Source organism: Antechinus flavipes, chromosome 1 (genome assembly GCF_016432865.1).
Source record: "Antechinus flavipes isolate AdamAnt ecotype Samford, QLD, Australia chromosome 1, AdamAnt_v2, whole genome shotgun sequence".
NCBI lineage: Eukaryota > Metazoa > Chordata > Mammalia > Dasyuromorphia > Dasyuridae > Antechinus > Antechinus flavipes.
Window position 1 is genome coordinate 553,945,611 of NC_067398.1, and position 134,557 is coordinate 554,080,167.

At 33.9% G+C, this 134,557-nt stretch overlaps 4 protein-coding genes across 12 annotated transcripts; 2 read left to right on the forward strand and 2 right to left on the reverse strand.

Annotated features, from left to right (window-relative positions):
* The first annotated feature begins 220 nt into the window (after nt 1–220).
* On the forward strand, nt 221–68,676 carry MAK (male germ cell associated kinase). Of its 7 annotated transcripts, none has more exons than XM_051970697.1 (15): nt 221–439; nt 17,259–17,585; nt 19,176–19,230; nt 21,541–21,662; nt 26,297–26,376; nt 30,392–30,524; nt 33,662–33,833; nt 36,525–36,692; nt 40,417–40,722; nt 46,460–46,632; nt 50,711–50,856; nt 59,286–59,417; nt 61,904–62,020; nt 64,377–64,406; nt 67,178–68,676. In XM_051970697.1, the coding sequence occupies exons 2-15, from the start codon at nt 17,485–17,487 to the stop codon at nt 67,330–67,332; spliced, it is 1,890 nt and encodes a 629-aa protein (XP_051826657.1). In that variant the 5' UTR covers nt 221–439; nt 17,259–17,484; the 3' UTR covers nt 67,333–68,676. The 7 variants fall into 7 exon arrangements, 6 of the variants coding, with proteins under 6 accessions (XP_051826657.1, XP_051826653.1, XP_051826652.1 ...); XR_007949392.1 differs by having other exon boundaries at nt 222–439; nt 64,377–64,528; nt 67,178–67,271; XM_051970693.1 differs by lacking the exon at nt 64,377–64,406 and adding an exon at nt 62,434–62,558 and having other exon boundaries at nt 222–439; nt 67,178–67,276.
* A 3,964-nt stretch (nt 68,677–72,640) lies between these two features.
* Nucleotides 72,641–80,590, reverse strand: LOC127544177 (transmembrane protein 14C-like). The gene is made up of 5 exons (XM_051970698.1): nt 80,492–80,590; nt 77,612–77,688; nt 75,917–76,018; nt 74,847–74,934; nt 72,641–73,126 (listed from the first exon to the last, which is right to left on the reverse strand). The coding sequence occupies exons 2-5, from the start codon at nt 77,685–77,687 to the stop codon at nt 73,069–73,071; spliced, it is 324 nt and encodes a 107-aa protein (XP_051826658.1). The 5' UTR covers nt 77,688; nt 80,492–80,590; the 3' UTR covers nt 72,641–73,068.
* Nucleotides 80,591–85,803: 5,213 nt separating this feature from the next.
* On the reverse strand, nt 85,804–104,016 carry PAK1IP1 (PAK1 interacting protein 1). Of its 2 annotated transcripts, none has more exons than XM_051970700.1 (10): nt 103,855–104,016; nt 99,896–100,058; nt 98,753–98,873; nt 98,583–98,657; nt 97,816–97,868; nt 96,653–96,798; nt 96,448–96,545; nt 91,816–91,915; nt 89,723–89,858; nt 85,804–89,237 (listed from the first exon to the last, which is right to left on the reverse strand). In XM_051970700.1, exons 1-10 carry the CDS (start codon nt 103,936–103,938, stop codon nt 89,044–89,046), a joined length of 1,170 nt encoding a protein of 389 aa, XP_051826660.1. In that variant the 5' UTR covers nt 103,939–104,016; the 3' UTR covers nt 85,804–89,043. The 2 variants fall into 2 exon arrangements, with proteins under 2 accessions (XP_051826660.1, XP_051826659.1); XM_051970699.1 differs by having other exon boundaries at nt 85,804–89,240; nt 103,855–104,005.
* A 450-nt stretch (nt 104,017–104,466) lies between these two features.
* On the forward strand, nt 104,467–121,830 carry C1H6orf52 (chromosome 1 C6orf52 homolog). Of its 2 annotated transcripts, none has more exons than XM_051970702.1 (4): nt 104,467–104,626; nt 119,503–119,692; nt 120,347–120,383; nt 121,510–121,830. In XM_051970702.1, exons 1-4 carry the CDS (start codon nt 104,622–104,624, stop codon nt 121,650–121,652), a joined length of 375 nt encoding a protein of 124 aa, XP_051826662.1. In that variant the 5' UTR covers nt 104,467–104,621; the 3' UTR covers nt 121,653–121,830. The 2 variants fall into 2 exon arrangements, with proteins under 2 accessions (XP_051826662.1, XP_051826661.1); XM_051970701.1 differs by lacking the exon at nt 104,467–104,626 and adding an exon at nt 118,729–119,059.
* Nucleotides 121,831–134,557: the final 12,727 nt, after the last annotated feature.

Below are 134,557 nucleotides of genomic sequence, written 5' to 3' on the forward strand. Positions count from 1 at the left end.
TCCCTTCAGAACCAACACAAGGCACAAGGAGAAACTGCTTGGAAGGAGAACAGAAGAAGCCACGCCTCCACCTGTACCACCTAGAACTCGAACCAAGATGGCGGAGTGCGTTTCCGCTCCGGAAGTCGCAGCCCTGCCCCTTTCACCTGAACCCCTCCCCCTCTGATCTCCGACTGAGAGCGAGGGTGTGATCTCGCGCCGGGTGGTTTCCAAGGAGACGAAATACACACGACGCAGGGGCTTCACAAGGGAGTGAGCGAGGTAAGCGGGCGGCGCCGGCAGGTAAACCTGAGAGGGCCGCCGGGGCCTCGCCGCCCTCCTGCCCTTCTCAGTCGAGTCCAGCTGGCCCTGCCCGGCCCGGCCCGGCCCGGGATGCCCCCCCGGCCCCCTGCCCGACCACGGCCAACTGCCGCCGCCGTGAGCCGGGGCCCAGACACCGGTAAGGGAGAAGTTGCTTTGAATGGGGTTTCGAGGAGGAGGGTGGTGGATTGGGGGTCTGGCGGGATGGGGGGGGGTCTGTGTTGGGGTGCTGGGAGGAGGTTGTGACTGAGAGAGAGGTGTGTAAGGGACTCTTCTCCCTCGGGAAGTTGGAAGCAGGCACCTGCGGGATATGAGATGAGTTGTCAGGGTTCGAGGAGCCCCGACTCTCTGGCTCCCTTACCTCTGCCTAAGGCCACGGGAGGATGGGGATCATTTGGGGACCCCCGAGTTTGATGCAATATTCATTAGAAAGGGAAAGACAAAACGAGAGAGAGAGAGATTGAGATTGAGTTAGCTTTGGACAGAATACATAATATCGTACTCGGATGCAACCCAGTTGATAGCATGATCCTTAAGTTGTAAGTCTTTTGAATGAGAAGACTTTGCTTTTGTGTCTCCTTCTTGCTTGGCTGCTTGAACCCGTACCTCCTTACTTCCCCCTTCTCCACACCCACCCCGTCCCCTTGGTATTGAGGCTGCATGTGCTGATAACTCCTGAAGGACTTAATAAGCATAAGGTCTCCTTTCATTAATACGATTTTCTCTCGGCTTAATGATAATTCTGGGTGCCGGAAAATGCTTCGAAGTAGCAAAGCCTTGGTTGTCGGAGGGTACAATATTTTCTTTTAATGAAACTAGACATCTCGGAATTTGGGAGGATTAGAAATCTCAAATTCCTGGAAAATGTAGTGAAATATGGTTTAATAGTTATATTAAATTCTTAATTGATAAACTGAAGATTTTTTCCTTTTATTTAAAAGAAAAACTTAATTTGAGGAAAGATATTACCCCCAAGTTCTGTGTTAAAATCAACTATTCCTTTCGATGACGCCAAGCTCATAAAGAAAAACAAAAAAGTTGGGAGTCGGCCTTTGGACATAACAGGATGCATACAGAAAAAAGTTTCTTACTATTTATTTTCCATACATACTACTTTACCTGTCCCTGTAGTTTTGCCTCCTTTCTCTTACCCCCACGCCTAAGTTGACCTAAGTTGGCTAGTATTCTCTCCCTTTTATTAAAATTTTCCTCAGAAAAGTATCATCAGATATTGTACCACAGTAGAAATTTGATGTATACTTCCTCTGTATACCTTGGAATAATGGCTAAATCTGTTTAGCTTTGTATTGTCATCTATAACATGAGAGGATTGGACTTGATACTGATTTAACAGCTCTAAATTGGGGGTCCCATGAAGTCAATCTGTAAGGAATTTTCCTATTTTAAACTATGTCTCTAGTTGTGGAATGAAAAGATTTCTCTCCTGTTTACTGTACTTCAAGTCTGGACAAACTGAGAATAATATCTATCTATATACCAAATAGAATCATGAGCACACATTATAAAATGTGTTTTTTTTGGGGGGGAGGTTGTATACAGGCATGTGTGTGTGTGTGTATATATATATATATATATATATATACAAAAAAATGATTATGTGTACAAAAAATTTATTTTGTGTATAGAACTTGTAGTTTCATCCATTTAGAGAACTCTTGGGTGGAAAAAACTCTTGTCCCTCTACCATATAAAAGGGTTTGAAATCCCTTCCAGATCTGAAATTCTGTTAACTGTGATTCTAATCTGCTATTCTTTCTATTATTACACATCCAGTCTCTAAACTTCACTTTCTTCATCTATAAAATGGGGATAACAATATCTATGCTGCCTACTTCAAAGTATTGCTTAAGGAAAGTGTTTTTTTTTTTTTTTTTTACTTTACAGCCCTATAGAATGCACATTGTTGCTAATTTAATGTTCATTATGTTCCTTCCCCCAGAAAAATCTCAATTAATATTGGTGTGATCTCTTATAGATATCCTTTTCTTCCTTTCTTTCCCCATCTTCTAATGAGATCATTCAAAATAGAATATTTTAATAATTGTTTTGTAATTTCCATTTCCTAAGAAATGAAAAGGACACTTTCCATGATCTATAGTTTAAACATCTTCCAAGTTCCTTGACCTGGAATCATCCTTGGGTAGAAATTACCTAATCTGTCCTGTCTGGAGCTGATAAAACAACAATCTAATTTATTGTTCAGAGAGACAGCAGTATTTCAGGAGAACAGTGAATCAGGAGTCACAACACTTGAGCCACCAAGAGAATAAATGACTCACCAGGGTCATATACCTGGTTATGTCTCAGAACCTGGTCTTTAAGTACAAATCTTTCTGATTTCAAAACTGGTGTGTTCTCTGTGTGTATAAATATATGCAATATGTTGCATTATGTGTAATGCACATGTATATCTGATCGTGTGTAGATATCCATGTATATGTGTGTGTGTGTATGATCATAAACATCAATTTCAAGACATAAATCAGAGAAGATATATGGTTTATGACATATATTTGTATGGAGAACTTGTAGACCTTGTCCATCAGTTTATATATCTGGAGACAAATGGGACAAATGGATTTGGGGGGCCCAGTGTTGAGCAGGAGGAAAAGGACCTTTTGGAAATTGCAAAAACCCTTTAATGACCCCATACTTAATATGAAACAAAGACCCACCTTTTGATATCATCCTATTTATTTTCTGAAAAATTAAAAATGAATATTACACAGGGGGCAATGGAAAAATATGTTAGGATATGACAGACTGCAACATATAACCTATGAATAATTTAAAAGAATAGCTCTTAAAGATAGTATCAAGAAATAATATATTAAAAAGAGAAAATAGATTGGGTATATATGATCAAGTCAAGGAATGACTAATGAATAGCCAGAGTGCTCTCTAGATATATTCAGGTTATCAAGAAAAATCAGAGGCTTTCAGCATACCAAATGTGGAGTTGTTATATTTAACTTAAAGATTGGCATGGGCAAAAATTGAAAGGATAAGCAGGTATTGATATATTGTCATTTATGATGTTGGAGAGAGTTTCTAATCAACATAATTGCATATCTATTTGCATTTTTGATGTGTATATATTTGTAAATAACTATATTTACATATGTATATATCATGTATATTCAAATGAACATATGTATTTATGAGTATGTATATTTATAGATACACAAGTATACATACATACACATACATATATATATAGGTATTGTGTAAGTATAGGTATATTTTTGGATACAAATTGTAGCATAGTGGATAGAAGGGCAATCTTGGAGTCAGAAAGAGCAAGGTTCAAGTATTGTCTGACACATACTATTCTCTGATACATATGAGCTATGTAACTATGCACAAATTATCTTCTCAGTGTCTTAAGTAACCCTTTAAGACTGTATGGTGAAATTAAGCTGGACAGTTTCATTGATGGAATATTAGAGATTCCCTATTAGAAATTCCCTATACTAAAGAAATAATAATAGTGAAAATTTATATAGCACTTAATCATAAATCACAGATCAATCATAGAGGAAGAGGAAGGAAAGGGATATTGACAGGGAAGTACGATTATATAAAAAAAAAAAAGCTACTAATGAAAACTTGTTTAAAACAATATTTCGATATATTAAGATTCAGCCCAGACACATTAAATAGAGAATTGACTTAGGAGTCAGGCAGATTTGGGTTCAAGACTCACCCCTCACAAATTAGCTGAAGTCACTTTGGACAGTCACAGATTCTCAATGACCCCACGCATTTCTTTAAGCCTGTAAGTGACAGCAGGTAGAGGATGATCTCCTGTGGTGAGAGAATTTCTTCTTGGCAGTCCCTTTTAGGGATGAAATTACTGATCTGCCCTACCACCTCCCAGATATATCTGTAAATATCTATATCTGTATATATGTGTGTGTGTGTGTGTGTACATATGTTTGCATATGTGTGTGTGTATATATACATATATATATGTATACACACACACACACACACACACACACATATATATATATATGTCTAGAAAGTATAGGCCCTCTCTTTGAAATGACAATGATGATTTATGAACTAAAGAAAATAGACAAGATCTCAACTCCTATTTTGAATTTTTCTCTACCAAGATCTTTGGAGTGTAAAGAACAGAAACCAAAAAAATGGCTAATGTGTATGAGATACTCATAAACTGTTCTTGAAGAATTCAAGTCATCTGTCCTAAGATACTGAAATAACTTGCAGATGTGATTCCCGAGCCATTATATAATACTGGAAGTTCAGGAAGAAAGAATCTTCCTTTGTGAAAGTGGAAGGTCCATGGGTATGGATCATTGCATTGCATATAACATTTTTTTTTTTTTTTGGTGTGTTGATTGATTTGATTGACTTTTTTTTCCTCTCAGAAAAAAAAAATAAGGGATGTTAAAAGGAATGACTCAGAGAAAGGAGAAGATAAAATAAATACAGGGAAAATCTAAACAAACAAAATATTTCAGTAATAACATTTTAAAAGGTAAGACAACTAGAAAAGGATGACTATTGTTATAGTTTCCAAAAAAAGGAAGAGAATTTATTGTTACTTTCAACTGAGCTTGATTTTGTTTCCTGACATAATTCTAAAGCACTCTTTAAAAGTACAGATATCGTCAATGTAAACCTAGTCCATTCCAAATCTTTGTTTTCTTTAGTGTTGTTTTCACCTGCATATCTGGGATGATTATATTAAAAACTAAATGTGGTAGTTCTGTTATCCTTATTGGTGAAAACATTTGTAATACTTTTTTTTCAATTTGTTTAAATCCTATTTTGTTTCTTACTCTTTTTTTCTGTTTTCATCCTTAAATGCCTCTGGTACAATTTTGTTTATTTGAACAAGCCTTCTTTAAACTATTTTTCCCACCCTCCATTGTTTTTTTCTTATAAAGTAATATTAATCAAAATTATCCACAATTCTTCTTTGTGCAAATATTTTACAAGCAAGGATGTTATAAACTAGTGTTGGCTTTGGCCACCATCTTTTTTCATTTGGTATATAAGTAAAGTATTTACTGATTTGGTGATATTTAGGCTTCTTTGGTGGTCTTTGTTATACTGATTGACTTATATTGATAGAATTTTGGCCTACAATTTATAGAACAATTTATACAAATTATATAACAATATTATAGTTTAATATCATTTCTGCTTTTCGCTATTTTCATTATCAATTTCTTGTTTCTATACATTAGGATTAAGTTGTTTCCTTTGGGTGTTGTTTCTTTTTATCATTCAGTTTGTGGTTTTTGTTTTCTTTTGTTTTTACTAATTCTGATCCTTGTTCTAACAAGGCAATGATCTCGTTATATCATCAGGGCGTACTCATCAATAATTAGTTTTTTCTCATCTTTTAAAACACCATCTGTTTTATTTTTGTAATGTTATTTAGTGTTTGCCACTGATTAATTCTTTTCTTTAAAAAAAAAAAGTATTCATAATGTAAAGGCCTGAGGCTCCTTTCTCTTTGGCATCTTTTATTCTATCTTCCTGAGTTGAGCTTTCCTGCTTACTTTTCACCACACTTATCCCCTTTTTTTCACTGAAGTCATTGAGCATCAAAGCACATATTAATATAATTTTGATGGACTCATCAAGTTTTTTTATAATAATTGCTCAACTTTCATCTTTTTTGACAACCAATTATTTTCATAGTTATCTTTTTGTAAATAAATACTTGCAATTAACTTTTTATTATGAGATAACCAAAATGACTCATGAAATGTTTCTACTTACTTTAAGGGTGTATGACAAACCAACTTTTACAAATCTTTGCTTTGCAAAGTATACTTGTGAGGTCTTATTTAGCTGCAACTTCTTTTTTTCTTCTTGTCCAGTTTCCAGCAAGAATGCCAATTCTACTCCTCCAGCATTGTGTTCACTCTTTGGACATTAAGCAAGGAATTAATTAGAAAACCAGTAGTCAAGTTTAAATTAAAAACAGACTTTAAAAATTGTGCAGCTCTTAGTACTCTTTTCCGTCTTTCTACTGTTATCATCACAGAAGAAAATGACATACAAGGGACATAGCTAAATAATCGTTTATCAAAACAATATTTGTTAGTGACCAACTTGTTGATTAATTTTGCTTAACATTGCATATTTGTTATTTGAGAGAATTTTTTGTGTTATATATGTGTATTTGTGCTATAAATATAGGTTTACTGTAGGTGGTGATAGACATGAAAAAATAAGCATCCCTAAAATATTTTAAAATAATATAAAAGAAAAAAGTGAGAAAGAAGATACAAGTAGAGTAACTGTATTGTTATTTTGTTAATGCACATATATAATATGAATATTTATTTAGTTAAATACTGACCCTAATGGAAATAAACATTTTATTGTATAAATCTCTTCCTTATTCTATCTGCTGAAATATTTGTTGATGAACGTTAAATTCACCATCAAAAAATTTAAAAGAAATTTTAAAAGCTAGGGTGTTTTAATTTATTGCAAGTTTAATATGCCTCAACAGTGGAATATTGCTATCCTGAAAGTTAAGGTCAGTTACATTAAGAGAGTCACTGTGTTCAGGTCTGAGGTGTGCTTTGCTCTGTGTGACCACCTATGAAGTATTGTATTCAATTCTGTATTTCATGGTTTAGAAAGAATTCTGATAATAAATGAAGGCAACTTTCAAAAAGGGAAATTGTGATGGGAAATGCTCATAATCCTTTTGACAGATGAAGACTAGTTGAAGGAATAGGGAATGTTTAAGCTTTCATTAAGTATTTGAAGGACTGTCTTTAAAAAAAAAAAAAAAGGAAATCAGACTAGTTCTGCTTTGCCTCAGAGGTAATATCTAGGAGTAAAATGGGTGGAAGCTGAAAAATAAATTTAAACATTATGTAAGGAAAAACTTAATAAGAATTTGAACTATCCAGAAATGGAATAAGCCACCTCTAGAGGCAATAGTGGATTTCCTCTTATTTGAGGTGTTCAGACAAAAGCCCAATGACCAGTTGTTAGATAATTTTTTTTCCAGTATGGGTTGAACTAGAATTATATGGCCTGTAAAGTTCCTTTAAACTCTGAGATAATGTGTTTGTATACACAAGGGTGCTCATGTGCTCAGGGGTACATAGACACATATAAAATATGGGAGAACAAGAAGGAATGTCTTCTCAAAGCTCTACAGTGTTTATTTTTTTGTGGCTGCCTATTCCCCTAATTGAAAATCAATCTCAGATAAGAATGTTTAACAATTTTATTAGATTTTGTGGGGGGGGGGGGTTATTTGGAAAAGAAATCAATTTTTCTTATTTGAACTACATTATTTTCAGTAATAGATTTTTAAAAACTGGTATATTGTAGCTGACAGAGCACTGGAAAGAATATTTTAAATATTTGGGTTTTTAAAAAAAATTATGCCTCTTTCTCATATGTACAAATTTATTTTCTTTATTACATCATATAAGTAGATATATATATTTCTGATGATTTTCCATTCAGAAACACTGGCATTTTAAAAGACTCCTTTTGAAACTTTCCTCATGGCATTATAGGATGGTTTATAAATCAAGTCAAATCAAAAACTGAAAATTTTAATCTATCTAATTGCTGATTGACATATAAATTAAGCTTTTTTGTCCTCTAAGTGTACCTTGCGTTAATCTTTTTTTAATCTTATGTAAATAGATTAGCAGTATGGACCTAAAAATAAGGCTTAGGTTTCCAACAGAATTTTTCTGTTAGGTCATCTTAACATAAGTAGAACAGGAAGAAAATGGAGTTGAAGGAAAGAAGAAAGGATATATTTGCTTGTTTATCATATTTTGTTAAATACATATATAATTTATTGTGCATAAGAAAGGATATATCCTATATAAATGTAGTTTCTGTATATGTATATACATATGGGAATGAGAATCTATGTGTATGTGTCTATATGTATATATGCAAGCATTTGTATATATTATGTATGGACTACAACGGATGCTCTAAAGGGGAGAAAACTGTTTTAAAAAGACAGGAAATGTGAACTAAGAGAGGAATTCAATAAATATTAGTTAGTTGGATGATTTAAAAAAAATTTCATTTGGGCCATAAATAGTTTTCTGGTTATATTTGCTAAAGATTATACGTATATGTATATGGTTAAATTTCTTAAAGATTATGCTTATTTGCATATGTGACTTCTACTAAGTTTTACAACAATATATAAAAATGAAAATATTAATACAAATGAGCATTACTTTGTTCCTAACTTGCAGAATTCACTTTACTTAGGCAAAACAGGGAGGTAGATATTATAATTAAACATATCTCAAATGCTCACATTATCTCTGTTCTCTTGTATTTTTAGATGTTTTGTTAAGTAGTTATCAATTACATTTTAATCTGATTCACCAGCATATCTTTGATGTAGAAAGAGCGCTTTCTGAAATATTTGCTTAGGATCTAGTATTTAAATTTACTCTATCTCTAAACATAGTCTAAATCTCAATTAATTTTGTACACTTACTTGAAAACATTTGAATTGTGATTATGATTAATGAATGGGAATACTTTTTTTTTTTCCTGGTGAGACTGGAGAAGAAAAACTGTGAAATGCTTTATTATAGGCCATCCTTAACTTACTAATGCTTTATGTTCCAAAAGCTAATTTTTAAATCAGTCGTTTGGAACTCCAAATATATTTTCCTGTAGAAACAGTGCTATAAATTGTGACTCCCAGAATGACCCATAAAAAATCAAGTTAACTTGTTATGTAACTGAAGCAATAAATACTCAGTGATTCTCCAGGGTATCTAAAACCATATGATTGAGAGGTGAGGGAAGGAGAAAGGAAGTAAGGAAAGAAAAAAAACATTTATTAACTATTTTCTATGTATCAGGCAATGTGCTAAAGTTTGGGGATACAAATACAAGAGGTAACTGCCCTCAAAGAGCTTGCCTCTTGATGGGCAAAGTGAGAGAAGAAAGGTGATAAAGTTATCTAATGAAAACCTGATTTGAATTCAGAGAAAGTTGGATGTAAAGGCCGACCATACTGGGACCTTGAGGAAGGAGACAACTGGGGGAAAAGATTGTTGCTTAATCGGGGTAAGGAGGCTGCAGAACCGCAGGACCAAAGGGACTTCCAAGAGCCCATCTGTAGAGAAGGGAGTGAGTGAGAACAGAATGTCACCTTTTTTTCCTGACTTGTCCATAGCCCCATCCTGCTACTCAGGGGAACTGGGTCTTGTAGACCTTCTGATTTTCCTGCCCTCCCACAGCATCTTAAACAGTTCTTTCCATGATCCACGAGTCATGTTCCACGGCTGCCTCTTCTTGGCTTCTTTGTCCTTCTTCCATTAGTGTATCCCTTCCCACATCCTATCTGGTCTTTGCCAGATATCAAGAAGTCAGGGATGGAATTAAATACATCCTGAGTTGTCCCACTTCTTGTGACCCCAGTTTGAGGCTTTCTTGGCAAAGAAAGATGCAGAAGCAAACAGAGTGAAGTGATAGGCCTGGGGTTCCACAGTTCAAGTGTCCAAGGCCTACTTTGAGTTCAGGTGGAGGGATCTTCTTAACTCCAGGTCCGACTACCAATGGTGCCACCTATCTGCCTCTACAAAAATAAAAATGAAGTAGTAGGGATGCTTTCTCACACCTTTTGATCCTTTCTGGAACACTTAGATTTTTAAAAAGAATGCTTATTGACCTAAACGAATCTCTTGGTGGTGGTATTTCAGACAGATTAATAGTGAAAAGTTTTGGTCAACAAGAGGCTATTTCATTGGTATATTGCCATCCAGCTAGCTGTCTTGTGGTCATTCCAATTAAATTGTTCAGGTTTTCATTGACATAGCCACTTCTGAGGCCTGATCCTTAATCCTGTGATGCTAGCTTCCTGGTTCTTCCATGCCCAAAACATTTCAACTCTCAGCTTCAGGCATTTCTCTGCCTGTTCCCAATGCCTGGTATACTTCCTCCACTGTTCTGCCTGGTTGCCTGCTTCTCTTGACTTCCTTTTAAGTCCCAACTAAAATCCTATCTTTTACTAGAAGTCTTTCCCAACCCTCTTTTAATTCTGGTCCCTTTTCTCTTTGTGTACATTTGTTTTTATGTGTCTTCCCCAGTAGATTACAAATTCCTTGAGTGGAGAGACTCTTTTGCCTCTTTTTCTATATCTAAACCTAACATGCTTAATATTCTGCTTCGCACTTATGAAGTACTTAGCAAAGGTTTACTCACTGGTTTGATTCTAGCTTGATGAATCAATAGATGTATAGTTAATATTCAATAGGTATGAAAATTAGGTACTGGGAATTCAAAAAGCTTACATTCTAATAGAATGAGAGGTTAGTAGAGAACATAAGCCTATACATGTGAAGTGGGTTGTAGTCCCTTTAAGAAATTGTATTCCTTATTGATCTGTGATTCCTTTCAGATTCCCGGCCCCTCCTGGCTGAAGCACATCCTCCCCAGAAAAGTTGTCTTTCCAGGATACCAGAGCCTTTAATTCAATTACAAATCCTGGTCAAAAAGCATCCCTTTGAATTCCAATAGGAGATCCGGCTTGTCCCAGCCCCCGCTGGTTCTGATCTGCTCCAGCTGTCCCAACCCCCACTAAGACACCTAATATAATAAGCTTCCATCAACTAAAGTCTTTGCAGATGGGCCTTGGCAGCTCCCTTTGTAGCCAAAACCTTCTGTCCACTGAGAATTGCATTTCATTCCAGAAACCCTAATCTCATTTTGGTTCCCTAAATCTAAACTTTATCACATGTAGATAAATCCAAAGCATATACCAGGAAGACAGTAAGTAATCTTGGAGGGGAAAGTATTAGAGTGGAACCCCAAGAAAAAACAAATGCAGAAAGGTTGAGTTGACTTTTGAAGAAAATTCCCTGAAGCACAAATTGGAAAGGAAATATTCCAAACATGGCGTCTGTCCCGTGCAAAGGCACAGAAATGGAAGATGTCTTCTGTATTGTGTAGGGCAAGCAATGTGGTTTCTCAGAAACTGTCTGCTAAAAGTAAGAGAAATCTTAGGCCTTAGTTTTGCTTTCTTAGAAATCATGTAATCTTGAAGAAACAAAACTTTTTATGTAGTTACCCCATCTCTAATCAGCCCATTATCACCCATGGTATAATAGTGCCCAGTATTCTTTATTTTTTTTAAAGAATTGTTTTCTTTAGTCACTTTCTATGCTTCCTTTTGTAAGTTTTCATAGCTCTCATGCATTGTTCTTCTTTTTCCCCATTTTTCTTCTATCACTCTTTTTAGATGTGATTTTTTAACTCTTCCAAAAGAGCCTTTTGAACTGGATTTCAATTCATATCTCCCTTTGATGCTTCATCTGCAAGCATTTTGCATTTTCTGTCCCCTTCTTAGGGGAAACCAACAATTCTGATACCTAAGTAGACTATCATCTAGCATACTTCTCTCCATCTTTTCCATGAGAATAGCATGAGAAATTTTATCAAATACTTTTCTGAAATTTAGATTTATTCTATCTACAACAACTTTCTGATCTTCTTGTCTAGAAAGCCTAGGAAGAGCAATATATATAGTTATTCTGGAATGCTTTTTCTTGATTAAACCAAGGTGGCTCTTTGTGATCATTGCTTCCTTTTCTGGATATTCAGTAATCATTTCTGTAATAATACATTTCAGAATCTTACCAGTAACCAGAGTTTCTTCCTAGCCTATAGTTTATATAATTCATCCCTTTTTTTTAGTATTGGGAATTTGTCCTTCTCTAATCCTGTAATACCTCTCTCATTAGTATTTCAGTACCTCTCTGTAGTATCTATCTCTTTCTTCCCAATATATTCAGTATTACTCTTAGTCATTCAGGAACTATATTTGTCATTTTTAGTATGCTAGTTATATTTTATCTGCATCTGGTATCAAACTAGGTTACCAATTCACTATTAGCCATTTTTGTTTTCCATTTGGCCCAATTACTGCTTTTCTTGGTAGAGATAAAAAATACACAATAAAAGTTGAACAATAGTACCCTCTTTCTTTTGTCAAATGTCATCATCTCTTCTGAGCAATTGATCGTGTCCTTTTTATCCTAATACAACTTTTTTATATATATTTTTTATTGATCTCAGATCTCTTTGAGCTTTTGCATTCTTGTATCCATTAATAACTTTTGAATTCCTTCTGTTACCTGTTCTTTTATTTTTGTAATAAAATATGTAAGTTATATCATGTATGTGTATATTTTAAAGATATATTTGTGAATTTCCTGTATATCATTTGTGGTTTTCTTGTATTTCATCCTTAAGAAATTGTCATTCCACCTGTGCTGACTTCCCCCATAAAATTTCAATCCAAGGTCCTTTTTCTACTCCCTCAGAACCCTAAAAATATATGTGTATATAGTGTCCCCCCAAACCAGGGGGGGACTCATCAGACTATGAGCTATTTTCATTTCTTCTTCTATTACAAATTCCAAGTGGAATGATTACTTATTTCCAAAGTTCCTTTCATTTCCACTCTTTTGTTAATGTGTTGGATCCAGAATAGAATTTCCTTCTGTTGGTTTCTTTTACCTTGTGAAGGATGAAATTATAATTAAGACAAATCAAGAAATTATTAGAGTCTCTGCATTTGGGGGGAGGGAATGTGAATAAAGGGGACTGGGTGTAAGGAAGGGGGAAGGAAAGAAAAGGGAGAAGGAAAAACAGGGAGAGAGAAATCTTAATCAGATGGTTAGGTAATTGAAGTCCTATCACGATAGCATAACTTTTTGCCATGTTTACAAGCTATTTTGTAAAACCTATCCACTTTCTTTTTCTCTCCAGATGTTCTGTAATTTACTTATCCCTCAGTCTAAGGGCAAAAATTCACTCCACATAAAAAATTTGCAAGGAAAAGATAAGTGGCTCCTGGGTCCCACAGGCCCTCTAGAAAAGCTATCCTAACTTCCAGATGTTTTGTGGGTCCACATAAGTTTAAAAAATAGCTCTTGATTCTCCACCAAAATATTTATTTTTATTAATCATCCAAAAAGATAAAAGTAACTCAGAGCAAAGGCATTTGATGAAATAGCATGGCAGTATATTAAGAAACACATTACTAGTAAGAAAAATCAAAATCAAAATAACCCCCTAAGGGCTTACCTTATACTTAGAAAATTCACAAAGATAACAAAAAATGGGAATAATCGGTGTTGGAGGGCCACAGAAAGAAAGGAGCACCTATACACTTTTGGTGTGATTGTGAAATTGTTCCAACTATTCTGGAAAGCTGTTTGGAATTATGCCAAGAAAGTAACTAAAATGTCCGTTCAATTTGACCCAAATATCCTAACAACTATATTAGAGGTATAACCCAAAAAGCCAAAGACAGAAGGGATGGACCCATATATATATACCCAAATATTTATAGCAGCATATAGCAAAGAAAACATGGTAGAAGCTTATCTATTAGTGAACGTCAAATTGTGGTACATAAATGTAATAGAATATTAGTGCCATAAGAAATCATGAATATAAAGAATTCAAAAAATCATGGGAAGATTTGTATGAACTTTTGGAAGGTGAAATAAGTGGAACCAGTAAAATAGTATATACAGCAACTACAAAAATGTAAATGGAAAGGACTAAACAACAACAAAAACTGTTATAAAATCATTGTGCCCAAACCTTCCTTCCCTTGTAGAGGTGGGGGACTAGATTTGAAACATATATAATGTTGGACTTGTTGATGTGTTAGTTTTACTAAATTGCTGCTTCTCCCTTTTTTCTTATTTGTCATAAGGGTGACATAAAATATATCAATAAAAACTTTTAAATTTTAAAAAGAAGAAACATGGTAGTAAAATAGTAGTACAACATTTTTTTTCTTAATTCTCTCCTATCAATAAACATATCATCAGTAAGAAGAATAGAGACATTTACAGAACATTTGGGGGGATACACACACAGATTATACATGTGGCCAAAATGAATTCATAGAGGGGCACACATCTAAGAAAAATATGTGGCCAAGAAGCATGTGCAGAGATACACATAGAGCAAACACACATGGCTAGGGCACATATGGAGAGAGGGATAGTAAAGCTTCTCAAAATTGAAGAGTTGCCAGTGTACCCTTGCAATGTCATTGCACTTTGTCTGTTAGTCCTGCTTTCTGTTGTGTGGTGTGCAATCTCTGCCAGGCATATAGTCTCCTCTAGACATATATAGTGTGTAATTTTTTCTGGCCTTTGGTGATACATGTTTTCTACCATCTTTGCAGATATTCTTCCTGGCTGATCTGACGTATATACTGCTGGGTGGTGTTTTGCTGGTCTTATAATTGCCACTGTATATATGTGTATAATGGCTAGAAAACTGTTTCCTAATTAAAAATGAGTGCACTTATAACTTATATACTTAGTTTTACATATATATATATATATGTAATTTTTAAAATTTTATCTGTTAAATCATGTTCTTTTTCCAAAATCCTCTCTCTAATATAGAATTAGAAAATCCATGCATTGCCCACTTAATTCAGCTTTGTATATCCCATATGTCTAAACCCATTGCGGAAAGAAATCACTTGAAGTATGTGGCTGTCAGGTCTCACAGTTTGTCTCAGTCCTAGGATAATTTCGTATTTCAAACAAAAGAAAAAGGAGAACATAAGGGAGTACAACTCCTTAGGTGGAACATAGAGGTATTGCTATTTACCTCTGTTCCAAATTCTTGCCTTATGTATATGTTGGCCTATTTTTGCAAAGCCTATTTCCATTCATTTTAATGGGGGGAAATTATGTAGTGTTTCTGGATCCTTAGAGTCATGCCTTTTTTGATCAAACATGAACAAATAAAGTCAGAAATGGCTGCTTAGTTGATGTCACTTTGAGAAAGGAGAAAAAAGAAATGTGTGGGTGTTGAGGTCTTAAGAACAATTTCAACGAAGGCCTAGAAAACACTGCTTACTTCCGAAGGATTGCTATTTTCTTCATCCTTTTCTGGAGCATCTTTCAATGAATTTAGGGGGGAAAAAAGTAAGGTAAAAACCAAACAAATAGGCATAATAAAGGCCTTTTGGCATACCCAGAGGGTTAGATAGATTAATTAGCAACAAATTGATCAGCTTTGTTGGTTCTGAAACCAAAATGATGGACTTGTAAGTCTTTATGCGCAACATTCCATCTCCTCTGCTTTTGCAGTCTCTCTTCCATTCCTGAACTTCTCCCCTTCTTCACTGGGCTTCCTTTAAAACTCAACCCAGGTCCCATCTTCTATTTCAGGTTAATTTCAATCCTCTTCAGTTGCTAGTATTAGTATTTTCCACCCACAATTACTCTGTTCACTTAGTATAGACTTTGTAACTTGCACATTATTTTCTAAAGTAAAGAGTGGGAAAGAAGAGACATTTCTTCTTTATCTTTATATTCCAGGACATAGTTCAGGATGAGCACATACCAGGCATTTAAGATTTATTGAATGAAGGAAAATAAGTAAATATACTATAATGAAATAAAAACAAGCTTCTCAACAAGTTCATTGTTTAAAATGCCCTCTCACATTTTAGTATCCTCTCACTTAACATAAAAGATCAATTTAAATTAATTGAAAGAATTACCATCCACATAGTTGTTGGTCACATGCCTTTCATAACATTCATAACAATTTGTATATATTTTGTGTTTCTATTTCTAATTTCTTTGTACATTATAAATGCACAATTAAGTGGGATCATAGAATGAGAGCTGTAGAGCTAGAAAGGACTTCAAAAATCATCTAGTCCAATTCTTTCATTTTACAGATGAAGAAATTGTCTTAGAAAATTTATACATTGTTTCATGTGATTCAATAATTAAGGCAATAAGTTTTTAAATTTTTCAAATAATGAAAAAGACAAGACTATTATTTGAAATTACAAAACTGTAGTGAATATTCAGTATATATTAATAACTTCATCAAATAAACTTGATTATATATCAACACCTAGATTATTTTTGATAATAAAACTTGAATAAATGCGTTTTAATTATAATTCATTTCACAAATGATTTATTGTAAAAGCCTTACAATGTTTTTCTAATGTATATTGTGCCATTTGACAAAAACTAGCAGTTGACTGAAAATCTGCAGGTAGCTTCTAGGTGCTGCTACTTATATGAAGTATTCCTAAAGGTCTGCACAAATCTGTTTTTAAAAGTGATGACTTTTATATTATTATCTAAAATAAAAAGTGTTAAACCTTTCATGTTATCAGTTAATTATTACTTTTTTATTGTTTAGATCTTATTTATACTATGATGTGGTACAGAGTAGCAAAATAGTGTTTTGTGAAAGATCACCCAATAAATCATTATAGGAATTAAAGTTGTCCAGTATACAATAAACTGACTGAGACAGAGCTATTAGTCAGTGGCACTCTAATGAAGTAGATCTCAGATCTGATCTGAGATGCACTCTCTTCCAGTATGGTGTTTTTAATAGGGTTTGATACCCAAATATGCAAAAGAAGGATGGTGAAATACAGGATCTCATTGGTTGATAAAACTTGCCTTTGAAAGGCCAAAAATAAGATATCAGCATGAGTATGTCAAGTTGGACAAATCATGGGACATCTCCCCTGACTAAGAGGTCATAAGACTCTTATCCATGATGGAGAAGAGATAATGGTCTGGAAGTAAAATAAATTGGAGAATTTTTCAAAACATCATGGTATCACAGACCCATGCTGGGTTTGGGCATGAAATCCGAAGAAAACATTATGGAGATATCTTTCTCAGTATTCTTGTGTAACTGTACCTTATGACTTGGTAAACAGGTAGTGAAAGGTTGAAGCCCACTAAAAGAACATATTTTTCTAATTATTTCTTACATGATTTATGTAAAATAACACATTGATTAATATTGATTGGAATAGAATAGGGGTCCAAATGAGTTATTTCTCATAACTTTTCATGTAGTCTCTGAAGAAAACATCTCATTTTTGTTTTTCTTTTTTTAAGGATGTGAATAAGAATGGACACATTATTTATTTGCCAGATTCTTTATTCCTGGATCTCATGAACTTATAATCTTGGGGAGGATTGTATATTAAATAATGATACACCAGTCACAGATCTTAACAACGTTTTGAAGGAAAAGAAAGATTTTTTTAAAAGAAGCACACAAGTTTCTTCTCTACAAGTAAACAATTTAATTTAATAACTTTGGCTGCATCCATTTTCCAAAATGAACCGATATACAACGATGAGACAACTTGGAGATGGCACCTATGGGAGCGTACTTATGGGAAAAAGCAATGAATCTGGAGAGCTGGTGGCTATCAAAAGGTAGCATTTTTTTGATATTTCCAAATTAGTTTTTGAGACCAGTTTATAGTTTACTGTTAGTCTGAGATTCATGGAGTCTACAATCAGTTGGATTTGAGGGTATAGCATGAATACAAAGAGACTTAGTGCAAGGTAAGGAGTAAAGGGGAAAAGGAGAAAGCAGAGAAAGAGTTATAGCAACATTTGAGTAGCAAAAGAGAACCTGAGGAGACCAGAAAAGAACTTTCATAAGAGTTAGCATCTGAGATAAAGAAGAAAAAGATTCTTAAAGGTGGAAAAGAAGAAGAAATACATTCTCTGCATTGGCTATATGACTTGTACACATTCACAGAGGCAGAGGAGATGGCACCCCATGTTGAGGAAAAAGCAAATAATTAAGTTGCCTAAAACACAGAGTAAGTAAAAGGGAATAATGTATACATTAGTGAGTAAGGCTGAAATGCAAGATCCAGATTGTGGAGCACCTTTAATTGCAGATTATCCTAGAGGCAATAGAAGATTTTTAAACAGGGTAAATATCAAGATTGGTTCTATCCCTGGGGAATAAAGGGATTAGAAGAGATGACTTTCAAAATTGCTTTCTCTCTAGCATCCCCTCTTGGTTGTCAGGTTTAAAAATCCAGGATAAAATTTAAAAGAAACTAGTAGTGTTCTTGTTTGACATGCAGGCTCTTCCTTCAGCCTTATCCCACCTGAAGTACTTTTCCTCACCCTAGCCCCCTTTCTGAACCAGCCTGGCTTATGGAATCTATAGAGCTTATAGAGCTCATATCTCTCAGGTATAGCCTATTACACTTTTAACCTAGTTATCATTCTATCACTGGAGATTTAGTCATGGTTTGGCATAATATATATAATATATATTATATATTATATATATATAATATATTATTATATAATTATATATTATTTAATTAATATTAATATTTAATAATATATTAATTATATATTATATAATTATATATATAATATATAATTATATGTATATATAATTATATATATATGTATATATGTATATATATATATATATATATATATATATATATATATATATAAAAAACACCACCTCAGGGTCTATCCTTCTGGAGCAATTGGTTCTTCAGCTGCCTAGAAGTTGTGTTTCTCCTTCTCCCTAGACAGGTGGAATGTGCTGCAAGCTGGGCCTAGAAATATCACTGATTATTGCTAAAAGGAGTGAACTTAATGCCCCTAGACTTCTCCTTCCTCTCCTTCCCCTTTTGCCCCACTCTTACTGTTTTATCTCCAAGGATCCACCCTGCCCAAACACTCCCCTTCCACTCCTTTTTTCTCAAAGAACTAAAAGTATGGTCAAAAGTCTTTTAAATTTTCCTTTTGACAGATCTCCCTAAAGTGAGGATTCTGGTCACTTAGGTTATGGTTATGAGGTAAACTAATTAGGGGCATAAAAGTATTCAAATAGTAGAGAGGATTATTAGCTGTATATTAATAATTAAGAAATTGAGAAATTGAAGCTAAACTATTTTCTTAAACTTATCAGCACAATAAGAAAACTTGAGTTCTTCCAACACTGATGCCAATGTACACTAAATTTTTCTCTGTATATTTCAGAATGAAAAGAAAATTCTATTCTTGGGATGAATGCATGAACTTGAGAGAAGTTAAGGTAAAACTTAATGGGATCTCCAAAATTCATCTATTCCCTCCCTTTGCCTCCATGAAAGGCATTAGCTATATCATATACACTGTGTTTGCTTATGTTATTCTTAAAGATTTTCTGGGAATATTTTTAAGTTGAGAGATATGTCTAAATTATTGAATTATTGAAGACTAAGACAATGGACAAAATCTCTTATATTATACATTTGGACAAGAGTAAAAGGTCTAACATTTCATACAGGAAAATTTTTGAGAGTACTCCTATTGATAGATTGTGCTGTCTGAAGACCAGTTTAGCTAAGTATGGAGGATTTTATTACCAGTCCATCTAGTTCATAAATCTTTTGACCCAGAGTAACTCAGGTAACAAAAACTAAAAGCTGCCCACAGTTCTATGTTTTGTCCTCCTACCTCCATAGTTATAAGGTTGGAGTGTTTGTTAGCCTTCTTCAGATACTTATACTTAACAGATTATGACCCTGGGGTCAGTACCTTCAAATTCATATTTCAATTTTCTCATCTTTACAAAATATTTATGAGAATAATCTACATATATATCAAGTCTGTTGAAGAAAATATGAGAAGAAAAAGGTAGACTTTTGCAAACATTATTAATCACAACTTATATCTTTAAAGTCAATTTAAGTAGTTGACTAAGACAAAGAATACAAGATCCTGCTGTTAATTGTTCATTGATTACAAAACTGTCATTAAATTATGAAAGTAATATTCAACCTTAAAGATTCTTCTCCAATAAAAAAAGTCTGTCATGTATACATTATTATCATAAAGTTCCTAAATAAGTAGAACCACAAAGGTAACTGTTAGCAGCCCTCCGTTAATGACAAATGAGACATAAATCAGAAAGATACACATTTGTGAAGTACTTCAAATAGAAAACATTTCTCATGATGGTAGGTCCTCCAAATGTTCCCATTTATAGATGATCTTGTGCTGATTTCATCAAGCCCTGAACTATTAGGAGACGACCTGAATGAAATTTATGTTAGTCTGATAATCTCTATAGGAAAAACTAAGAATGAAAAATGGCTTTTGTCTAGACAATAATAATGTATTTAGATTGCCATTCATGGTGTATTGGAAAAATGATGGGCTTGGAGTTGGGAAGACCTTGTAGGCACTTTGAGGACAGAAACTATTTCATTTATGCTTTTTATTTCCTGCCCCTGACACAACAATCTGACATATGCTGGCACTTGATACTTATTGATAATTTGATTAATTGAAAACGTGGTTTCAAAACCTGGTTCAGATAACTTACTAACAATGTGACCCTTTGCAAATATTTGACATTTCTAATCATTAGTTTCTTCATTTATAGCACAGGAATAATATATCCTTTACAGAGTAAATATATAGATATGATTTTCTTCATGTCTTTCAACTAACTACATGACTATAAAGGTTCAAGTTGCTGTAGAAAATTATAAAAATTTGTTCCCTTCTCATATTTGTGTCAAGATTACCCTTTGATAAATGTGTAGATTATTCTCAAAAAGACTTTTTAAAGGCAATAAACAAGAAATATGAGTTAGTAGATATTGCTGCTAATATTTTGATATACTAAAATTCAATGTTATCTTTTTTTCTATAAAGTATTTAAGACTACTGTTATCTTCAGCTTTTTGAGTACATTGGGTAATTTGTTTATCTATATATAATATGTTAAATATTAAGCTTTTATGTGCTAGATTTAAAAAATAGAACCATTTTTATATTAGGCATGGCAGAATTTTTTCATGTTAACAGATAAAGTAACATTTTCCACTTATATAACACCTTGTCAGTGGTGACTGTGAAATTCATTTTCTCCTTCATCCAGAAATAACAAAGGATTAGGAGAAGATATAAAAAAATTTTCCTCATGTGACCCTTCCATTATTGAGATGAACTATCAATTTTGCCCTGAAATGTCAAATTAAAGAGCTTTTAATTAAGCAGAATTAATTGCCTGCATGGCTGCTCTGACCAGTTTCCTCAACTGTAAAATTAAGGGGGTTAGATTATAGTAGTTGTCTTCTAAAATTCTTTCCTGAATCTATAGATTATAGTAGTTGCTTCTAAGATTCTTTCCTGAATCTATTTCTGTATCTGTGAACTTATGATTAAACGACTTATAATTGTTAAACATAATCAATATAGATCTGAAAATATCACCTAGGAAGGAATAAATGAATAAAAATATGATAAATTAGTTAAATAAAAATATGATAAATTAGATAAGTTAGAACTGGTTCAAATAAGAGGTTGTTAACTTTTATGACACTACATTTTAATTTATATTGTTGCTTTGTAGTCTCTGAAGAAACTCAATCATGCCAATGTGATTAAATTGAAAGAAGTTATTAGAGAAAATGACCATCTTTATTTTGTGTTTGAATACATGAAGGAAAACCTCTATCAGTTAATGAAGGACAGGTATGTCTCTATTTTAAGGTACATACAAGTATATAAATAGTTCTCCGCCACCCCTCCTATCTTTCTATAATTTCATGAATGTATTAAATGCATAACTTCATGAATCTATTAAATATTTTGAACTCTTATTACTGAAAATTACCATTTAAATTAAAAATAAAATAAATAAATTTCATATATTGCAGAAAATATTTATAGCAGCTCTTTTTGTGTGGCAAAGAATTAAAAACTAAGGGGATGTTCACCAATTGGAAATAGTAGAATGTTACAGTATAAAATGTGATGGAAGATTATTTTGCTATAAGAAATGATGTATGGGATAGTTTCAAAATAACCTAGAAAGACCTTCATTAATTGATGCAAAGTGAAGTGATTAGAACCAGGAAAAGAGTCTATATGACAGCAGCAATATTGTAAAAATAAATCAATTTTGAAAAATTTAGCAACTCTGATCAGCATAATGACCCGTCACAATTCCATAGGATTCATCAAATGGATGCTATCCATTCCAGATAGAGAACTAATGTATTCAGAGAGACAATTGAAGCCTATTTTTCCTCCTTTGTTCCTGATTTTTTAATGAAATGACTAATGCAAATAATTGTTTTGCCTGACTATGTACATACATACATATATTTGTAATGGGTCATACTTTTCTTGTCTTCTTACTAGATGTGGAATGTGGAAGGGGAGAGAGAGAATTTGGAACTAAAAAGTTATCTTAACACTTTCTCACATCTTGGGGATGAGGAGGAGGGCAGTCCACAGGTGTGAAACATTGTATATAACAGCAAATATTTTAAATGTAATAAGTTTTGCTGATTTTAACTCTTCTTTAATTTTAAAAAGTTACTTTGTTACAAAGGATGGTTCTCTGCAGGGAGGTACAAAGAGAAATCTAGGCAATATAAAAATATGTATGTTATCTTTAAAAGTGATCAGATAAGAGAGGAAGAAAAAAATTCCAAGTTTGTCAGATTTCCCCCACAAATAAGACAAAACTGCACCTCAGGGTGAACAAAGAGTGATTAAAAACAAATAGAAGCTGGACCAGAACCATGGTCCTCCTAGGACAATTGGAAAAGATCTGAAGAAAGACTGAATGGAAGTTTGGCCCCTGAGAAGTGTAAGTATCTCTAGGATAATTCTACTGAAACAAGCCAGCTGCAAGCCTTGGGTTTAGCTAGGTTGGGAAGTAGCCTCAACCCCAGCCACAGGAACTTTCACTTTTCAGAGAGTGTGGGGAGTCTCTAAGAGTTTGAGTTGGGGAAGACTGAGGGAACTTCTTTTGGTAAGGAATACCAGACCCAGATATGCTGCCAAAGGTAGCCTTGGTGAGAAACACCAGCACACATCTAGTGAGTGCAAAATCAGTGATTTAGGAATGCTGTTACCTTTGACCACTTATAAAAGAGTGGAGTTCTTGATTTCAGATTTCAAGGAAAAGGGAGAATTGAAGGAGAAACTGAGGCCAGAGACATCATGCCCCCCAACACAGGAGTAAGGCTGATTTCACTAACAAGCTGTTATTTTTTTTTTTTAATGAGCAGGCAAAGGAGAAAGAACCCAATTATAGAAAGTTACTATAGGAATAATTCATCTTCAGAAGATACCGAAGTAAAAAAGAGCCTCTCCTACCCTAAAGAGTAGTGTTTAATGATTCCATGCCAAAAAAAAAGAATTTATAGAAAAAATCAAGAGACTTTTAAAGTCAAATGAAAGATATTGAGAAAAAAACTTAAAAAAAGAACAATCCAAGAAAAATAAGATTATCTAGAGTCAGCCAACTGGAAAAGGAAATTCAGAGTCTTAAGGAAGAAAATGACTCTTTGAAAATTAAAATTGGGCAAGGGGAATTCAGTGAAGTTAAAAGATACCAAGAAATACTAAAATAAAATATAAAGAATGAGAAAATAGAAGAGAATGTGAGCCATCTCATAGGAAAAACAAGATATTTGGAAAACAGATTAAGAAGAAGGAAACATAGGAATAATTTAATTACCTGAAATCTATGACCTGAAAAAAGAATCTTGATACAAGAATATAAGAAATAATTTTTTAAATGTCCTGAAGTATTAGAACAAAGAAGAAAGTAGAAATAGAAAAAATGCACTGATCATCACTGGAACAAGATCCTACAAGGAAAACCTACAGGGACATTATTGCTAAATTTTGAAACCCTGAAATCAAATAGAAAATTTTATAAGCAATAATAACAACACAATAAATAATTCAGATATAGTGGAGCCACAATTAGAATCACACAAGACTTAGTAGTAGCTACAATAAAAAATTGCAGGTCTTAAATACTGTATATCACAGATCAAAAGACCTAGGGTTATAATCAAAAATATTATATTCAGCAAAATTAAGTGTAATACTGAATGAAAAGAATAAACAATTCAATGAATTGCCAGACTTTCAAAACAAACAAAAACAAAATCTGACCTTAGTAGAAAAATTGACATTAAGATCTAAGAGAAATATCAGGTAAAGTTATTTCAAAATTAATTTCAAGGTACTCAATAAGAACAAACTGTTTTTATAAATGAACATGTAAACCATATTTCTAAAATTGTCATTAGTAATTGAGTAGTTCAAAAGAAAGATTGGGATAAAACTGTATGATGTGATCGAAAGGAAAGGAAAAAACAGTAATTACACAAATGAGGTATGAGAGCAAGAACTGATACAGAGGAATTAAATGGGGGAGGAAGACTGGTAGTTCCAAAATCCTACTTACATCAGGAATGAATTAAAGAGGGAACTGTGTGTGTGTGTGTGTGTGTGTGTGTGTGTGTATTGGATTTAACATATAAACACATTTAACATGTATTGGACTATGTGCCATCTAGGGATGGGGGGAAAGGAGGGAATAATTTTGACCAGAAGGCTTTGCAAGGGTCAATGTTGAAAAATTACCCGTGCATAAATTGTTTGTAAATATTGTATTGTATTGTAAATAGAAAACGTTAATAAAAATAAATAAATAAAAGAATTTATATAGTCTAGTTACTAGGGGGCGAAGAGAGAATTATCATTATGAATATTGAAATCCTGGAACAGGAGCCAAGGACTGAAGTCCTTGAAGAAAGGTGGGAGAAATACTTTGAGATCAGAAGGAAAAAGTAGCAGTGATGCCTAGGAAATGGTAAAGATGGGTTTTGTGAACTTTAAAAAAGAAAAGATTAGCAAATATTAGCAGTATAGTAACAGTAGAAAACCAGGCAACTAAATGTTTGACTGGACAAGTCACTTAACTTCTTCAGGTCTTGAATTCTGAGTAAATAGAGTTATAATAGAGAGATGATTTCATAAGACCAGAAGTTTAGACTCATAAGGGATCTTAGAGACCAACTCTTTATTTTATAGATCAGAAAATTAAGATCTAGAAAGGCTAAGCCACTTGCCCAGTGTCACCCAGTAAGTTACAAAGACAAGATTTAAATCCATAGCATCTAGCTCAAAAATCCAATGCTTATTATTTTGCTTGAGGGAAGAATTAAAATTTATCTTAAAGTAGAAAGATGGAAAGGGATATTGGTTAAAAAGTTTGAAAATGTAGGAGTTTGTTGAGAATAAAAATTCCAAAGGACAATAGTATGAGTGATAAAATGAATGAATAGAATTGGAAAAAGCTTGGAAAGATATGATAGATCAGTGTATTAACGAAGGCTCAGGAAAAAGTACTATGGATGTGATACATGTAGCTGAATAATTGAATATTCTGTTATTAAATAATCAGGATTGAAAAAAACAAGTTCAGGAGGAAGTAGATTGATTGATGATTGCTATATTGATGGGAAGACATGCTTAATCCACTTCATATTTAAAACATTGATATTATTGGGGGCCTTCACAAGGTTACTTCCCCAGACATACTTTATTCTTTATATTGACATAGTATATAAATTGATTGTAAAAGACTATCTTCTGTTTGTGGGCTGGTCTAAATGTTCTAAACTCCAGTTTAGTAAAATGGTTGGCCCACTCCAGCAAGTCAATGAGGAAAAACAATTTTCGTTAATGGTTCTTGATTTTGATGATGTTAAAGATCAAATAATCACTAAATCATAGATGACTTTTATTCTTTTTAGTAGCACCAGTGCCTTGTTTAGGAAGCACCCAGAAGGCAGAACATCTTTTAACATAAATGATACACTAATATCATTTTGTTTGAGAGTCAGTGTGACCAAAAATTCATTACCTTGTAGCCATCCTAGTGATGGATCATAACAAGGTAAACTGTTCCTTGGATTGTACAATACAATACAATCCATCATGGACAAGTTATTGTTTTGATAATTTGTTAAGTTTGAACTGACAGTTCTTTAAGGTAAAGTTAATCTTTAAACAGTTAAATATTAAGTTAATATTTAAATGCTATGCTGTGCAATACATACATATAAAGTATTGACACTGATTTGTTATCTATAGTGCCTTTAAGCATAGTGTATTTCCTATATTATAATCCTTTTATCTTTTCTGTTTTTATTATAACTTTCTAATTATATGTATAGCATAATTATAACTATCATTATAGTTGTTTTGTATGATTTTGAGGGGAAAGGAAATCAAGAGATTTTTTAAAAAATTTAAATCTAAGAAATAACTATTGTTCATTTGCCTTACAGAAACAAGTTGTTCCCTGAGTCAGTCATCAGAAACATTATGTATCAAATTTTGCAAGGACTAGCTTTTATCCATAAGCACGGTATGTGATTTTCTTGTGCCATTAACATCATTTTCTCTGAAAAAAGGCAAGATAAGCACAGGAATCATAAGAGAGCCATTTACCAGTGACAAATACAGACACATGCATATCTCAAGCAACCCATATGTCTTATCTGAAAACTGGTCCTGTACTGGTCAATCAATTACTGTTTCCTTGTTCCTTTGATTGAATACAGACACTTGGGGGAGTGGACACCTTTTTTTCAGATTTTAGGAAATTGTTCCCATTGATTTCTTATTTCCTACTTGGAAAATCCTTACTCTTTCCTTCAATTAAAAATCAAAAATCACCTAATTTTGTATTTGTTATTTGTATTTGTATTTTCCTTTAATTGGTCTTATTCCATTGTTTTTAATACATAAATGTCCATTCTATATCCATAGTTTGAATACAGAGAAGTCCATTGACCCATTTGTTGTGCCTAATTTGCTGATAAATTTTGTAGCTTGTATTGTTTCCTCAGTTACTATTAATTTTCCACCATAAAAGCTAAATGCCAAAAAGGAAAATATTGAACTACATTTAAGAAATTTTTCCTTGTGTATACATTTTGTGCACAACTAATTGTGGCTTAAAAATTTTAAGATCTAAAAGACTTAAGAGAATTGAAAATTAGGTACTAATTTGGAACAAGTTGGTAAGTCCAACTATACAGATATCAATTATTTTTAGACTCACTTTTTTTATCCTCAGAGCCTAGTCTTATTGTTGAATGTATATAATATTTAACATTTTAAAGCAGCATTTTAACTTTGTGTTGTGGACCTCTTTGGCAATTTGGTGAAATGAAGCTATGGATTCTTTCTCAGAATAAAGTTTTTAAATTCAAAAAATGAGATTACAGAGGAAATCAGTTATATTAAAATAGTATCTGACAAATATTAGGCAATTAATAAATGTTTGTTGAATTGAGATGACTTTACCTCCTATCCCTTCAAGCATAGGGTGAGGAAACTGAGGAAGGTATTCCACGAAGTTGGAAATTAAGCAGGGCAGTAGATGCAAAGTGGAGTAAACTGTGTCCAGTTTTTCCCCTCTATAAAACAAGGCATTAGAGTATCATCTTCTAGCTCTCCAAACAGAAGAGAGAGGAGGCTGAGGGAGGTGGTATCAGTCAAGGCCAGAGTTAGAAACATGGTAATGAAATAGACATCCCTTAAAAATTTTGTGTAGCAAATTATTGTCTTTCTTTGTTGCTTTTTAGCACATTTGTTTTTTCTGTTATATTGGGATTAGAGGATCACTAATGACTTTTAATTTATATAATTTTACATATATTTTGAACCCCTTCTTCTCCTCCATGACCCACAAATATCCCTGGGCCCTAAATCTAATACAGAAATTAAAAATGTTTTAAGTTTCTATCAGAACTTTTCAAGGAAAGCTTTTTTATGTTGCTTTCTCATAAATGCTTTCTGAAAATTTATCAAAGAGATCATTATCTTAGATCATTATCTTTATTCCCTGTTATATCACAATTCTATTGATTTTATACTTTTCTTTTAGAAACATGTCTCCTTTTCATATTTGTACTTTTTTATAAACTATGGAATAAATTATGATTTATTTTCTAAGAGAGATTTTAAGAGAAGATTTATTCTTATAAAAAATATAAAATTTAGACAATAGACACAATAATTCATTACATTTTACATCTATATGTTGCAAATATATTTTATAATTCCAAATCTTAATTATTGTTTTTCCCACATAAACTGTTATATAAGCTGAACTATTGTATCTAAAGATTCAAAAATATGCTAGTACTAATCATTAAAGGTTAATTATGTATGCATTATTGTATAAGCAAATGATTATTCAAACCCCCCCCTCATTTTATAAGTGATAAAACCAAAGTACAGAAAAGTTGTGATTTTCCAAAAGTCACATAGGTAAAATTTAAACTTAACCAGGCTATTCTGAATGAAGTCCCTCTGCACTAATCTGAGTTATGTCTCATATAATTGAAGATGGTTTAATTTTCCAAACAACATTGTGAAAAATATTAAATTTAATCAGTTCATTGATTTGAACACAATAAATGTTTTAATGAATGACAGCATGATATAGTATGAACACTAAACTTAGAAACAGATGGCTTGAGATTTCATGCTGGTTTTTTAATTTACCAAAGTAACTGTGGGTAAAGTCACTATTAAATGAAAATAATTTTGACAAGGGTTGTTGTGGGTAAAATATTATGTAAATGTGTTATTATTGTTGATATAATAATGTCAATGGAAGGGAGTTTGGGCATGAATAATTAAAATTGTCATATAATACTAAAATCATGCATATTTAATTCAGTAGTTGTAATTTTGGGGTCAAGATTTCCCTTCCTGTTTAATGTATTTCCTAAGCTAATTTGTAAAATTAATTTGCCTTCACTAGATAGAAAAAAAATTGATGATAGCAAATAGATTGAAGGAGTGAGTTAGCCTGAAATCAAAGTTAATAGTAGATAATTCACAAAGTGAATAATAAATGCAGTCAAGTATGTAGAATATATTTCTGACTTTAAACACTAAGGCTCCAAAGTGATGAATGTTTCAATTTGCTTAAAGTTTGATAAGCATTCCAGACCTACAGTTTATAGAAACAAATTGTTAATGATTAACCAAGAATAAACAAGATGACTTTTTGAATCAAACTGAATTAATTATTGATATCTTTTTTAAAAATTGAAATCTCTCATATAACTACCAAATTTCTTAAGCTAATATTGGTGAGAATCTACCATTATAAATGTTATAATTTAATGAAAATGAGATTTTTTTTCTGCCTGAAATTAATCTAGTAGATTGACATGTCATTTTGTTTTCTTAATGCCAGACAAATGTTTTAATGGACAAAGCTATTAAAATTTTACTTTTCAAACTATCTAAAATAATTTGGTGGGGGAAGGAGAGTTTTTACCAACTCTAGACATCCATAATGTATTTAATTCTCTCTTATGTCACTTATACTTTGATATTTTCAAAGATTCATTATTTCATCTCTATGGGTACTGCCTCAACAGATGCTTTTCCCTTTATTGTACCTTCTTGAAGAGGTGCTGTGGCCAAAAAAGTTTAGAACTTGGTAACTAACCCCTGTAGTGAGCTTCTCTGATTTTATATAAGTTCAAAAGATAGATATTATACAATAAAGTTGTTTGCTGAACTCATATTAAAAGGCCATCTGTTGTATCAGGTTATAAAGCCCAACTTCCATCAATATAATCTTCAAGAATTTAAGGTCAATTCTATGCCAGATTGAGGCATTGGAGTAGTGCTTTTATGGAACATTCATTATGACACCAGTAGAATATAATTATTTGAGCATGTCAAATACATCTAGATTCTCTCATAAAGAGGAGTTCCTAGGAAAATCAAACAGAAGATAAAATATACATTACATGTTTTTTTGGCTTACTGATTTTCTGCAAGACTCCCTATATTTCTATTAGATTTTAAAAATGCAAGTCTAATGATAATGCTACTGTTTTTACACAGGTGGATTGTAATAAGAATCATAACCCTTTAAGCTTATTTTACATTAAGCAATTACTAATGGAAATTGGTTCATCATAAAAGGATTTTAAAATCTAGAAATGTAAGTAAGGGAACTAATTTAAGGACGTGGGCCTCTAATTTTGATTTGTAGCCTTCTAAAGCAGAAGTATTAAACTCAAATAATTTCACCTTTAAAGCAAGAAATAGGTATATAAGGTTTTTTTTTTAACTTATCTTGAAGAACCCTTTCAAATATATAACCGTTATGGTTCTTTGACCTAGAAAGAGAGATAAATTATTAGAGTTTTCCAAATGCCACCAATCCTTCCACCACAATTACTTCATTTAGGCAAATCATTTATAGTTCATCTCCTAAATTTAGGCTTCTAATTGTAGTTTATTTTCTAAGAGAGATTTTAAGAGAAGATTTATTCTTATAAAAATATAAAATTTAGATAATAGACACAATAATTCATTAAGTTTTCTTCTCTGTTCCTAAGGATTTTTCCATAGAGATATGAAGCCAGAAAATTTGCTTTGTATGGGTCCAGAACTTGTGAAAATTGCTGATTTTGGTCTTGCAAGAGAATTAAGATCACAACCACCATATACTGATTATGTATCTACCAGATGGTAAGTAACTAATAAGGGGGGAAAGATAAATTAGGTTCATATTGAAGTTTCACTAAAAATACTGCCATAAAGCTTTTTGCCAATTCAGTATTCACTTGAGAGAGAATGTAGAACTCAGAAATTTCCTTTTGTTAAAATTTAGAGATGTCTTAACTAAATGGAGGGACCTAGAGAGAGAGAAAAAAAATTAAAAGTATGTTTCTAAATAGAACACACCATTCTATTTACTAAGGACCCACCCAAGCTACATAATTTGAGAAATTCTTTCATCAAAATGAAAACAGAACTAGAGAAAATGAGTGAAAAGAAAATAAACTCAAAGATGAGAGTCAAGAGTGGTATAGTGTAAGAATTTGGAAGGAGAGGACTGAGTCAAAAATCATACCCCAAACTAGCTTATGTGAGGTAGCTTACAGGGTAAGATTTGGATAAGATTCTTTATTTCTCTGTACCTCAGTTTCTTCATATGTCACAAAGAGAATGAACTAAATAATTTCTAAGGTCCATTCCAGCTCTAAATATTATCTTAAATTAAAAGTTAGAGTAATAAGATTTTGCAGTGACTTATAAAATTCCTTTCATTGAGTTTCTAAATTATTTTAAAGTATCTTCAGGAAGGATGAAATTTCACTTTAATATGGAATTCTAGATATCAGGGTGTTGTCATAACATCTATACCTCATATTATTTAATAGAAATATATACATATATTGTATCTAGGATATACTGCAACATATCCAACATATAAAGGACTGCTTGCCATCTAGGGGAGGGGGTGGAGGGAGGGAAGGAAAAAAAAATCGGAACAGAAACGAGTGTCAATATAAAGTAATTATTAAATAAAAATTAAAAAAATAAAATAAAATAAATAAATAAATAAAAAAATAAATAAAAAGAATGCTTTCTAAATATTCAGGAGTTAGAATCATTATGTTAATAATTTGATATTAAATATTCTTAGTTCACATTCTGGTAGTGCTATCTGAATAATAAAGTAATCTTTAATTATTTCCTGAGTCGTTCTCAAAAGTTAGTCCTTCCTCTGAATCCCATAATTGCACCAATTAGTTATACCAATGTGGAGTCCACATGCAATAGATTTCATGTACTTTGTAACTCAAGGGCTTTTTTTCCCCTACCAGCAAGCTCATTAGTGCTTTTCTTAGGTTTCTAGTCACTAATATTTCCTTTAACTCCCTACAGTTTCTTCACTCTTTGCCCTCCATTCAAGAAAAGATCCCAAATATTTCCTTCACCCCTACTTTCTCCTTTGTCCTTTGCCTTACTACACGGACTCTCCCAGAGGAAAAGGACTCTATCTAGGCCCCATCACTTCTGTCTTTTGAATTTTGGCTTTGCCTGCCTTGTCTTTTCTCTGAGTCTCTTCAGAGTCTGCTTACCCTTTTGACCTCTTTCTAAGTGTCCTGTTAAAGTAGATTTTATAAGCTGGCTCTTTTCACTGAACCTGCACTTAATAGTATAATCATATGTTCTGCCTACATATATCATATGGGCTTCTACTTCTTTATAGTACAAACTTGACTTCCTCTCTGGTTCTGGACACAAGGCTCAGGTGGACCTACCTTACACTTTTTTTAAAAAATATATCTCACAAAATAAATATTGAAGATGGGCCTTTCTCCTTGACAAGGTCAACTCCTTTACAGGCATTACAGATTGCCCCTCCCATCTTTTCCAGAAGATTGCCCCTGTGGTCATTTCTTTCTCCCCTTTAATAACCCTCTATATGCTGGCTTCTTCCTTGCTACCTATATTTACCCCAATTTCTCCATCATTCTTAAAAACCCCTCACTTGATCTTACCATCTCCTCCAATTCTCATCCCCTTCTCAGCTAAGATCCTTTAAAACCTGTTGAAATGAAGGTACTTCCAATTCTTTCCTCTCACTTTCTTTGTAACTCTCTATAATCTGGCTTTTGGTCTCATCAATCATTTTAAACTATTTTCCCCCAAATTTCCATTTATCTCAGTTGCCAAATCTAATAAACTTTTCTTGAAACTGTTGATGGAAAATAGTATGGTGGAAAGTAGGTATGGACCACCCTAACCCTATACCAAGATAAGGTCAAAATGGGTTCATGATTTAGACATAAAGGGTCAAAGAACTAATACAAAATAGTTAATTTTGATTACATTAAATTAAAAAGGTTTTGTACAAACTAAATCAATATGAAACTGTTGATAGTCTTCTTCTCCTGTATAACTATTCTCTTTAGGTTTTCTTGACACTATTTTCTCCTGGTTCTGTCTTATTTTTGGGCTGACCACTCCTCTCTCTCCTTTGCTGGTTCTTTATCTAAGTCATGCTTCCTGATCAAGGGTGTTTCCCAAGAATTTATCCTGAGTCCTCTTTTTCTTTTCTCTCCATACTGTATCACTTGTTTCTCATTTCATCCAGGGCTATCTCCAGTTGCCCTGATCTGTATCTTGTCACTGGACCCAGATGGTTCTGGAGGGGAAAGTGAGGCAGATGACCTTGCCCAGTCCCCCCTCACTTAAATCCAACTCACTTGCATATCATGGAGTCACCTCCCTAATGTCATGGTCCTCTTCAAGAACAAAGGACAAACAACAATTTTATATATATATATATATATATATTATATATATATATATATATATATTATATATATATATACACATAATATATATAATATATATATATGTATGTATGTATGTATTACTATAATTACTAACAAAATTTATAGGATCATATCAAATTAATGACTATAATTACAAACAAAATTCATAGGATCATATCAAATTAATTCTTACCCCTTCCTCTCTAGGAACCAGTCAAGGTATAGCACTGCAAACAATCAAATGCTGTATTGCCTTATGTTTACTGTTGCTATTGGTGGTGGTGATGGTGGTGGGGTGTGTGTGTATGTGTGTGTGTGTGTGTGTTCTGATATATTAACTAGATTATAATCTCTCTGAGTTCAGACTATATTTTATGTCCCTGACATTTAGCACAGTTATCTTTAGATGACATACTCAATAAATATTTGTTAATTGGCCAAAGCTTATAAATTGAGTTAGGAGTCATTTTGTTAATAAATATTTTGGACTGCAAATAGAACATATATCTTGTTTCTTATTTTATTTTTCCACAGGTATCGTGCCCCTGAAGTTTTGTTAAGATCTTCAGTGTACAGTTCTCCCATTGATGTTTGGGCTGTTGGGAGCATAATGGCTGAACTATATACACTGAGACCACTTTTCCCAGGGACAAGTGAGGTAGATGAAATCTTCAAAATTTGTCAAGTATTAGGGACTCCTAGAAAGGTAAGCATTTTTGAATGTTGGATCAGATTTTTACCTTTCTTTTTATTGGCTAAATTTTGTTGGCCTGTGAGACATTTAATTTCAAAGGGTTTCTCAGTCAAATAAAACCAAAGATAACATACAAAAGAGAAAATAATTTCATCCACCATAAACAATAAACTAATTCTATTATATATTATTATTAGTAAATATTACTGACTTGCTTAAGTTATGTAGGAATGACTAGATTAATGAGAGAAACTCCACAAATCACACAGGAAAAATCAGACTTTTTATTAACATACCTAAAGTCCCTAACTTATATTTTATATAGCATGGTAAATTCTTGGTTATAGCAATCTCTATGGGACAATTTCTCTCTTGCAAAATATATGTAAATATATCCCAGTATTCTAGAAGGAAATTCATACTATGATAAATCATAAATAAAAATATTGAGAAGTGAAAGAGAAGGGGAAGAGTCAAAGTTGATTTGAGGATTAAGAATTGGGTATTGAGGTTAGCTAGGTGGTACAATGGATTGAATACCAGCCCTGAAGTCAGGAGGACCTGAGTTCAAATATGGCTTCAGACACTTAACACTTCCTAGCTGAGTGATCCTAGGCAAGTCACTTGATCCCAATTGCCTCAAGGGAAAAAAGAATTGGATATTGGGAGATTGATGTGACAGAGAGGAATAGAAGTACTAAAATGAGAAGCAGGTTTAGCGAAGTTAGATCTGAGATATGCTGCATTTGAGGTGCCTGTGAAGCCGGCCAGTAGTTGCAGTTATATGTCTAAAAGTTCAAAAGACTTAAGTAAGTGCTGAAGATAAGTTGTGGAATTCTTCAACCTGGAAGTCCCAGTCATAGAAATTGATGAAATTGTCAAGTGAAAAAATGTAAAGCTCTCTGAGAAGCTAGGCCTGGGCCACATAAAGCATCTTAAGAGAAGAAGGAGAAGCCAGGAGAGGAGTGGCTTGACATATTCAATGAAGAGCTAGAAGGGAATTTAAAAATCATGTAGTTCAATCTTCTTTTTTTTTTTTTTTTGATAAAGAAACTGAGTCACAGGGAGATTTGATGACTTGCCCATGACATATCTATTACTTGACCAGCTCAGTGTTCTTTCCACCTCTCAAACTCATCCCCTCTAAGAGAAGAGAGCGGACCAAAGGAAAGTAGTGGGCCAAAATATAAAAAAATAAAGATAGGTCAGGGAGAACAAGGATAGGAAAAAGGACTTAACAAGTAAGAGGTCACTGGGGACTTCTGAGAGAATAACTCTCTTAACTATTTTTGGTTAGTAAGGATTAAGGTGCTACTTCTATTGTCTTCAGTAAAAGCACAGAAAATATATAACCTAGAAAGTATTTACTAAATTCTTGAATATACACTTTTGCTGTTGATTTCGGTTTTAGGCACCCTGGTTGATTTTAATATGTTTAGATTTTTGCTAGGTTTTCAAAAATATAGTTCTCAGAAAAAAAAATGTAAGGTAGTGTGTGATCTTATACATAATGAAACTGACATCAACAAACCCTGCATGAAAATGATTCTAATTATGTTACAATTGATGAAAAAATGGGGTTCAGTCATGTGAAGAAGTCACAATGGCTATTCTTTTTGGCAAAAGGTAGATTTATTTAGAGAACAGTGAAAATGAAGGGATACAATACTCACCAGGAATTATAAATATGAAATAGAGTGGGAAAGAATATAAAAGACAAGTTCCTCAATGTAACTCACAATTAACCCAGTAGAAAGAGAGCACCCCATGAGGTTGGGGTATATCCTTAGCTGGCAGGCTAAATCCTGAAAGGAATTTAGCACATAAAAGAGTTAGCTGTAAGGAGAAGTGGGTTGGGAAGCATAGTGTAGCTAAGAAGATATCAAGTGGCATGCAGGAAGGGGAAGGGGAAAAAACACCACAATTGTCATACCAGTTGAAACAGACTAATTTCCTAAAAGGATTTAGCAAAGAACTAGGGCAAGACGACAAATTTATAGAAAAAGTAAGAGAGACCAGAGCTTCATGTTATTTATATTTGCTAATTTTGAGGCTTACAAGTAAATTTGAGGGATGGTCTATTTACTATTGTCTCAGGAACTTGGTTATCACTGACCAACAGATTGTAACTATGTTATTATATTCGTAAGGCCAGGAGATTTGAGAATTATTGACAGATCGTTAGAACAATAGCACTCTTAAGGTCAAGGGACTTCAAGATTACTTTAGTATATTTCCCCTAGAAACTATACCCCATCATAATCACATTTCATTCATGAGAAAACTAGTTTTGTTTTGACTTTTTTTTTTCTGCTTAATTCTGTAATCCTAAAACAGCTATCCTTGAGCAAGTCACTTAACCTCAAAGTACTGCAGACAATTCTCTGATGCTCTAAATTGTAAAATATTGCTCATCTGCATTAGCACGGAGAATTTCCTCACTGGGAATTCTCAACACTGGTACTTGCTTAAAAAAAAAAAAAATAACAAAACTCTACTTGCTCATTGATTTGCATAAATATTATCTAAATTAAAAAACACTCATTGTAATATGATTAATTTTTATTGCTAGCTCTTTCTTGTGGCAAAATGAGACATATAATTTACATATATATATATATTGGCTTTGGATCTCTATTAGATTTCCAAATGAAAAAAAGGAAAAAAAGACTGCGTCTATTTCTTCTTCTTTTTTTTAAATAGAGTGACTGGCCAGAAGGATATCAACTTGCATCCTCTATGAATTTCCGATTTCCACAATGTGTTCCTATAAATTTGAAAACCCTAATTCCCAATGCAAGTAGTGAAGCTATACAACTTATGGGCGATATGCTGAATTGGGACCCTAAAAAACGGCCAACAGCAAGCCAGGTATAATGACTTTTTCTCTCACATTTGTGTTAAATTCCATTCTTTAACACATTTTCAACTAATGCCTTTCCAATACATGTATCTTATGCCTCTTTATAGCAGAACTGATTTTGACCAAATTATGAAATCTTTTAATTGTAAAGGCTTCAGGTTTCAGAACTCTGAAGAGACCTGCCCTTGAATGAATATTATGATTGTGTGATTATACTTCTCTTTTGCTAGGGAAATTTTTGTTTAAAAAGAGAAGCCTAGAGAATGACCTTTGCTCAATACAGAAATAATAGAATTTTAGGCAACCTTTGAAAGAAGTATTTCAGATTAGGAAAGAAGATTGGTATATACTTCAAATCACATTATATAGATGACCAACTCCCTCTCTGCACAAGACTGGTCCTGCCTTATAATTTTAGGGTGGAATTTTTATTGTTGTTTCATAGAGATATAATGCAATTTTGAGAGGATCCAGTCCTTCATTCATAACAGAATTATAATTCCCTACAATGCCACTAAGCATGCAAGAATTTCTGTTTCTGACATCCTCACAGAGAGGTAACATGGAGTAAGGGAGAAGGGCAGTATCCTCCCTTAGTATTCTGTGCTGAGGGTGTCTGTCTTGGCATTTGCAAATTTGGCATACTCTTAATCACATCAATCCATAGTCTCTTAAAATTGTATGACTTTTCTGCTTAAGGGACCTAGAAAAAAAAGTGATTCTGAGGATTAAGCTAAGAGGAATGCTCAAAATTCAGCATTAGACAGAAGCAGCAGAACCTAAATTCCAGTACATGAGACAAAAAATAAAAGAGGTGCTTCTATGTTGCTTCTTAGCATTTAATTTTTTGTTATCTGAGAGTAAAAATATACTGTTGCCTCCCTCTAAGTCTCTTTTCTTCCCTCAGTTTCATCCTTCATTGCCTCTAAGTTCCCCCTTCTATACTGTTCTGAGTCATTCTTCAGTGATCTAACCTATTTTCTGTTATTGATGACTTTTCTTCACTTTTTGTAGTTCTTCTTCATTCTACCTTCATCTTCCTCCTCCTCCCCTTTCACTTGTAGTTCTGGCAGGAGATACAGATTGAAAACACTTAACTTTTTACCCAGAAGGATTTTCCTTTTAAGATAAGTCAAAACACTAATCTATTACTTAAAAGCAAAACTTCTTAAACTCTGGATCTTAGCTCCATATGGAGTCAAGTAAGTGAATGTTAGGGTTGCAAAAAATTTAGAAAGAGGGAAAAATATTAAATGTTCTGCCAAGATTTAATTCTTCTGTAAAAATAAATGAGCACATCCATCTCATTAGTATGCAAATTTGCTTTTATATTTGCCTTTAATAAATGGTAAAATTATATGTATACCAAAGAATTGTTTTAAAATAAATTTTTGTGACTTATTATCAGTAAAAAGTCTGATTTATATACCTATTTTATATACCTAGATACTTAGCTTTTCATAAAAATCATTTATATTTATCATGTTTCATTGACTATTATGATTATCTCTGGTTTTGTTTTATTCTCCTACTTCATTGTGGAGTATCATTTGGCCAGGTACCTTGTTCTAGCCAAATTTTGTATTTTGGCCCCAAGTCCTAGCATACTACTTTGCCAATTTATTTATTTAATATCAATATTTACCAGATTAGATGATTACTACATGCATGAATTATCAAAATTATTTCTATATGAGGGAAATATTTGTCAATGCAAATATATTGCAATAAAAAATTCAAGAATACTCTATGTTATTATTTAATTTCAGGAAGTTTCAAATATTAAATGAATTGCACCAGTAACTATTTTCAGGTGTTAATAATAATGTATTATGTGATCTATCACTAGTTTATCCATATAATGAAAAGAAAAAGGCTCTCTTGTCCTCATAGAATCATATTTTAAAATTACTATGAACAATTTTATTTTTATATGCAATTTATATAATTTCTTTGTTTTCTTTATTATTTCAGTTGTTTGAACTATTTTTTTAGTGTTTATAAACAATTATCTGTATCTGATGGAATCTCTGCAGACTTGTAGGTTTAAAAAAATATACCTTGTACAGTCTCCATTGCTTCAGATTGTACATTTGTATTTCTTGCATTATTCTAAATTTATATTATACTTTATATACATTGTACAGAGAACCTCCCAAATAGCCCGGTCTCTTCAATTAGTCCTTTATGGGCTCTTTTCCTGATAAATTAGCAAAAATTAAGTTACCTGTATCCCTTAACTGGGAAAATAGCAGATGAAGTCAAAGTGACTTCAAAAGGTACTGATCCCTGCTTTTGAGTAACCCTCCTGTACCCTATCTCTTCCCCAAAGGGTGGTCCTGGACTTTTTGGTAACATGATATCCTTAGATTTCAGTCTTAGGAATTGCAATGTAAATATGTAGCAGCAGCTACATGGTGCAGTGGATAGAGTACCTGTCCTAAAGTCAGGAGGATTTGAGTTCAAATGTGGCTTCAGACAGTTAACGTATGACTCTAGACAAGTCATTTAACCTCAATTGCCTCAGCAAAAAACAAAAAAAAATAAATATGTAAAGCACTCAGAACTGTCTCTCTGCAAGAGAAGATAAAGTAATGCAGATTAGACTCATTTTCCCAAACCACTTCTCCAACCAGTGTTATTTATAAATAACCCTAAAATTAGCAGGGAATAATAGTTCTCAGTCTTCATGGACTCTGAGCTCTTAGTTCAGAAGAGATAGGTAAAGTTCCTCCTTTAGCTGCCTTTGTTCTTTCCTCTCTTGTTTCACTCCTGGCGCCTCTTTCCCACTGCTAGCAGATTCTAGTTGCCAAGAAAGCAATGCTATTTTCTCTTTGTTCAGGAAACAGAAAAACTAATAGTCACCTTATTTTTTTATAGGTGAGGAAGAATTTAGGAATAGATTACTTCATGTCCTTCTTATCCATACAGAGAATTGGTATTCTGAATGATCTTACCATGATGTCTCAAAAGCTCTACTCCACAGAATAAGAGGTCCTTGGAATTTGCAAAGTGTACTTTTAAAAATTATTAGTTCTATAATAATATAGTTATAAGAAATACCAATTAACAAAGAAAATATGGAGTAAATCTTCAATCCAGACTCAGATTTGAATGTTCTTTAATAAAGATATACTTTATTAGAGTAAAACAAAACAATATTATAACATATTTAAAAAGTTAAACTTTTTTTGAAGTTTGTGTGTCCCCTTCTGAATCTGAATATTGCCTTTGGTCTTTTTTTTAATTACAAAAAATATTAATCTTAGTTTTTCTTTTGTCCTATGAAAATCCTTCTTATTTTAATGCATCTTCATATTAAGTCAGTGTTGTGCATGTTATTTACTCATAGTTTACAAATGTTGGCAATTATGATACTTAAAATAATGAAAATTATGAATAAGTGAAACTGAATATTCAAATTACAAGTTTTTATAGATTGCATAGATTTTCTGAAAGTCAAAACTGACTTGATTATTTAATCAATATTGATCAATATGTCATTAACTATCACATCTAACTTAAAGTAATAAGAAAATCAACCGATTTTGACAAGCTATATATTAAGCTCTTTAAATTTTTAGAGTTTTGAATTCATGACAAATGCTACATTTACAAATGAGATGACATATGTAAAGCACTTTGCAAAGCTTACAGGGATTTCTAAATGCTATCTGTTATTATGATATAAGTTTTTCATATGTTGATTTAATGTTTTCTGTCTTTTTTCAGGCTTTGAAATATCCATATTTTCAAGTTGGTCAAATATTAGGCCCTCCTCCACAGTACTTGGAACCAAAACAATCTGTGAATAAACAGTTTCAACCAATGGAGTCAAAACAATCTTTCGTTGAATTAGAACTTAAACCTCCACCAGATGACCAGGCCCAGTCACATCCCCAACAAAAAATTACCCATCAGCCACTACAACCAATTCAGCTATCACAGAACTTGCCTGCCCAGCAGCTTTCAAAACAACAGCCTCAACAAAAACATCAAGAACCATTATTCCCAAGTATCATCAAAAACACATCACCTGTAAGTAGTTGGATTAACAAAATGAAATAGTTTTACTAGTGAGGTTGTCAGAGCTTTGTTGTCAGACCCTGAAAAAACCTTAGAAAATATGTGCCAATCCTTTATTAAAAGTATTTCCTGTCCAAAAGACAAACTTAACAAATTTGTGGGTTTAAATAAATATCCATTGGGGGAAAAAACATACTATTCTTCTGCCATGTAAGTATGAAAATCAAAACAGAAACCTGACATTGGAAAGCAATAAACTAATAAAAACCTCTATACATTTTTAAAAAGCAATTAGTAATTGAGATGCAAATTTTAAAAAAATTAAAGAATTTTAAATTTTAATTTTATAATTTTAAAGAATTCAGTTCTTGAGTACTAAATTAATTTTGTATCTATTTTATATTGTTTCCAACTATCAACTGGCTTAGAGGATGTTTTCTGAATTATACAATATGCAGTATCAAATTTTATTTTTAATATTTTCTTTGAATGCCTTTCTTCCTCTCCCCTAACTACATTTCCAGAGACTTGGTTCTCATTCTCTTTCCCACAAAGAAATTAGAAATCTTTTCTGTAGTTTCAACTCTTATTTCTATGTGGATTACTTCAAAATTTACTTCCATCTACCTCCTAACCATACCCAATTAAATATCCCTCATTTCTATCCAACTCAAAATGTATATAACTAAATTGCTTATCCCTTCCTCAAGAGTAGCTTTCTCTCCCAGACTCTGCTTTTCCATTAGTCATAACATTTTTTTCTTAATTATCCAGATATATATTTTTAGTTAACTGTGAGTCCTTCCAATCTCTCCTCTTCCATATCTTGTTGTCACTAAGTTGTTTTTTTTTTTTTTTTATTATATCATTCAAATTCATCCATTCCTTTCTAATCAAAGAATCCCAGATTCTCAATGCTGGAAGTCACCTCAAATACTATCTTTTCTAGCCCATATCTGAACAAGAATTCCCGTTTCTCTATCTGGAAGTTTATCATACCATATTTCATGATGGGAATGTGCTACCTTCTGAGGCAGCCTATTCTGATTTTATGTAGTGCTGATTATTAAGAAAATTTTCCTTATTATCAAGACTAAACTTGCAACTTCTTAATTCTTTTGGGGGCCATGTGGAACAGGGCTAATTATTCTTCATTTACTTGAAGGCAGCAATCTCAATCCCATAAGTCTCCTCTTCTCTTGTACATATCCCCAGTGTCTTCAGTCTGTATAGAGCATGATGTGTTTCCTCTTTGCACCCCTCTGAAAATTCTCAGCTTATTAGTGCCCTTCTCAGAACAGAAAACAGAACTGTCACTGTTGACTTATAATCCACTACAAATTACAGTCCTTTTTTAGATAAACTGTTGGCCAATCTTACCTTCCTCCTTTGACATAACTGACTCTTTGCAATTACCCTTTTTCTCTCCAGGCACATTGTAAGTACATAATCATAATTGTTAACTAGTCACTCAGCAGTAATAACAATTAATTAGTGATGATGATAGTGATGATAATGAGGAGAAGAGCGCTGGTAATGTTGGTGATAGCTAAAATTTACATAGAGCTTTAAAGTTTACAAAGTGCTCTGTAAATCTCATTTCATTTGATTTTCAAAACAAGATTGTACATTATATGTTATTATTAGCCCCCTTTACACACAAGGAAACTGGCAGTTAGAAGAATTCAATTATTTGCTGAGGGATCATGTAGCTGTTGAGCTGTGATGTGACTCAGCCCAAGTTCTCATTCCAAATTTCCTGGCCTTTGTCCTGCATTGGTTGGTCCATTGAGAATTCCTTTAATAACACATTCTAGAGTTTTGCCAAAAATGAGGGTCAAGCTCATTGGCATACAACTAGCAAAGACTAATTTTTTTTTTTTTTTGCCTTTTAAAAACAAGTCAGCACTTTTTTTCCTCTCTCTTCTGCATATCTCATATTCTCCTTGATCTTTCAAAGGTCATTGATAGTGACTTAATCATCAAATCTGTTGAGTTCTTTCAGTCCCTTAATCTCACTGGTGATCTTTAAGCAAAGGCCAGTTGACTACCTGTCAAGTGTATTTTAGAGAGAATTCTTTTCTGTTCAAGTATATACAACAGTTAAATGATCTCTTGCTGTTTCCTTATTTATCTTGTTTTATTTTCCATTACTTATTTGTGCTTCAGCAGAGAATATAGATATAAAGTATGAGTTAAGTAGTTCTGCCTTTCCTCTGTTGTTAGTTCATCTTGCCCTATCTACTCCAAGCAACATCACATTTATATGACAAAAAACTAGTTTTTTGTTGTGCTTTACCTACCTCATCAGCCTCACCTCATTCTAAATTTCAGTGCTCTTAACATATCCTTAAATAGCCATACTGTGTTTTTAAAAAAAATTATTCATATCTTCCTTTGTATCCAGCTTCTATATATATATTTTTAAATATGTTAAGAGTTGTTTGTACATTATCAGTCTTCTATGACTTTGCCTGTAATTCTTAATTGTACTTGTCTTTCTTTGTAGCTATAATTAAATTAATTAAATCTTGAGAGTCCATTTTATCCTTACTTCTAATGAACTCATTGGGATCTTCACTATTTTTCTTTGAACCCTGAAATCACAAATATTTAGGCTGCATACCATATCATTGCTAACTTTTCTTATTTCTCTATCACAAATTCTATTTTTTTAACAACAAAAACATTGACATATTTTTGTTCACACATGGAAGAGTAGAAAAGAGAAAAGGTAAAAGCACAAAAATATTAGGAATAATCATATGTTGAAAACAAAACAAAAATTAAGGATTTTGGCAGATGCCCTTCTGGGCTAGAATTTCATCGAGTATTCTTTAAATACCTGTGTAACTGCAGGCATATGTGATCTTTATTAAAAATCAGGCACAAAAGACTTGGAAAAGTCCCTCCCCTGATTCCCAGAATTAACTGAGCCACTTACAACTTCCATCATCACGAGTGTTTTTTTTTTTTAAGATTTAGAATGTCCGTTGTGCCCCCAAGGAATGGTTTTGTGACGAAGTTAATTTCTGCCATTCTCAAAACAGAAAACTGTCTTCAAATAAAAGAGCTTTTGGAAAAAGGGTCTGACACCTTTAATCACTTTCCCTTTCCCAAAAGCCTCCACTCTGAAGCTAGCTTATGACCACTATTTTTATTCATTAATCATAAAGCAGAGAACATTCAAAGTACTGTTGCTTTGCACTAATTACAATATAAACGACCTATTTCCAATTACAGGTCTAGAAGGGGGTTCATGAAAAGCCTGTAAACAGTTCCTTATTGCATCTTAAATCTTTGATGTGGGGATAGGTATAGGGGTTTATAATCTAAAATATTATATCATGATTCAATGGCAGTCTGACAACCCTACTGTTCTTTCTGCCACCTGCCCAATGTGATTTATAACCTACCTGCTAAAACCTCTTTAAAAAAGAGGAATGGAGAAGGGGTACAGGAATGAAACAAGAATGTTTCTCAAGACCCCCAAATTATAATTTAAAATGCTCCTGAGAAAATAAATTCTATATTCAATGGACTTGGGTTTGGATGGAAGCAGAAGGTCTTAAAAAATATACACAGGGAGCCATGTGACTTTAGAATTTTCAAACTGGATGCAAGGCCTCTGTTTTCAATTGCAATCAAAGATCCTGATTTGTCATGTTCATAAATCTTAAAACAGTCAATTCCCACTTCTAGGAGTATAGAAGGACTAAGATGAGAGCTCCCAAAGGGAGTACACAGTGGGGCCCACAGGATAGTAAAATCCCAGGGGCTGGTCTTCAATACAAAGGCCACAAGAAAGGTATTCTCATGCTCTACACTTGCTCTGACTCCATGCTTCCAATCTATCACAAATTCTAAATGAAGTTCTCATTTACTACCAGAGTTCTCCTCATTTCTACCCCAGCAATCAGTTCCTTCTTTTTGGTGAAAATCACATACAGAGTAGACTTTCCTTTATTCTTTCTTTAAAGGGAAAAAAAATACTATTTAATTAAGAAATAATTATATATTTTACCTTTGGCAGTGAGATATATCTTTAGCAGATTGAAGGTTCTAATTCCTACTATTCCATATTCTCATCTCAGGTTTTGGATATGTTTCCTGAATTCCCTCATCTATTTCATCTTCCTTCCTAGGTGTTATATATTATTCTGTGAAGGTGATGTTTCTCTGTATTCCCCTTTTGATCTTCAATCAAGTTTTTTCTGCCATGCTTTCTCCTCTCCTATTTTCTGGATTTCTTATTTTTAATATATCTTCTTTTTAATGTATAATGTATAATGCTGCTGTTTAATAGAAATTAAGTTTTATGCCATAATCTTATTCCATATTGTATATATAAGTATATATATATATATATATGTACATATATATATTCTATATTTCATAGGAAACTCTCAAGATATATGTGACCTAAATGTGAAAAAGTATATCATAAAAATAAAGGAGAACTGAAAGAAATGTCTTTCAGATTTAATGTTAGCATGCAAATTTTTAACCAAGCAAGAAAGAGAGATCATTAAAGACCAAGTGGACAATTTCGATTATGTAAAATTTAAAAGATTTGGTACTAATAAAAAAAGTACAAATAAGACAATCTATATTCTTATTTGAGGAGCATGGGGGGAAACTTTTACATTATATATGTCTGATAAAATATGTCATCTAAGAATATATAAGGAATTGATACAAATACATATGACTTACATATTAATACATAATAATATTATATAATATATTAATATATAATATAAAGTAAATAAATGGAGAAAGGATGTAAACAAGGAATTTTCTAAAGAGGAATTGCACATTATTAACAACTGTGGAAAATGGTCTAAATCACTAATAATAACAGAAATGAAAATAAAACAATTCTGAAGTTTTATTTAGGACCCAATAAATTAGTAAAATGATTTTTAAAATATTAGTTGCTAGAGGGGCAGTGGTGGAACAAGCTGACTACACTACTGGTGAAACTGCAAGTTAGTCCAAATATTCTGAAAAACAGTTTGGGACAATATAAAAAATACTAAAATGTACATATCTTTTGACCAAGTAATTGCATTCTTGAGCAGCATATATCAGTATGTAGTCAATGGCAGAAAGAATATTCCTATATGTAATGAATGAAATATGGAGTATGGTTATGGTAGTTGATTTTTGCTTTTGTAAAGTATTTATATTTTTTGACCACTGATATGTTGGAGAATGGTTCTTCCAGCTTATATTTTCTCACAGGGCTACTCCTATGTAATATTATTTCCCATTTCTTTGTGTACTATTCATTCTTTGAAGGTAATACAAAATTGATTTCTTCCATGTTACTCTAACTTAGATCTTTCTTTTTTCTTAATTCCTCTAATGCTTGTTGTCTAGATAGTTTAGTCTCTTTTTTTGCCTATTCTTATGTTAACTTGATTGTGAGTTAATTGAAGATAAAAATCCTCCATATCCAGCACATTATCTTACAATAACAGGTGTTCAATAAATATTTGTTAATTATAAAAGGCAGATGCAGTGTATTGAGAGGAATATGATACCTAGAGTCAAGAGAATTGGGCTCATACTCCCCCTTCCAGCACTCAAATTGAACTCAGTTTCTTCACCTATAAAAGTTTCATTTTAACTATTTACTTCATTAGGATCGTTATTAGACAAGTGTTTTGTAAACCTAAAGGACTAAATAAATATGAGAAGATTATGATTAACATGACTTTTTTTTTGTTTTGTTTTACTACAGAAGCACAATGTTGCAGTGGGTCATAAAAGTGGTAGAAGGCGTTGGGGTCAGACTGTGTTCAAGACTGGAGATAGTTGGGAAGATATTGACGACTCTGATTTTGGAGTCTCACATTCCAAGAAGCCCAGTATCTCTGTTCCAAAAGAAAAGAAGAAAAAGGATTTGATATTTAGGTAAGGCTTCCATTGCAACAACTGAAGGTTGTTTTAGCTAATGGCTATTTTAAGAAAAGATTCTTGGAGATTGTTTTCTTTCTCTTTTTATCTCCCATATCCAGGCCCTAAATCCAATTGGTTCTTCAGTAAGTTTTGGCTAATTGAAAAACAGCCGTTATTTTCATTTGGTTTTGTGCTAAATGATTTCATTGTATTTCTTACTGAGCAGGAATATTTACTTCTAACATATACCATTTTTTAAAAAAAAGTATTAATTATTGATACTGTTATCCAGTAGTTTTTGTTTTGTAATTTTTTTGTTAAAGATATTATATAATAAATTTAAGCTAAATGTAGTATAAGATTTACAACTGACTTTTTTTTTAAATAAACCTTTAAAAGATATTCTAAATTAAGCTCTGTGACTCACAAAATATACAATACATGTTACGTCCCATTTCCTAATTTCTTTACAGTGGGCATAACTATTAGCAAATAAGCAGATGAACCCCACCCTAATGTGGCAGAGAAACAGATTAGAAATCTTTTGGAAAATTTTTCAACTTTTGCTGAAATGTTTTTTTAAATTTTGATCTTTGCTATTTCTTTTTCTTAATTAGCAAGTTAAATGGAAGACACTGTGTGAAGTGAAAGAGGAGTTAAATATTATTGAGACTCATGGAAGGGTATTTACTTTAGTAAATTTATTTTTTAATTTTTTTTCTTCTAGGTACTCAAGAGAAGGCAATGAGAAAAGGGATGATACAAGTTAGGGAAGCTTGTCCAACAGCTATTTGCCATCATATAGTATATGGGCTGCTGCCTTGAAAACCTAAGGTTGCCCAGTTTGAATCCTGGTTTGCTGTGGTTTTGGCTTTTTAAAAATATATACATTTAGTGTATATAAATCTTAATTCACAGAGAATGCTGACTGTGATGTTTACTTTTTTCCTTTTTTTTTTTTTTTTTTTTTTAGTTTTTTGGTTTCAGATGAGAAAATTCAGTAAAGGGAAAGTTGCTAACCAGGATTGAGATTAAGGCAGTTTTTAAATAGATAACATGTTCATCTCTCATTTACCTACATACAAGTTAAATTTATTTTTTTCCTCCCTAAGAAAGTTCAGGAAACTACTGAGAAGTTGGTTTTGTGTTTGAATTATATTTTCAACAAATTGTAGGAATTTTTTCAAAACCTACACAATTCTCATTTAATTGAATTTTATTAAATTTCCCTTGGAGAGGGGTGAAGAATGGGAAAGAAGGTAAAGAAGGGAGAAATAGGACAGTCCTTCCCAAACCAGGATTTGATACTTAGATTTTGAAGGTGGTAATCCATGCACTACACTATGGTAAAGTGAGAATGGATAAACTTCTCTAATTTATATCACAATCTACTATTCCTGCTCCCTGTTCCCTTCTCCTTCTCACCCCACTCCCAAATCAAAAACAAGAATCAAAAGTTTAACACCATTCTCTTAATTGTTTGATATGTATATACCTTGTAAGTCTGGGGTTGTAAATTCTTTGAAAGCAAGAACCATGCTTCGTGCTGGTTTAGGATAATTCTCCACTATGTTTTGAAAATTTCTAAATATATGGCCAGTATTCAGATAAACACATGTTGAGTAGCACATAGTTATTACCAAATATTTTAAAGTTATCCCATTTGATATCCTTACAAAAACCTTGTGAAAAGGTGGTATGAGTTTTATCATCTCCTTTTTGCAGATAGTAAAATAGGCTCAGACAATTTACTGTTATATAATTAGTAAATAATAGAAATAGAATCAACCCCAGGTTTTCTAATTCTAACTCAATTGAACATACATTTTTCCATTGTTATAGTATCCCTTATAAACTTGATCATAAAAGATAACTAGACAGTAATAGAGGCCCTCAGATAATCAATAAGTTTATAATATTGAGCTAATAATTCACTCAACAAAAATATATTGAGAAACTACTGAATGCAAAGCTCTGTACTAAGTGCTGCAGTGAAAAAGGCATAGTTCATATTCTCAAAGATTTTATAATCAAAGAGTGATAAATACATGAAATCAAATTACTTTAAAATAATTTATTGCTGCATAATTATAATGTTAAGAGAGTTCAGAGGAAAGAGAGCAAAATTACACCCAGCTGAGGACAAGGGAGAGATTAGGGAAGGTTTTATGAAGGAAGATGGCAGTTAAGATTAATTGGAAAAAATAATGGTCACTAGATAGTGAGAGAGCATCTGGCTCCTCCTGATGAAGTGAAGCCTCTTAGCTGAGGTAAATTATATCCTATGGTACTTACAAAAATGTGATTGTTGTTCCATTGGCCGTGGGTTTTAGAAACAGTATGGAAAAGAGGTTAGAAAAGATAAAAATGTTCTTGATTTTCAAAAAAGAGAAGAATATAAGTCTCCAGATTTTAGAAGACAGGTGAACTTGACTTCAGTTTCTAATAAAGCACTAGAATGCTTAATTAAAGGAATGATTAAAGGAATGACTAAATGTCTAGAAAAAGATGGGGAGGGAAGAGAAAATAAGCTTTATATACCTTTATATGAAGTATTCTACTAAGCACTTTCACAAATATTGCCTCATTTGATTTTTGTAATAACCCTGAGTTAAGGAAACTGAGGTAGACAGAAGTAAGTGGTTTGCCCAGAATCACACAGCTAATAAATGTCTGAGGCTAGATTTAAATTCAAATCTTCCTGACTTCAAGATCAAGCACTCTTGTCAACTGCATCACCTAGCTGCTTTCTATAATAAAGCTGTTATTCATTTAGGACATTCACAAATATCTCATCTTGGTGATCACAAAAAGCCAACATAGCTTTATCATATATAGGTCATATAAACTTATTTTCTTTTTTGACAGTTATTTACCTGGTAAGTCAAGTGAATATTGTAGCTATATCTTGCCACTTTTTAGACCATTTGGTAATTCCTCATGTGCTATTCTTATATAAAACATGGAGAGAAATAATCCAAATGGTAGTTTAGCTAGGTGAATTTAGAACTGACTAAATATTCATTCTCAAAGATTAGTCATTAAAAGTTTGAAGATAACTTGGAAGAGTACTCCAGTAGAATTCATGAAGATTATTGGATAAAGGAATAGAGGACATGATTATTGAAACTGCAGATGACATAAAGCTGGGGAGAAAAACTAACTATACTCTGTGTGACAGAAACAGGATTGGGCTAGAGCTTGAAGATAAGATACAACAGTGGACTGAAATGAAAATGAATGATATTTTGACTAATTTGAACTACTTGAGTGGAAAGACCAACCCTAAATCCTAAATACACTGAAATATAAAGTACAAAATATTTTCAAAATATATAATTGTAAGGCAATTGTATTATTTTCAAGTAAACACAGTAACTTAGTAGGCTAACTTGTTAGCTAGCAAAAAGGGCTTCATGAATAATAAAATGAAACTGATTAAGAAGAAATGTCAAAATCTTAACACTGGGCTATAAAAATCAACTTCACAAACACACGTTGGAGAAGTTTGGATAAACAATAATTTGTTTAAAAATGATCTGTGGATGTTAGTGGGGTATAAACTTAATAACTTAGGTCAAGAGTGTGACCTGACAACAAAAAAGCTGATTGACCCTTGGGCTTCACTAAGAGAAGCACAGTCTCCAGCAATGAGGGGAGGAGATAGTTTCATTGTCCTTCCCAGACTGCCTCTGCAGTTTTCTGTTTAGTTTGACACACCATACTTATTTTGTGAAGGGCATTGATAAGATGAAAAAAAGTGTTCAGGGAAAGGGTTTACAGGGTGGTCAATGGCCTTGAAGTCAGACCATGTGAGTATCATTGAAAGGAATGGGATGGTTAGCCTGGATAAGATATTCAGTGGAGAGAGGGAGTTGGGGTGGGGGTGGGAGGGAAAATATGATAGCTGTTGTCTTTTAAGGGCTATCAAGGGCTAGACCAGCTTAAATCCATAGGGAAGTAGCTGTAAAGATGGAAATATAAGATCAGTGTTAAAAACAAAGCAAAATATTCTTAAAAGGATTTATGAAGAGTAAGAAAAAAGCATTTTTGTTTTGTATACTCTGATACTCTTTTACATATTTATTTTCAGTGTACCAGAACTCATCCCCTCAGGCTCCAGTCAGACAGGAGGAGAAAATAAGAGTTTGCCTGCTGCTTTCTTAAAAAATGATCCTAACTTGTCATCCAGTTCAGCTGCCAAACAGTACTACTTGAGACAATCAAGATATCTTCCAGGTAAGTAAAAACTACATTAGATGACTTGTATAATTTTTATGAAAGCTACATTCAAAAAAAGAGAATCACCTATGTGTGTATATATTCATACTAGAATGTTTGCTCCCATTTTATTTAAAAATTCTAATTTAGATTTATATATGCATGCACACACATGCGCATGTGTGCACGCACGCACACACACACACACATACAACTCCTGATTTCTCTAAATGACAACTTTGAGTTGTAAGCAATATTTGTCCTGCCACTCAACACATTTAGAATCATAGACTCATATAAATTTAGTTCTGCAATGGACTCACTTTACAGATAAAGCATAGAGAGATGAATTAATTTACCTAAGTTCACTTACTTATCAGTTCTTCTGGGCCTCTTCTGCAATTAGTTGATGTGTATGCAAAAACATAATATCCCAGGGATGATGGAAAATAAAACAAGTTTATGCAGCTAAAGGCATAAACTGAGAATCAAGATAGTTGCATTATAGCTCTGGCCCTTTTTGCTAGCTAACAACAGTTAGCCTACTAAGTTACTGTGTTTACTTGAAAATAATACAATTGCCTTATAATTATATATTTTGAAAATATTTTGTACTTTCTATTTCAGTGTATTTAAGGTTGGTCTTTCCACTCAAGTAGTTCAAATTAGTCAAGCTTCTATGTAACATTAAGTAACTATTCTAGTAATTTGTTCATTTGTATCCAAAGGAAAAATAGATAGTGTACAAATTATTATTGATAAGTACTATCAAAAGAGATATTATTATGTAAAGTATTACTTTCTTCCTCAAAATTTAATTTTTATGAAGAAAAAATGTATCTGTTTCAAAAACATATTTTTAATTGTTTTGAATCTACAAATATGTGTGTGGGGGTGTGTGGGGGTGTGTGTGTATATATATATATATATCTTTAAAGTGTGATACAAGGAGTTTTTCTTCTATATTTATGTTATTGAAATTTTTGGCAGGGATTTATACTATCCTCTAAAAGTAGTAGAAGGCTTTGGGGTTCAAGTGAGGAAGAATTACCTCCTGCATCCTAATTAACCTAATGAAACTCAAACTTCATTTTCTTTGGGGAAAAAAAAGAGAGACAGAGAATTATTAAGGGTAATAGAAGAAATCCTGACAAAATTGTCATAAAGGTGAGGTTTGCATATAACATCTACAGATTATATTTGCAATCAATTTTTGTGATTAACTTGTCCCCAAATTAACTGATTAACTTCTCTAGGACAGTGCACTCAAATTTATTTGTATTTATTTTCAACCTTTGGGAGTAGCTTCCCATTTTCAAGAACCCCTGATTTTCTCCAAAGGTCCATTGAGGACAACGGGTTTTACTGATGTCCTTGCAGTTCTGAAGCTTCCCTTCTTCCATAGCTGGCTGGCTACCTGAGTCCTCGAGGTCCTGGAGTACATAGATGGCAAAAATCTGTCAACATTTTGAAAAGAAATGATTTTTCTGCTGGAAAGAGTCAAAAGTCTTACAAATCATAGATATAGATATTAAATAAAGTGAGTTCTCTGTGAAACAAAGCAAACTGTTGTATGGCTTCTTTTCTCCTCTCCTGAACAGTGTCTTTTCTCCTCAGTCTTCACTGTGTTTTCAATCAGGTCATTTACCTTAATTTTGATCATTTTCCATATCGTAGTTTATTTCCCAAAATATCATTCTATGTTTCTTCTTCCTTGTCTTCAACATATTTTAGAGCTCAAAATAGTACTTTTATTTTAAAAAAATAAGGATATGCTAAACTCTCATTACATATTATTAGATAAATTTTAAATCTCATTATAATAGGATCAGTTCTGAAATAAGGAGAGCATCTATCCTTATTCTCTTTCCTCCCTATTTTGTTTTCTCCAAATCTTAATTCCTTTTCTTAATTCCGCTTCCTTTCATTATTTTATTATATTAAAATATTTCCTACCCACTTTTTAATCCTTAATCTTTTTCTTTCTGAATCATTCATTTCAACAAAAAAGAAAAAAAACAAGTCACATGGACCATATTTTAATGTGATTAATATTGCTGCCTTCTTCCTCACTGACTTTTTTTTTTAATGCAAGAGAATAATAGAAAATATCTAAGGGAAAAATAAGAGATTCTTATACTTTTAGGGCTGATCACATAAAAGAAGGCTTTTGGAAATAATGGTAAATATTGGAAAGAGCACTGGGTTAGTAGTTAGGAGCCTTTGTTTTAGACTATTATTGTTACTTCTGGGTACCACATTTTAGGAAGACATGTAAACAAATTGCCCTGTCCAGAAGCAGGTGACAACTAAAATTGTGAATTCTTCCTAGGACTGAGTAAAAAAAATAATGATTGTTAGTCTAAAGAGGCTTTAGAAAGAACATGCTTTGCCTTCAAATAATTGAAAGGTTGTCTTGTAGAAGAGAAATTAGTCTTATTCTGCTTGATCCCAGAAGACCTGTTATTCAATTAAAAGTTTGCTAGGCTGGATATTAAGGAGCTAGAGCTATTTGCTGTCTGCATTACCTTGGCAATTTACTTCATTTCTCTTGCTTCAGATTCTTCATCTATAATCTGAGGCATTTGAACTAGATGACCTTCTAAGGTCTAATTCTTACCTAAATCTATAATCTTATAGAGACAGATTCTTATAAGAATACAGAAGTTATAAGAACATAGATATTAGTATGAAAAAAGGATGCAAGAGAAAGTGATGAGTTCACTAATACTAAGAATGTTCAACACAGATTAGATTACCATTTTTCAGCAATACAATTATAGAGGACAATAGATTAGATGAATTCTGAGGCTTCCTCATAATTTCCTGCTTTGTGACCATAGACAAGTCAGATTTTCTGTATCTTGATTTCCCTCATCTATAAAAGTTGGACTATATGATTCTGTTGGTTTTGTATCTTCAAATTTCCTTATTATATGCATACAGTATTTCAAAGTTTAAATAAATACAGAGTAAGAAACAGAAAGGGTGAACAAATTAGGCATATAAACAAGAAGTGGAAATAAAAATCTCTATAAAAGACGTCTTTATTAATTTCTGTGAAATTTAATGGTGATAAATACTCATACTTGTAATACTATCCCAGTATGCAGATAGTTATGAAAAATACACACATAAACTAGGACAATCCTGAGTACAGTGCTTTTGACCTACAGAAAGTGGCATTTTAGGTTATTGGAGAAGACCTCTACTTAGGTCTATAAGTACCATGGATGTATGGAGGTTTATTCTCTCTGATTTTGAAAATAAGACAATGTAGTAGAATCTTTTCCTGTCTAAGAACTTTCTTTGCAGCATACCTGACACTTGGTCATTCTGGTTGAAGAGGGTATTCAATATCCACTCACTTTTTTTTGATGAGGAGAAACATGGCAGTCAAAAACAATACCAGCTCATATTATAAATTTAATTACAAAATATTACAGAGGAAGGTGATTCAACTTTATTCGCAAAACAAAGGATAATGGAGCAGAAAACATCTGCAAAAAACTTGCCATGAAACCAAGCTAAGGCAGAATATTAAGTTTCCATAACAATGATAAGTGATAAACAATGATATAAGGACTTATTTGAAGGGAAAAAAGCAAGATAAACCAGAACTGCATATAAATTGTATATATATAAAAGAAAGCCAGAATTAGTGCAACAGATTTGGAAAGATTTGAGATACTGAGTAAAAGTTTTTTTTTTTTTTTTGGCTTATTGATCATTAATTTTGTTTTTTTTAATGCTATGGGGGTTTTTTGGACAGATATACTTTTTGTGTTTATAATAAAAATAATTTAAAATATTTAATAGAATATTATAGAACTTCTTCAATTATATTCTCTTTGTTTGAAAAGGGGTCAGCAGGAAAAAATAAATGGCTGAGGAATAGTTCTTATCCAGACTATGGCATGTAATTAGATGGGCAGCTCATTTAATTAGTTTACCTATCTGGAGACACAAAGTCTATAAAGAATCAAATTTCTCAAGACCTAAAGGGTAACAAACAAACATTTGGTATTCATAAGTAAGCTACAGCAGGGAATTATTTTGAGCATAAAAACAGATGTATAAATATTGCCAAGAAAATATCTGGCCAGAAAAGGAGATGAGTTATTGATACATCAAGAGAAAGGTACCTGTACTGGTACCTATGAAATCTTAAAGGGCCTTCAGAAAGGCCTCTAGGATATTGGGTAGATCCTCTTTGGAGGATTTACTTGAGAAAAAGAAGTCATGAGGGTTGTGATTAGCATTGTCTAAGGAAATACTCAAATTGGTAAAAACAAAATAAAAAATGTAGCTTCTTTAAAGCACTGAAGCACATTTGCCAGGAATCTTGCAAGGTGTGTAATTTTTTTTTAAATAAAAAGCTTGAAACTGAAAAAGAAATATTTTTCCCTGACCCTTTTAGACCTTAATTTAACAGTGTGTAATGAAAAATAGTAGCAGAGATACCAGAAGCTCACAGGAGACAAAATCCAAAAAATGAGCTAGGAATGAACACCTCACTGCTCCATTTTTCTAGATAAATGAACAAAAGTTAGCAAGCAAAATGACCTAGAGATTCTAATTCAAGAAAGCAAACTTGATATCATGATATCACAATATCACTGAGATTTGATGGGCTGAGATCCATAAAAAAAACTGTCTCTAAAGTAAATCTTACTTTAAAGGAGTGGGTTGGGAGGCAAATTAACACTGCATAATTTTTGGAACTAGAACCATGATTTCATCAACAGAAGAATCTCTCAGTAAGGAATTTCCTCCTATTGGTGCAAATTGGCAACTTTTCTGCAATTTATATTCTTAAGAGAATTGCCTCAAGACCCTAGGAGGTTAAGTGGCTTGTTCATAGTTACATACCATGGCGCAGTGGCTGAGCTGAAACCCAGGTCTTGAATTTATTTTTATTATTTTTAATTGAAGTTTTTTTTTTTTAAATACATTCAAGGATAAATTTTCAACATTGACACTTGAAAAACCTTATATTCCCATTTTTCCCTTCTTCCCCCATCTCCTCCCCTAGATGGTATGTAGTCCAATATATGTTAAACATGGTAAAAAAAAATGTTAAATCCAATATAGGAATACATATTTATACAATTATCTTATTGCACAAGAAAAAGCAGATCAAAGAGTAAAAAAAAAAAAATAAGAAAATAAAATACAAGCAAACCTCAACAAAAAGAATGAAAATGCTATGTTGTGATCCATCCCTCAGTTCCCACAGTCCTCTCTTCATGGCTCTCTTCATCACAGGTCTGTTAGAATTGGCCTGAATCATCTCATTGGTGAAAAAAGGCATGTCCATCAGAATCATTGTTTAATCATGTTGTTGCTGTGTACTATGATCTCCTAGTTCTGTTCATTTCATTTAGTATCAGTTCATGTAAGTCTCTCCAGGCCTCTCTAAAATCATCTTCCTTGGGGCAGCTAGGTGGCACAGTGGATAGAGCACCAGTCCTGAAGTCAGGAGGACCTGAATTCAAATCTGGTCTCAGACACTTAACACTTCCTAGCTGTGTGACCCTGGGCAAGTCACTTAACCCCAATTGCCTCAGCAAATAAATAAATAAATAAATAAAATCATCCTCCTGATTATTTCTTATAGACAATAGTATTCCATAACATCATATACCATAACTTATTCAGACATTTTCCAACTGACGGGCATCCAGTCAGTTTCCAGTTTCTTGCCACTATAAAAAGGGCTGCTACCAACATTTTTGCACATGTGGCTCCCTATCCCTTGGGATATAGGCTTTATCTAGACACCACTGGATCAAAGGGTATGCACAGTTTGATAGCCCTTTGGGCATAATTCCAAACTGCTCTCCAGAATGGTTGGATCCATTCCACTAACAATGTATTAGTGTCCCAGTTTTCCCACATCCCCTCCAACTTTTGTCATTATATTTTCCTTTCATCTTAGCCAATCTGACATGTGTGTAGTGGTATCTTAAAGTTGTCTTAATTTACATTTCTCTGATTAATAATGATTTAGAGCATTTTTCATGTGACTAGAAATGGTTTCAATTTCTTCATCTGAAAATTGTCTGCTCATATCCAGGTCTTGAAATTAAAGCTAACTCTATTCCCTGCCTTTCCTTGTATTATTAAAATGTGTTTATGAAGGAAAATCTAAAAACTTGAGTGGGAATGAATTTGGATAAACATAAAGATAAAAATGATGATGTGTGATTAGAAAAAAAGAAAGATTTTCAAAAAGGAAAGGAGATTTTCAAAAAGGAAAAGAGAATGATATTTGGTCATGAACCCGAAATCATAACAAAATTTTAGAACATGTTATTAAAAGATGGTGAGTTAACATCTAGCAAAAAAGAAGTGATTTCAAACAGCCCATGTTGTTTTTCCAAAAAGGGTTTTGTCAGATCAAAAGATGTTTTCATTACAATTTTACTAATCTAGTATATCAGGAAAATAATGTTAATGTAGTTTACCTAGGTCTTTTGAGCAATGATTTGGCATACTTTTCATGCTATTCTTGAGGAAAAGATACAGACAGGTGGACTGGATGATACAATTAGGTAGTTTGAAATTAGCTGAATGGTCAAAACCAAAGAGTAGTCATTAATGGTTCCATGTCAGTTTGGAATTATGTCTCCTCTGATGTGCCCCAGGATTTTGTACTTGACTCTATACAGTTTTAACATTTTTCTTAATAAAATTAATGGTTTTTAATCAATGATTAAAATATAGATGATATGCTTATCAAATTGGCAGTGCTAGAAGAAATACTTAACATTGGATAAAAGAGAATCAAAATAAACTCTTACAGCCTAGAAAACTGGGTCAAATATACTAATGAAATTTAATAGAAGTAAATGTAAAGTTTTACATTGATTTCACAAGTACAAGATGAAGAAAATGCAGTTACATAATTTTATCTAAAAAAAAAAGCTGGGGCTTTTAGCTCAGTATATTATGGCAATGGAAAAAAAAAAAAAAAAAACTAATGTGATCCTGGTCTGCATTAAGAGAAGGATGAGGTCAAAAACTACATAGGTGACAATTCAGTAGTACTAGGACCCAGCCAGACCACATTGGAGTATTGTATTGAACTTTGGATGCCTCATTTGGGAAGGCACATTGGTACATGGAAGAGTCTCAAAGCATAGAAAAAGGCCTTGAGATAATTCCATGTAAAAATCAAAGGAATATCAGATGTTTACCCTGGAAGATAAAAGACTTAGGTAGGATATGTTTATTATTTCAATTATTTGAAAGTCTGTCAAGTTGAAGAGGGAATAGACTTGTTCTGCTTGTCTTAGATGGCAGAACTAGTATGTTATAAGGAAGTACATACTTCCTTATGGACTTCCTTGGATACTCTCAAGTTCCTGCTTCCTGGAGATCTTCAAAGACTATAGAAGACCACTTTCTTATTTTTAATGTTAAACATATACAATTCTACTATATTTCCACATTTATCATGCTGCACATAAAAAATCAGATCAAAAAGGAAAAAATGAGAAAGAAAAAAAGGCAAGCAAACAACAAAAAAGGTGAAAATACTATATTGTGATCCACATTCAGTCCCCACATTCTTCTTTTTGGATGTAGATGGCTCACTCCATCAGAAATCTATTGGAATTGGCTTGAATCACCTCATTGTTGAAAAGAGCCACATTCATCACAATTGATCATCACATAATCTTTGTTGTCACTGTGTACAATGTTCTCTTTGTTCTATTTATTAAGGAAAAACTTTCTAAATATTCTTATTCAACTGTGGAGTGAACTAGAGGGCCTTTAAAATTATTTCCAACTCAGATTCTGATGCTCAATCTACTAGTACTATAACCTGCTTTCAAAAGAATCAGCAAACTATATATAAATTATATCAAATTGTTTACCATCTCAGTGAGGGAGAAAAGAGAAAGGGAGGGTGAGAATTTAGAACTAAAATTTTTTTAAATGTTAAAAATTATTTTTACATTTAATTGGGAAAAATTCATAAAAAATAATCAGCTAGGTCATTTTTTTCAAATATCTAGAAAAAAGGTACAAAAACTCTTCTACTACTGCAGCTAAGAGAATATTGCTTGTATTTTTAATGAACTAAACCCATAAGTAATTTCAAATTGTTATCATTGTAAAAAAAAAGTAATTTCAACAATAGAATTTTTTTCAAGGAGATTTTATGAAAGTTGAACATTTTTACTTGAGCCAGCACTAATAATGTCTTAAAATATTTTATTTTTATAATGTTTTTTGTGAATGTTTCTAGAATATTTTATGATAGAATTTATTGTTTTTTTTAAAGGAGGATACTGTTTTCAATACTTGAAAACATTTTAACCTAAAATTCTTTCTATTCTTGGTTTGAGATTGCATGTTTTATCATTCTTCAATGATGTTCTTCAACATTTATTTTTGCCTTCTAACCTTTGAAATTACTGTTTTGCCTTTTTAAGGTGTCAATCCTAAGAATGTGTCTTTGTTGACCCATGGAAAGGAAGGAAATCCATATACTTGGAATAATTCTATATTTTCCAAACCACTGGGGCCCATTGGTGCAGGACTTGCTTTCAACAGGTCTAATGCAGGTAAAGCAGAGGATAACACTCAAAAGAAATCTTTCCTCCATTTTTTCCTTAGGATTTTTTCGTTTGACAAGATTTTAACATGTGGACTGTATGTAGAGATATTTTGGAATGAAATCAAGCATCACCTTCATCTTTTTAGGACTTACTTGTGCAATGACATCAAATTCATCCCCAATATTAATCACTCATTTTCAAAGGTTGACTTTTCTTTATCTTTTTCAAAACTCATTCATTCATTCAATAATTCTTTACTAAATGTCTCTTTATAAGTAAGATCCCTTGCTAGGTGCTGGAGATACAAAGACAAAAAGAACAAAGTCACTCCATTGAGAAACTTATGTTTTATTGGGAGACCCAACATATTCATTGATTGCTGTATATAACTTCAGGCCAGAGAAAGCACTAACAATAGCAGGATAGAATGGGGATTCCCATCCTAGGGTCCATGAATTTAAAAGTCTTAAGAAAATATTTTGAAAGCTATACTTGAATGTAATTGCTTTCTTTTGTAATTCTGTGTTTTATGCATCTAAAAACATTACTCAGAGAAAGTTCCATAGGCTTTACCAGACTGCCAAAGGGGTTGATGAAAGACAAAAGGTAAAAAAACCTCTGCCTTTGAGAGGGTATGTAAGTTGAGAATAAAGGAAATCAAGAATTTTAGGAACTGAGTTAAGGTGAGTTCATTTCAGAGATTGAGGACATGCAAGACAATCAAAGGCACAGATATGGGAGATATGGAGGGTTTGTAGAAAAATTGAGTACATCATTTTCACTAAATATGTAGTGTGTGAAATGGAGTAATATGAAAATAAGTGTGGAAAGGTACACAGGAGCCAGATTTGGAAGGGCTAAAATGCCTACCTAAGAGTTTGTATTTCGTCCTAGAGGCAATAGGAAGCCGTTGAAGATTCCTGAGCAGCAGTAACATGGTCATATTTGTTCATTAGGAAGATTATTTTGGGGAATTATATGAAGAATGATTTAAAGAGGATATTATAGTTAAGAATATGCTGATTGTTTATTCTATTGTAATTATCCAGCTGAGAATTAAATAGAGCTTGGATTGATTGGTTGATGGCCATGTGAATTGAAGAGAAGGGCCAGATACAAGAGATATTATGAATGTAGAATGTACAATATTTGGCAATTGATGGGATACAAAAATGAGGGAGAATGAATAGTTAAAGATAGCTTTGAGACTGCAAACCTGTATGATTGGAAGGAAGTAATGGAGGGCCAAATTTAAAAGATGAAGGTAATGAAAGTTTCCTGTTTTGGAAAGTTGACTTTTAGATAACTACTGGATATTTTTGGGGAGATGTTCAGCAGCTGGTTGGTGATATGGACTGCTATACAGTAGAGAATCAGTTGTTTCTTTGTTTTTTTCGAAGACATTTTTCATTCTGTTCATTCTTTCCTTTCATCTGCCTTCTCTATAGAAGAAAGCATAATTAAACCAATTGAAAAGCTATCATGCAAAGAAATGTTACCTGAAAAAATAGAGGAAGCAAAAGGTAATATTTGGTTATTAGAAGTAGATGTATTTTATTCACTGTATTTATTCATTTTTTTCCTCTGCTTACTTTGTACTCAAAACTAGCTTTTTGCTTCAGACTTAATTTACACTTCGAGCAGTAAGTAAAAACTACCAGGACTTTTTCATTAACTTTAAATTGCTAAGTTTTATCTCTTGAGCTTTTAAGAATAAGAAGTTATGGCTAGAGCCCTTCTGTATCATTTAATAAAAAACTAAAGAGTTTCTCCTTCATTTCTCTTCTCAGTAGAACAATTTCTGAAGAAGAGTCTGGGAACAATGAAATAATCTTTCTTGCAACAATCCCTGTACAAAGGGAAGGAAGGAAGATTCCCTTTTTATTTTTATTTTTATTTTTTTTTTTTTTAGTGTCTCCTTTCTCCTCCCAGAATCTTTCCCTTCCATAATCTCTTCCTACCCTTTTCCATAAGCCATTCAGGGCTATAATAACCTGGAAAGAGATGGGTCTGCTTCCCAAAAATAGGATCAGGGAGAGAGAGAGAGGGAAATGTCACACAAAGGGAGGCTCACAGAGAAAATGTTTGCTTTAGCTAGGAACAATCTTGGAGAATAAATACAGTTAAATACAATAGCAATAATTCTGTGACTGACAAATCTTTCCACATATTCTACCCTATGTTTCCACATTAAAATTATGGGTGTCCAAAGAACTCCAATTCAGTTAAACATATAAAAATTATTATATTTTGCCAATGCATATAATACAGTTCTACTTAGTATACATAACCATGTTTTAAAAGTAAGTTAACTGGAGAAGGTACAAGTGTAAATTTTACACTTTTGATAATAATAATGCTTGTTAATTATGAACATTTATGTCTTGTTTGTTATCTTTTTGAATAGAGAGCATACTCTCTATTCAAAATCATCCTATTATGTGTTTGGCTTGTCTATAATCTGACTGTAAAACTTCATACCATGTCAATAGGAAATTATGGAAGTTATACTACTTACAATCAGCCAGGATATATCCCTTCATTTCACAAAAAAGAAGTTGGCTCAGCTGGCCAAAGGATACACTTAGCACCTCTTGGTGCTACTTCAGGTAAGAAGTGGCCTACTATGTAAATTTCAAGCTACAGATTATGTAATTGCTGTTTCATGAAGGTTAAAAAAAAACCTGAGACAAATCAAAAAGCCATTGTTCATTTTAAGTTTGTTTTCATTGATTCAGTCAATATTTTGCTAACAGAGTTCTATTTGTTTATTAGCAAAAGGTTTCTTTTTCTGGGCATCCCATAACAGGTTGGTTTGGGTTTCACAATAAGCTTCATGAGATAATAAGATTTAGAACTGGAAACACCCCCCTTCCCTTCATTTCACTAGTAAAAAATTGAAACCCAAAGAGGTTAGGAGGCTTTGCTCTGGATCCCACATTAAGTGGCTTTCCTCTATAGCCCCATTACTTAGTGAACAAAAGCTGTGAAATCCAGTCATCTGATGACTTTTATTTTCCAGATTTAGCCCTCAGTGGGTCTTCTCTTACCTCAAAAAAAGTTAGCCCTGGTAATAGTGTCCCTTGGCCACCCAGCTTCAGCTCATAAGCTTTGTCTATGATTCAAGATGGAGCCTCTGTGTCTGAGGTAACTTAGCTTTAATCATAAATTTTCTACACTTGTACAGATAAAATTAAGCAAACATTAAAATGGTACTTTTAAAGCAAATATAGCATATTTTAACTTGATAGAAGGAAAAAACTTCCCATTTATAGCAGTGTGAATAAGGAATGGTCTGCCTAGAAAAATAGTGAATTCCTCATCCCTAAAATTGGTCAAGAGGAGAACAGATGATACTTTGTCAGTCAGAGATGTAGTAGAAGGGGGGATTCATGTTCATGTATGGTTTGAACTGGATGGTCTTGAAGAAATCTGTTCCAACTCCAAAATCCTGTCAATTAAAAAAAAACAACAAACTACTCTGGAACACAATTCATTATTTTTACTGGAGGTCTAATTATTACATTTATGTGTTCCTAATATTATACATTGATTCTAATTCAAAATTTCTAACCTTACTAATTTATTCTTCTATTTTAATTTAGAGTGCAAACTTTCTGTGGGTTTATACTTGTCTGGTAAAGTTTGACATTCTAGTTCCTCCAGAACACCAGACGCTCCTCTTGCTTATGGGCTTCAATGGGCTTTCACAAACCATTGATCAAAGGGAAAACTTGGGGACAAACCATCTAGCTTTTTTGGGGCTCCTGACAAGAAAGGTTCCTCTCATGTCTCGAATCATTAATACATTAAATAATCATTCTCACTTAAAAAAAAAAAAGTTTCTTGGCTTTCTGCTCTCAATTCTTTTATTTTCTGCTTCTAGTGAAAAAAAGAGGGAAAAAAATAGATCTAAATATGCTGCATCCCTGGGTCTAGTACCCTCTTTGATTACAACTAGCATACTTGTCTGCCACTTTTTTTGCTTCAGAAACTAAAGAGCCTCTTTCCTTAATTTTTTCAGACTATGAAGAGTATGTTTAAATGTGTTTTCATGTAATAGAAGCTTGTTTAAACTAAATTGTATAGCATTTTAAAACAAGTTGATCTAGTAACTCCCACTGGCAACTACTTTTTCCTCATTATGGACCTTTTAACTGATTATATGCTTAAAATAGTCAAACATTTGAATAAAACTAAACAAAATTAAATAGAATAAACTGGTTTCATTATATAAGCCATTTATTCTCTAAGATTAAAATATCACAATCAGGGTTTGGAGATTTTAAAAAATATTAAAAGCACTTGACTCCTCTGCTGAATTTTTATATTCTGTATAGAAGAAAAGAGATGGAAATTTAAAGTAACTGTGCTCAATTAATCTTATTTATAAAAAGAACTGCTGAAGGAATTAACAATTATATAGAGAGAAATTATTATCACAAAAAATATAATAATAAAGCAACCTCATAAGGAGTTATTTACCTTAGCTGGATAACAATTGTAGCAAATATTAAGTATATATATATATATTTTAATATCTAGGTGCAGAGTTGGGACTTGGTCTAGGCAAAGTGGGTAGCTGCCATGGGCAAAGTACCTGGCAGGACACTGAGAACAGTTTTTAATATTATTCTTTAAATAAATGCTTATATTTTTAATGCCAGAAAATTCCAGCATATCCTCTTGGATAATAACATGTTGGGTGGGAATACAGAATGAAATTTTCAAACCTTGCCTAGACCCCATGGACACCTTGTCCCTGCTCTGCCTCTGTGCCTCCAGTAGGAATAATGCTATTTTTTTTTAAAAAGTATTTGTTAAGATTACATTTTTAAACCAATATGAATGTCATAATTCATATATTAATTGTTCTGTCAGGTTATCATGCTTATTCCTGTTTCCTTTTTCCAAAGTAAATGTTATCTTATAATTTTTCATCTCTTCATTTACTCTGCCTATCAGATAAATCTACAGCCGGTGATAGGAGGAAAGGTAAAAAAAAGAAGTAAATGTTAATCACTCTCAAGTGATAACCTTAGGAAAACATTGTGTGTAAGAGAAGTGTCTTCCAGTGCTCCCACTTTTGTGAGTCTCCCACAAGAAAATAAAAGCAGGTCATTACCGTATTTACTCAAATATTTTCCCCCTCTTGTATTCTCTTGCTCTCTTCCTTCTTCCCTCTCACCAAATTTTGAATAGAAAAATCCTCCATTGACCTCCAGGATCACACACATTTACACATTTTTGTCCCTTCTCTGCTCTGGAATGGCAACCATGACTGCCAGGAGAAAGTCCTTGGGTTTTAAGAACTTCAGTCAATTTCACAGCTCAAAACAGCTTCTTGTTTTAAGTGGAATATCCTTGGCAAGGCAGAATAAATGTTTAAATTAAAGCCATACCCCACCTGTGCATCTCAACACTGCTTGCCAGTAGCTATGGAGTCTGGGGAAAGAGAGCAGATTGAATGAACATTCATTTCTTTATCTCTATTCAACAATGCTTCTCCCTGTAGTTATAGTAGGCATTGAGGTTGCTGGCAGATATGACAAAGAGACAAGGTGTGCCAGGCATGCCAGGAGACACAGTTATCTAGGGCTGTTTCCTTCCCCATTCCCACCCCTAGACCAGCGGTGCTTCCATAATACATCAACAGTTTATAAGGAAAAGAAATCCTGGATGTAAACACCACTACCATTTTAAATCAGTTTTTCTAATTTCCTCTCTGAAGCTCTTAACCAGTCTTTCTCATATAACTTAGATATCTGTCTGAGTGCCCCATGCTTACTCCCCAGTACTCAAGTCTTTTTGCTGTTGTATCCCTTCCTATCCCACAATGTAAATTAACCCATCATATCTCATCTACTCAGGCCCAAGCTATTAGCTAGCTAATAGAAGCACTTTTATTACAAGAGCTAATGATCTTTGCATGCCAATGTGAAAGGCATCTACATGGGTAATTAATATATGTGCATATTAATTGATACCTTCTGGGGACACTATCCCTCACCTTTATTGTCCTTAAGGTTGAAAATTTCAAGCTAAATCAAAAAGGAGGGACAGAATTGTGTAAGGCAAATGAGAGAGAAATTTTCCTGGCAGTCATTGCTTTTCAACAATTTATCATATAATATCACAGCCTATGCTCCCTAAAGTATAATATTGACTGCACAGTTCCACACTTAAAAGTCTTTTTCACTCTAAAGAGTGGCAGAAGACTAAGATCCAGATGCTCGCATAATTCCCCCCACACACCCTGTTTTAGAGTGAAAGTATCAGAGAGAAATGGGGGAAATTATGCGAGTAAATACGGTATAATTGGCCTTAATGTGCAAAAATGCCCATTTTGGCCTCTACATTTCATCTTGACATTTGGGTTTTAATGCAAGGGTGGCAGACACTACACAATGTGAAATGATATATTAGTGGCAAATGAAAAGCATCACATAACCTAATTCATGACAGAGAACCCATTTTTCCATGCCAGTTATTTTAGGGAAAAAATTATAGAAACCAAATTGCCTATAAAGTACTTTAGTTTTAGTTTCATAAGAGATAAGTATGCCTGCAACAGAACTGATGAAACTGTTCAGGTAGAGATTAGCGCTAATCACCATGAGTGAAGAATATATATTTTTTAAGTCAACCAAACTTTTGGCTGAATGATCCCAATCCACTAATAAATATCCTGCTATCACTGGTTTGGGGTCTGTAGGAACATTATTATAATTAGCAAATGATCACTAAGTTAGCATTCACACTCTTTCTTGCCTTTTGGAAAAATTCAACTGTTCTTGATTCAATATAATTAAAATTTCCCCTTTTAAAATAAAGCATAATTGTCTTACTTTGTAACTTCAGGAATACTTTTTGGGAAATATTTACAGGATTCATAGCACCAAATGAAATTTTTTATAGTTATGCAATGTTTGGATGCCATGTACTTGCCTCATTTAGACTCATCTGCATTGTGACTGGACAGTTCAAAAGATTCCTAGACTGAATAAAGACCAGAAATTCTAAGTAGATCCAGCCAGCCTGACTCAACTGTAGAATAAGCAGTGATGTGATCAGCATAATGATAGCTGGCATCTACATGGCACTTTAAGGTTTGCCCAGCACTTACATATTGGCAAGAGCACTAGATTTGGAGTCAAAAGACCTGAGCTAATATCTTAGTTCTATAATTATTATATATGCAACTTAAAAATAATCCCAGAGCCTCTCAAGGACTCAGTTTCCTTATTTGTAAAATGAAGAGATCAGACTAGCTGACTAAACGTCCCTTCCAGCTCTAAATCCTATGGGCCTATTAAAAAAAAAAAAAAAAAAACTACCAAAAACATATGTATGTTATGTGATACACAGATATCTATATTTGTATCTCTCTTTATACACACACATATGTGCGTGTGTGTGTGTGTGTATTATATATTTATGTATATCCTTGCCAGCATGAATCAGAAATATCCAGCTGTGTAGGAACTTGAATATATGATTCCCTTTCTGTTGCAAATTCTAATTTTGCCAGCAGAGCCTCAAAAGTTCAGCTATAGCTCTCTATATGAGCAGTGCTTCTGTATCCACGTTTATAAAATAAAGCCATGAGAGGTGTTCAGGAGAAACCACTGAATGAGTCTTTTGAAAAATAGATTGAAATTTTAAAACTTTTCCCCCTAAAATGACAGGATTAATGACCTTCCTTGAAATGTTTGAAATAAAATCAATTTATGTAGTTCTTATTTCTAATTTTGGTTTTTTTTCAGATTATGCCTGGAATACAAAAACTGGTCGGACCCAGTTTTCAGGCCCTACTTACAATCCTACAGCAAAAAACATAAATATTTTAAACCGTGCACATCCCGTTCATTCAGTACATGGAAGAACAGACTGGGTGGCCAAATATGGAGGCCATCGGTAGAAGGCTTGTTTCAAAATGCCCTCCTTGTTCTAGAACAGTATGTTCCATTGCTATACTCTGAAAAATGTCTACAAATGTTTATTTCCACTGATTTCTGGGAGAAAATCACAAAAGTGGATAATTTAATGGCAAAAATCATCTTGTATTTTATTCCATCCTTAGGAATGAAAAACACATCTCTTACCATTATTGTCTACATTAATTTAAGGGTAGAATTTTACAAAGTATTGAATAAACTTTGCCAAAGTATCAAGTATTTTGATCTACAAATGAATAGATAATAAATACTACAAGAAACTTTTTTTTTTCTTCTTAAAAACTTTTGAAAATGTGTGCCCTTTTAAAACACTAAACATTCTCTCCTTGTTGCATTGTTTTGGAGAGGAATTGTTCTCAGATTTCTGTATTTATCTGAAAACTCCTTTGGACCATGATAGATTCTTGAAAATGATGCTTATTTGGGCAAGCCTTTTCTACTGTATTGACTGATGAAAAGCAAAAAAATATGATAGCTTGCCATTTTATGTTTTCTATTTTATAAATATTAGGCAGAGATCATTTTAACCTTCCATCAAATATTTTTCTAAGGAAAATATAATATCAAAATTATGCTATAAGGATATAGTAGAAGAAGATTCTATACACTTTGTGTCTGGTTTATCCAGCTACAGATGATATGTTCTGGTGACTGTAAATTTCAGTGGCCTGAGGACTTCCAAATTAAGAATAAGTGTAGCATCAAGAAGATTCCTAAAGTTGTGTTAAATTTCTGTTCCCCAGCCTTGCAGAATGTGATTTTGTTCCTGAAAGTAAATTGTTGATGTTGTAGATCACTAGCTATATCTTTTTCATTTGAGCTAAAAAATAAAACTCATTCATTTGCTGTAGCAACAATGGCACTAAAGATGTATTTAATAATTTTATTTCAGAATCTGTTTTTCAGGGAGACATTTTAAAGTTTGTACCACTCTATTTAAACCTGCCGATTTGTTAACTGGAAAGACTGTTTATTCTTTTAAAATACAACAATGTTATCAATTGATATTTTTATATATTTTAATACTTTGTTTAAAAAAATGTAGTTGTTATTGCCATCATCCTGTGTTCTATAATTTGTGAGCTGTATCCAATGGCATGTTAGCAAAAAAATCACGCATTTTTGCTACAATAACTGCGCCTTTCATTGTTGAAAAATACTGTATAATTTTGGGAAAAAAAAAAAAAACTAAAGAATGAGTTGTCTGATTAGTAACGTGCCACAGTTTTAAATCAACCATATTGCTCTGTTTCTTTGTACCATTTGGTCAGTCCTTTGATTTAATAAATCTTTTATGTAATTGATAATCTCTTAACTCTGAAGAGTGTCTATTGAAGTAATTACAATTAAATAATAGAGTCATAGATTGTTAGAGATGGAAGGGTTCTCAGAGATCATACAGGTCCAGGTACCATCTTCTGACTTTATAGATATGGAAATTTGCTGAAGTAAAATTGCTAATTAGTCAAAGAGTTGGGCCTAGGATCTTGGCCTCCGGAGTCCCAGTCTAGTGGGCTTTCCACCACATTAGGCAGTTTATCATACTTAAAGTAAACATGTAACTATTATTCCTCAAGATCAGTCTTGAAAAAAGAAGATAACCTTGGGGCAAGTCTTGCCAGATTAGCTATTTGCCACATACCCATAAAATATATATACCAGGTTAGTAGGAAAGAATATTGATTTAATGTTATTCTACTAGTGTGGGTGACCTGAGTGGTCATTTATAGTTTAGTAAATATTTGCTCTTTATTCACAAGATTATGTCTATAATATTATTTCATTATATAAAAGTTATGCTAAAAATATGGGATGAAATTTTTTCATTCATTGCAAAGATTGACATTGACAAAATTTTCAGGGGTTTTATAAATTATTAAAGCTCAAATGCTTTGTGTCATGAGCTTGTAAGTAGAAGTATGTACAAAGCTTATATAAAACTTAAAACTGTCAAAAAATTATCCTATTTCCTTCTACTTCCATCCAATAGATTTTTCTATTCTGACAACAGGCATTTTATTCATTGAAATTTAATGTGAGCACTACCAGCATTGCACTATCTCCTGAATCTTGACAATTCTCAAGGTTTGAATATTCCAAGGGAAGACCCAAGGAACCTCCCTATTGCCATCAATGTAGGATCCATTCTGGATCCTAAGCAGTTCTGAAACCTTTGTTGTTTTGGTTTTTGTTACACATTTATTACATTTAGCATTTATCCATGGTAATGATGAAAGATCTCCTTAAGACAACGCTAACAACTATAAATTCCAACCTTAACTTTCTAATTATTAAATAGCCATAGCTATATGTAGGGCCTCCTTGTTGAGAGATAACATGGATCTAGGGCTCCTGAGGCTTCTATTCTGGAAACGGCTCAGAGCAAGAGGCTTTTTTTGTACCCTTAAAGAGACAGAGTGCCCTTCTGCACTTCTGTGCCCTAAACAATAATGCATTTAAGTTGAAGATGCTGACCTGCTTGGGTAAAGGGAGTTCCTTTTTTTATGAAATCACCCTTCCAGTCTCTTTCCAATGCTCATGGAAAATCTCTAGTGATGATCAGTTGCCTGAGGCAATCAGCTGCCTCTCTGCTTTCAAGGTTTTAGACCCAGCTTAGCTGCAGGCTAAAAGCAGGTCTTTCTAGGATAAAATTTACTCAATTTCCTACTCTATAGAAATCCTGGGGAAAAGAAGCTGGAGGGAAAAGTTTGGGGCCTTTGAGCATTCAGGATTGTCAGCAGATATTCACCTAACACAAGTTCAGCCAACAAATGGTAACTGGTTTATTTCACAAGTGGCTTGATATCACAAAGAAAGCAAGGAACTGTTATACAAACCTCATACTGAACTAGAAGTTATTACTCTTCCCCTGGTACCCGTTAGCAAAATAAAACAGACCTAGAATAGACCTGGATTGCAGTAGCATTTAGATCTGTTAAAAAGAGCAACAAAGAATAGATAGACAATCAGAATGATGCCCACAGATCTGATGGGTGTTTGAAGAGGAAAAAACCCAGAGGAAGGTATAGCTGTCCTTTGTGTATTCAGACCTAAAGGGGAGGCAGCTAGAAGACAAATGTGATGTGTCAATAGTTCCCTGAACCCCTCCACTATCTAATGTTACTGTGTTTGGAACTTCCTGCAGAGCTGATGGCCATTGGTAGAATTATTCACCAGATGGGAAAGTCTATGATAGCAGGGTCATTCAGATGCAGTCCAAACTATAATCTACAAAGGGAAATGATCTGTATCTCTTCCTTGTCAATCTAGGAGCATATTTGAAGATGCTATGAAAGTAAGGGGCTAGCACTAAGATAAAAAATTTCACTTGGATTTATCCCAGGTTTTGTGAAGAATTAAGTTATAAATGTTCGTTATTAGATATATGCGAACATTTCTCAAACGGTTCCCTCAAAACTAGGAATCATCAAGTCCAAATCTGCCCTTGTTCGGGAGCATTTAGTATTTGTTCCCTGAGAAAACATAAAAATGAAATCCCTTCCATTAGGCAAATTAAGATTTCCCAGGGGCTGGTACTGGAAAACGTTTGTTCAATGTATTAATACATGTTTATTTTTCTTATTAAATGGTAAGAGATATGGTAGAGCACAGATGAAAAATACTAAAAAAAAATTAAGCACTAATTTAGTCCTAATCTGTCCCTATTCATTTCTCTTAGTTTTCCCAGAAACATATTTCTATAAAAACTCCAGAAACACCATCAGAAGAAAAAAGTGTCATGGCTAATTGATTTTTTATATGCCTTGTGATTTTACTAGCTTGTAAGGTTTAGTGTTCAAGAAAAAATGTTCTGACTTAACTGGGAATACAGACTAAGGCACAGAACTATAATAGGTAACATTTGTAAAAAAGGAATTTTTTTTTTTAGCTGTCAGAAAGCTTATAACTAATGCCATCAACATATGTACCTGCACACACAAACACACATGTCCCATGTGTGTGCAAATATATAAACATAAAATACATTTTGTGGACAGACATTCCCCAAGTCTTACCACCATCTCCCCTTGTTAAGCTACTAACCAGGTAAGCAACCACCATAAAATTAATATTCAACTAACCTTTTTTATGGAATTAACCTAAGCATAGCACAAAATATGTGGATTCAAAATTTCTGTTCCTTACAAAGTATATTCCTATTAAAATGGGAAAAAAAATTTACTAAAGATCTAAGTGTTATCACTGAACTTATTTTCTCCTAAAATATTAGCTAAATACTTAAATTGTCCTTGAATTGCATCTATAAGTAGCAAGTCTTACTTTTATCATCAAGACAGGAAAATTTAGGGTCAGAAAAATATAAAGCCTTTATGGACACAAATGAGAAGTGAAAAATACCTAGAATCCAAATTTCAAGGGTCTTGGGCAAAGCAATACAATCAAATCCAGATGCAAAGTCACTTTAAGCAAATGGAGTTATTTGAAATCTCTAAATTCAAAGCCTAAACACAGTGGAAATATCCAGATTACTAGTAAAGTAGAATACATCCACAATATAGGAGTACAACTTAAGTACCAATGGGTAAGTCAATGACGAGACTACAAATGGAGACCAGACTTCCCATCTTCAGTAAAGGGAACCACATTGTTCAAAATTCTAAATATGTGTGTGTATACATATATATGTATATATACATGTGTATGTGTATAATTTAGTTTTTCAAGGCCTAAGAGATCAGTATTTTTAAATTTTTCCAAAGTTTCAAATCTAAAATAGAAATGATTGTGGTCATTGCCCACTTAGTGTGTGTCTGATAGCTTTACTTCTAACCCTTTTTGTCAGTTCTCTAAACTTAGTTGTCAAATCCTTCAATCAACTATTGGCCACCATTGGATATTTCTCAGGATTGCCTTCTAAAAATATTTAAAACCCTTAGCATAATATGGTCTGTTAGATGTAGCACAGAACTGGTGCTAATGTGGATCTTAGTTCCCATATAGAGTTTAAGCTTTCCAAGTTGCAGTCACTTAAAGCACAGACGTGTGACACAGATGGCCAACCCCATGTCAATGCTCCACATAACTGAGCCCCCATTTGTAGTACAGTTTTCATAGTCTCAGCATTCATTCAAATGAGAAATTTCTCTCCCTTCTAAGTCTTGACAAAACTCCCCTGCTTGCTTCTCAGCTCTCAAGGTAGCTCAGAACCCATCATTACAGTGTACCTGCAAATAAAGTGTAAGGAAGAACTGAACTCAGGAGATGATCGGTGAAGAAACTGCTCAACTGCAGATATGAGGTACCAGAATATGATTTCATAAAACATTTTAATTTCTGAATCAAGCATGTATAATTGGGAATAATTAAACATTACGGAAATACAAATTCTTCATAATCTTCCTTTCATAATATGGCTCTTTGTGATATAGTAGACAGCTCCTGCAACTGGTACAAAATATTTCACTTATCACAAGATGGTGAAACCCATTATCACTTCTTTGGAGACAACCGAAGACTGGATCAAACAATTAACGATGGCAACCCAATATGAGATGAGATTGTGACCCATCAATTATTGGGTCCCTCTATAGATAGCAAAATTCAGTGCTGCTTTGGTTTAAAAAACAATCTCCAAAAATATCAGGATATGTACACATGCTCAGGTCCTCTGCTCATACACTCAAGTGCTGGAAGTTTCTGAAATTCTTGATCTCGTATCAATTTAATTCAGATTTTAATTATGCTTGCCGGGGCTTATCCAACATTTTTAGACCAAGTCTTCCAACCATCAAGAGACTATTAAAAGGAAATACAAAACAAGTTAAAACAGACATGCCTTATCTATTTTGTGAGACCTGATAACTTCTTCCTGATTACAGTACCTAGTTGAATTTTTAATTGACTCTTAGAACAACATTTATAATAGTAGATCATGTTAGTATAAACACTTGGAGTCTACATACTAAAATGTAACATGAAACTCTTATCTCTATCTCCCCTCAGAGATACTCATGTCAGACTTTCTTATACTGTCAAAATGAACATTTCTGCCTAACAAAAAAAACCTCCACTAATTTCAAGCAAAGCTTAACATAACATGTCAGCAAAGAGGCTTAACAGAATTTCACATTCAGGGAAATGTTTAATCACATCCATTTTAAGGAAAAGAGCCTTGTGAAAGTAAGACACCGGGAGGGACCCCTGCCAGTAAACTTAAGTGATAGAGTATAACGAAAGTAAAATAATGGACAGTTTTAAAGTTGGAAATGGATTCAAAGTGGGAAAAAAAATCAAATTACTAAAACTTTAGAGATTATCAAATCTAAAGTAGAAACTTCAAGATGAGGTGAGGAGAGGAAGTGCCATATTCCATTCTCCATTTTTAAAAATTTTGTGATTTTTTTTTTCTGAATATAGCAATTAATCCCCTAAAATTCTGGGCATTGTTAATATCTCAGCAGTCATTTTTACTCTTGGTATGTGATGTTTTTAAGAGGCCTGGTACAGTTTTAAGGTTGATTTTTAATTACAAGCTAAAGATTTAATTTAATTTATAAACTAATAAAATTACTTTAAAATGGAATGCAGTGGTTTTATAATGGAAATCAATGGAATAAATGGAATTTAATCAAAACTTAGAGAAAAGTTTCTACTAAACAAAGGACATTTGTATGGATAAGTGGCATAGTATATATTAGTAAAGGTGCTTTGATAGTAGTAATTGTTACTGTTCTGGCCAGAAACTATGAGGGTCTTCCCCTCCCAGATTGATTCTTTTAAGGTCTAACCAGCCCACTGTTTGCTTCAATTCTTACCTAGCTTTTAATTATTTAATGGGCTTGGACTCAGACAAACGGAGCTTTAGGACCTTAGGTTAAAAAAGGCCAAGTCTCCCACTGCCCCTGGGGCCATCAGGACCATCACCAATGGTCCTCACCTCTGTCTTGCTACTGGACTTCAATGATTCTGGAGGAGAGAGTGGGGCCAATGACTTTATACAGTTTTGCCTCACTTAAATCCAGTTCACTTGCAAGTCAAGACAACATCCTCCTGATGTCATTGGATCTCTTTGAGAATGATGGATGAATAACAATAAACAACTTTCTACCTAAGTTTGCCCTTTGTAGACAGCCCAACAAATAACTTTAGACCTTGGCAATGAAAAGGAGTGGGAAGGGAATGGATAGGAAACCTGGTGTAAGCCATTCTCCCCAAGCTTGCTTGATCACCTGGGCTGTCCCTTTAGGTATGATGTAATCCTCCCTTTCTGCTTCAGGCTTTTCTATCACAGAAGGCAGGTTTATAAATGTTATCATTAAATTACCATCTATAGCTGCCCCTGCTTTAGAGGGCTTTGTCTTTAGGCACATGTGTATAAATTTAACACATATATGCTTCTTTCTTTGCTACACTGAAACAAATAATGAAACAACAATTATTTTAGGCAACAAATAAATTGCCACCATAAATAATCTCTACTTAGACTAAATGAAACAGAAACATTTTTGGACAATACCTGGCCCCCGAAATTAAGCCTGCTGGCATGAATTTTCCAGAGTTGTAGAATCTCATTCCCATGATGCCAGTTAGAGTTCCTGATGCCACTGATGGAAAATATTAAAAAAAAAAAAAAAAAAGACAGTATATCTTTAAGTGGTAGCTAGGTAACATAGTGGATAGAGAACTGATCCTTAAGTCAGGAAGATTTATCTTACTGTGTTCAAATCTGGCCTCAGACATGCATTTAACCAATTTTGACTCAGTTTCCTCATATTTAAAATAAGCTGGAACAGAAAATGGCCTAGATACTCTAATATCTTTGTCAGAAAAATCCCACATGGGGGATCCAACTCACAATGAGTTGGAAGTGCTTGAAAAATGACTGAAAAACAACAAGTTTGGGATTGAATGAAATAAGGATGAAATCCTGTGAATCATCCACAGTCTTCTTTGATCAAGGCAGCTATAAGTGCCCTCTCCTTCCACTGGTTCCCAGAGAATTATCTGCATCACACACATGGCACTTGGCAATTAGAATATGTTTACTTGGTTTTGCTTTCCCCCATTGTCAATGCTGAAGCTAATAGGTCTGAGTGTAATCTCTATTGTCCTCAGTAATTTTACACACTCATTTCAGTAAGAAAATCTAAATCATAACTATGCAAATATATATAACAATAAATTATGCTCTATATTTAACTTTTTCTGAACATGAACAGAGTTGCAAACAATTGGAATTTTTTTCACATTCTGGATCTGTGACTTCATATGGATCATCTATGAAATACAGAATGACCAATAGGGAAACTTTATACAGCTATAGAGCAACACCTAGTCTTAGAGCTGTCCAGATACACAGAGGTTCCTTGACTTATTCTAAGTCATACAGCTAGTATTATATCAGAGAAAGTCCTTTAGTCCTTTAATCCAAGTCTTCCTAACTAATAAGGTCAGTTCTTTGTTCACTCTAAACTACTGCCTTTCAAACAGGAAAAGTGTCTATAAATATAATGAATCACTAAATCCCACTCCAAAACCCTCAAGCTAACACTGTTTCCCAGTTGGTAAATCCAAAAGAATACTTACCTAGGGAAACCCAAATGTTCTTGGGATCCTGAGATAGCTGATAAGCTCCAAGGCCTGCCAAACCACCAAAGAGAAGACCAGCAGCCAGGGATGGGACACTTCCTAGAACAAATCAGACCCACATTAGTTACTTCTCACTGTGAGCCACAGGTAGCCTGCCCTTACTAAAATTACCTTTAGTATGATGAGAAACATCAAAAAAGAAGTATGATCCAACTAGTCTCTGAGGAAAGAGGAGAAAAAAGGGGGAAAAGTTAAAAGGGAAGAAGTGATGAAACTAGTATCAAGAAAAGGAAGGGAGAGAGGAAAGGAGGGAGGAAAGAAGAAAGGAGAAAAGGAGGGAGGGAAGAAGGAAGAAAAAAGGAAGGAAAAAAGGAAGGAGGAAGGAAAAAAAGGGAGAGAGAGAAGGCAGGAAGGAAAGGAGAAAAGGGAGAAAGAGAAGGGAGCAAGGAGGGGAAGGTGAGAGGAAGAAAGAAACACTATACAGAATAGCTGCCAAGAAATAATAATCACTGAGAATCTCCAGTGAATTCTTTCAAAGTCTAAATTGCATTGTATTCAAGGAAGCAGGAAAACAACTAGACACTAGTATAGTGGATGGAATACACTACCTGGAGGTACAGGAAGACCATGGTTCAAATTCCACCTCATACACTCACCAGCTCTGTGACCTTAAATAACTCAAACAACTATTATAGTTCATTTCCTTACTTGAAAAAATAGTTAAACTCTATCTTTCAGGTCCCTTTCAAATTCTAAATTTATAAGCCTATAATAAAGTTTACAAGGATGAAAATTTGGGGATGGAGAGAAGTGTGTGCTGAAAAATTCACTTTCCAGAAATGTGCAAGGATGCTGGCCGAATACACTTCCTTGGGCACTCACAGCAAGATCCCTTCTAGCTTTATGAGTATGGGATGATAACTATTTGGCATTGAGGTCCCATGCCTTGGGCCTCTGTCTTAGCCATTTGTATAAAGTAAAGATAACAATGAAAAATTACAAAATCAGAAGCAAGCTATTTTACTGATACACTGGATAACCTTTTAAAAAACAATAGTGAGCTATATTTATGTAATTGCTACAGCAGAAATAACATTAAGTGTGAAATTAGGGGACTGGAGTTTAAATTTTGGCTCACATAAGTCAGTTCATCTCTCTGGGCCTCAGTTTCCTCATCTATAAGCTGTACTAAATGATATCTAAACTCTAGTTTAATTGTGATCCTAGGCCTATGGCCCCTCTCTCTCAAGCCATTCATGTGGTTTAAGTGAAAATATAACCAAAACAAAAAATTTGTTATAATACATCAATTACTCATCCTTCAAAATGGCCAATCACTAATGACAATCAACTATGAAAAATTTAACTACTCTAATCCATACAATGATCCAAGACAATTCCAAAGGAGCTGTAATGAAAAATATTTATGTCCAGAAAAAGAACTAATGAATTCTGAGTACAAATTGAAGCATATTTTTTTAATTTTTTAAATTTTTTTGCAGCATGGCTGATATGGGAATACATTTTACATACTTTACACGCATAATTGATATATTATTGCTTGCCTTCTTAGAGTGGGAAGGGGCTAATCAGAGGGAGAGAATTTGCAACTCAAAATGTAAAAATAAATTACCATTAAAAACAAAGTGGTCAATCACCAGTTAGACAAGATTTATAAGAATCAGAGCATACCTGCTTTTGCATAGCCAATTATTCCACCAGAAGCAACCAGTGCTGCATAGCCAAAGCCAATCCAGTCCAGAGCCATCCTGATAACAGAAAAATAGTAGTTCACTGACAAAAAAATCTTCCTTTACGAAAAAAAGTAGTTGTCAACTAATTGACAAATACTTATTTATATGTCCTGGAAGCTTTGCTAAATAAGCTGCTATTGTTGTTTGTCCTTCGTTCTTGAAGAAGATGAGATCATAGAGGTGATGCCATGACATGTATTTAAGTGACAGAAGGCTGTGCAAAGTCACCCAGGCTCATTTTCTCCTCCAAAGCCATCTGGGTCCAGTGACAAGAAATAGATTAGGATGACTAGAGATGACCCTGGATTAGTGGAAGACCTTAACCTGTTTAAGCCCAGATCTTTTAACATCAATAGGTCTCATTTTGACTGAGAAAACACCCAATCAGTAAATGCCTCTGAGTATGTTTCTCAGAAAATACTTAACTGTGGTTGTGGATTGTCTGAAAAGAAGGATACAAGTTTTGGGTGGAGTGTCAATAATGCCTAGTATCTCAGAGTGAGGCAGACAATAGACTAGGTAGGAAGAATTGAAAATATTTTTCATATGCTCTTTAAAATTCCTGTTTTCTCAGAGTTTCATTTTGCTCCTTAAGTATGTGTTATGATGGATTTCATTTCTAAAATGATTCTTCCTATCAATTGGGAGATGATTGGTAATGAGAGAAAACCAGATTTAAAAGAATATAAATACAGCAAGAATTGGCCTTGAACACTTCAGTCAGAATTTGCACTTGAATCAGGGCAAGTGAAATATGTGACACCATAAAAATAATCTATAGCATCTTCATGAAAGCTGGGATAAGTGATAATAATGTATTCTTAAAATTTTGTTTTCTTGGCATGTCACTGACAGAGTCCTAACTAAAGAAGAAATACTTATAGGCTAGGGGAAAGCCCCCCAAAACTCTTAGATGGGGTGTGGTGGCAGAACATTGCTTCCTTCTTTTATTTCAAATATTTAAGTATACAACTTACTCTCTGGTGATATAAAGATAAAAATGAAACAGTTTTGGTCTTTGTGAATGTAGCTTTGTCTCAAGCATCCTTTAGTACTCAGAAAAGTACCATTACTATAATTCAAGAGATGTAGGTACTAATATTGGTTCTGGCAATATATTGCTCTACATGACTGAAGGAAAGTCCTAACATTTTGGGGACCCATGATAAATGCACTAATGCTTTGCCTAGAAAGAGTTATTGCCTATTGAAAACTGAGCTTAACATGTGTATAAATTCTGGCAACTTTTCCTTCTGTCAAGTTAAAAGCCAAAATTTGAAAGGAAAGCCTCTGGCCTCCTTTGCCCCTTGATCTTAAGAAAAAAAAAATCCTCAAGCTGTCTGTCCATTTTCTGGGTTTGTACTTCTAGGCTCCTCTTTCTCCTTCTCCTATCTGTCCTTCTAATATGAAGATAAGAAACATTTATTTCATTTTTTAATATATAAGATACAGATCCTGCCTTGTTTATCTTTTACTCTCAGCACCTAGCAAAGACAATGAACACACAGACCTCTAGTTTCCTTCACTGTGAACTCCTCCACCAAAAGATTACAACCCCTGCATACCTTAAGTCAGGGGTCTTCAAACTTTTCAAATAGGGGGCCAGTTCACTGTCTCTCAGAGTGTTGGAGGGCCTGACTATAGTGAAAATAAAAACTTTGTTTTGTGGGCCTTTAAATAGCCCTGGGTGAGGGGGATAATCGTCCTCAGCTGCCGCATCTGGCCCGCGGGCCGTAGTTTGAGGACCCCTGCGCTTAAGTGAAGGTTTAAATTAACTTCTAAGTGAGAGAGAGAAAGGGGGTGAGGGAGAGAGGGAAGAAGGGAGGGGGAGGAGAAAAAGTGAGAGGGAAGGAGGGAGGGAGGAGAAAAGGAGAGAGAGGGAGGGAGGGAGAGAGGAAAGGAGAGAGAGACGGAGGGAAGGAAAGAAGGAAGGAGGGAGGTAGGGAGGGAGAGAAGAAGAGAGGGAGGGAAAAAAGGAGGGAGGGAGAGTGAGAGGGAGGGAGGCAGAGAGAGAAAGGAAAGGACGGAGGGACAGAGAGAAGGAGGAAGGGAGGGAAGGACTGAGGGAGGGAGGGGAAGGGAAGAGAGAGAGAAGGAGGGAAGGAGAGAGGGAGGGAGAGAGAAGGAAGGAGAGAGGTAGAGAGGGGGAGGGAGGAGGGAGAGAGAATTTTTTTTTAAATTTTAGATAATGAGGCTAAAATTCCCCAGCAGCAACCCAGCTCCTACTTTACTTGCTCTGAATTTAATGAGGCCGGAATCCATCTTGCAGGCCTCTCTTTCCCCTTTTACTTATTCACGGATGCAAGAATCTTCAGTTAAATATACCTGTGTATACACACACACACACCTGTCTGAAGAACATCATCTGAAATAGCCCGTACACAACACACACATCGTGCCTAGAAAATGTCTGGAAATACCTGCACACACACACACACACACACACACACACACACACGCCTGGAGAATATAGTCTGCAAACAGCCTTAGGTAGTTTTTTTTTTTTTTTTAAATGCGAGCATTACCCAATCCGCCCGCAACATACTTTCATTTCTGACGCTTGAAACTGTATCAATCAGTCACGACACTTGGCTTTTTTAAGCACTAGTCTCAACATATTTTACTTAGTCTTGAGCAAGATTCACAACTTTAAGTGATGCAAAAAAAAAAAAAAAAAAAAAAAATTAAAATTAAAAAAACCCTCCCAAACGGACAAACCGACAGAAACTCGTGCCATTTAACAAGTCTGTAAAGTGCACTTGAATCCCTTTAAACGGAGCATTGCAGGGGAAGCTGACACCTAAGTCTAGTAACCAACCTGCGAGTAAGGGCGTAGGGGAGGAAACGCGAGACGAGCTGAAGGTTCTAGGGGAGAACGTCCGGACGCTCACAGTTCCAGGATAACAGAACACTTCCGGGGAAGAACGAGTGGGCGTTACTAAAAGAGCCTGCTTAAAAAAAAAAAAAAAAAAAAAAATAGCAAAAGCAGCCAATCACAATCGCCGAGCCGGGCCTTGCCGCGCGCGCTTGCTGGTCCCAAGGACCAGCCCCAAGTAGCAGTCAAGGAAGTTTCCGGCCATCCTGAAGACCGGGAAAATTTGAAAAGACGGAAAAAAAAAAAGAGTTTGCAAATAAAGCTGCTGACCACAGGATCCTGCTTTCGGAAGCGAATAAGGGGAAATTGCTGAAAAATGCCTGCGCTTCCCCCACCCCACGGCTTTTTATTAAATTTTATTTTGTGCCGTCTGGCTAACGCGGGCTAATTATTTTGCATGACTACCTATATAACGGGTTTTGCTTTTCTTGCTTTCTATGACAATGAGGAAATGAAAGTAAAATTGAAATTAAAAACTAGAAAGTTTAAGAGGCTTAAGTGAAATAAATGATGGGCGATAAATCGGGGCAAGGTTAGTCGTTTTCAATCCTGCCCGATTCTTTGTGACCTCATTTGGAGTTTTCTTAATAAAGATATTGGAGTAGTTTGCCATTTCTTCTCCATCTCTGGAAGTATACTTACTTATAAACGAAAAGATAAAAAAAAATTCCCTATTCTAAAAAGAGATTCTGGTTACTCAGCTAGTCAGTTCTGGAAAGGGTTATGAGGATTAATGAGTTAATTGCTATGTGATAGCATTGAATTCTTAAGATGATTAATGCCTGTCATGGGGTCAAACTCCCCTCATTTTAGGTCCAGGAAGGGATAAGTCGATAGCAGGAAGATTGTCAAATATAGATCCTCTGATTTCAAAATGTACTCCATAAAGAGTCATCTGTAGTATGATAAATATGACCTAACAAATATGACCTAAATCTAATATGCTATTTAATACCACCAATAAATTTATGATTAAAAAAATAGCTATAACAGCAAATTCAATTAATTGTAAAGTGACACTACCATCTCCTCTGAATATTCCACAACATATTTGGAGGTAGCATTTAGATTTAATCCTGCTCTTGTAGCTTAATAGCTTGCAGGACCTTGGATTTGGAGTAGTCACTAACTTTTTCTGACCTTCAGATTCCATCTTGGGTAAAATGAGAATAGTAAACCTACACTATTTTCTTCTTAGATTGTAAAAAGGGATAAAATAAGGTAACACAGGCAAAAGGATTTGCAAATCATACAGCATATATATACCATATGTAAATGGTAGCTATGACTACTTTATTCTTAAAAGTTTCTCAATAACTTTTAAAACCATTTTTATGTCTCTCTCTACATACTTCATCATCTAAAAACTTTTCTACTTTGTTTCATCTGATCCAAAAGAAAATTATGCAAGTGCTCCCTTTTCTTTGTCTTTTAATGCATTAACAATTGTAGAGTATGTAATTTGCTGGCCTTTCAATTGTGAATTATTTAGCTGAACCATTAAATATATCTGTTGGGTGTGACCAAGATTATACAAGGACCAGTTTAGGTCTGGAGTCTGCTGATCTTCAGTCATTATCTAATCACTTGTGTCAGCTTCAAGGGAAGTATTTTTTTTTAAGAGTGCTAAAAGAAGATAATACTAGTTTCTAAAAAGAGGCAGAATTTCACTTAGATAATCATAATATTTTCCAATGTCAGAACTCATAAAATGTGAGAGTTGGTTAGGACATGAGACATCATCTTATCCAACCTCATTTTGAAACACTGTAATCTGAGAGACAAAGTGAAATGACTTGTGTTATGTTCTCATATACTTTATAATTTGGACATCTGGATAGAATTTAGAGATCATCAGACTCTTAGAAATCCCCTAGTCTAGCCTCTACATTTTCCAAATAAGAAAACCTAGGTTCATAAAGCTTAAATACGTTGGCTAAGGTCATATATGCAGTAAATAAGATGTTAACTCAGGTCTTCTCCCTTTAAATCCAAGGTTTTATTCCACTACAATATTCTTTTGTTTGTTAAATTCTGTAATCCTAGAGACAAAACCAAAAACCAGGCTGTGGCAAGAGTTTTAAGAACAATGCATAACACAAATCATGCAACTTGGATTTATAATCAGGTGGGGGAAAAAATTAAACTTTCTCTGTTTGGTCTTTGGACCAGGGGACAGAATTAGGAGCAATGGGTAGACATTGTATAGAAGCAGCTTTTGCTTTAAGGAAATTTTTCCTAATAGAGCTTTCCAAAAGTGGAATGGGCATTCAAAATTAACCTGAGGGATTCAAGTAAGGGCTTATCATAACCCTTATCATAGATTGTTATCAATTACTTATCATAGATGGTATAAAAAGAATTCTCATTTAGATAGGACTTGAACTAAGTGGCTTCTGAGGTCCCTTTAAGTTCTGAGATTCTATAATTTTATGTCAATTGTTGCATAAACTACAGCTTGATATGTGCAATATTGATGTCAAATTTTAATATATTCCTTTTTAATATTAATTTTAATTAATTTAAATATTAATGTTAACAATTTGGAAAGGTTGTTCTATATATTGTTCTCTCAATTATACATAGTAGTCAAGGGAAGTAGTAGTAGAAGTAATATTAAAATTATTTTTATTTCATTTAAAATTGATTTTAAGGTTTTGCTTGAGATTTACCTTTTCTAAAGGTAAATCCTTAAAGATCCTTTATGTCCTATAAGCACATTCTAGGAGAAAAGTGAGGGGCATGCAAAGAGCATGCTATGTATTAAGGAGAAGCTACATTGTGATGAAAACCTGACTATGGTTAAAACACTGAGAAGCTGAAGTATTATATAGTTTGTTTAATTTCTTTCCACTAAAACATTCTTTTGTCAAATTCCTTTAAGCCTAGAGACAAAATCTAAAATCAGGCTATAGGGGTGTGTGTGTGTGTGTGTGTGTGTGTGTGTGTATGCACACACACATACACATACATATACACACATATGTAACATAAATTATATAAATATATATCATAAATTATATAAATTATGCAATTCATAATGCATGTTTCTTTGTACAAAAAGGAAAATCATTTTCCCTACAATGTAAGGCAGACATTCATTCAATAAATGTTTATTATTGTTGTTTACTTGTTTTCAGTTGAGTTCAACTATATGTGACCCCATTTAGGATTTTATTAGTAAAGATATTGGAGTAATTTGCTATTTCCTTCTCTAAGTGGTTTTACAGATGAAGAAACTGAGGCAAACAAGTTAAGTGACTTGCCCAGGGTCACACAGCTAGTAGGGGTCTGAAGCTGTATTTGAATTCAAGAAGGTGAGTCTTCCTTATTTCAGGCCCAAGCTGCAAATATTTATTGAGTACTTACTATGTGCTAGGTATTAGGTTAGGTACAGATTGTAGAAATAAAGAAGAATAAGACAACACTTATTCTCTAGAAAGTTAAAGTACATAGAAACTATAAATCAAGGCAGAATGTGAAAATGCAATGAGTTGGACAAAGAAAACATTCTATATTGAATAAAATTAGGGAAAGCATCAAAAAATTCCACTGAGGTTAAAGGAGTTTGGGGGAAAAAACCTGCAATTCCATCATCTTTCTGATTATGTAATTTACATATTTCATCTAATTCCTCCTTTTTTCTGTAAGGCTCAAAATTTTCCTTACCTCAAAACTTCAAAAAGAATGGAATTCTCTGTGATAGCCAAATCTGTAAAAAGCTTCAAAGATGAAAGGTTCATGAGTTAACACCTGGTAATTTTAATACTTAGGCTACTGATTAAGTCTCTCTGCTTCCCACAAATTTCAGGCTCCCACCAGAGACCTTCCCTAAACTCCTCTTTAAACTGAAAGAATTAGCAGAACCAATCCTGCCCAACCTGTCAAAGAAAAGAGACAGGGAATAAAAGGGGGAGGTTCGGGAAGACTTAGGCAGAGTGGTAGTTCTCAAAGCCATAAATTAGAGAGGAATGAGTGTGAGAAAGGGCAGAAAATCTGCCTGGAGCCAGGCCTGATACCACAGAGATTACTCAAGCCAGGGAACTCTTGTGTCATTTGATTCCAAACAAGAGGACCCAGCAGCCTGACCTAAGGTGTCTATAGAGTAGAGGAAGGAGGAACCAGGAAATGAAGAGGATTTCCTAAGGTGAGTGATGTAGAATACAGAAGAGAGGCAGAAGGACCAAACTATCTCATGGATTACCCATAATCATACAGGTAAACTGTGCTGGATAGAGAGAACCTGAATAAAAATCTCTCTTTTAAACAGAGAAATCGACCAAGAAGGTCATGAAAAATATATGGAAGAATAACTAAGTCTTCCAAATGAAACTAGAGTATGCTGAACAAGTATTATTACAATAATAATTAGCATTATTTTTGCCTTTATTGTTGTTTGCTTGCTTTTTTCTTTCTCTTTTTTTCTCTTTTCATCTTGTGCAGCATGATGAATTTGGAATTGGTTATGTTTAACCATCATTGGACTACTTGCTGTCTAATGAAGGAGGAGGGGAAAGAGAAGGGGAAAAATTTGAAACACAAGGTTTTGCAAGGGTGAATGTTGAAAATTATCTATGCATATATTTTGAAAAATAAAGAGCTATTATTTTAAAATTAAGCCAATTAGATTCCAGAAAAAAATAGAATTTATCTAGTGCTTTAAAGTTTGTAAAGTGCTTTATTAATATTTTATGTTCTCATTACCTTTAGAACTCACAAGATCAAAGGTTCCAGTCTCCACCTAAAAAGGAAAAACAGAAAAAAAATGCAAAGAACAAAAGCTGAGATCTCTCTCTTGGCCAAAGGACCTCAGGGAAAAAAACCCATAGTTTCGCTCCTTAAAAGTATGATCTCTCACCTGATACTACAAGCAAAGGTGTCAGTTAAACCCATAGAAATGGAGCAGCTGAAAAAGAGGAATGGTGCAATCTATTTAAGCCTCTTAGATGCCTTCATAATCAACCAAAGAGCTTCCCATTTTCTGTGTTATAAGCCATCCACAGCCACATACAAAATGTCTACATATTTGTACAATTTGTACAACTTGTCTACAAATGCTCCAGTCTCTCTATTCTTTACACATCCATCATAATTCCTGGAAGAAGACTCCCAGCTGTTTTATATGGTGATATTACCTCAGGCACTATGCCAAACTCATAATGAAAAATCCATTAACCAACTTTCAACTTCCTCAAAGAAATGATTCTTACCAAAAACAAAGTAAACACTTTACAAATAACTCAAATCACAAATACTCTATTTAGAAAAATATAGTAAATTTTATTAAAGAAACAATAGATATTTAAATAATTAAATATAAAAACAGTACAAAAGATATTAAAACATGTTTAATGGGAAAATGTGCAACTTTTAGATTTCAAATTGAAACAAGGGCTGATCTAAGAATTGGAACTCAGTCTCTCAAACATTCCTCACCCCTTTATAATCAGATTCTAGGGCTTCACAGACTATTATTTTAATTATCAGGAAGGAGTAGGTGCAGAATACATTGCACTCTTTTCCTTCTTGCTGAAGAATTGATAATCAAAACATTACCATTGCTTGACCAACCATGACTCAGAGAATGAGAAAACTTTTGCCTAAAACATGAAACCAAGGTATACAAAATGCAACTTTTAGACATGGCTAATGTAGGGATTTGTTTTGCTTGATGTTACATGGATTTTCTCTTCTTTTTTTCTCTATTTGAGGGAAATAGTTTTTTAATTGCAAAAAAATTTTTTTTAAATCATTGTTTCAGAAAAATAACTGTTTGGACATGTATACTTATATTGTATTTAATTTATACTTTAACATATTTAACATGTATTGGTCAACCTGCCATCTCGGGGAGGGGATGGGGGGAAGGAGGGAAAAAATTGGAAGAAAAGGTTTGGCAATTGTCAATGCTGTAAAATTACCCATGCATATAACTTGTAAATAAAAAGCTATAATAAAAAAAAGTATTAAAAAAATAAAGTATAATAAATTCAACAACAACAAAAAAAATCATTGTTTTGCATAGCTTCACATGTGGCTTCTTAATGGAATTTAGGAGTGGGGAAAAGGGAGAGAATCGGAACCCAAGTTTTTTTTTTTTGTTGTTGTTTTTTTTTAATGTAAAAAAGTTGTTCTAAATATACTGGGGGAAATATTAAATAAATATGATTTTAAAAATATTATCATTGCTACTGAGGGCAAGACAACCTACTGCCCCATGACTTCAAATCAGATGTCATTTTGTATATACTTTTTAATTTTCTGTCCTCAGTTACATTCTAATGGATGAAGACTACACATAAAGAGGAGGTGAAAAGGGAAGAACAGTAGTATGAATGTAGAGATGGTCAGAAGTAACACAGAGGCCTAGTCCTAACAGAGAGTGAATGCTTGAATGCTCATCTTTCAGAGCCCAGAATCCCAGGGGCAAAATTCAAGGTCCACAGGGGAGAAAGATGAAAATGATAGCTACAAGTGGTGTAATGAAGGGATGAGATGGTCAGGAGTTCCTTATATAAAAAAAATCACAGGTCCAGGTTCTATTCCCTCATCCCTGACACTTATTACAGTACATGGCTTATAATCGGTGTTGAACATTAATGCTTGGTGAACTGAGCAAAATTTAATTGCATTCATATTAATGTCCATATTGTCTCTACCAACACAAGGATACCGCCTCATCTTACTGAAATGGAAACTATAAGTGATGAGGTTTTGCTATAAAATTCAGAATATTTGTTTCTAAATGTTACATACATGAACAATAGCTTGCTTTTTTTATAGAACAGCCAATTGGCAATGCATTTTCCTTGTAATACTATGAAGTAGATAGGAGCACTCCACAGATGAAGAAATGGGAGTGACCTATTCATTTCCATTGATAAAATTAAATTTAGTTGTACTATTTAAACATCATAGTACTAAGGACTTTAGTGGCAAGAACTTTTTCATGCTACAGAACATAAAGAGGATATGATGGAAGTTTTTTTTTTTTTTTTTTAAGATTGTAAGCTTTTAGAGCTATGTAGTTTTACAGATGAGAAAAATGAAACACACCTCTTGCACAACAGAATCCTTTAGATCACTTTGAGGCAAATGCTCTGATGGTGCTTATCTAAGCCATTCTCTAGTCACAATGGATACTTACTATATAAATAGATATACTTTCTGCATTAATAGTGTCAAATATAAACATACTTTGGAAAACAAAAACAAAGAGATATAAACAGTCATAATTTAAGCTTTTGTTTTAAAAAAAACTTTGAAGATTAATCAAAATAGTTAAATAGTAGTTAAGTAATAATCACTTAAAATTTTTCAAATATTATTAGAACTACATTGAAATTTGCCTCACCAATTTTCACTATAGGCCATTATTTCATATAATTCAAAAATTCTTTTATTTCATATAAAGAAAGGCCATTTTAGTGGATCTACCTATGTAAATGTAAATTACCTATTTACATAGGTAAATAGCCAAAGGTCTACTTGGTAATTCCACAATACTGAATCCACAGACTTGTATTGCTTTGCAAAATTTCTTCTGTGTATCTTGTCAGCAAACACCAGCATTAACCCTATCCTCACAATAAACTTTCACTTCTTAATCCCCTATGAACTCTTATGTATGGTATAACTTCCCATCTTTGGAGAAGTTGAGTCTATTGATTAAAGCCCCAAACTCATGGAAGATGTAGATTGAAATTTCAGATACTATATAGGTTGCCATCTTTTTCAGACTTTATTCCTGCCACTTTTATCCTTTTAACATGTAATTTAATATTTGCAAATCCCAGTATTTATTTTACTCACATAACATGATGTCCTATGCATAAAAAAGGAGATAATTATTCAATTATCTCATTACTTAAACCTTTCCTTAAAAGGAAAAAAAGTTGTAACTCACATTTAATACATTTTTTATTTAATTACTTCCTTGTTCATTTCTATAGGCTTCAAGTATTTGGTTCTCTGTACATTTGCATTGAGCACTCTTTTCTTAACTTTGCTATTTCAACGAGCAGAATGTATACTGTGTGTCATCATCTTTACTGAGAATACTGAATCACATGTTAACTAAGATTTGCTTCCATTCTTGGTAGAATTGATGAAAACAACATTTTAAATGTTAGCTTTCCAACATCGTTTAGAAACTTTTTCAACTTTTTTTAAAAACAATTTTACAACTTTTAAAAAATATTTTTCCCACCACACTGATAAAATCTATCTCTATTAATTTTACATTTGAACTTGAAAAGAATAGGATTAGAACTTCTGAAAAGATTATAAATTCAAACCTTATTTACTTTATATAAAAATATCATATAGTTTGTTACATTATAGACATTCAACAAAGAAAGACCTTTAGAATATGTTTTCATATATGTACCACATGAATTTCATATGTAGAAATTCTTTATTTTTACTAAAAAAATAAAATTAGGCAAAATTGAGAAATGATTCCATTACAAAAACTTTCTTGAATTTTCAAAGATTTATTCGGTGATTTGTGCCTTTTTTCTTTTCTTCTTTTCTATTATACCTCCCAATTTTCTTTTCTTGGCTGACGGTACATTTTCTGCTTTTGTTGGTTTTTTACTTTCCTTAGTACAACCAAATTTCTTGGACTGTTTCTGTTTTCCTGCTGACTCATCAGATTTTAGGGAGTTAGTTGTGAATTCTTGTTCTTCTTCTGAAACACAACAAAAGTGACAATGAAGAAAGTTTTTTTTCCCCCCAAACACCAATAATAAGGAAATAATAAATAATGAAATGGAGAATAGATAAATCAATTTCTCATCTAAAGCACAATATCTGAGTCCATAACACTCAAAATTCATTTGTTCTCTGAACAGTATTCTCCACTACAAGGAATTGTGATATACAATAACAAAAAAATAAGGGATTCTGGGAAGTGAGGTCCCAGACCTGGTCCTCCTCTTGTTCTCTTCCTTACCAAGACTCAGTAGCTTTACACCTCTAAAATTAAAATTGTTATTGTGACTTTCCTAATAATCGGGGAACAGCAAGCAGCAAATTGTAGCCAAGGACAAACACTGGGAAATACAAGGCACATCTAGCAAAACTCTAAACATAGAAGTATACACCTTTTAGAACCACTGTAAAAAATAAATGAAAATTTTAAATGTAATACAAGTGATCAACATCAATTACCAGGAGAAAGGACTGCAGCTGTAGGAGGTTGATCTTCAACATCTGCTTTAAAATCTGTAACTTTGTCAAGCCACACCCCAAGGCAGGTGAGTCTGGCTTTAGTATTTACTTCACATAGTAAGGATGGAGGAGTCTTCTGAAGTGGGAAAAAAAATTGAAAATGTTAATTTAGAATTATTTTAATGAAATTGAGACTTTACATTGAATCTATTAAGAAAACTTTAAGATTTCATGCCATAAACAGAATTAACTTCAAAAGTTCTTTTGGTTTTTATTTTAGTATTATAACCTGTATAATTATAAAAGGTAAAAACCTCATAATAAAGTAGTAAAACATAGATACAAGTCCTGAAACACAACAATCTAGTAATAAAGCATGACAAATTATGATTTCAAAACTTTGACTACTAAGTGCAAATCAATTCATTTTATGGAGTTGTTATTGGGAACAAAATCACCATCAAAAGAAAAGACTTTGATTCCATCATTGCAGTTGTTCGTAAAGTATTGTTACATGACATGCAAAATTACTATAAATTACACATACACACTATGTATGTGAAAACAGTTTACAAACAAAACTTACTATGTCAGGATTTTAAAGACTATGGCCCTGACTACCCACTCACTATATACCATTCACTTTTCTGCCCCTGGTTTCATGCTAGATAGTGCAGTGGACAGAGCAAAGTCAGAGAAACCTGGTATAAATCCATTCAGACATTTACTAGCTGTGTGACTGGGCAACTAACTTAACCTCCATTTGCCTCAATTTTCTTAACTGATTAACAGTCCCCTATGTACCAAGGTTGTTGTGAGGATCAAATGAAATAATATTTGTAAAGTGCTTAGCATAGTGCTTGTTTGGCACGAAGCTGTTGTTATTTTTCCTTTCTATCTCAAAGATAAAGAATTTAAAATCTAGCTCAATGACAAAAAAAAATGAGTGAGATGGGATGTATTTAAAAGACCACAAATAGCAACCTGGAATTGCTAAAATGTAAATTTGGAAAAAAAAAAAACCTTCCTAAGATAAAAAAATCAAGTCCCCACCTCATTTCACACATCCAGATATTTCCTTCAGAAAAGTTTTTATTCAAAATCACTGTAGTTTGTAATGGTGCATAATAGAGTTTATAAGTGGAAAGGGACCTGAAAAGTCACTTAATCTCTTATATTAAAGATAAGCAAAACGGAAGGCAGGAGAAGTGACTTGCCCAAGATCACGCAGTAGCTTTTCTAACACTTCTTGAACGAAAAGTATTAGGCTACATACAATTCCAAAAAGGCCCAAATATCTCAGATAGTAGCAAAAACAGACTTTGAATTCAGGTCCACATACTTAAAATGTTTCTCTTTGTCTCTGGCTAACACTATTAATGAAAACTTATTATTCTTCTCTGAATTTTAAAAAGGAATCAAGTTTATCTTAATTCACATTTGGGCCACCAATGTAAAAAATGTCAAAAACCATACAGTAATAGAACAATTCAGATGGAAGTCCATTTCGCTTCCCAACAATCCAATTCATAGCTGTTTTTGATATTAGCCATAATGTTTCATATTTGCTGAACACTTTATTACAGTGCTTTCCTATCCCATTTAAGCCTTATGACCAACCTGACAAGTGGGACAGGCATGGATGTCCCTATATCAGGTTTGAAAATTGTGTTCCCTATGTCTTAAAGAGTTTCTAAGCTCTCTACAGAAGTAAACGTGTAAGTCATTCTCACATACACATTCATATAATCCCTATTACCCTCTCCCCCTAAAACACACACCAGTAAGAGTCAATTTTCTGGATTTAGATCTATTAAAAAAAAAATCATCAATAAAAGCTTTTGTTAGTATACCTGACTGTCATTCTAGACAGATGCCTATCTATAAGCCTGGCTTTATGGGGATTATCACTATTTATTAGATAAGGAAACTAAGGTTTCAATAGGTACTCTGGTTATCCAAAGCCAGAAGGCTATCAAGAATTAAAATTCAAACTCTGGTCCATGGGCAAAATAAGGAGAAAATTAATAACCAAAACTGCAGTGACCATCCTATTACAATGATGTATATTTGAATTATGCTAGTGTACTGACCTTATTTGATTTATATCTCCACATTTTGATGAAGCCATCACTGGATGCTGTAACAATAACATGATGCTCTGGGACATCAAAGCTGCAAATATCTTTTACTCTAGAAGAGAAAATTAATCTGATGACAAAGAGCTCCTCAAGAGCCATATTTGAGTGAGGTAGGAGAGGGAGTCAAGACAAATATAACTGGAAAGTACTATAGAAATACAGAGTAAATATTTTAAAGAGTGTGGCAACAGGCCCTAAGAGAGCTCTGAAAGGTCTGTAGCTAAAGAAACCAGAGGATATGAGTTAGAGATCAGAGGAGAGAATTTCTGAGAGCACATCAATTGGGAGTTGCAGTGTGAGACAGAAAGAAGGCCTGTTTGGCTGGATTAGAGAGAATGGGCATGGCAGGAAGTGGAAAGGAAGAATATTAAAAAGATAGAAAAGATTGCAAAAGAGTTTTATATGGCAAAAGTCCTTGTATATGGTCCTAATGTTAAACAGGCCTTAGGGATTGTGACCTTCAGTGCTCTAGCCAACTTTTAAGATTTTAAATTGCAGAATCAGCTGATCTATAATTGGAAGAGAGTTTCCTCTCAAGAAAGCTTCCTATACTGATGACATCACGGGTCCATTTCCTATTCTCCTTGAGGAGTTTTCCCTAGATTTTCTTAGTAGTATTAGATTTTCCAAAATATGTTTGGAAATATGGTACTGAATTCAAAGATGAGAAGTAAAAGGCTATTATTCAGAAACTTCATATCAGTTTATCATGAATATTTTCTTCACGAAGAGAGTCAGAAAGTGCTGGATATGTTTAACAACATTAAAAATAAACTGACTATATCCATCAAATAGATAAATAAATAAATGAAACAAACAGATCAACTACTTCTTGACACATAAGCCACTTAAAACTCAATCCACCATGAATCTCATCAACAATGAAATGATTCAGACCAGTTCCAGTGATCTTGTGATGAAGAGAGCCATCTGCACCCAGAGAGAGAACTGTGGGAACTGTGTGTGAATCACAATATAGTACTTTCGCTCTTTCTGTTGTCATTTATTTGCATTTTGTTTTCTCTAATTTTTTTCCCTTTTTGATCTGATTTTTCTTGTGCAGCATGATATTTGGGAAAACATATTTAGAAGAAATGCACATGTTTAATAATAATAATAATTACTTGCTGTCTAGGGAAGGGTTAAGAAGGAAGGGAGGAAAAAAATTAAAACACAAGGTTTTATAAGAGTGAATGTTTGAAAATTATCCATGTATGTATTTTGAAAATAAAAAACTTTAATTAAAATAAAATAAAGTAAAACTTAGTCCATGTATATAGGCGAAACTCAAACTGGTTAAAGCAAAAGTTAAAATCTCCGCCATGTGGGGTTGTGAAATGAATCAACCATTCTGGAAAACAATTTGGTACTATACTCAAAGGGCTATCAAACTATGCATAACCTTTGATCTAGCAGTATGTCTACTGAGTCTATACTCCAAAGAGATCATAAAAAAGGGAAAAGGACTCACATGTGTAAAAATATTTGTAGCAGCTTTTTGTAGCAGTAAGGAAACTGAAACTGAGTGGAAGCCCATTAGTTGGGAATGGCTGAATAAGTTATAGTGTATGGTATGGTATAAGGTTTGGTATATGAATGCTATAGAATATTATTGTTCTATAAGAAACAATTGGAAGGATGATTTCAGAGAGACCTGAAGAGACTTATATGAGCTGATGCTAAGTGAAGTGAGTAGATGCTAAGAGAAGAGAGTGAAGTGATGGATGTGGCTCTTTTCGAAAATGAGGTGATTCAGGTCAATTCAAATAGACTTGATAGAGAGAGAGTTATCTGACTCCAGAAAGAGGACCATGGGGGCTAAATTGGATCACAACATAGTATTTTCACCTCTTTTGTTGTCTGCTTGCTTTTTTTTTTCTCAGTTTTTCCTTTTTTGATATGATTTTTTTGGTACAACATGATATGAAAATATTAAAAGAATTGTATATATTTAACCTATATCAGGTTGCTTGCTGTTTTAGAAAGAGGAAAGGTAAGAAAAGAAGAAAAATTTGGAATACAAAGTCTTACCAAAAAGAATGTTGAAAAATTATCTTTCCATATGCTTGAAGAAATAAAATACTACTGAAAAAAATTTTAAATTAAAAAAATTAAGAAAAAAGATTATGGGACATACACACACACACAAACACTATGTTAGGATAAAAGATAAGAATACTTGGTGAGTAATAACAAGAGTAATAACAAGGACAAGAGTAATATTTGTTTATATAAATGATTATGAATATGGAAAATGAAGAAAACCAACAATACTGACTCAGATTATCATGACTTCTTAGAAGACATATACCAGATGTGTAATAGTGACCAAAAGGAATCAGAAATCCCAAAGGCCAAAAATTATCCCCAATAAATACTCTGCCAAGAGAGATATGGCAGACAAGGAAAAAATGTTGGATTAAAGTACAAGCTTTTTGCAAACTACCCCAGAAAACATTGGTGATGGAGAATTACAAGCACTGTCATTTCATAAAATAGCAAAAAGCACTAGAAAACTGGACAAGAGAAAGTTTGGCTTGAGATGGGATGAAATCCATGTCTAAAAGAATTTACACATGAAACTGAGAGAACTGCAAACGTATTACAGCTTCTAAAACAATACATTCTTATCACTGGTGACTAAAACTATCATCCTCCTCAGATTCCATCTTCTATATACCAAATGCTTACTATTGTAATGACATATAAATAAAACATAAAAAAAGGAAGATTGGACAATCTGATGTACCTGACCAAATAAACAAAGATGGATGTGTGCAGAAAGTAACCATTTGAGAGTCACTGTAAATCAGTTTTTAAGATCTCAAAGACAACAATTCTAAACAAATAAGAAAGCATCACATAACGTATTATCCAAACCAAAAGCAATTATCAACCATATGCCTACTTCTTTTCTCTAAAATCTTTAAGACTATACAGAACCAAGTGACTCTTAATGAAAATACATGAGATACCTGGGGAAAATTTTACTCTATTTTCTACAGCAGATTATAATTCTATCATCACAGACTTGACAAATATTGAGAGACTAAGATCCCAGTGTTCAAAAACAGATTCCAAAAACCATCTGACTTGACAGAACACAAACCATCTTTAAAGCCTCATCTCATAGGCATTTTTAAGAGTTGAAGCTAGATATAGCAACCAGAATTACTCTATTATTATTAATCTCTCAGTATCAACACAACATGAAGACTTAAAAAAGGAGACATTAGCTTGCCAAAAAGTGTTTGTCAGACTCATGGAAGACATATCCTGTGTAAATAGAAGAGATACTTCCTATAAATCACTAGGTTCTCTGAATGCTACCCTTTACAGAAAATGTAGTAATTGCTTTCAGCTGTGATGTAACAAGAAGGCATACTCAAAGAGATTCTTATCATTCAAAAGACTAACCTGATAAAACATGTTAGAAAAACCAAGTGGATGAAAACAATATCTTGCAAATTATGACACATAACTGAAGAGGTATGATGAACTGGACCTAAAATTGGAAAAAAGAGTAAGAGCTAGCTAATTTTTTGGAAATTGTTCTGTGCTTACAATAATTCCCAAATTGTTCCCCGCCATAAAAGCCCAATTATAGGCTGTGAATCATGGAACATTAATCTCAGATTAATCTTTCAGTTTTGAAACCAATCCAAACAACATAGGAAAGACACATGGTGAATGAGAGCAGACACTTATTTTCTTTTCTTCCCTATCTCAGGTTGTGCAGAAGCTTTATCCAGTTTATAGGTCTTACCTCACTACTGACTAGCATGAGCTTTAGTCTGCTCCATTGACTTAAGTCAATTTTATTTTCCTTAGGAATCTTGGTAGCCCCCTTCTTCTGGGGGCTTATCTTTACTGGAGCTGGACTTAATGAGGAAGATATTCAATTAGCTTTAGCCCACTGCAGCTTAGAATTCCCAAACTCAAGTGATCCACAAGCCTCAGTAACAAGGACTGAGGCAAAGACACATTGCCAATGCTGAAAAACTGGCATCAAGGAAAGCATGGTTGACCAGAAAAATGGAAAATAGGGAAGGAATCATAAAACAAAAGTGAAAAAAACAGCCGAGTAGTCCTAGATCTACACTGGTACCCTCGAAATATTAATGAAGATCAGAAGAAGGGCTCCTGCAAGCAAAATTTCACTGGAAAACTTCTAGAATGGATGTTATCTCCTTGCCTGATCTGTGTCATTGATCTATTTTCCAATCAGAACCAAATTAGTTTTAATAATAACTAATCAGACATCTAGAATGGGTCATTTCATTCTTTTTTCATTGATGCTCTTGATTTTATAGATTTTTTTTTCCCTTTGTTTCTCCAAATAACTGCTATGTTATTTGCTCTAAATATCCACCATTAATTCTGGTAGCACTGTCATTTTTATTATATCAACATAACCTAGTTATGAACAATGATTCTAGGCCCAGTAATCTATCACCTGTGCCACCTTGCTGCCCTTATGTATATGTGTATGTATATGTGAATATGTATGCATTTAAGTGTAAACACAGACACTTATACAGGAAGGGAAAAAAGAAATAAGCTTAAGTAGTAAGAAGAAAATACCTGTTTTCATGAGCCTTAAATTCACAGAGACATTTTAGTGAATCACAGTCAAACAACCTTACAATTTCTTCATCTCCAGCCACAGCAAGTATGGAATCCTAAGAAGAATCAAAAACAAGAAAATGTACCTAAGTATTGAACGAACACACACATACGCGCGCGCAAAGAAACACACACAATTCCATTGTTAGTTTTATGTACTTACTGAAATAAATGTAACAGAAGAAATTCTTTTGCCAGTGGTGATGGTACCGGTAATGGAAGCAGTTTCAAGTTGGTAGATGTCTATCTTGTTTACTATGACAACTATATACTTCTCTCCACTAGGGGACCATTCAACTATGTGAGCATCTACAATTTTAAAAATAATTTTAAAAAATTTGTCTAATTGTCTAATAATTTATCTGATAAATAAAAATCACAAAAAAGCAATAAAAAATATTTATTTCTGCAAACTTTACTATGAAAGTTAGGAAAATAGAGGACCAAAGTAACTTCATAGATTTAGAGCTGAAAGGGACCTAAAAGGTCATCTGATTCAACAGCCTCTTTTTACACAGGAGGAAAATGAGGCTCAAAAGTAAAACTGATTTGTCCAAAATCACTAGGTGCTGCCAGATAAAAGAACTAGGATTAGAACTCAGATCCTCTGATTCTCAATCCAGAACTCTCTACACTGTACCATACTGCTTCCTTTTATCTTCATATATAATTTTTCACATAAAATTCCCAATCTGGTAAAAGTTACTTTAACTACACATAAACATAATCTGTCAACATAAAATCAAGATCCATTTCCTAATAGATTAGTTAAAATATTCAAAGCTTTTTTTGTTAATAGTTGCAAAAAATCTGGAAGTTGAAGCCCATCAATGAGATATCTGCATAAATCATGATATGTGAATACAAATGAATATTTTTTCCAACTTTGGATCTATGGTCCTCTTGTTCCATTAAGAAACTAATGCAAGAAATTCAGAGATTCAGGGGAAAACTTGCACAAAGTGATGAAAAACAAAGTTAAGAATCGAAGAAAAAACTTAGTCTTGTTTGTAATATGGTAAACAAAAGCAACTTTAAAAGGTATACAAATTCTGATTAGCTGCAATGTTTAATATCAGTGCCGGAGATGATGAAACATAACTCTCTTTTTTATAGAAATGAGAGATTATATGGATATGAAATAATATACACATGGTGACATTGCTTGATACATCTACTATTTTTACTTAAATATTTTTCTTTGTTTCAAGAGAAGGTTCAATTGGAAAAGGCCAAGAATTGCTATTAAGCAGAAATGACTATTATAAATACAAAAGGCAAAATAAAATTTAAAAAACAAAAACATTTTGCCAACAGAATACTTACTTTGTTTTATGTTTTTTATGAATGCTGATCTTCCTTCAATAAGATTCCATGTTCTGTAAAACAAAGTTTTTTAGTAATATAATCAGTATGATTACCAACTAATACTAAACAAATACTCAGTGTTTGCATGATGCTAACAGGAAGCTAAATCAATGAAGTGTTAATTAAAACAAACACAGAGAAAATAATATCTCATTTTGTTAAAAACATTTCATTTTGGTGATTTACATCAAGGCTTCTAAAAATTTTTCCACTCACAACCTCTTTTTGCCCAAGAAGTTTTTACATGACTTTGACTTACAGGGTACATTTACTGATAATAAATCATAATTTTACCACCCCCATATTCAGTTATGAGATCCCATATGGGGTTGCGACCCATAGTTTAAGAAGCTGGGATATAGATGACCCACAATGTTCTCTACCCCATAATATTATGATTTAACAGTGTATTAATTCAATGCCACAGGAAAATTTTAATATGAGGGATCCAGAATCCATCATCATTTTTAATGTATATTCACAAAAACATGCTATTATGTGTTTTCATCCAAGAGTGATGCTCCCATTTTTAAGAGCTAATTATTTTATAAAATTTTTCTTTATATGAATATATCTTTAAAAGATTAATAGCTTTGACACAGAAAACAAAGAAAAGCACCCAACTAAGTCAGTAAAATGTGCTACAGTAAAAGTTCTTGTTTTGCTTGGAGATCAATGACTAATTCAACTACTGCTAACTAAAAATTTGGTTAACTATTGCTTACCGTAATGTCTTGTCTGTTCCCACTGATAGTGCCAATTTGCCAGATGGATGAACAGAAAGAGAAGTCACATGTCCCCTTAAAAAAAAAAAAAGAGGGGGAACTATAGTTCAGCATCCAATTTTAGTTACCATGTTAAGAATTTTAATGGAGGGAAAGAGGCTCAGACTCACTTATGTGCTTTAATAGACTTCAAGCAGTCCCATCTCTTTGCATCCCAAACACAAATTAGTCCATCTTCTCCTCCACTAATTAAGTGCCCATTACCAAAGAATTTCAAACAATTTATTGTGCCTATCAACAAAAAGAAAGTCAAAGTTGCCACAATTACATTATTGCTATACTTTTAAACTGAAAATTCCATTTTATGTTAGTTATACACATGAAAAGCTACCAGTTTAGCTCTGTTAAAGTGGAAAGTCTTAATTTGGACAGTTAAATATTTCATCCATCAGTATGTTTAATTCAAATATGCTGATTTGACACTTTTAAATTTAAACAGCAACTCAGTGTATTATAGTAGAAGGTTATTAGATTCAGTCAAAGGTTCAACTCCTTCCTCTTCTATTTAGTTGTCTATTTCCCTTTGGCAAGTCATATCTCTCTGGGATTCAGTTTCCTCATCCTATAAAAATGAAGGTGCTGGTATAGGTGACCTCTATGTTCTCTTTCAGTTTCAAATATACAATTCTATACTGGTTTCTCCCAATGTGGTTGTGGTTATGTATTGTTCCAAACATAAGTGACTTTGTTTTCTCACTGTTACCTCATTAACACTTTAAATGAATTCAGAGCTATGGTCTTATAAGCAATACCTTCCAAATTAAAGTGGCTAGATAGAGAGAATGCTAGACCTGAAGTCAGAAAGAATCAAATTAAAATCCTGACTCAAACATTTGGGCGAGTCACTTGATTTCCTGAATTATAAAAAAAAGTATAACAATAGAACTTCTCTCCCAGGGGCATTATGAGGATTAAATGAAATAACATAGTTAAAGCATGTAAAAATCCTGAAGGCTTTATGTAAATACTATTATTATTCCAAGTGAACCAAACTATCACAGATAGTCTGACATAGACAAAGTAATTTGTGCACAAAAGGTTAGATATATAAAACATAAATACTAAGATGTCTGCTAATTCCAAATGTTGATTCCAAAGCATACAACCACGTTGATTTTGTTACTTTCTTGAACACTTCATGTTAGGTAAACTAATAGTTCTATTGCATATTTTAATGATGAGGTATTGATATATATACGTAAATACAACACAAAATACCAATATAGTCACTGTAAAAGATAGAATTTCCTTACCATTATGATGTAGCAATGCTCCATGTTCTACCTTTTTTTTCATGTCATAGATGTGAATTGTTTCATCTTTGCTTCCGGTGACCACAAAACGATTATTTACAGCCACTGCTGACAAGGAGGCAGCATGGCCGTGGTGAGTAAAATCAGCCACAGGAGTCCATTTCTGAAAGTGAATAAGACAGATTCTAAAGTCACAATCACAACACATGTTAATGGTTATATTGATTAATTCTACAAGGAAATAGATTATTTCCAATAACCAATAGAAGCTGTAAATGAATCCTGTTATAGAGGTAGAAAAAAAATCAATGAGTACAATCACTGGACAAGCAAAAATTGAGAACCAAAGGCCAGCATGTCATCTGAAAAGCTGGAGGACAAAATATGCTACTAATGCAATCTCTTCATCATACTTAATTACTCTCTGGCTATCATTTCTATCTCTTGTCCATTCCAATCTTGGACTCTGTCCCTAATGTAGCTTTGATAGGTGAGCTTTAATCTTTTCTTACCCCAAACTAGGTTCCCACAAAACTTCCATTTTGTTATCTTACATAAACTATTCCCTTTACAGCTGCCCTTGATATGTTAACTTTCCTTCTTAGAGTGTAAGCTCTTTGAGGGAAAGATTTGTCTTGATTTCTTGCATTTATAACCTCAGATCTCAACACAGTACCTGGAACATAGTATGTGCTTAATATATGTTCTAATTATCTACTTATGAATAATTCATCTATACATATTTCCATATTTATCATGCTGCACAAGAAAAATCAGATCAAAAATGAAAAAAAAAAAGGAAAGAAAACAAAAAGCAAGCAAACAACAAAAAAAGTGAAAAAACTATGTTGTGATCCACATTCAGTCTCCATGATCCTCTTTTTGGATGTAGATGGCTTTTTCCATCACAAGTCTATTAGAATTGGCCTGAATCATATCAATGTTGAAAAGAGCCACATCCATCAGAATTGATCATCACATAATCTTGTTGTTGCTGTTGGCAATGTTCTCTTGGTTCTACTCACTTCACTTAACTGATTTTCATATCTCTTTAGGACTCCCTAATATCATTCTACTGATCGTTTCTATAGAACAATAATATTCCATAACATACATATACCATAACTTATTCAGCATCCACTCAGTTTCCAGTTTCTTACCACTACAAAATGGGCTGCAACAAACATTTTTGCACATGTAGCTCCTTTTACCTTAATGATCTCTTTGAAATACAGGCCCCTGCTGGACCAAAAACTATACACAATTTGATAGTCCTTTGGGCATAGCTCCAAATTGTTCTCCAGAACAGCTGGATCAGTTCACAACTCCACCAACAATGTAGTAGTGTCCCAGTTTTCACACATCCCTCCTGTCATCTTAGCCAATCTGAGAGGAGGGTAATAGTACCTCAGAATTGTCTTTAATTATCTATTTATCTAAGTAATGTTCCCAAACACCATTAGATTTGTGAATATTAGAGCTGTATGGAGGTTACAATCATATCGATTACACATACTCTAAGGGAATGATGAGATCTATCAATAACAAATGTCTTGATAGCAAGGATGATGCTTAGAAGTTAACCTATCAGTACTGAGGCAATGTTCACTACCATACAATTTTTCCTCATTGAGACTGACAGAGAATGATTTAATTAAAAAGCACTTTAATGTTTATAAAAAAAACTTTTAAAACATCATTTTATTTGATTCCCTCAACCATTCTATAAAACAAGATCCAAGCATTAAAGTTACATGGCTACAAAGGGGAAGTTAGATTCCAAAAATACATCTTAGGACTCAACTATCATGACCTCGTACTCAACTTCTGTCATAAGAACACTCAAAGTTTCTGTAAAGTAACCTGAAATAATTGAAAGCAGATAAGATGAGGGGAATACTTTTGTGATAAGCAACTTCAAATAATGAACATATTTCTTTTCCAGATGGGGTACTTGAGCCAGCATGGCTAAACATAAGGTCCACAACAGAACACTAACCATGGACAGCACCCAAAACTACTAAATCAACAATTTATTTAAAAAGGACTCTAAAATTTCTAATACAATGTCCTACAAAAGCACCATGAGATAGATACTACAAATAATATCACCACTACTTTGCAAATATTGTAATACAGGCTGAGAAAAGTTAAATGACTTATGCAAGTCACACTAAGATAATTTTAAGCAGTGATGAAAGGCAAATAAAAGAGTGAGAGGGCATGGTCTAAAAGTGGAGTTCTGCGAATCCAGCCATTCTGGAGAGCAATCTGGAATTATGCCCAAAAAGTTATCAAACTGTGCATACCCTTTGATCCAGCAGTGTTTCTATTGGGCTTATACCCCAAAGAGATACTAAAAAAGGGAAAGGGACCTGTATGTGCCAAAATGTTTGTAGCAGCCCTATTTGTAGTGGCTAGAAACTGGAAAATGAACGGATGCCCATCAATTGGAGAATGGCTGGGTAAATTGTGGTATATGAATGTTATGGAATATTATTGCTCTGTAAGGAATGACCAGCAGGATGAATATAGAGAGGCTTGGAGAGACCTACATGGACTGATGCTAAGTGAGATGAGCCGAACCAGGAGATCATTATACACTTCGACAACGATATTGTATGAGGATGTATTCTGATGGAAGTGGATTTCTCTGACAAAGAGACTTAACTGAGTTTCATTGGATAAATGATGGACAGAAACAGCTACACCCAAAGAAGGAATACTGGGAAATGAATGTGAACTATTTGATTTTTGATTTTCTTCCTGAGTTATTTTTACCTTCTGAATCCAATTCTCCCTGTGCAGCGGGAGAACTGTTCGGTTCTGCAAATATGTATTGTATCTAGGATATACTGCAACATAATTAACATATATAGGACTGCTTGCCATCTTGGGGGGAGGGGAGGAGGGAGGGAGGGGAAAAAATGAAACATAAGTGATTTCAAGGGATAATGCTGTGTAAAAATTATCCTGGCATGGATTCTGTCAATACAAAGTTATTATTAAATAAAATTAAATTTAAAAAAAATATAAAAAAAAATAAAAGAATAATAACTCAACCTGAAAAAAAAAATAAATAAATAAAAGTGGAGTTCTGGATCCTAAAGGTAGAACAATTGGATTCTAAAGGTAAAACAATGTCTGCTGATGACACGATTTAAGGGTATGACCATTTTTCTGTGTGATTGAGAGTGCTTTTTAACTCAGGTTATCTGACAGTTTTTGCAACACTGCTAGCAGCAGTTCAAGAAGCTCAAAACAAGGAGAGAAATCTAGCACCAAAAAAACTTGTAATAACATAAAGCGGTAAAAGAGTATGGCATGGGGTCGTATAAACTAAAAAGCATTATGAAAATCAAAGAGGAAGACATCCATGTGGACCTGTATAATTATAACTGGTGCAATGGGGGGACAGGGAATTGCAGAACTCAGAGAAGAAGCATTTAATAAATGCCAAACAGTATATAAGGGTCCCTAATAGCAAGGTTGATAGTAGATGCAACGATGTTTTGGCGACTACTAAAATTTCTAACTGAATGGTAGCTTTACGATTATCTGGACCTCGATTTCTCCACCTGTGGTATAGGAAAATTAATATTTGCACCCACTGGATTTTGTCAGCAAAAGCATTTGCCAATGTGAAGAAATTACAAAAACATCAAGTTCTGATTATTCTGGGGGGAACAGATTCTCCCCATTCGAGCTCTTCCACCAGAACTATAGGCGATCTCCTTCCTCCTCACGTGAAACCCCAACTGGAGCAGGTCTTCAACAAGACTAAAGAGTTTAGGTCTCCTGCTCCCTGCCCCCTCCTCAGTCCATGTGCCCTCCAATTACATGATGTCAAGCGGAGGAGACAGTGCACATCTCAAACCCCGACTTCCAATCCCCGAACGCAGCTGCTCCGAGGCCCGAAGGACACAGCCCTGACTCTGAATGCGCTGTCCCACTCTCACCTCGCTCTTGTCGTTCGGACCGGGGTCCCTACACACCGAGAATCCGAAAAGAACTTGCTCGTAGCAGCCACAGACTAACTCCATACTGCAGCGCACGCGTCGCCTTTCCTTTTTCCTTCCGGAGCGCGAGGTCCGAGGGCGGAGCCAGTATGTGAATCACCACCACAAAATGCTAGGGTCCTTCTCCAGCCGGCGCTCCAGGATAACGTCACTGATAACGCACGGCTGTCTACCTATGCGCCTGTGTTTTAATGAACACCATTCCTCACTGCAATTCCATTGATTTTTCCTAGATAAAGTCAAGTAACTCAGAAAATAACAATTGAGAGAAAATGGGAAGCGTGGGAGTGGAGACAGAAGGTATTTCTAAGAGTTGGACTGGTGATGTCAATTTAGAATAAAAATTTCTGCTACGTCGTGACGAAAGAGCGGAGGCGGGACTTGTCCTTGGGAGCACGTGGGCAGTGGGACTAAGACTGGAATGGACAGGCAGAGGGTGGGGGCGGGGCTTAATTGTGGGAGAAGGGGTGGAGGTGAGAATCGGGAGCGGAGGGGCGGGAACGAGGGCGGAGATAGGAGGAAGGGGCGGGACTTCCGCGGAGAGTTGACTCCTTAGTGGAGTGGAGGGGAGTGGAACGTAGCGTAATCGGGGCCAGCTGTTCCCATGATTTAAGAAAGGATACTTAGTTTCCTTTGACATTTAAAGAATTTTTTACTTTTGCGAACAATTTTAATTACGAATATGCAGTGATTTAACTTTTTAAAATATGCCGTAAGTATAGATTTTTGTGTCCCTCAAATCTTCTAAAATGTGGGGAATTGGGGTTCCAAGTATTGTACAACCTTTCTGTCTAACCCTGGAGCCGGTCGGGAACCTAAAGATTGTAGAGTACAAACTCGCTCTTTTCTTTATTTACTTTTATCTTTTTTGTTGATAAATTTCATTGATAAAGGTATCACCTTAAATGCCACAGTCATTACGTTTCGTAAGGGTGTGGACACAGCGCTGGTCTCGGAGTCAGTTTCAGATGACACGGTGGATCAGTAAAAGGTTTCTGGATGTTTTATGTCCTGCGTATTAAATATTTGGTCAAATTTTTTGTAAAGATAAACAAGCACATCCATCTTATTAGTTTGCAAAGCTGCTTTAGTTTTAATAAATGATAAAATCATATGTTACCAAAGAATTGTTTCAAAATAAATTTCTTCATGATTTATTGTCAGTAAGTGTTTGATTTGTTGCCTATTTTATATACCTATATACCTAGGATGACATGAAAATTTCTCAAGCAAGAAGAGGCCTCAAATGAATGTAGTTTAAGAAGCCCCGGTCACTTCACCACCTGCATGTGCACACAGATTTAGGGAGGTAGTGATTTGGCCAACTTCACACAATCTCCTCAATAGGATTTGAATTCTGACACTCCAAATACGGAATGAGAACTCTTTCTACTTTAATACATTTGACTCTGTGAATCTATGGAAATCATAGTTAGTCTAAGGCTTCTTAAACTTTTTGAACTTGCCACCCTTTTTTGCCTAAGAAATTGTTATTAGGTCCTGATTATATTGTTATGTAAAATAGATATACAAATCAAATACTTATAATAAATCATAAGGAAATTTATCGTAAAACAATCCTTTGGTATACATATAATTTTTATCATTTATTAAAGATAAAAGCAAATTTGCATACAAATATGCATGTGTTTGTGTTTTTAACAAATTATTAATTATAATTAAATGATTAAACCTTAGTCTAATATTTGATACCTTTTATTGTTGCCAACTTTTTTGTGATATCCTAATCCTAACTCATATGGAGTCATGATCCACAGTTTAAGAAGCTTTGATTTAGTGTGCTAATCTAGCTAATTCTAAATTTCCATATCAGAGTTCTATATGCCAGTTAAATCACAGACCTATTCCAAAATAAATGAGCAAAAACTAGTATCTCTCTTCCTAGCCAATTAAATTCTCTATTCCAACAAAGAAAAATAGTTAACCAAAACATTGATTGATAGAGCAGAGTCCATTTACAATAATTTATTGAGTACTTAATGTGTAAGTACTATGCTAATCACTAGTTACAAAAACTAAAATAAACAATCCCTGTCCCTAGGAGTATTACATATCAGAAGTTGCCATATTTTTTTTTGGGGGGGGGGACAATATTTTGCCTTAGTCCTAACATTTCCTTTATCCTTCCCCCACCAAGTGGGTAGATTTGGAATCAGGAAGAAATGAATTCAACCCTACTGTAAATACTTTGTAGCCATGTGACTGTGGGCAAGTCAGAATAAACAATTTCCATCTCAGGTTCCTCATCTGTTAAAATGGAGATCACAACTATAACAAACTCACATGGTTATTGTGAAAAATCAAACAAAATTGGTTACCTAAAGCATTGTGCATACTTTAAAATGTTATATAAATGTTAGCTACCTAGTGAGACCAATATTGGACTGTAGCATTTAATCTAATTTAAGCTGCCAAAGTTGTTTTACACATACTGTTGTTATTCACTTGTTTCAGTCATGTCATTCATGTTACTTCTTATTTTTATAGACACTAAATCCCAGAATAGTTTACCTAACTAAATATTCCAGAGCTTATGATCCAGTGACATCATCTGCTTTTCAACAAATGTTTTTAAAATGCCTATTCTGTATCCCAGTGATCAATATTGGGAATTTTGTCCTTACTTAGGTCTGAATAGGAAATTTTTTCACCTTAAAGTTTACCATAAAATGCTTCAAGCAGGGATAGAGCATCAGCCCTGAAGTCAGGAGGACCTGAGTTCTAATCTGGCCTTTGACACTTATTGCTTCCTAGTTGTGTGACCCTGGGCAAGTCACTTAAGCCCAATTGTCTTGGCCAAAAAAAAAAAATATATATATATATATATATATATATATATATATATTTCAAACAGAACTCAAACTAAAGAGAAAATGGAAACAAAGTATGAATAACAGAGGATCTTTCTTTGGGAGTAAGTATATTTAAAGACCAGGTTAAAAGGTTAGTTGGACTTTACTGCTAAAGTACAGAGGTTGCTCTTCCATGTAGGTTAAAGTGTGGTCTAGTACAATGCTTGTCATTTATATGTCTGTTAATCTTTATTAATGATTGTTCCATTAAGTTTAGTTTTTGTTTTAACTCATTATCTATATTAATTTGTTCTTTTAGAGCTTGTGAGACATTTTTGCTAATTGATTTGCAAAATGGACAGTCTGAACAGATTCTGAAATGATAAGTGAAGTAATAATCATTATAGTTCCTAGCACTCTAGCAATGAGTAATCCAACAAATCTTTTTTTCCTACTTCTGTTGTTTTCTGATTCTCTTTTGATGTTATTCCACGCCTGTTCATCAGCTGACCTGTACTAATTGTGATTAATCTTAGTAGGCACTATCATATGAGATGGGTATTCAATAATATGAATCATAGGCAATGAATTAGAAGCAAGATATTGGGAAAAAACACAATTGTAACATTTTACAATATATCCTCCTGATACATTTATCATTTAGGCTCCAGTGCCATTTCTTAAAATGGTATTTGTAGTTAGAAACATCTGTGGATATTTTAAACATGTCTGTACAGTATATTTCTCAAGGGCCTGAAATGTGGAATCCCATATCTGAGATGTGAAAATTTGTGCTATCCTAAGTACATTGTAACAAAGGATCCATCCAGACACTGGATAATTTGGGGTCCATTTGCCAACCATTTCCAATTCTTCCTCAAACCACTGGGGCCAAAGTCCTCTGAGAGTAGGGAGTAGTGGTATCATCTTCTAAAACTATTTCCTCTGAGAATGTTTGTAGAGATGAGTCACTTACAGGATCCCATTCTTTTTTGGAGGGGGTAGTAAGCTGGAACTGATTGAAGAATTCAATGGTTAATTCCTCTTCTTGAAGCAGGTCAATGCAGCTATAATTGATCAAAATCTAGAATAAAAAACAAATCTACCAAATAGAGATTAGGATAATCTGAGATAGAAAGACAAATCCACAAAGACTACTGTAAGATGTAGAGAGGCCAATATAGATTGGCCAGCAACTTTTCATGTAAAGAAATATATTTTTGTCACAGGACATAACAGTACATACAAATGTTAAAGATGTTTTAGCTTTAGTTTCAATTAAACAATAAAATAACAAGTCTCACAATCATGTTAATTGTTCTTACATTATTTTAGAAACCTTTAAGTATCTTATTTCATACAGACATAAACATCTAATAACAGATGACTAGGCTAAATACTCATTAACCAAATTATTTAGGATATAAGGACTACATATTTTCATATTGAAAACAGCAAGATATTATGTAATTGAATTTTGCTTATGGCTTCTATTGATCATTTGCTCTGATTATAAAAATTTGCTATAGGAGGAAAATACAGAGGTATGGCTATAATAGCATCAAAACTGGTTCATGTATATGCTTAAAAGCACATACATGACAGGTTAAAGCATTCTTTGTTCAGTTTGATATCCAATTATAACAGATCCACCTTATAGCCAGACTTGGCATCGTATATTGGTCACATCAAAAAACCCATGTAAAGTTAACAAATATGAAGCAATTCTATCTCATAAAGAAGTTAACATTCATATATCATTTGTTTATGCTAAGCACTTTCGCAATCATATGATCCTCACAACAATAATCATTATTATTTTCTCTTTACAAATCAGAAAACTGGGCAAAGATAAAATAGTGTGCCATAAATTACATAGCTAATACATATTTGCACCTGAAACAGAATTATGGGCTTACCAAATGCAGAGGCTGATTGGCTTTCTCATCTCATACTGCCATGCTGGGTCTATCAGAGACATCCAGATTCTTCCTAGGCACTTGGTGGATAGAACCTGCTGAAGGCTGGGGCAGCTGGTACCAGGATCTCCTTTTGATAGTAGTTTCAGGTGTCAGGGCTCAAACAATGCTGACAATGGGGTCTAACCCCTATTCCTTCCCCATTTCCCGAAATTGGGTTGGGAAAGTATTTGGGCAAGGTTGTGTGGGGTCCCTATGACTGTTGCTACTTCCCCCATTTCTACAAGAGGCAGAATTTTACTTCCCCTAAAGTTTTTCAGCATTCTCTCCTTACTCTCATTTTAGAAGAGAAGGTTAGCAAACAGAAAGATTTGAGATTACGTTGACTTTGCCAGGAAGGGGTACTATCCCAGTGAAGCAGAAGGAGACTCCAAACAAGATAGAAGTCAAAGAAGGCTTAGCAAAAAGTTACTGTTTACCTATTTGTGGTTTTTGTTGTTATTGGTGGTGGTATTTTGATTTTTTTTTTTAACTCCACTCTTTCAGAATGGGATACATTCCTGGAAATATCTCCAGTATCTTACAATCTTTTTTTTTAATAACTTTTTATTGACAGCAGTATCTTACAATCTTAAAATGACCAATTGCCAAACTTCCCAGTCATTTCTCTCAAAACTGAGAATCTGCCAAGATGTCATTTTAGCTAATTAACATTAGCTAATTTTATTTCTGTATTCCTTGGCTTGACCAGAATTGGATCCACAGGAAAAAGTCAGGTTTTTTTTTTTTTTTTCCTTTTAATGTAGGAGTCAAGGATGTTAAGAAATCTTTCCAGGTAACAAAATCTATCTCATAGACCAAATATAACATTCAGTACAGACACAGACAAAAATGATATGGGAGAGGACTGTCTCATCTTTGCCAAAAGCCATAAACTTGAAAAATTAAAAACAACTATTCAGTTATTAACATGTACAAATATAAACCATTCTTTTAAACAATAGAAGCAATATTAAAGGAATCTCCTTTAACCAACAGGGGATCTAGGACAAGGGCTGTTTCTATATTATTAACCATATAACTAGAATATTTACTATCTAAAAACTTGTTAAGAGGTTCTTGAATAGTATACAGTGCAATAATAATGGCATATAATTCACTTTTCTGTGTAGATTCAAATGGGGTATTAAAAACATATTTAGTAGTAGGTGGAATAAAGAGGCTGATTGTTTATTAGTAGCGGCTGTAAATACTATCTACTTCCTGCTTCTGATCCTCAGCCTCCTTAGTCAGACTTTTTGAATCGGTGATATAATCGCCTCTTAAATTTTTGAATAATTTTGTCAATACATTTATTTCCATATTCAAATATGGTCTTATCCAATTAATATCCTTTGACAATTTTTGATAATCATTTAGAGTAAGCAAATTATCCCTTCTAATTTCTATTTTTAAATTGGCTTAAAGTCAGCTATAGGTTGCATCCAGAAGGCCTCTTTTCCTGTACTCTAAAATCTTCACTACGATTTTTAAAAAATATTCTTTTCTTACCCTTTTGTAAGGTATTATTAGTAACTATGCTATCCTCCCCCCCCCTTTTTATTAAAATATCCTGCTGAGTAGTGGCTTAACAAAGAATATATATTTCTCCTAAAAAATCAGAATCTACTACTCTAGGCACAACTGTAAGCCCCAGCAATGACTATGAAATATGTCCTAAAATGAGACCTAGGGTACCAGAAGGAAGAGGACTTAAGACTCCAGTGGGGAGAGAACATATTCCCATATTATCAATAATTCCGGTGAAACACTGAGGGGAACAAATCAAAGGCAGCACTTCCCGGAATATCATGCATTAAATTTTGTGCTGTCAATAAGTCCGATTTAAGGTTTGTTTGCAGACACCACTTGAGGAGGAATAAGGGAAAGTGCAGTTCCCATTATTTGACCCTGCCAGAGCTTGCCTGGGAAATGGTTTTCCCGAAGTCAGATTATCTTCCTTATCTTTTGGAGAGCTACATTCAGAAGCCCAATGTCTGCAATTTCTATATTTTGGACATAAAGTCAAAGGTTTATCTGTGAAATTGAGATGAGGTGCAACCTTTTGGGTAGTATGATTTTTCCTTATATGACCCCAATTGTCCACAATTATAGCATCCAGAAGAATTTGAAAAATTCTGGCATAGAGATTTGTCCTGATTTAGCACAGCAACCATTACTGCAGCTTGAAAAGTAGAAGTCCCAACCTCCTGATACCTTTGAATCATTTCTATTAAGACATTTTTTATTTTCTCCCAGCTAATGCTTTCTTATAATCAGCATTAGTATTTTCAATGACAAGTTGTCTCAATAAAATTTAAACTGCCTCCCCATGCTGATAGAATGCTGAATTGCTATCCTTTAGCTACTGACAAAGTCAGCAAAGATCTCGTTGAGTCCTTGCATGATTTTTGTATAGAATGTCCCTCTGCCCCTGCTGCCTGATTGATTTGTCCTATTCTGATTCAATATGTGCACTACATTGATATCAGCTGGACAAGAATCAATTTCATATCTAATATTTTGTATTTTATATCTCATATCTTAATCCTCTTGTTAATCTGGTGATAAACTACTTTCACCTCTTTTTTACTTTCTTTTTCTTTAATCCTTGACACTTACCAAGAGATCATTCTCCTCTACCAGGCCTTAGGAGTCCCTTTCTGTTCAGGCACCAACTATGTAAGTCCAACTTCAATGAACAGTGAAAGTGTGAGAAGTTATGACTTTAATATGCAGGAGTCAGGTGGGATTTGTCTAAACAATCCATTTATTAATCTGAGAGCCAGAGTTTATATACTCTTTAAGCTAGTATTACATTAATACCAGAATTAAGTTGGTGTTGCATTAATACCAATTATCTCCAGGTGGCATTATGTACATTTTAGGGTTAATGTATAGGTCATACTTTAACATTTCACTTTGACATTAACTTTAAGCAGTAACTAGAAGTAAGAAAAACAGTCGTCAATAGTAGTAACTAGCAATAACAATGTACCTATCATAACAGATTCATAAATAGTATAGTAATAGTATAGTAAGTTTTTTAAAGCTATTTTATTTACAAAACATATGCATGGGTAATTTTTCCAATACTGTCTCTTGCAAAACCTTTTATTCCAAATTTTCCTCTCCTCCCCACCCCCTCCTCTAGCTGGCAGGTAGTCCAGTACATGTTAAATATGTTAAAATACATGTTAAATCTAATATATGTATACATATTTATACAGTTATCTTGCTGCACAAGAAAAATCAGATCAAGAAGGAAGAAAAAGAAAAACTGAGAAAGAAAACAAAATGCAAGGAAATAACAGAGTGAGAATGCTATGTCCTGTTTCACACTCTGTTCTCACAGTTCTCTTTCTGATTATAGATGGCTCTCTGTTACCTGTATTCTTCACCAAGTGTATCCTAAATTTATCTCCAGCATGTCTTTGATTCATTGTTATGGGAATAGTGAGCCAATGCTTTGAACTGTGTTCCCTTATATATAGAGTAGGTCTCAAGTAATACCTGGATTGAATTCTTCCTTTACAAAGACATTCAATATTGTCCCTCTATACTCTTGCATTATCTTTTCCAAAATTTCCAATCAATTTCTTGTTTGAGTGGCCACTGTTTCATTGAGTAGAGGAACCTCCACCTTCTCAACAATGGCTATCATTAAAAATCCTGTCCCTATCTTTATCTTCAGGTTTTATAAGTTATCTTGATCCCACAAATTCACTGGGAGTTGTGAGATGACGTGTGGCCTAAAAACTCCCTCCATTTGTTCACTCTGTTATCTTAACCATTCAGCACTGAATTCTACCCACACCTTGGATGATTGTATTACGCATTTCTAATGCCCATTTTGCCAATGTTTTGGGGCAATTGCACAGCTATCTGCCCCGTGTCTATTAACCTCTTAAACCTTTTCCCTTTAATGAATATTTTAAGCATAAATTATTCCTTTGTTATATCCTGAATCCACCAGGACTGCTTTTGTAGTTGAACTGCATTGTTCCTTTTGGAATAATGCTTGGGGTGAGTACCCATTGCCCAATCATGTTACCTATTTTAATTATTACATTGGCCTCTTGTAATATATGTAGGACCATTATGGGCCCTTTGTGATCTGAGGGAATGACATTAATTTGTGTCATGATGCCAAGGACTCCCGCATGGTATGTGCCAGTTACAATGCTACACATCTCGGGAGGCAGGGATCCTTCAAAAGAAGTAGGGACGGTAGTGGGTTTAATGTAGCATAGTTCAACATCCCTCAGAGCCAAAAGAGGAAAAACTAAAGAGTCAGATTACTGAACCAAGGAATCTACTGATTGTTGAACTGAAAGTTGCAGTGGCGCCGACATGGCAGGGGTCATTTGAAAAGCTGCCCCTATTGTTTATTGGGGGCTGGGGTGAGCCCCGGAAGGAGTTTTCCGGTGGTGACCTGCATTCATTAGCCCAATGTTATCCTTTGTTGCATTTCGGGCATGGATCAGGGGGCCTAGCTATTCCTTTATTCTGCCTACATTCCTTTTTTTTTTTTAAATATACATAAGTAACATTTATGACCTCCCTTTCCTGCAGACATCTCCTCTATAACAATCCTTACAGTCTGCGTTGTAGTTCCGACCCCTTGACACCTTTCTATATCTCAGTTTTTTCCTCTCCAACTCTGCTGCAGTTCGGATTTGCATTTTCTCTAGCTAGTTTTTGCAGTATTATAGAAGCATCTCGTTATCACTAAAGTTTTCTGTATTGCATGTGTTAGTCTATCCAAGAAGTCCGTGAAGCTCTCCGTGGACATTTGTAATATTTTTGTGAATGATGTGCCTCGATCTGCCTTCCCTAGTATCCATCTGAATCCGTTTCTTCCTAGCCGCTTCGGCAATTTGTTGATAAGCCTGAATATCATACCCCAATTGTTGTAAAGGAGTGTAAGCTCCCATTCCCGTAAATTGTTTAAATGTATTGTTAATACTTATGTGTCTATCTTTTGATACTCCTCATAAAATGCATCTTTCCACGTATAATAATCACCGCCATCCAAAGTTACGTGTAGCCAATCGAGAGGACACAGGGCTGTTTGCTATAGTGTCTATTAATGCCATTACACCAAACTGGTCTGTTCCGGTCTTTAGCTTTAGCATTTTAAAATCCAGTGGCTCTCTATGCACATTGCCTGGATTCTGTGGATCTGGAACTTCCAGTATCCGGCACAACATTTGCATATCAAAAGAAACCTCCAGTTCTTTTCCCTCAGTCGCTTTGAAAGTTCTTTGCACTGCACTTAACAGCGGTCCTCCAGTGTTATTGAACAATGACGCCTTTCTTGGTTTTTTTCTACATCATCATAAAGGTGAAATGAAGGAGGCGGTGGTGCGGATAACAGCTTTTTCTTCAATCCACATGTTTTACACACTTTTTTAGCCTCCTCTTTCCCCGAGTCTGTTTCTTCGTCTTCCCTTTCGATATCCTCACTCTCTTTGTTGTGCATGGTTGTAGCTGCCTCTGCTTTCAATGTTTTTGTAACTAAAGGAACTTCGGGGGCTTGTAAGCAAATTTTTAACACGTTCCAAATGGAGAATGCTGTTACAGGAAAGGCTTCCGAACTTTCAGCTCCAAATCTTTCACTCACCTGCTTTAGATTCCATGGTTTTTTTTTTTTTTTTTTTTTTTTTCCTTCTGGGCGTGGATAACATTTACCATCATGAATCTTTTGGAATTGTTTTAGTTCGAAATCATAAAAATTTAACAACTTCTTTGGAAGAGGAAGAATGAAGAGTCAAGGAAGACAGAAATTGTAAGTGTGAGTGATTAGAAGGATAGAGATACCTTTAATGGGAACAGGAAAGTTTGGAAGAGGGAAAGTAATTCTGTTTTGGACATATTTTGAATTTTAGATGCTGACATGTTACTTGGGTGTTGTCCAGCAGAAATTGGAAGATGTAGAATGGAAGTTTAGGAGAGAGATATATAGATGTGATATTCATCTGCACAGATAAGTGAAGCTAAGGAAGTTGATGAGATGACAGGAGATCGAGTAGGAGCTCTGTAAGATACCCATGATTAATGGGTATAAGATGAATATTTTAGAGCAAAGGAGACAGAATTAGCAAGCAGAGGGGAACAGAACTAAGACAAGGTACTATTTCAGAACCAAGAGACAAGAGAGAATCCAAGTTAAGGGTATGGTTGATAGGATCAAAAACCACAGAGTCCAGGTGGACTGAGGACTGGATTTAGCATTTAAAATCAATAGTATTGTTGGAGAAAGAAGTTTCAGAAAGCACTGTGGTAGAGTGAGATACCAGTTTATAAAGGAATAAGAAACAAGCAGGAGGGGAGCAAATGGTGGCAAATATAGATAGACAAGCTTTCTACAAATTGAAGGGATGGTAGGATCAAGTGAAGGCTTTTTTTGAGGGGGGAGTAAGAGGAATTTGTGGAGAAGTAGGAATGTGTGTGGCAAGGAAGGAAACAATAGGAGACAGGCTAAATCAATCCACATCAATCAAGTGAAAAAGAGGCTGAATCAATTAACATCAAATATTAAACAGTTACCACATGGTAGATATCATGTTAAACACTGGGGATACAAGTACAACAGTTTTTGTAAAGACTTTGAGGTGGGGAAGAGAGGGGGGGAAGGGAAGAAGAGAAGGGGGAGGAGGGGAGGGAGGAGGAGGAACGGGAGAAGGGGAAAGGTAAAAGGGAAGGAGGAGTGGGTAGGGGGGAGAGATCTCCTTGGCATAACTACACAATGAATAAATACAAATATATACAAAGCAATTTGGGAGGGAGAACATTATTAGCAGTTAGGAAGAGCAGCAAATATTTCATTCAAAAAATTGTGCTTTAGCTATGTCTTACAAAGTAAGTGAGAAACTCTGAGGTGGAAGAAAGGAGGGAATGCATTGTAGGCATGTAGGATAAAGTTATAGAAATGAAAGATGAAGTGTTATGTGTGAGAAACTGGGAAGAGACCATTTTGGCTGGATCAGAGGGTGGCAAGAAGAGTAGTCAATAACCATTTATTAAGCACATATTATTTGCCAGGCACTATGCTAAGTGCTAGGGATACAAATATGAAAAAGGCAGACCCTGCCCTTAAGGAGCTTAAAGTTTAATGGAGCAACACAACCTAGAAAAGAGTGTAAAAAGTAAGGGAGTGTAGGAAAAGTAGCTAGCATAAGGGGGATGACGGAGAAACCAAGTAAGTCCAAAATGACTGTTGGAGTAAGATGAGATGTCAGTTCTCTTCTCTTCCCTTAAATGGAGGAGTTTATGACTTTGTTCTCCAATCAAAGAGCAGGTGGTACTGAAGAGAGAAGTAATGTTTTTCCCATAATGGAAAGAGTACTGCCTCTGGAGTCAAAGGAACTGAATCCAAATTTTCTTTCTAATACTTCCTGCATATTTTGAAATCATATAATAATTGCTTGACAGACAATTATAGAGATAACACTTATCCTCTCATTACTATCAAATAACATTTTCTGGGACTGGTTTTTTGTAAAATAGAGAAATAGAATACAGAAGAAGAGATTTTGTTTTTCGTCTTGTGCCCAACTTTCATCGGTGGAGTAAAGAATTCCATTCAAACTTCCCTGCACCTGCTAAGACTTTGGTGGGAATGATTGGAGTTGTCAGGATCCAGAGGAACTATCCTAAATTGAGAGTGATTGTTAGTGAAACAATGCAAGTACCACCAGAACATCTTCTTTTCCTCCTATCTCTGTTCCAAGCAAAGTGACAAATTTCCCTGCAAGACTCATCATGCATTCTGTCTTTTTCTTTCTTCTGAGAGTGAAGAACTCAAGTTGGGAGAAGCTGATTCTGTCCCAGCAGCCAGCAGTGAGAGTCAACAACATTCTTTCTGTTCAATAAAATGTTCTCTTTCCCCCTCCCATCTTTTTTTCATTGTTCTAACTTTCTTTCTTTCATTGCTAACATTTTATTACTCTTCATATAAAAGAAAATCCAACAGTCACCAAATCTTTGTCTTATATGATTAATGCTAACATATGTAGAAATCAGTAGAGAAGTTTGGCTCTCAGTAGAAAGATGGAAGATAAATCCCCCCCCCCCTGCCTTTTTTTTAGCATGACTTAGATTTGAAAGGTAGAAGGAAAATTAGAATCTATTTCGAGTCTAACCATAGTGAGGCATATTAATATCACACTTTTAGCAGGTGTTCAGCTCCCAGTGGCAGCACCAATCTCTTGCTTGATGTGATATCCTTGTGATATCCCCAGAACTGGGGCCTCTTGATGGGAGGGTGATCAATAACTCCCTGAACTGTAGGAGTGTGTGTGGTGGTCTATAGGAACCACATAATCTCCTTTTATTCCTTTTAAATTGAGACTACTGCCTTTAAAATAGTACATGTAGGACCATACCCTTTAAAACATAACAAACAAAAACTACCTGAATACTAGGATTAAACAAAATGTTTCCATTGTATTTATTACTAATGTGAAAAGATGAAAACTAAAAGAAAGAAAATAATCAAATTATCATAATTTTAGTTTCTTTTTCACCGCATTTTGTAAAGCAGCTAGGTGACACTGACTAGCTATGAGACCCTGGGCAAGTCATTTAACATTGTTTCTCTTTCCTCATCTGTAAAATGAGCTGAAAAAGCAAATGTATCTACTCTTAAAAAATCTTTGCCAAGAAAACTTCAATTGGGTTCCCAAAGAATTGGACAACACTAGACAACAAATGAAATTTACAGGGTAGCAAGGGGTGGAAAGTTCATATAGAACTGAACAATTGATGATTTCTTTTGAATAATCAGAAAAGATGTTATAATATTCAGAAGATGTTTGATTTTAGGTTTCACTTCTTGATGAGAGTATATTGATGGGGAAAGGGAAGGGAAGCTGGTCATATGCCTTCCCACGAATTTTCCAAGGGACCTTTGAAATTCTATGAAGTACGGCTTTAGTTGACATTAAGTGTGAAAGAATTTGGAAATTTTGAGACTTTTGAATCAGTGTGATTTTGATCATAAAATAATAATCATTCACATTTTTACAACACTTTGAAGCTGATAGTGTGTTATTTAACAGAAAGTGACTTTTATCTCTAGTCCATTTACTTTGTTAAAATTGAAGTTATTCTTTGATAATGTAACTTGATTTCTCTTTTCACCATTGCATTTAGGCAAGAATAAATATTGCTTATTGAATAAAAAGTAATAAAACAATACTTTGAAATCCTGTTTCTGCAAAGCTTCCATAAATATCACTAGTTCATATACATTGTCACTACTATAAATGTATGTATTTATCAAATTGTCTTATTTCTCCAAGAGAACAGTAACAAAATAAGAACAATCACGACTCTAGGGAATATTACCTTTTAGGAATTCAGTTTTAAATAACAAGTCTGTAGCATCCCCCTTTGAGATAGGGAAAAATCCTGAATTCTGACTGATTTAAATATAAAGAATATTATAGTTAGATGTTTTGGTAAAAAATAATTTGTGCTTGTCTTGGAAGAAAATCCTATTAACAACCAAATGAAATCTGTAGGCAGTCTTTTCTTTATTGAAACACTGTATGGATTTTTGTAATATATATGAGCCCCATAGACTTATTTTTTTTTTATGGATTGTAGGATCATAGACTTATTTCAGGAGGGGATCTTATATACCAACTAGCTCAGTGCAGGGTCTTCAGTAGGCTTGTTAATTGGTAAATAACTATATTCTTTCTACTATACCACACACACTGCCTCTTATCTTCTCATACTTTTGTTCTCTTTTTCTTTTCTCTCTCTTCTTTCTTAAATCTGAGTAGCAACTACTGTGATAGCTATTATCGAAAGCTGTTGATTCTTTTTAGTCTTTTTCCATTTTCTGCAAGAGATGGCCAGGAAATAGTTTGTATTCATCAATTACATACTCCCTTCATCTGCCAAACATTACAGTAGTTTGATGGCATAATGATTGCAACCAGAGGGGGGAAATAACCAGAACCACACACAAAAAAAGTGCCCTAGAGAGGTACTCTTATTTCCTGTTTAAGTTCCTTTCAAAAGACTTGAAAGGAAATAAGTATCAAAGTGTAATTCTAAATTTTTGCTTATTACTGTGATTTTACTTTTTACTGTGTGAAAGTTACATAGAGCCAAGAATTTAGCAGTTAATTAGTGAAAACAGCCGAGTTAACTTTGAAGCAGGTGTATTTAGTGTTTGTCAAGTATTGGTTGTAGTATTTATTTAGAAAGGTAGGAGGGTTTGGTCAAAGAAGCAACTTCTATACTTGGCTTTTTTACTATTATTAAAAGCAGAACTTCAATATCAATGGCTAGGCATTTGAATTCGCTGGATTTTGATTTAACCCAACAAAGCGATTATTTTTGGTACTGGCAAAGGTGAGATTCCTTTTCTTCCCCTCCTATTCTTTACTTATAAAGAGAAGAAAAAGATGCTAGTGATTTAAATCTTATGTGATTTCTAAACCAAAAATGTCTCTTGAAACAAATGAAACTTAAATTATCTTAGACTAATAACTGTTAAAATTAAAAATATAACTTTTTGGCTATGGTGGTGGCACCAGTGCTGTTATTTGCAACTTATTCTAGGGGTTTGAAATTGAAGCTGGAAAGGGACATTGGATATCATTTAGTCTGACTTCTTATTTTACAGATGAGGAAATTGAGTTCCAATCAGGATAGTAACATGTCCATGGTCACACAGATAGCAGAGTTGGGATACAAACTAAGGCCTTATGGACCCTGCTCCCCCCCTTCCTCTGAAGCCAGAAGTCATTCTATTATGCCATTTTGCCTTTTCTCATGGTTTTGTTCTCTATTAGGATGAAGGCTGAGTTACAACTTGACCACTGTGGTACCTATTACCAGCAGCATCAAACTTGCTATTTGCAGTCAGGTTTTGAACCATATTTTGAATATAACTATAACTGTATATTTTATGAGAATGTTCAGAATGTCTCCTCTACAAAAGAGAATGCTAAAGATCTAGCTGAAATTCCAACTGTGTCAGAGGTAATTATTGATTTAAATAAATTCATTGTATTTTATATTTCCTTGACTTATATACTTATTTACTTTATTCCACAAATACAAACGTTCACACTCCTTTATATTTCTCTATTTTAAAACAAGACAATGAAGTTAATTATATAAAGCTTTTCATTGATAAATGAGTTGAAAAATGCAATTACCTTTATTCAAAAGATAATTTTTATAGTAAATCCCTACAGCTCTTGAACAATTAAGTATTTCAGGCTTAAGCCACCTAGAATGTTTTGTTATCATGGTATTTGAAAAGGTCATTCTACCTTTCACAGTGTTATGTAACTAGACACACTTTTTAAAAATTCCAATCTATTTGTAAGAAAAATGTATTTAAGGTTATGTGACTTTTTAAAATAAAAAATAGATGTAAGAATTTTTTAAATGGGCTAGACTTTAACAATCATAACTAGTCCTTCTTGGACAGATAGGGAAAAAAAGTTGGTATTTGGTCAGGGATTTTTCTTCTCACTTTCTTGGTTATAATTTACATGTTGTAATTTTTCACAGGTTCACACTTCAAAACTCCTCTCTCCTTTAAATATTCCAATTTTCTAAAGAATTGAATGATTATTAAGTAATTAGCAGTAGCCTTTCTTTTAAGATTTTGATGTTTAATTTTAGGCTTGGTCTACAAATAACGAGGAGGAGCAAACTGAAGGTAATGGCAATACTAATTGATATGCTGCTTTGATTGAAAATGTTTATTATAATGATCCTTGTAGTGTTAGATACCAGCTAGAAACAAAACTCTTCATCAGTTGGTAGGCTATTTAGTTTTGTGTAATCCACAAGGAAATTTACTATGTGTTGGCTGGATAGGATCTGGTGAAGTTGTAAAGTTATTGTTATGGAACCAGAATTTAGTATTTAACATAAGACTACATATAAAAATAATACCAGATTACTAATAATATTTAAAATAATTACTTGGATTTGAGTTTTGGCTCTATCATAAAAGTGGTTGTGTGATTTTAGTCAAGTCTATGCTATAATTAATTCAACCCCAAAATGGTGGGGTCAGATTAGATGCTTTCTTAGATCCCTCCCAACCCTACTGGTATGTGGTGCTAAATTTTTTGGGAGGAGGAGTTTCCTTTTTCTTGTTCACCCTACCAATTCAGAATGTGTCAATGAGTGCCCTGTTCCTGTATGACTTGGCAAAGATAGCTTTTTTTTTTCCAGTGAGAACTTACTGCTATTTTAAAGTGTGTGGGGAGTGGGAATTTAGGTGGGAACAAGGATGAGATGAAGGGAAAACAAGTTCCTCTTTTATTTTTCTAATGAAGGTCTGTGTTGGGGTAGGGGAAGCAAACATAGGAGATTTTAAAACCTTTTCTACTGAAATGTGTATATGATTCTTGATAGCCAGTAACAAATTAAAATACTGAGCCTTACATCCTGGTTTAAAGAAATAACCAATCATTTCAGAAGTTCATTCTTTAACTAATATTTAAACATGAAGGTGGAAATTTAATATCTGAAAATAAAGTATTAAAGTGGTCCATTTCTTAAAGTTTTGGACAAAAGAGAGGGAGCATTTGTTGTAAACTTAAATGATAGCTTTTATTAAAGTGAGGTTTCTCCAAAATGGAACAATTTTATTTTTAAAAGGTATTTTAAATTTCAATTTTTCTATTATTTGACCATATTTCACATTTTAAAAGTCTGTTTTTAAAGACTACAAAATGCTCATTTAAAATTATTTGGGGACAGTCATTGAAAATACCAGCTGTTTAATTGTTTGCTGAAACCAGCCAACCTTCATGCATCGTTGACTTTTACAGATCCACAGATTCCCTTGGATATTGAGAACCTGAACAAGGAGTTTATGGTGGGAAGTGAAGAGCTATATGACTCTCTAATGAATTGTCACTGGCAGCCTCTGGATACTATTGCTTCTAGAATCCCAAATAACATCCAGGAGTAACTCTGTAAATACCCAGCAATTCCCATCAAAATGCTATGTTGGTACGTTTGGGGATGGGTCAGAAGTCTTATTTTGTTTTGTTTCGGAGGCATTTATTGGAATATAATTGTTGGAAGTATTGGAACATAGTGAGAATGAATAATTACTTCCATAAAAATAAAGATACTTAACCAGTAAATGTATTTTACTCTTTATTTAGGATGCAGGGTAATTTACCTTGGTGGTATTTGAAAATTGTGCTTTCCATATAAATCCTATATCAGATTGTTTGCCCTCTTGGGGAAGAAAGGAAGGAGAAACTTGGAACTTAAAATATTTTTTAAAATGAATGTTGAAACTTACATTTAAAAAAGAGAGAGACCTCTTCATGAAAGCAAAAATATAACTTTATCTCTTAAAGACTAATCATTTCTGTGTAGAAATGGACAGTATATCATCCCCATTTTGAGGTAACATTTAGCAGAATTCTTTATTGTGACCTATGGTACATGTAGTGGAGACTTTAAGCTTTTAAATATAACTTAAGCTTAAAACAGCTGTCTATGTGGCATAGAAAGTGGTTGGGGTTTTTGTTTATTTGAGGGTTTTTTTTCCCTATGAATCCTGGAATTTATAAAAGGTAATAAAGGATATCTAGTTTCTCCTCCTCCACTTGCATCCCACATTGTACATGCTGTCCCTACAACTATGACTCATGTGGAACATAAAATGATTAACAAAACTGAATTAGTGGCCTAAGTGTATTTCTATAATTTTACTGTAGGAAGTAGACTGAAGTGACTAATTATTGTAAGGCTACTTTCTGCTAGCCTTTGGATTAATTGTTCTCAAGTTTTAGATGGTGCATTTATTAAGCACTCAATATATATCAAGCACTATCTTTTAACTGCATGTATATAAACACATATAATTAGAAAAAATATTATTTATATTTTTCAAAAGAAGAAATAAAAGTGCTCTTTTCTTTTTTACCCTTCTCTCTATGAAAGCCAGAATACAACTTTACCCTTTAAAAAGACTAATTGGTTTCAATTGAGGCCAGGCAAACCATCTTAGGATGCCTGAGAGAGATTAGTTGCACTACCACCTTGACTACCATCCCCCTCTCAGATCTTGGTAGAAACAGTTCAGGACCCTTCACTAAAGAAATTTTTAAATAATGGTGCTTCCAGTTCAGGTTTCTCAGTTATTACTCTGGGAAGCAACCCTATTTAGAGATTCAGGATGGCAGCTGCTCTAGCAGGTACTACAGCCATATCTATTAAAACCTAGAAAATGGGACTTTTTTGTCCTCAAAGTCCTTGGAACTGTTCAGTGATTCAGCATTAGTAACTGACATGATTTTATCATTGGAAAGATATTAAAGAAGAGGTATTGTTATCTGCTGTTGCGCTCCAAGGGCCATGAGACCTTTCTTTACATCTTAAAGCTTGAAATCTTCCATGTATGTTATTTTCCCCCATTAAAATATGAGCTGCTTAGGATGATTTCAGAAAGGTCTAGAGAAACTTACATGAACTGAAGCTGAGTGAAGTGAGTAGTACCAAGAGAACATTGTGCACAGCAACATGATTATGTAATGATCATTTTTGTTGGATGCAGTTCTTTCCAACAATAAAGTGATTCAGGCCAATTCCAATAGATGTGATGGAGAGAACCATCTGCATCCAGAAAGAGGACTCACTGAGAATTCTTAAGCAGAAAGAAATATATATTGTCTCATCAAAAATTTTCAATGAAGAGAAACCAAATGCTGAGACCAGCTCAAGGGCCTCACTGTGGAGAAAGTATGACATGGGACAGGCAGGTGCTTCAGCAAAGAAGTCCATTTATTGATCTGAGAGCCAGAGTTTATATATTCTTTAAGCTAATGTAGCTATAGTGTCAGATGTTTCTAAGTTGTGTAGTTTGCAATATAGATGGACATTAACATTAAAAAGAAACTAGTAGTACCAACACTACTATGGTTGTGTTTATGGCAACATAATCACAAATTATCTAGTTTGTGATGCTTGGTTCCTGATAGAGATATTCCTCACCAAGGCTATCTCTTATTTATTTTAGACATGCCTTCTTGATGCCTATATATTCACATGGATGACTTCCAGTTGATTATATTCTTGTGTTAGCAGTACTTCTTGGTACCTAACAGGTCAGCACATCCTATTCTCAACCTTAGTCATGAAGGAATGGTGAATCTGCTTGCAAAGCAATCCATAGCTTCATAGAAAGTATGCTAACCCCTGCATAGATTTTGCTCTGCTTGTTGCTGGCCCTCTCTAAGGCTCAAAAGGCCAAACATAATGGCAAGGTCATTGGTCCTTTAATGACCAAAAAACATACCTTACAATGGGAGCAATTTTTTATTGTTTTGTGGTTACATAAGGTCCAGTGACATAACCTAAACTAAGACTGTGATTGGTACATAATTTACTGACTAGCAAAAAGAGGGGAGAGTCCTTCAGAATCTATAGTAACAAAGAAAACACAAAGTTGAATATCTCTGAAAAATCCCTAACCAGATACCTCTGCTTCACCAGAAATCCAGTTGCTAGAAAAAATCTCTCCTGACCAGGTTGAATCATCCATCTGTCTTTTATTCCACAAGAGCAGGTCCAATCTCAGTAGCATGGGTTCTCCTACAAAGTCTCATACAGAATTTTCTGCTGAAGCTAATATAAAATAAATCCATGTTTAAACCTTAGAAATTGGTAGTAGTGATTAATAGTTAAGATTTTTAGTAATCATCAATAACCAAGTTCACATAATCCAAGTAAGAATCAACTTGTGGCAGAGGGTATTCATGGAACTAGAGGGAGAAAAAGTTCTTGTTCTATGATTTAAAGGCCTCACTGGATAGAATTCGAATCTATGACCTTTTACTCTCTCTTCTACCTGCTACTCATGTGACCTAGAAAAAGATCACTTAAACCTTCAGGACTTCATCTGTAAAACAAGTAGTTTGTACCAGATGATTTACATGGTCCCTTGAAGCTGTAATATTAGGTGATACTGGGCTGCAATCATTCTTTAAAAAAAAAAAAAAGTTGGATTATATTCTGAAATTTTAAAAATTCCCTTTTCTAGTCAGTGGTTAAAAAAAAAAAAAGACAGATTTCCTTTGGAGCTGCACTTCAAAAATATTCTCCCTTTGAAGTGCTAATTTAAACTACAAAACCATAGTGTACAACCCCCAAATAAACACTGTTTACCTTCCACGGTGCTTTCAATAGCTACAAGCTAAACAAAGATAAGAATATATTCCCAGCTTTTCCCAGCAGGAACAGAAACATTTTGCTCTGTGGAGAGTCCTTAAAAATAAAGAGCCACTCCACATGAATGACAGAAACCAATTTTGCCTTTAACTTCTGGGAGGCCTCAATCTTTCTTTTAGTATTATCATTATAACAGTAGGATGAGTGATCAAAAAGAAAGATTGCATATTTTTTATTCTGGAGCTGGAGGCACTTTCTTGTTGATCTTATATTATGTGTTTATTATAATATTTTTCAAAGCATATTCATATACATCGTGTCCCCTTTAAAAATTTTTCTGAAGGCTTACCCATATATCCAATATACTCTGTTTATCTTTAAAAATGGAGAGAGAAAAAAAATTTCTTTTTTAGGAACAGTCTTTCAAATGATTTATCCTTCTAAAAAGTACATCTATTGACAAGAAACTAATCACTGCCCCAGCTATGATAATTACTGCCATTTGGGAGGTGGGAAGGAACTTCTTTAAATAATCTTCTAAGCTGCATGGTGTGTATCAATCTTTCGTAAGACTGATATCTGGACATGACTAAAAATCCAGCATTTTTCTTTTTTTCAGAATCTTCTCACATTCCCACACTCTTGGAGTAGCTGTGGTTTAAACCATATCATAGAAAAAGCATGCTTTAATACATTATTGTCAAACATCACAATATACAACACTTCTATATACAGCCAAACCAGATTATATATATGAATGTATATACTCATAAAAATATCTATACACATACATGCATTTTAATATATGCATATATATGTACACTATGTGTACATATTATGTTAGCAACCTCCTGGTAGAGAGCTGATGGATTCAGAGTGCATATTGAGACAGTTTTTGGTCAATGTAAAAATGTGTTTTGCTGTATTATTCATGATTATAATAGGATATGCGAGTGTGTATCTTTCTGCATGTGCATGCTTAATACAGGATGCATAAGTTGGAGGAAGAGAAGGTTTATCTTCATTTGAAAAACAATTAACTTGAAAAAAAAAGTCTCTGAGAAGCTTGTACAATATTTCTGGTTCTATCCTGCATGTAGATATAGATGTGTATATGTATGTGTTCTAATTTTGAAGTTCAATCCTTTCAGAATTGTTTTCATATTTTAATTTGTCATCTTTATAACACTTATCTTTTAGTTCAATTCGGTCCTCATCTGATCAAGTAATTTCATTACTCCTGTGTCTAAAGACACCAGTTCTTTTGTAGCTATTGTATCTCATTTCCTGATATATGTACACGTAGAGAAGACACATGTAAATACATATACATGCATATTATGCATGTGTGTATTTGTGTGTGAGGATATATATATATATACATATACATACACACACACACACACATATATATATGTGTGTATATATACATACACATACTCCATTCAAAGCTACGTGAGCCACAGAGAGAAACAAAAAAATGTGCTTCTTATAAAGCCATACAACAGAAAGAAGATGTATTAATCTGTTATAAAGGAAAGAATGTATCTATTACAATAGCCATTACACTAGACCTAAAAAACCCTACCTTCTTAGTCAGTAAATAAGCTTTCATAAAGGGCTGACTATGTGCTTTATCAGATAGAATAAAGAGAAGGGACAACTTGTTTGAGCTACTGAGTGTAGAGTACAGGCTAGTTCCCTGGAGGGCCTCGGGGTCAGCCAGAGACAGGATAAATTAAAGTCCTTAGTCTTTAGGGAGAGAAGTGAAGGAGGCAGACAAACTGCCACACGACTTGCCAAAGATGTATCCTGGATCCTGGTGTCCAGAGTCTCTCCTCCTCATCCTGCCGCCAAGTGACCCTGGCCTCTCTCCCTCCACCCTCCAATCCTTGCCTATGATTATCTTAACACCAAATATTGAGGAAGTACTAATGGTGAGAAGAGCCATATATCTAAATATATGCTAATAGAGTCATTATCTCACAGCTAATGGGTAATTAGCCTTAAGTGCTTGATTGATTCAAGCATACCTTTTTGGAGTTTCAGCCCTCTACAACTGAGATCCTCTCTTATAAAATAATTAAAAGATAATATTGACAGAGAATGACATTTTGCTTTGTGCTATCCCTGATGTATATGCTGAGACATCATATAGCCAAAAAATAAACAAACAAAAAGAAAGGCAAATGAACAAAATGGAGTTAGTTATGTTGATTCCTAATAGACTACTTTTTATTCTTAATCCTCTTTGAAAACCTTAAAATACTTAAAAGAAATGCCCTCCTTCCTTCAGCTAATATTCATGAAGCATGAATTGAAAGTGATCCATTCTGGATGCCTTTCTCTTTCTCTGGATGCACTTGAACTTAAAATATTTCTTAGAATATAATTACGTGCATACACACACACACATATATACATATATATGTGTGTGTGTGTATATATATATATATATACACACACATATGCTTTAGGCATGGACTGAATAGGGCAGGGCATTTCTGTGGTGATCTTTTTCTTCTTTAAAATATATAAGATGAAAGTTCTCTCTGGGGGAGAAGGTTTCCAAGGAGATTTTCTGGAGGCAATCTTAGTTGCAATTAAAAGTAATAATCACCCAAATGCAGCCAGCTGGTAAAAATACAAACATTTATTTTCTCCTTCCAAAATAGCCTGGTTAGTTGAGGCTTATTTCTCTGCTTGGTTCCAAGAGCTCTTGCAGCTTGTCCTTTGCTTCTGCCTCTGCTTTCTTCAGCCTCCAATCCAGCTCCACTCTTCATGTAATTCCGCTGAAATCTGTTCGAGAGCCTCTGTCTGTTTCTTTTATACAAGAGAGAGCAATTGTGGGATATAAGAGAGAGGGATTATGGGTTTTCTCCCACAGTGCTCTCTGGCCCTAAGAGCTTCAAGGGAGGTGTGAATTCACAAAGTTACACCTCCCATACTTGTGAATTCCAATGAGTAAAGGTGTGAACACAAGCATTGTATCAATTAGTTCTACTTAGTACCTTGTTTCAGGTTCTGGCCCAAAACATCTTCTTGTAAGATCAGATCAATAATCTATCAACTCTAATGAGTTAGAAGTTTGTAAAGATTCCAACACATTTCCTATTCCTATGCCTCTCTCAATGCAACTTAACATCATATTAACTTTTCAGGTAGCCATATAACTTTTTGATTTTGCACTTCTCTAAACTCCTCCATATTTTTTTCAGATCTTCTAAGTGTGCTTCCTCCATATAGTTCTTGTGAAGTTGATTTTTTTTTTGGGGGGGGACCCAAATATAGGACCACATTTTATTCCTAGTGAATTTTACTATATTTCACCCAATGCTCTTAGCCACATGGATTCTGACTCTATCATTCTATGTGTTAGATACCATCCTCACCTCCCAGAATTTGTGTCATGTTAAAATTTAACAAAACATGTCACTCTGTTCTTATATAAGTCATTGATAAAAAACATTAACCAGGAAGTCAAATGTGGATTCCTGGAGATCTGCTGCCACTTTTATGTCAATCCACTGATAACTACAGGAATAGATAAGTGGTATGGTAAAAAGAGGACTGGTTTTGGAATTGGGAAGTTCAAATTTAGCCTCAGATACTTATTAACTTTGTGACTTTGGGCAAGTCACTTAACCCTGCTTGCCTCATTTTCTTAACTGTAAAATGAACTGGAGAAAGAAATGTCAAACCATTCTAGTAAGTCTTCCAAGAATGGAGTCAAAGGGAATTGGACATGACTGACAAGTTGACTTAACTAAATTGATGATATTCTTCAAGTTCATCTACTCTACTACTTCTAAATCAATTAACTAGTCCAACTCACTAGTGAGGAAGACATAAGAAACTATTTAAAAAAAAACCTTTCTAAAATCCAAGTAAATTACATCTGCAGCAATATCCTAATCTACTGCTTTAGGAATCCTGTCAAAAAAAAAAAAAAGGTAATAAAATTAGTCTGGCATGACCTGTTAATGATGAATCCTTGCTAGGTCTTTGTAATCACTCCCTTTGCTAGATGTTCACCAGCCATGATTTTCATGATTCACTCTCACATTTCCCCCAGAATTGCAGCCACCTTACTGGCCTTGAGTTTAGAGACTCTATTTTCTTCTCTTTTTTAGAAAATCGGAACATTTGCCCTTTTTCAATCTTATGGTATCTGTCTTATTATCCATGGTCTTTCAAATACTGCTGATAATGACTTAGCCGTTATAGCTGCCAGTTTTTCCAGTACTCAAATGTGTAATTGAATGGGCCAGATGATTTGAATTCACTAAGGACAGTTAAGGCATCATATTAGTTGCTATCAACTGACTCCTAATCATTTTTGTTCCATTTCAAAGGTGACAAAGATTCTTGATGGCAGAGAAAGGAAACATAAAGTAAAAACTGAATATTGCTAACTTTTCTGTCTTGTCAGTTACCATTGTCGGGTACCCAGTGATGAGACAGATCACCACCAAGACAATTGTTCATCTTTCAGTGTGTACATTTATACATTGGAAATCAGCAAATGGTACAGACCAGGTCTTGGTTTATTGTTTTGCTGATTGTTTAGACTTCAGAAAGTGGTGGAGAAAATGTTAATGGTGTAGCCTAAACTTAAAAATTTGTAATTCTTACATTCCCCTCTCCCTCCCTCACCTCCACAAGAATTGGTTGTTAAATATTGAAAAACATACCCCTCTGTATTCTCTCTCCCTCCTCCCCTCTTTCCTCTTCTGCATCCCTCTCCACTTCTCTCTCCCCATCCCTTTCTCTCTCCTTTCCCCCATTCTCCTTTTCTTTCCCTCTATCCCTCCTTTTTTTCCTCTTCCTTTTCTTTCTCCTCCCCTTCATCTCTCCTTCCCTTTCTTTTCACCTCCCTCACCCTCTTCCCTTCCCTCTTCCCCTCTTTCATTTCTCTTTCTCTTCCCTTCTCTCTCTCTTACTCCTCTCTCTCCTCACTCTTTCCCCATCTCTCTTTTCCTCTTCCATCCCATTGCACCATTTTATGTCATATTCCTTTGTGATTATCCACCCTTATTTTCATAGTTTGCTATTTAAAAAAAATCTAATTACCTAGGGATTTCTCTATGCATCCGTACTGTTCTCTTTAGAGAAATCCTCACTAAAATTGTTTCCCTTTGTGTACTCAGAATTTCATTCTTGAGGATCTTAAGATTGGAAAGACTCGCCCTGAAGAATTTTACTCCATAAGATCCTCCCATTCATTCCTTTGAACCTTTTGAAATCTGCTTTCTCAAAATCTAGAATACATTTCAAACTATACCAGGATTTCCTCTCTTTTATCACTGACATTAAACAGAAGTATTCACTTCCTCCCAGGCTTCCGAGCATTTCAACTTCATCAACAAATTTCTCCTTACTAGTAAAAATCATATCCAGAACAGACTTCTCTTTGTTGTTTCCTCCTTATTTTGAAAGATGAAATTAACATCAAAGCAAGTCAAAAATTATTAGCATCTCTGCTTTTGGCAGGGAAAGTGCCAACAATCAAGATGTCTGGATAAATAAAGTCTCCCATCATATGCATCTGTGATAGGCTAATTAATGTATTTCCCAAAATTCTTAATTATTTACTTTCTGTCCACCTTGTCTATAGTATATTCCAGTGACAAAATCACATCTATTTCTCCTTTTATATGTTTTTTTCCATCATGCTTCCCTTCTTTGGTTCCTGGATTCTTCATATGAATAGACTTTTTGTCTAAATAGAAGATGTCATGGTCTCTCTTAAAAACTTTAGAACTGATTGCATGACACTGGCACAGGACCTCCCAGTATGTCTTGCCCTCATGAGAAAAGATGCTATGCTCTATGAACAAAGCAAAATTGAAGTGGCTCAAAAGAAATGTTTGATGAACAATTTGGGGAATCTGCCCCAAATAGTCATATGGACTATTTGTGCCTCACCTGTGGTAGAGCATTCTGACCTTATTTTGGTCTGATCAACTACAGTCAGACACATTGTAATTTGACTCTAACATAGTGATGTCATTTTGGTCTTCTTCAAGAATGAATGACAAGAACCAGCCAACCAACCAACTAATTAAAGGTTTTCTCCCACCAAGTCTCAGAACCTCTAAGGTCAAAATTTCCTACTTTTAAGATATCAACTTGTTTTTCTTTTAACCTAAATTTGGGACATTTGTATATAGATGTTTGAAATTAGAGGTTTTACTGGGACACTGATACATTGTTGGTGGAATTGTGAATACTTCTAGCCATTCTGAAGAGCGATTTGGAGCTATGCTCAAAAAGTTATCTAACTATGCATACCCTTTGATCCAGCAGTGTTATTACTGGGCTTATATCCCAAAAAGATCTTAAAGAAGGGAAAGGGACCTGTATGTGCAAAAATGTTTGTGGCAGCTCTCTTTGTAGTGGCCAGAAACTGGAAATTGAGTGGATGCCCATCAATTGGAAAATGGCTGACTAAATTATTGTATATGAATGTTATGGAATAGTATGTTTTGTAAGAAATGACCAGCAGGATGAATACAGAAAGGCCTGGAGAGACTTATATGAACTGATGCTGAGTGAAATGAGCAGAACCAGAAGATCATTATACACTTCGACAACAATACTATACCATATGATGATCAATTCTGATGGACGTGGCTCTCTTCAACAATGAGATGAACCAAATCCATTCCATTTGTTCAATAATGAATAGAACCAGCTATGCCCAGTATAAGAACTCTGGGAAATGAGTGTGAACCACTACATAGCATTTCCAATCCCTCTGTTTTTGTCCATCTGCATTTTTGATTTCTTTCACAGGTTAATTGTACATTATTTCAAAGTCCGAGTCTTCTTGTCCAGCAAAATAACTATGGATATGTATACATATATTATATTTAATAAATACTTTAACATATTTAACATGTATTGGTCTACCTGCCATCTGAGGGAGGCGGTAGGGGAAGGAGGGGAAAAATTGGAACAAAAGATTTCTCAATGCTAAAAAATTACCTATGCATATATCTTGTAAATGAAAAGCTATAATAATAATAAAAAAGATATTAGAGGTTTTATTACTGTTTCCTTTCTTGAATTGTGTTTCTTGTGAACTATCAAGTATCTCAATTGCTATCTTTCCTTCATCATTACTACTCATATATGTATTTGTACATATGACTTTGCATATGTAGATATTTGCGTATGTGTATATTTAGTTTCAGTCTTCTCTATCCCCCATCCTCTTTAGTTAAAGCTCTTTTGAGTATATTTTCAAGGTTTCAGACAATTATATTCTTATCAGTCTTCATTAGGTATACTCTGTCTCTCACCAGGAATCTGCCATACCTATATTTTAAATTGTGATCCCAAAGTTTAAATCCTGTTGTCAGAGGCCATCTTTTAAAACCGGTTTTTCACATTCAAAATAAAATTTTATCCTGTCTTAAATGACAGTGTGAGAGTAAGGAAATACAATCTGTGCCTTTGGATCTTCCTTTTCTTGCTCAAGGCTGTAGAGGGCCTAGCAACAAGCAGATCGCGTTAAAAGCTGTGCAGGGGTTAACATACTCTCTGCGCAGTTATGGATTTATTTGTGGCAGGCTCACCACTCTTCAGTAACGAAGATTGAGAATAGAATGTGTTAACCTATTAATTCAAAGAAGTACTGTTAGCACAAAAATGTAATAAATATGGAAGTTACCTATATGAATATGTAAGCATCAGGAAAACGTGTTTGATATAAATTCAAGATAACTTTGGTGATGAATGCATGTAACAGGAACAAAGCATCACAAACTAAATTTATGACTGTTGCAGTAAACAGATTGTTATTGCTAGTTACTGTTTAATGTTAATGTCTAACTAGAATGTAATGATGGAAAGAACACTAAGTTAATTAAAAATACTTGGTGTTACTGCAACTCTAGTTTAAGGAGTATATAAAGCCTGATTTTCAGATCAATAAATGGACTTCATAATTGAAATACCTGACTATTACACATCATATTTTCTCCTCAATGAAGTCCTTTAACTGGTCTCTCAAGGCTTCATAATCTTTGATAATAATCTTTTGGCTGTGAGCCACTAGTAGTGAGGAGTTTTTATCCATTTTGATCAGTCAGAGCAAGTTGTCTTGGATGCTTGCCTCAGGAACACAACAAATCTCTACTGTGTTTCTCAGGAAATCATTAGCGACTATTACTACTTTCAGCTTCTTTCTCAGACCCCCACTGAATGATCTCTGAGCTGATAGCTTTTCTATGATATCTTTCTTTAGCCGAAAAGCACCTATATTCTTAACTGTTTTTCTTCTTTCCAGAAAAGCCTCAAATCAATTTTTGATCTCTGTGTTCAGCTCTCTGTTTCCTTCTATGTTTTCTCTGAGTAACATTCTTCTACTTTCTAATCTCCTAACAAAAATCATGTATTCCTTCCTCTCCTTCAGTCATTAAAAAAAAAAATTACTGACACCTTTCTCCTGTTTCCTTTTGAATACTATATTACCTTACTAGCTTGGAGTGATGAGATGCATTCCTTGATGTCATTTCATCTTTTTCCTTCAGGAGAAAAATAACAGCCACCCAACTAAGTTCACCCTTGATGCAAGGGCACAATTCCCCTTCCTCTCCATACTGCTTGACATTAGCCTGAGTGTTTTATTTCTTTTATTCTTTTCTTAATTGTTAAGAAAAACAGTTAAGATCTTTTAATCAGAATTGTAGCAAGAGATTGTGCGGTAAGCAAAAAAAGTAATGGGCAAAATATTTGGGAATTTATCTGCCAAGGGAAAGTCAGGAACTGTATGAATACAACTACAAAACACTTTCTACACAAATAAAGTCAGATCTAATCAGTTGGAAAAATATCAAACGCTCATGGATAGGTCAAGGGAATGTAATAAAAATGACCATTCTATCTAAATTAGTCTACTTATTTAGTGCCATACCAATCAAACTCCCAAGAAATTATTTTACAGATCTAGAAAAAATAATAACAAAGTTCATCTGGAAGAACAAAAGGACAAGAATTTCAAGGGAATTAATGAAAAAAAAATGCCAATGAAGGTGGCCTAGCTGTGCCAGACCTAAACTATATTATAAAGCAGTGATCATCAAAACCATTTGGTACTGGCTAAGAAATAAAGTAGTCGATCAGTGGAATAGCTTAGGTTCACAGGACAAAATACTCAATAACTGTAGCAATCTAGTATTTAACAAACCCTAAGACCCCCGCTTTTGGGATAAGGATTCACTATTTGCAAAAACTGTTGGGGAAAATTGAAAACTAGTATGGCAGAAACTAGGTATTGACCCACACCTAATACCATATACCAAGATAAGGTTGAAATGGGTTCATGATTTAGATATAAAGAGTGATATAAGCAAATTAGAAGAACATAGTTTACTTCTCAAATCTGTGAAGAAGGAAGGGATTTGTGACCAAAGAAGAAATGGAATTCATTATTGAACACCAAATAGATAATTTTGATTATATTAAGTTAAAAAGCTTCTGTACAAACAAAACTAATACAGACGAGATTAGAGAGAAAACAATAAATTGAGAAGTTTTTACATTTAAGAGTTTTGATAAAGGCCTCATTTCTAAAATATATAGAGAATTGACTCAAATTTATAAGAATTCAAACCATTCTCCAATTGATAAATGGTCAAAAGATATGGACAATTTTCAGATGAAATTAAAACCATTTCTAGT

What these genes read in the sequence shown, in the direction of transcription:
- MAK (XM_051970697.1), top strand. Translation starts at nt 17,485, where the DNA reads ATGAACCGATATACAACGATGAGACAACTTGGAGATGGCACCTATGGG. An exon ending in TATCAGTTAATGAAGGACAG is followed by an intron (nt 21,663 to 26,296) that starts GTATGTCTCTAT and finishes TTTGCCTTACAG; the next exon opens with AAACAAGTTGTTCCCTGAGT. An exon ending in TTTCAACAGGTCTAATGCAG is followed by an intron (nt 59,418 to 61,903) that starts GTAAAGCAGAGG and finishes CCATGTCAATAG; the next exon opens with GAAATTATGGAAGTTATACT.
- LOC127544177 (XM_051970698.1), bottom strand. Translation starts at nt 77,687, where the DNA reads ATGGCTCTGGACTGGATTGGCTTTGGCTATGCAGCACTGGTTGCTTCT. An exon ending in AATTGGCTATGCAAAAGCAG is followed by an intron (nt 76,019 to 77,611) that starts GTATGCTCTGAT and finishes GATTTGTTCTAG; the next exon opens with GAAGTGTCCCATCCCTGGCT. An exon ending in GGCTTAATTTCGGGGGCCAG is followed by an intron (nt 73,127 to 74,846) that starts GTATTGTCCAAA and finishes TCCTTTTAATAG; the next exon opens with TCTCTTGATGGTTGGAAGAC.
- PAK1IP1 (XM_051970699.1), bottom strand. Translation starts at nt 103,938, where the DNA reads ATGGAGTTAGTCTGTGGCTGCTACGAGCAAGTTCTTTTCGGATTCTCG. An exon ending in AAGTCTATTAAAGCACATAA is followed by an intron (nt 98,658 to 98,752) that starts GTGAGTCTGAGC and finishes TTTTTTTTTAAG; the next exon opens with GGGACATGTGACTTCTCTTT. An exon ending in CATAAAAAACATAAAACAAA is followed by an intron (nt 96,799 to 97,815) that starts GTAAGTATTCTG and finishes TTAAAATTGTAG; the next exon opens with ATGCTCACATAGTTGAATGG.
- C1H6orf52 (XM_051970701.1), top strand. Translation starts at nt 118,989, where the DNA reads ATGGCTAGGCATTTGAATTCGCTGGATTTTGATTTAACCCAACAAAGC. An exon ending in TATTTTTGGTACTGGCAAAG is followed by an intron (nt 119,060 to 119,502) that starts GTGAGATTCCTT and finishes GTTCTCTATTAG; the next exon opens with GATGAAGGCTGAGTTACAAC. An exon ending in AAATTCCAACTGTGTCAGAG is followed by an intron (nt 119,693 to 120,346) that starts GTAATTATTGAT and finishes GTTTAATTTTAG; the next exon opens with GCTTGGTCTACAAATAACGA.